Consider the following 126,074-nt stretch of genomic DNA (forward strand, 5'->3'; position numbering starts at 1 on the left):
TTTTGGTGAACATTGAAATGTTTATAGCAGTAAAGTGATCCATTTCACATGCCCCTTTTGTGCTGTAGTGGCAGGATGTAACAATCCTCCTAAACACTCCACATCTTAGCAGTAACAACTTGCATACAGCTCACTGCCTGCAATTGTGATTTGTTAAGACACTGCTCTTACTTTTCAAGTATAGATTACACCACAGGCAAGAGTGGGCTTGAGATGTATTCAATGTCACTATTGCAACATATCAACAAAATTTCATCAGTACCGTTGCCAGTTATGTCTGTTTTAATTTAGCACCAACCAACATTCTTCCTCTTCCTCCAAAGGCATATTTGCCCAATTCAGAACACTCTGGTTTGTCGGCTGATCGTTTCTTGCATGAGTTCATCTTGTGTCTACAAGTAAGTCTTCCTCGATCAGTGTGCCATCTGCAGTTGTGTAAGCTCTCTTTCTTCTGTGACTATTAGTGTCCAATGGCTCCATGCATGCCCTAATTAGTAAGGGTGCTCAAACTAGTCCTACAGAAAGTCAAATATACATTTACCACTATACGTTCAGACTTCACTGTTTTGCATATTGAAATTAAATCTGGACATTTAAGCATATGTAACAATTAAATTCTAGTCAACAAAAGACAGCCAAGGCAAGCACTGATTAATACAGAAACTACAAATCTAACGTCTTATTAAAGATTATTTAATCAAAAGCCCTGGGCAGTCTCATTAAAGTTTTATTACAACGGAGAGCAACATGCTGCCAGAAAGTTGCTTCATAAAAAAAGATGCTTCAGGCTTACAGTAAAATGCATTATGTTTTGTTGGAGCGTGTCTGTTCTGGGGAAAACAATCTTGCATGTGAATCAGGGACGTGCATCACAGGATCACTGTCTTAGTTATGCCATACCCAAACACTGCAGCTCTTCTTCTCTTCTTTCCCGACACCTTTGGTGTACGTGAGGCCTGCATTCTTTTTTCATTCTTCCCCAACTTTTCACATGCACATGCCTTTAATTTCTACCATGGTGTGGAACTTTACTCTAAAGCTCAAATCTCTGCCATCCCACAGCTATTTGGAGAACATTTATGTGCTACTTTTGCTTTTTTCTAACTTCAAACAGATGCACAGAACTCAGTGAGAAACTGAGAATTGTGCAACACTTTACTTATCAATAACTACACGCTCACACACACACACACCTGTATCTCTCTCACTGCTTTCTCATGCTGTGTCAGATTTTAACACCAGTACTCCATGCATATATTTGAGCACCACATGATGCCAATAAATCAGAATCGCACCAAAGGGATGGACATTCAGAGTGAGGCCCCGAAAGCTGGAGGAAAACATTATTGAGAAGTTCGCTAAAAATCAGTGTGAGAAGGGTGAGGTTTAATCTGAAAGATGAGAATCCAGCGAAAATCATGTCACTGATGTAGCCTGAAGAAAAGGTATGCACAGATCACTATCGTTATGAGCTTTGTCTGTGCATGTCTTAAATGTCATCGGTCACAGCTGTCATAAATCAAGAACTCAAGCCTGGTCAAGTCTGGATTATTTGAAGCAACTCAAGTTAAAGCTCATGTTGCCGTGTGTGAGATCGTGGCATGGTGTGTGTGTGTCATGGACCATGATACACACACAAACACACACATTGTTTGTGACTTTTACTAAAAAGAAGATTGGAAAAGAAAAATATGCTGCAACACAATGATCAAGTGGTACAGCATTTGTTTCTTTCTCTATCTCTGATAGCTGATAATTTATGTTGACCTATTTAGTTGATATTTCTGGGTGGTTTATTGATACTAGAGGAAAGTAAAGCAATAATTGTCTTTAAACCACAAATGAATACCTTTCGCAAGAGGGTAAACTTCAAGTCTGCGTCTAAAAGGAAAGTCAGTGAGAGTGTTACCACCTCCCCCTCTGCAGCCTACAGTCATGGCTTTGAAACTGCTTCTATAACCAGTCTGATGGGTTTTGTCTTCCCCATCTAATTACTGAAAAATGTATTACCAGTAATTGTTTTTTTTTACTGAGAATTCATTAAAGGAGTTATTACAGATAGAAATTAAGCAATTGTTGGTTTGTTTCACTGTAATGGACAAGATTTTAGAAAATACCATCCTATGCAGTGATTTCATTTTTTATCTCAACTTAACAAATAAAACTACACTACTCACAAAAAGTTAGGGATATTCGACTTTCAGGTGAAATATATGGAAAATGTAAAAAGTGAATGCTACAGTGATATTATATCATGAAAGTAGGGCATTTAAGTAGAAGCATGCGATGGTAATTTTATTCATCTTAAACAATTTATTGAAAGAAAATCTAACAACAGTGGTAGGTATACCACAACAATAAATTTTCAGTGTCTCAATAAATTGGGATGTGGCCAGAGAACGTCCACTCCTCTCCTTTCTGTGACTCTTCCAGTCTCTGTATCACTGTTACAACCTCCTGATGACACTCTGTGACCCTCTAAGCTCAGTGAACACCTCCGTCTGAGGACTTCCTGTTTGAAGCCTCCAGTGTTGAGGTGCTGCTGATCAACTGTTAGGTGTCGTCTTGGTCTCATGATGTCAGAATGTGAACAGCAGGATGAGGAGGACTGTTTAAATACCAATTCTAACTGAAGCAGGAAATGTATTGGTGGATTCATGGATCAAACCTGTTGTGAATTTTGCTGTTAAGCTTCTTGTTAGAGAACAGCAACTTGTGCAAAAAGTACTGAAACACTGAACAGTTGGACATGTGCATTCAAAGGTTTAGAGAAGGTCACATTAAGTTCACCTGGAAAGGTTAGAATGCATTTTAGGTTCATCCTGAAATTTCACCTGAAAGCCTTTTTGTGAGTAGTGTAAGTCGCTTAGTGCAACCTGCTCAGTAGACTTTCCTTTTGTACCTCTTTGTATATGTAAACTGGGTGTGGGCACTTTGCAATGTCGGAGGTGTAGTTTGGCAGGCCAAAGCGTCTTCCTACTAAACATATGAATGAGTAACGTATGAGGATTTAAGGCAACATCTAGGCGTTCTTTTCCTCTTAGTCTTACTGTCAAAGAACAAACCAAAGGATCAAAGAGTTTGTATTAAAATGCTGAGTCAGGTCAAAGGTCAATGAGATGCGGCCGGCACTTTCACGATGTAAGTCATGTAAGATAAGGTGATACAAATTTACATTTGTGCTGCAGCACTTTAGTATAATACTGTTCACAGCAAAACACAGGTGAAGATGAAGTGACTGAGGATTCGGTTGTCCTTGCAACACCTGAGTACTTTTATGTGTTACAATATGTGAGAGCATTAGCAAACAAACAAACAAACACACACACAGACACCATAACTTCACTATCTACCTCTGGGCATCTTTCCACACCTTTTCTTACAGTAAACACTCTGTACTGTTGTGGTTCTGCACATCGCACACATCACTTAAAACCCAGTTAATAACAGGATGTTGGGAATAGCAGCGTACGCAGTAAAATATAAAAAAAAAAAAAATACGGGGTAGTTTTTAGGAATGCTGCGTGTGGATTTGTATCAGCTCTAACATTGATCTGTACTACCTGCTGTCCTCATATGCTGCTCAATATTTCATGCATTATTCTTGAAAAGTGAAATGCAGGTTCCTGTCTGACGTTGTAAAAGTTCAGTAAAAGTGAAGCACGGGGTGTTTTTTTACGGTTGTGAATTTTTTCACACCCAAAGGCTGCTGACGGGCATTGCACTTACAAAACAGAGAATTCCACTTGTCAGGTGTTAAATGAGCTCTTGTCTCTGGCTCTGGGCGCTGTGATCTTAACTTTACTTTGCTGTTTAAAGAGCTTTGCCTCTGGATGCGGAAACCTGTTCAACAGCTCCAGCCTCCCATGTCTCCAGGGAAATTTACTTGTGTTTCTTGTTTGTTTAAATTCAGTTGTTTAGTTAGTATACTTAACATTACCTAAAGCGTCCTTTTCAGTTGATCAGGCAGCAATTTGGTAGCACAGGTAGCAGAAGCCAGTGGCCATCATCCACAGATACCACTAATCAAAATAACACCACGACTATAATTTGTGCAACCACATATCTGTCTACCATTTTAGATTTCCTGAGAACACAGCTTTGGCAAATCCTCTTACAGTGCTGATCCAGTCACCTTCATATCTCATGTGCATCGTTGTTAGGTGGAGCACATTCTTGTCAAAATAAGCCACCGCTTGTGAAAGTCAGGAAGTCTTTGCAAACATCATGAGACAGTGACTCTCGCTTATGAACGAGTACAGCAAGGATTTCAAAAATCATATTGTAACCTTCACCAACAAGTCACATCTCACTGGTGTTTTAATGCTCTTACGGACAATTACTTTAACATTTTTAGAATTATGGAGCTCTACAGCAACATATTCTACTTTCAGGCAAGTTGCTCTTAAACCACTGGACGTAAAAACATAATTCTTCTCTCAGAAAAATAATTTGGAAGCGCTATATTTAAAAAAGTATGATCAAATATATATTATCATAGATGTCCATAGTTATGAATGAGAGACTTCAGCAACCCAAATGCCCTTTCAGATCTGACTGAGTATAATCGCTCTATTCATTGACTTCATGAAGAATAATGAACACACAAAAGAGAAAATCTGAAGCCTTTGGACACACAAACACGCCCCTCCATGCTTGTTTTGGCATCCTCATAAAGTTGTGGGTGTGTTCATCATGAGGGAGTGTTGTTGGGTTGGATTTTAATCTGAGCCTCACGGTTTCACCACCTGCAAAAGGTACACGCCCTTACAACACAGCAGCGAGTCATGCATGGAAATATCTCATAGAGGCCAAGTGAAGAGAATGTGGTTAACCTGCAATGAATGTTCAGAATAAAAACGCAGCAATGAGTATGTCATCAAACTTTCTCAGAGAAAGTGTTGAGTCTTTACTGATTTCACACAGAGCTGCAAAGTCAACAGTTTGTTGGCAGGCTAACACATTTCTAAACACATCCACACTATTTGCTTCAAAAGTCACCATGAGATATTACTTTACCATTCTGGACTTTAACACCTTGCTTATACACCCCCCCCCCCCCACACACACACACACACACACACACACACACACACACACACACACACACTGGGACATGGCACAAACTGCAGTCTGACTGGATGACTCACTCTCCGTCAGACAGGGATCATGTAAATTGTCTGGCCAAATAAACACGTAGTAACAGAATCAAGTGTTTGCTTGTGTGCGTAGGCATTCGGCAACATCTGCTTTTGCATGAGGTCACACAGTATCTGCGGTTGCGCAGTGTTTTTCTAGTTTTATTAATTTTTTCATTCTTGTTTAAGCAGTTGCACCACATTGATGGGTATTTTGTCTACGTTGATGAAGGCTTAGAAGATAATCACAGTCAGTTTCACAGATTAGCTAAAGAAAGCTAGAGAACAGCACCATTTGTATTGATAAAACAGGAAGTTTGTCAGTTTTTATGGAGGGCTACGGTGGTCTGCCTGAGAGAAAGAGAAAGAGTTTTGGCTTTTTTTTGCAGGGTGGGAGTTTTAATTCTGTCAGTATTTTGATTCTTGGAAGTTATTCTGGTTTCCATTCTTTGAGTTGACCATAACAAACTGCCTGGAGATATTAAAGATAATCTTCATGGGCTGCAGTGCTGCACTATATCACACAGACAACTTGTCCAAGCAGGTCTGTTATGCCTACAGTGAACACATTCCTAGGACAGCACCCACTCGGTCAGTCAAAGGCTCAGCACTATCACGGGCCTCACTGAGACTGGATACAGCAAACTCGTCAAGAACTTGACTGAGCTTACACATCCATCACAGTTTTTTAAGATAAATTGAACTTACTGCTATATGGTCTTCACATAAACTGACACCTATAGAGTCTGTCCACAAATCGTACAGGTGGTAAAGGGTGTGGCTACTCAGTAGCTGCTCAGTCAACACAGTCATGGGTTAAAGGCCCCTACAGGGTGTGAAACCTGTTTAGTGTTGCAACTGGACCGCCATCTCATAAATTCTCAGAGTTATAGACATGACAAGACCGTTTATGGCTGATTAGGTCAGAATCACAATGCCAATTTCATTTACACTAAACAGTGTCATAGCTTTCACTGAAACAAGTGATGATGCACTTAGTAGTATTAACTTATTTATTTTGATGTTTGCATTCAAGCAGGCATTTTGTGATGAAAGCAGATTAACCATAAAGCTATTTAAATATCCTAAAACAGTGGAGTATACAGAGAAAATAACGTCTCCTGATCCAGATTCCTTTATTGTTCATAAAACACACCACAGGTAACAATACATAACAACATATCACTGCACATTAACCCTTTCATGCATAGAGGTCACTACAGTGTACAGCTATTCAAAAGCTGTTTTCTTGTACATGCATGAGTTTTGATGGCACATCAGCCACTACAGTGGATGCTACTGCATCATCTCATACAATGCTACCCAGTAGGAAGCCACTGCAAGTAAAAAAAAAAAAAAAAGAGTGAAACCAAGATGGTCGACAGACAGCCAGAAACACCAAGTTGCTCATTTTTTTCTGTTCAAACCTTCTAGAAAAAGAGACCCTTGCAGGTGAAAAAAATATGGTGACATCAAGTAACATCCAAGGAGTATTGATTTTATATTGGGAGGAAATTATGATTAATCACATGTCCACTGAAGTGTACAACAGTGGCTATATTTCAACTACTGGAAAAATGTAAAAATATCTGTATAAAATTTGGGTTGAAAAAAAAATCTTGTTTTTCATGCCTGACTGAGGTTATCATAATTCATGCATGAAAGGGTTAAAGAGGAATTGAATCTTAATGACAAGTGGTGGTAATAAAATGATGACTACATTCCCTTCCCACACTTCTCTATGACAAATGTGTAGCCACCTCCTGTTATTGTTGCTGCAGTGCCCAGCAACCACCGTCTTATCATTATGTAGTCATCACCTCTCTTTTGGTTGTTTGGTTTGCTTTTGTAAATATGGAACAAATGTTGTAAGAAAAAGTGTGGAAAAAAAACAATAGAAAGCTGTAGCCTCTAAAAGCAGACTACTTGGCGCATACCTGCATACTTGCATGTTTGAACAAGTGAAAGAAAAGTAAGAATGTGTCATTAAAGCGCCACACCCTTTTAGCCTTACAACTCCTGGACACCACTCTTTAGTAGGAAATTATTAACTTAACTGCTCATAAACCACATTTTCAACCAAAAATTATGCTAGAACTTTGCTGCTGATAAGCTTATTAGCACTCCAGTCAGCATGTGGTATCACCTGATTCACAAATCTAAAAAAATCAACAAAACTTTCTCTAATAACCAAATTAAATCTGTTCTTAAGTTTCAACCCCAAATAAAGAAAACTAATATGTTTTCTTCTTTGGGTTGAACATGGATTTAAACTGGGTTTAAGCCACAATGAAAAGCTATAAAACAGGGTTAAAGACCAGCAAGCTTCATCTTAGAGGGTAGCTCCCTGCATAAGAAGGCTTTGGAGGGATGATCATAGAGTCCAAACAGTGGTCGCAAAACTATTGTTTCTCAGAACATTTTTAAAAATATAAATTACATTTAGATATCAATTTAAAAAGACCATCATGAAATGGAAACACTTGCATAAAAAAAGGAGTCACTTTGATTCCATCTAGAGCATTTAGCCATTCAAAAGTTTTGCGGGCCCAGAGGAATTTAGTTTGGCACACCCATGGATTAAGTTATGTGTGAGAGACGCAGACAAACATGCTGTTTGTGCACACAGACAAGCACCTCTATCAGAGTTTGAAATCATTGATTAAGTGTCTCACTATGAATGTTTTGCTGACAGATCACGTAGTGAAACAAATGCCAAGTGATTTTGCACGCAGCTTTTATAGCAAGTTCAGCCTACAATGACTGTAAGTTAAACAGTGAGGATGAGCTGCGTCTGACAACATCTAATTAAGTCACCTTTTGTCATTTTGTTCAGAGAGAAACATATTTCACAGAGGAAACAAATTCTTGACAAGCAAGCTCGAAAGACAACCAACAGGGAGCGTTTGCACAACAATACAACGAAAATGGGAATAGATGAAGAATTAGGAAGGAAAATATATAAACTTTTGTTGCTGGAACAAAAGCTTTTCCTTTATAATTACTTATTTGGACAAACAGGGTGACACTACGTTGCCACTGTGCTGTTATCATAATTGTGGAGTAAAATGGCTGTTGATCTAACCATCTGTGATTTGCATACTGTTGGGTTGTGATTCTGGGTAACTGGAAATATCTCTAAAATTTGATATCATCAACACCAGCTACACACCCAGGCCTTGACAGGTTGTTCGAGGCGTCAGTTTCCCCAAAGCAGTAATTAAAAAAAAGGGCAAAGAGGTGCGCAGGGGGGAACTGTTTGACTTGTCAGTCATTTCTGCTGGAAAATAGATGATAGATGACAGATGATACTGTTCTGAAACCACTTAGCGTCTCTGTCAAGTCTGAAGACAAACACAAACATAAAATGCTTTGAATGATTGAGAGGGGTGAAGCTGTGAAAGTGTGAATAGCATGCAAAGGTTGGCACTTTTATCAGTTCAAATAACTTTGGCTTCCAACCTTTAAACGCGTAACGCTCTGTTCACACACCCCCTTCCAAGCATTTAGGAGAAGCTACAGTGGCTCTCTTGCTTTTTCTTGTACTAAATAATATGATCCTCCATTTGTTCAAATTTGGTTCAATTTGATTTAGACTTTTCACAGCACAAAATGTTATTCCTTTTCTTTTTTTACTTCTTCTTTGCCTTCCAGCCGGTGCATTCCTCCATAAATTCAAGCTGCCACTTCAACGTAAAATGTGCCAAAGGCCCCATTTGTCATTGGCTACAATAGAAACCTTGGACTCCATGGAAGAGGATCTTTTCCCTATATAGATATAAACGTTTCATTCCATGCAAATGAAAACACTACGATTATTAGTTTCAGGTGTTTATACACTATTGAAAACATACTTGAATGAATACATGAATATTATAATCCATTCTGCTATAATCACCGTCACCAACCAGCATTCCTTTATATAGGAATTCATTACTCCAGGTTAGTCAGTAGTAATTTCATTCCATTTAAATTAAGTGGAGCTTGCTTGCATGTACGTTCAGGCAGACAGCTCAGGTTACAAACACACACGTGACATGCCCTTATCCAATGCATCTTTACAACGTGGCAGTCGATTCAAGCTTTTAAAGACACTCAGGTCTCCCTCTGCCAGTGCTGCTGCTGCCTCCATCTGTGTCTTAAAAGAAAGACTCCAGACATTTACTATGCTGTGCTGTTTTTTTACCATGTTAATGCTTGGTTATGCTGGCTGCACTCAGTTTAGGAATATGCTCCATATGTATACAATATTAACTAAAATAAACAAGGATTAAACCTAGATTCAGCACGAAGCCCTTCTGGCACACAGGGCCCTGTATGAAATAACAAAGCAGGACCTGTCTGACCTGATGTGGTGCTACAGTGGTGCAGATACTATAACTGCTGTGAAACTGATAAATGTTTTTAAAATCTTTTTTGTTTTGTTTTCATATTTTTTGATGTATTGCCTGTTTATTTGGTCTTGTGATAAGGTGCATCTGTTATGTCTCTCTTTTTAATAGTTGATCAGTTGTATTTATTGTTTCACTTTTTAATTTAGTTGCTGGGTGGACTCCTTACGGTTGGAATTCCAGTATCTTGGTACTTGTTTTGTCAATGCAATCCTGCCCAGAACATTATTGTAAAAAAAAGCCTAAAATTAATAAGGGATACAATACATAATTTAGTGTATACTGATGAGAATTACATTACAGGCAATTTATCACACTGAAACCTGGAAAACTATTTAACCTTTTTACTCACTGATGGGTTCAGATGAAAGAATGTACTTTTTAAAGAGTATTGTGATAAGATACATTGGATCCATGTCTGCAATGATTCTACCAACAGGGCTCCAGAGCTTTGAATTTGATTTCCATTTCAACTCTGAAATCATTTAAATTATTCAAACTTGTGTTCAAACAAAATGTGCTGATCATGTGGCTCCAGTGGGTTTTTTTGTGAATAGAGATGTGCTAAACAAAATTAAGGATCTTTAGACATACGTACATTCGCTGGCCACTTTATTAGGTACACCTGTCTATGGCAACCCAGTACAACGACTCGGCTGTGAATTTTAATTATTTTAGATTAGCTTTAACTCTCAAATGCTACCTTTTTGTGAATGATGATTTGATTTGATCTAATCGATGCTGCTATTGCTGTAACCTGACAAATTTCCACTGTAATAGACCTGCAGCCTAACCTTAAAAACATCTGACTTCAGAAAACAATAGTTGTTATTGTTGTTGTTGCATGATTAGATTTTAAACCAAAAATGTGGGCACACCTCAACCAGGCATCCAGATAGTTAAACATGCTCCATTTCTTCAGATTGTGATCTCCCATCTGTCAGTAATCTCCGCCCCAAGCCTGAGGTGTAATTCAGACCTGCTACTCAAGCTGAGAGAACAGCTTTTTACTTTTTCTTGGTGTAAAAATACTTGTCAGCCTCGTTATTTTCATATCAGGTCCTGAATAGACAGATCCCGGATAAGGCAATTAGATGTGGTGATTAACTGTATTGCCGCTGGTCTAGATTTATTGTACTGGGAATATTATATCTGGCAGGTGATACAATTGGATCATGAAACCCTGGCGAGACATCAAATAGTGATAGTTTTTAGTCAGTAATATTTTTTTCATTGGCATTTAGTACAAGTGACTCAGTAATTGAGCACAGATTTCACTTTTATTACTTTGTTGTTGAACAAATAGGCTAATTAAGTTACACTGCCTGGTAGCCATGCCAAAGTTTCATGGTCATAGTCACATATTGTGATAAAATAATGTCTTTGATGAGCTCATTGATACTAACTGCCCACCCAGGTGCTCAGTACTCACCTGTTTGTTCTCTCAAAAATCATATATTGATCTTTGCACGTTGCTGGCTGGGTAACAGGGTATACAGATGTAACATAAGCTCCCATGCAACCCTGCACGGACACACTGCATGAAAACTGTAAAAGCACCAAAATGATCAAGACGTGTGCTGCTTTAAAAGGATCTATGCAAAGGACAGAGGGCCACACAAGCAGTTGCTCTTCAAGTGTCATGTTACAACATTTCCCTGAGGAAAGCATTGACTTAATTGTCTTTTCTGTGTGAACGTATTTGCTCTGAATTCAAGCATACTATAGAGACTTTTTGTACATTACATAACATAAATGTAAGCATGTGCTTGTGACTACATGTCATGCTGTAACCCCAGGTTAGGCAGAGGAATGGTAAGGGGTGTGGGCTGCACATCAGTCAATCACAGCAATGCAGCCAAGTTTCTTTCAATGTGCTCCTTGTACTCTTGTCGCTCTGGCCTCACCCTATACCTCACACCTACATATCTGGAAAACCTATTGTGTTTTGTTTCAGCATTTATTTGTTTGGATTTTCAATTCACTCTAACAAAGGTTTTATTCACAGAAATCACAGTTTTGGAACGGGTGCAACAGCAAACATGACATCAGCGCATTGGCCTGCAGCGTGGTCGGTCTGTTACAACAGGAGCACTGCACGCTAGTTCAGCAGGTCTGCAGAGAAGAGGAGGCCAGTGTGCCATCTGGAGAGTAGTAGCAGAGTAGTGCCATGCCTCCTAGGGGCAGACTGGACAACTGTTAGTGAATGAATGCATTTTTCTATATTTTTAATGAATGAGTGCATGAATGGATTTTAATCAATGAAATAAGACTCTGCATCCAGCAGATGGTTTCGCATCTACTAAAACCTGCAGAGCAGAACCACCTGCAACTGCGAGAGGACACATGTGCCTGTCACACCACAGTATGTGCAGCACTGTGTGTGTAGCAGAGGCTGTCAGAGCAGATTCCTCTGCAGGGTGAACAATCAGTTCAGCTCCCCAAAGACACTCATAGGTTAAGGCCTCAATGAGAATGAATTATATTTGAACAGGGGAAAAGAATGTTTTATAGCAGAGCATACACCTTATGCCAAACAAAGCTTGTTTAAACTCAGAGCTGCATGATAAATATTAGCTTTCTTTTCTACTGTCCGCCACTAGCTGTAGTAAGATTGTTTAGACACTAATGCATTTTATAATCTTTGACCAAAATATTATTACAGTGAAAGTAGCTGCACTGTTCAGCAGCTCTTCGTGTGGTTGATGCTATTAGCATCATTTACCAAGGAAGAAAACATCCTCCACCACTTTGACAACACGAAAAAAGAATGCTGCAAAGTGAGAAAACACTATACTGGATTGCTGCAAGTCACATAGAACACAAGGAAAAATGTCTCTATAAAAGCAAACAATAGTATTTGGAGTTTTTTTTAGCTTTAACATTCCGATTGCATGATTCAGATACTATTGCAAATTCTTGCTGGTCATGTGCCGTTTGCAGATCATTAGTTTATCAATTGAAATAACAATACATACTATCTGATCCATAGAATCAGAATGTTAAAGCTACAACAAAACTTGCAGTGTTAGCTTATTTCCATTAAATGGATTAAAGTGTGTTGTAGCTTGTTCTGTTTTTGCAGTATATGTCTGTATTTGGTTTTGCTCTTCTACTTTGCAGCGTGTTGAGTGCCCAGGGCCACCAATGGTTTCCTCTAGCTCACTTCCACAAAGCAAGAATGCGTATTCCATAAAAAACAGGATTCCAGCTTTCACTGTCATTTAAGGTCAGCTGTTACAACTATTGCTGTGAACATAGTTGTGCACAGAGTGTATGTGTTCCCTGTGCACAGTTACTATACAGTTAATTAATCAAGCCCTCGGTTCTGGAAAATGCTCCAGAGTGCCCCTGTGTATTTCAGCAAGTCCTAGGACTTCATGAGAGGTTGTATAGCTTTGGGCGCGGCACCACCACCACCCATAATTCAAGTTTGAACCTGTTCCTCTGGGGCTGAAAAGGCGACTTGAGTAACCTTTGACTGAAAGAGAAAATGCTCTCTTCTTCAGATAAATCACAAATGTTTCTTCAGTACTCTCACACATATTGGCGTGTGCATGAATTGCTGTATTGCCTTCCTCGATACAAGTCTTGGTGTGTTTGAATTAGGCAAACCTTTACAAAAAATGTACAGCGAGTGATTGAAAGTGTTGGGAACATGACATTTGGTGATATTATGTTGGTATGCATGACCTTCAATACAGTCAGTGTGTACCTGGGCTGCAGCAGGCTTGGACGTGTCCAGTGTACCAGAAGGTTTAATTGTTTCTGTACAATTTATTACTGATGTAAATCACTTACTTTTAGGGTTAGTGGAAGGTTAGTGGAAGGTTAAGGTAAGGTTAGTGGAAGGTTAAGGTAAGGTTAAAGGTAAGGTTAAAGGTAAGGTTGAGGCAAGTAGTGGCTATGGTTAGGGTGAGGTTAAGTCTTCAGGAAATAACTCTAAGCTAATGTAATGTCCTCTGAAGTGATGGAAACAGCTGTGTGTGTCTGTGTTGACACAGGCTAACTAGATAGCAACCCCCTGCAGAATGAGCACAAATATTTTCCCAACACATTCATTGTGTCCTTAAATGTTTCATTTAACACTCTTCCCAAAGACAATGTGTTAGTGTTAATTTTCCCATCAAATATTAAAATAAAGAATTGCTAATGAATGAATGATAATTAATTAAGTGTGTAACTACAGGTTGCAGGTTTACAGACTGGTTTACAGTCCAACAAAACACAACAGAACATCGTGCAAAACAATGTTTGAAGAAGATTTATTGTTGAGCAAACAGGACTCTTGGTGTTGCAACAGCAGCACACCAAATGAGGCTTTTCCAAGGAAAAGTCATGAAGACTTTTGTGACATATTTCACTTAACTGTTTAGGTACAGCAGGTTTAACCTAAGGAGTTCAGCATGACAATGGTTCATACTCCCCAAGTCGCTCCAATCAGCAGTATGCTACTACACTGTAAATTACAGGATGATGTGACAGCAGTGCTTCAAGTTGGTCACAGAAGGAGCAGCAGAGAGGAACAAAGACAAAAGTGCCACCTGCTGGCTAAACAAGCGTGGTACAGTGATCGCTCAACCGCGAGCAGTGACTCAGACTACAGTTGACAGTAAAGAACGTATGAACCTACAAGAGAAACCTGAACAACCACTCCTCCATTATCACCCCGTCATTAAGGGTCTCTGAAGGAAAGCTGTGTTTACAGCTCTCACAGTAGAGACACAGCTATTATTTGATGAAGGCACATTGGTGAAGGAATAATCAAAGAACTGGATAATAAAGCAGAGTAGAGGTGCTTTTTCTTAACCTCCAAGACCAAATTCATGAATCTGACAAAATAGGAAAAAAGCATCACTCCGTAGCCACAGCTTCAGCCTCCACCTGCTCCTGCTCCTGCTCCTGCTTCTGTTCCTGTTCCTGTTCCTGTTCCTTCTCCTCAGCAGCAGCTAGCTCCTCAGTTACGGCCTGCTGCTCCTCCTTCTCCTCCTCCTTCTTTTCTTCGGTCTTGATCACCACAGTTTCTGTCTTGGTGACTGTGGTGCTCTTCACTGCTGCTCCCTCGGGGGCAGCGAAAGATCCGCTGCTGACCTTGACTCCGCCAATGGAGCTGCTGATGTAGGACGGGGTGCGGGAGCTTTCCAGGCCGTAGGCATTGTAGTTCAGAGCTGCACATTCAGAAGTAAAATGCATTCATTAACACCAACATACAGGAGCAGACAGCAGAGGATTTTTACTCATCTTAGAGCGCTCAGCCCTCAGAAACAAGAGCTGATTTAAGCCTGAAAAGCCAATTGTAGCATTATATGTGATTTAAGTCAAATTGAATGTAAGTGCTCCTAATGAAGAGAAAACTGTCCCTGTTGTGTTGACAGTATTTATGACTCTAAGAATCAGTAAGAAGTCAGACGTAAAGGAACGCACCAGATTGGTTAAGAGAAACTAGGAAATGTAGGTGTGGTGAAGTGATGTGTGACTAAAAAATGGGACCAACAGTTGTCCAACTTTTGTAACAGCATTGAAGTGCAGCAGTTTAGGGAATCCTCCAAGCCCACCCCACTAGAGAAGCTGTCTCACCTCCTAAGTGAAAGTAAGATTTTTGTTTTTCAGCTGCAGCCAAGCCAAGGTCGGGCTTGTTACATAAACAATTTTATCGTAGGTGTCTGACCAGAGGGAGTATTATAGCAGGTGTGATGTGGATATTCGGATGTAAATGACAGGAAGTTCGCTACTCTTTCTGTTTTTTTGACACCAGTTTGCCATTTCGATTATTGTAGTTTTGAGATCACGCCTTTTGGAGCATGTTTTCTACAACATCGAAACACAGTTTTGGCATTTGTGTCACCTTTTCTCAAAACCTGACTTTTGCTTCTAACCATGAAATACAATGAAGAAAAGTTGTACTTCTCTTCACTAAAGTGTGTCTGGGTCCACAGGTTCATACAGGTGAGGTATTCATACTCATGACATTTATTATTTTGTTGGCCTGAGACCCTGAACCTTATACTATATATAAATATGTGATTTTTTTCCTGATTTTCTTATCGTTTTCCTTCCCGTAAATGTTTCCACTGATGTAGAACTTGAACTTACATGTCTGCTTGGATACAGTGGTCTTGATTCCAGTTGCTAACCTGTAGAGAAAACAGAAAAAAAAAGATAGGAGCAAGGAATGCAATACCAGAATACCCAAATAATAGAATATTCCTTTAAAAAAACTCATTTCTCATCACCTTCACATTATGGTGCACTTGTACTCTCTCAGTAATGCCTTACCTGTCTTCTTCTCCTTCCAGCAGTTTCTTGTAGGTGGCGATCTCAATGTCCAGAGCCAGCTTCACATTCATCAGTTCCTGGTACTGGCGGACTTGCATGGCCATATCCTGCTTGGCTCTCTGTAGAGCTTCCTCCAGGTCTCTGATCCGGAGTTTAGCGTCCTTCACTGCCAGCTCACCGCGCTCCTCAGCCTCTGCGATTTGAGCTTCCAGATTGTTTCGCTAGAAAAAGAAGAAGAGAAGCAGAGCCAGGAATGAATAAAAACATTCAATTGTTTTTTTTTGTTTTGTTTTTTTTATAAGGCTGCAATCTGTAATTCTCACCTGTGATTTAACCATGTCAATCTCAGACTGGAGCCTCATTATTCTGCGGTTCATATCAGCAATCTCGGCCTTGGTTGACTTCAGGTCGTCACCATATCTACCTGCTGACTGCTGCATCTCTGCAAACTGGTACAGAGAGGGACAAGTCAGACATCAAAATGCAACATGATAATCCAGGTATATTGTAGTTGTCCCGTAAATCCTCTGTTATATCTGATGGGGTTTTTTTTTTGCACATTTTTATTCGTCATGAGAATCACAGAAGCATTCTGACGGCAACATACAATGATGTGTAAACACCAGATGCATTATTTTTAGTGTCTGTTGCAACATCTGCGCACACAGATACAGTTATGGTAACGTGAGCTATGGTGTGAAGTATGCTGAGGTGAGTTGTGACAACAGGACAAGACAGAACAAGAGAGGTATGGAGAGTACATCCTACTCCCTCCTCCACATTTATCTAGTAGAAATCATGTACTCTGAAGCTACGAATAGGAAGACAGGAGGACTCGTTCATGTTTTTCAGTTTTCATCACAGAAGGTCAGATGGAGAGACTATCCTCACAGACAATGAAGTGCTAGTTAAAGGCTCCAGTTTGAAATATCACAAAGGGTGGTCTCACCTTGCTCTGGTACCATGACTCAGCCTCGGCTCTGCTGCGGTTGGCAATGTCTTCATACTGGGCACGCACTTCAGCAACAATGGCGTCCATGTCAAGGTTACGGCTGTTGTCCATCTCTACCACAACAGAAGTGTCCTTGATCTGGCTCTGCAGCTCATTGATTTCCTACAGAGAATGATACATAAGAACATGAGCACATAAGAAAAACATAACTTTTAAAATCAATCATTCATTTGTGTGCCAATGAAAATTAAGAAATGATTATTACGGTATCATAGAGCTGCCTCAGGAACTCAATCTCATCAGAGAGCCCATCCAGCTTGGCCTCCAGCTCCACTTTGATCATGTAGGCGGCATCAGTGTCCTGCACAGGAAACGACAACACTGAGAACATTCACTGTTGCACAAAGATTTGACCCTGAGGTACAAATGGCCATTGTGTGGGTTAGTTCAACTTGAGGGATAATTATAGTTCTAAGTTCAATAATACATTAGAAAACCTAAACAGACCTTCTTTGTGAGGACAAAGTTGTTCTCACACTCATTGCGCTTGTTGATCTCGTCCTCATATCTGGAAGAAAAGAGAATTTTATATGCATACACCCCCTTTACAAAAAACGTATTGTAATCTTTTCAATTTCATCTGATCAACATGCAGAACATATATAGTCACACAGCGAAAACATTTTGTTCTACATCTGTATCACTTGGGGGCAGCAGAAACAAGCTGTGAACACAACACTAATGTATGATGGAGGAATCTAGTAAGTTGATAATGTGCCTGCGTTAGCAAACAGTTGCCCATTTACACATCCAGCAGATCCAGAGCATTATCATTCATTCGGAGTGGTGTTTCTGGCGACAGTCACTCTCATTTTACCTCTGCTCTGTTCTGTGCTACCTGCTGAGGGAACTATGTGGCTGTTTAGCTGCTAAATGCTCCACTGCATTCACCAACTAGCCGCTAACTTTGTCTATTTGTTGACAGGTTGCGTATGAGTGAATTTTTATTGGGGTTTTTTTCTCTGCCTGCTGTTACTGATAATAACAACAATGAGAGAGAAAGGGGCGATACAATGAAAATGCTCTGTAGAGCTGAGAAGAACTGTAAGTTCTTGTGGTTTTGTAAATATGAGTGCATGAGCACATTTCATATTTTAGAAAAATAAGAAGAATTGAATAGATTTTCCTAGGCAGCAACCTGCATCTGAAGGAGCAGACTTTTGTCTGTGGAAAGAAAACTGAGATCTGAATAAATGTACAGACTGGTTTTAAAACAATATTAACTGTTTGTTGAAAACATGTGCCTGCGAAGACCACACCGATGAGAGCAGTGAGAGTGAACCAAAACTGTACAGTTGAGCTGAGCTGTGGGTTTGTCACAATGTGCCAGTCCTGTAAAAGTACAAGTAGTAATTTGATCCATTGTTAATACAAAAATATTGATTATAGGCACTTTAAGGAATCAGGGTAACACTGAAGGTTGTAACCCTCTACTCCACTCACTTGTTCTTGAAGTCCTCAACCAGGCCCGTCATGTGATGCAGGTCGGACTCTAGTTTCACTTTTTCATGACCCAGGTTGTCCAGCTGCTTACGCAAGTTGGCAATGTAGGCTTCGAACATGGCTTCAGTGTTGGAGCGAGACGTCGTCTGTTCCTGCAGAAGTTTCCACTTGGTCTCAAGCATTTTGTTCTGCTGTTCCAGGAAGCGCACCTGCAGAGAGAGAAGAAAATGAACGATGAGTAAAAAAAAAGAGGGTCATGTAATTGTGGGTCACACAGAAATGTCTGCGAGTGATTTGATAAATGGTGAATAAAAGAACGGGAAGATGATACTGCAGAAACTTTCTCATGATAAAAACATCACGAAACTCTATAGAGATGGTGGTCAGTGAGACATGAGGAAGAATGCATGTAAGGAGAATGTGGGAGTGACTCACAAAAACATGAATGGATTTACTTTGTTTGCTGATGGACAAAGAAACAAATGAAAATCAATCGAAAGAAAAATGACTACTTGAACTTCTTCCATCTCCAGCTCACTCAAAAGGTCACGTCAATTACTCCTCGCTCAACTCTAACCCATAGTGCCACACTTTGACACAAAGAGGCACTGTTTCCCAACTGTGACACAGTTTGCCCCTTTACAACTTTTCTATTCAGCATCCTGACCTTGGGTGGGTCCTGCTACCACTCGGCAAACACGACGAGATACACACAGCTCCGCGTGTGCCAATTCACAATGGTATGTTGAGGAGGGGTCTTTGTTTTACGACCTGAAGAATTAGCCTCAGCATGATTGATTTACAGTCTAACTTCTAACCTACATTACTACAGGGAGCGTCCTTAAACAGCAAAGTTACAATGGGTGATAACTAAAGAATCTCGAAAACCAGGAGTGCCAGCTGCTAGCTGCCAGCAGTTGATAACGTTGTTTCAGACATTTCAGTAATCTCTGACAGTGAATGCATAATGATTTATTCTACTTTCAAGGAAATGGCTCTCTGGATTATTATACAGCCTCATAAAGTGTTTATTGTTCCAATTACTGATACTCTTACGTAGATATTTTTACTGTGATGATCCACTCCACTCAGTATTTAACAAGCTTGTCTCATGCAAACCTTTCCCCCGACCACTCCCACTCTTTTTTTCTTCTGTAAGTGTTGGTACAGGGTGTGTATATTCAGGCAATGGAGTCTGAAAATAACACAACAGATAGGATTTTGCCAAACAAGAATGCAAGATGACACCAGGTATTTGGTCTGCTTTCATAACCACTACATGTCTTTTTGCAGGATATTGCTCACACTGCGATGGACCCCTTCAAGCAAAATTGCTCTGCTCTTCATCACAGCCCTGTATGTACTCTGTATCCACGCTGATCCTCTCATCTGAGCTCTGTGATCTCACCTGAGAGTGAAAACGTGTGAAAGCTGAGCCATTACTCAAAACAGCTTGGATCCTCCATAGAATTCATGTGCACAGCTTTTAGCAGACTGCATATTGTTATTTATACAGGTTTTGTTGGGATTGCCTCAATCATTGTGAAATCATACCTCTTTGACCTTGAGCTATTTTGGCTTGCAGTGCGCTCATTTCCTCAGAGGTTCCTGAGTTATTTTTCTACTTTATGTGGAATTTAGTGGCTTTATCCCAAGAGTCATAATAATCAACAGAGCATCAGAAACAGAAAGCTATGAAGCAACACGCAGTATGGGCTGTTTTTGCTATTGTTGCAACCTTCCTAATGTAGTTTTTAATGACATAAAAGACATTGATGATGACATTGATGTTTATATCTCATCTCACTCTTAAATTGACTGACCTTGTCGATGAAAGTTGCAAAGCGGTTGTTCAGGGTCTTGATCTGCTCCTTCTCCTGGGTGCGGATTACCTGGATGGTGGGGTCAATCTCCAGGTTCAGGGGGGCCAGCAGGCTCTTGTTGACCGTCACCGCTGTGATGGGAGCCACCATTTCATTGGCCATGCCACCTCCAACACCTCCACCAAAGCCCATATAACCAAACTCTACTCCACCTCCTCTTTGTCCAGACCCCCCAGCAACATACCCACCAACCACCTTAAACCCCCCAGCGCCCATGGCAGCACCACTGCTGCCCACTCCTCCATAGGAGCTGCGGACAGCGTAGCTCTGCCTGCCACTACCCACACCATGGCCTCCATAGCCAGAGAAGGAGCGGCTGCTGTAGCCCTGGGATGGGCCCCTGGAGGAGGACGCAGTGGAGAAGGTGGTGGTCTTCAAGGCTCTGACAGACATGGTCACAGACGGTGTCCGCAGCACTGAGGTGGAGAGAGAGGAGAGACTTTGAGGGAAGGAGAGTCAGGCAGATAGACCCTCCCTGGTTCCCAGTGCTATTTATCAGAGCAGGGGAGGGGCCCTGCTGAGGTGCGATTGGCTGGTGTCCTCAGCAGGGGAGTGAGGGATGAGGGGGGAGAAGGAGGAGGAGAAATGAGGGAATGTTGGGGAAGAAAATCGCATTGTGTTACACATTTGCAGAACACAAAGTGAGTTGGAGAGAACACAAGAATTGCATAATAGTCAGTGTGCCAGTTTCTACTGATTACTGCAGAGCACTGCAGGACTCTTTTAGACTTCACAAAATGGCATCGTCTATACTTAAAACTTTGCATAGATTTACATCATGACAAACTCTACCAGCCCTTTTTTCACGAATAAAATTTTACGGTACTTCAAACAGAGTCTACATCTATATGTTACTTCATCTGTACACCTGTAAATAAAGTACACACTCGTACACACAGACACGCAACACCAGAATATGAAGTCAAACCTTGGGTATAATGAACAGGCACATCATTTTATGGCCTCCTTTCCTACCTTACAACAGTTCTCATAGAAGTGACATATTGCACAGTAAATTGTGTTTGTCCAGTGTGATGTGCTTTATGTGTTTGTGGGCAGTGACTGTATGTCTCATAATTGTGGGAGAACCAGATTTACCCACTGAATAAGTTCCACTATCTATGTGTCTGTAGAGCAGCTTTGTTGCAACAAATCTGTGCTTGACAATTATTGTCAAGGCAAAAAAAAAAAAGGGAAGTGGACTTTTACAGGTGGCATGACCGAAAACTTCAAAGTAAAAGCCTTTGTTGATAAGGGGAAATGTGTTGGATGTTTTTTCCATTACTAGCTATGATCAATGAACCAAACCAGGCAATGCAAACACACACATATATACACACTCATGCACGCACACACACATACAAGGACCATTGATGAACATTCCTTCCATATCAGCCAGGTGAGGAGCAAAGACTGTTTGTCTTTTTCTTTTACTCTGAACCTCACCTTAGTCTTAAAAAGCTTTTGCAACCTATAAAAATGCTGATAAAACCCCATAAAAAGAGAACATAAAAATGCTGAGATAGATAGATAGATAGATAGATAGATAGATAGATAGATAGATAGATAGATAGATAGATAGATAGATAGATAGATAGATAGATAGATAGATAGATAGATAGATTAGTGAGGTCTTATCATTTACAGTACATACAGTTTTATTTAAAACATGAACCTCAACCAACATTTTAAACTGTGGAAATCGTGATTAATTTGTCACTTTGCAGATTTATGACTCATGATCTTTTCTGAGCGGTTTGATTACTGTTGCCTAATTTGAACCAGAACAATCCCTTTGCTCCCTCAACTAACGTTTTCACCACGCCCCTATTCTTTTGTTTTCTTGATTTATATTGTCATGAAAAAAAACTATTGGCCAGCTAATGCAAAGAGTCTAGATCCAAGGTACTGTGCTGTGTGGAAACTCACTGTGTGTAGGAAAAGGGGGCACATGTTGTGGAAAATAAATCTTAACAACCTTAAAGAGACTTTCAGGCCTTGGACCAATCAAATTGTGCAAGTTTGGCTTGGCTCGTCTCAAACAGTGACGTTACTCTACACAATGGAGCTGCTGTGCTAAACTTGGAGGCAACCATATATGCAGAAGTCAAACAGTTTTGTTGTTTCATTAACTCAGCCTTTCCAATAAATACACTAATGAACACTTTACACTGTATTTATTTCACGTAAAATATGATTAAAGTTGCTTTTCTGCTTCCTCCAGATAAGATAATTCCTAGTTCTTTCTGCATGAGGAAAGTTCGATGGAAACTTAAGAAACTAACCCCCTGACCTTAAGTCTCTTAAGAGGCCAGTGATGTTTTGGTTTGTATGAAGCTGCTATATGACACATCAAGTCAGGAATGTGCTGAGAGAGACACGTACATGCTACAAGACAGGGAGGAGGGGCGGAGAGAGGATGAGCAAGTGGGGGATATGAGAAGACAATTAGCAAAGATAAGAAACAAACCTATTTCACAGTGAGTGACAGATTGATTGAGATGTTCAGTGAGGGTGGAGTGGGATCCATGATACCATACAGTAATCTTAAACTGACTGAGGTCTATAGCAAAGATGATGATCACTTCTGCAGTGCTTTATACATAATATAAACAATACAAAGCTCAAAGTAAAGGCTAAAAGTAGTGAAAATCGAACAGTGAAATGCAAAAAAAAAATCCCATCAAAGCCTGTCTGTAAGAATAAACTAAGAAATTATGTTGTTGGTTTTCAGATGTGTTCTTAAAGTTGGACTTTGTAGTGCTCAGGAAGACTGTGCCAAGCCTTCAAATTTATCAGTAATATCAGTTGTAAAGCTCACTTCCTGTGTCGCCCTGTGATGCCTGTGCAAACAGAGGCCTTCCAGCACTGACATCTGTACCGAGGCATGGAGTTAAACAATGGGAGGATACATGTTCTCACTGGAACAAGTCAAGGAAAAAGGTATGAAACATGCAGATAAATGTGTGCCTCCAAACTCTCACTGCAATGCTTTTGTTTGCTTTGAGACTTGTGCCCTCTAGTGACTGAAGTACGGACGTGGATGTTTTCAGCCCAGGGGGAGTGGCATGGTGTAGTCATATTAGTGAGGGGAATTTCGGCTCTTTTTAGAGAGCCGGCTCTTTTGGCTCTGCTCCCTAAAAAGAGCCGGCTCTTTCGGCTCCCAAGTGGCTCCTCAGATTTTTTTGTTGCTTCAATAAATTTATTAGCAAATTGTGTGTAAAAAGAAATATTAATGTAAAAAACACATTATATAGAATATTTATTGTTTATATTGCCTTATTAATTTGAAATTATTTAATTTTACTGGGGTCATAGAGCTCTGGGCTGTAGGTCTTGGTGGCTGTGGCGTTGTCCTGGATGATACTGTAGACATTGTAGGAGCAGTAGACACACTGGCACCTTCATTAACAGCAGGTTCCCTTGCTTGACCTTTCTCCTCTAACTGAATTGATGGGTGAACAGTACACACCTCTGTGCAGGTTGTGTGTGGAGCCTGCCTGATATGAAGTTTTAATTTTGCAAAGTCTGCATTCTGCCCTCGAACTATCAATTATATTAAAATGTGTCCAAATGTTACTACATTTTCTGTCGCTCATGTTTCTCACCTGTCCTGCCTGCAGTCTCTGACTATGTAGCAGTGCTCTCTCACTCTCTTGTCTCTCCCTCACTCCAGTTCTAAGGCTCTAAGAACCGGATCGTTCGCGACCGACACATCACTAAGTCATATGGTATCATCACTGTTCACGACCATGAGCTAATCTACATCATAAAACTTGATCCGTACTTGATGATGTTGCTGATTCTTAAGCCACACCACCAGTGTGGCTGTAGGAATGGAAAGATTGGCCTGTTATCCATTAGTTTGGTCCAGATGGAAATATCTCAGCAACTACTGGACAGGAATCTTTTCTCAGACATTCACAGTCCCTATGGATGAAACCTACTGTAGTTATCCACTGAGGTTTCCTCCTGCACCATCATGAAGTAGACATTTGTGATATAGAGTAAGACATCTTGGCAGCTATTGGATGGATTGTTTCTAAATTCACTACAGATTTGTGATCAAACTTTGCATTATCTCCAAAAACCTCCAAAACAACCAACCCCCCCTCGGCCTCTGTTGTACTCTGTATTTAGTGCTGAATAGCAAATTTTAGCATGCTAGCAGGCTAAGCTAAGATGGTGACCAGAGTAATCACACCCAATCCACCAAACAACAGCATGTTTGTCATTGTGAGGATAATGTTAGCATTTTGCTCTGCCTAAGTCTTAAATGATTTCATCCTTCTTGATGTTTGTTTAATCTGTGCCTTTGTTCCTAACTAAATGTGATTTATTTAATGTAATAATGTTGTCAGAAGATATGGTAGCCTATGTCATGGGGTTTTTGGCTTCCCCTCACACATCTGACTAAATGTGACTGCTATTCGGAAAAAGATACTCCTGACCTTAACTTCAAACAGATAAGTTACGTTTTCGAGAAGTTTTCAGTTTTACTTCCTGAAATGAAACTAATCATTTGTGTCCATGTGAGAAACGGGAGTACGGGTGACTGCTCCTTTTATGTCTTCCTGTGAAATGTCTTTGGGCTAGAAATGGACATGACATCCCAGAGAGAAAATGTCTCTTAGTCGACACATTTCGCTAACCTCTGATGTGTGACCCCTTCGCGTTGCCAAAGGTCCTGACCATTAAACTGGAATACAGATTATAGATCCACTAAAAAGATAAACAAATGGACTCTTTTGGTGCCTTTTGAGCATCTTGGGTGAGTCAGTGACGGAGTGATCAAGAGAGGAAGGGAGGAGGAAGGGAGGAGGAAGGGCGTGAGTGTGTAAGAGTTTGTCACAATCACATGCACGTCCACATTCCTTCCTGCGTCAGGGTGCACACAATCATATGCATAAATATGCATATGCATCTATGCAAATATGCACTTTACACTTGTGTATATAAGCATATGAGTGCATACAGTCTGCACTGTAGATGGGCAAAAGGAACCCAAAGAGAAAGAGGGTGGGAAGAGAAGTTCATTCAAGGCCACGCTACGCTGCAAGTGGTAACAATCTGACAGTTGTCCAAGATTTGTGAAGCACATAAACTCCTGCAGTAGTTTCCAGATTCCTGCTGTGTGTTACCATGACTCATAGACTCCACCATCTCCTCTTTTCCTCCTCTTTTTTTCCTGTTTTATCCAGAAGAGAGGTGTACAATTCAGATCCAGACTACTGCATGTATGAAAATAAAATCTGGGGAGTTATCAATCCAATAAAGGTCTTTATATGAATACATGGTATGAGCAGAAATCACGAATCTCTTCTTTTAAAAGAAGGGATATGTGTCATAGATATATGCTAGATTAATTCCATGTAACTATTGGTCAAGTACGTCCCTGTTTCTATCTGTCAATGTCTTGTTTTTTGCGTCCTGGTGGGCGAGGCAAAATGTTGCCAGCACACATCCAAACAAACAGACAGTAGAGACGTGTCATGAGGTATGAGTCATGCTGATTTAATTCATCATTCCTCTTTACATCTGCCTGTCCTCAACAGAGACCAGATTCATCAGTGTTTCCTTTGCTTTTTCTCAGCTTTTTGGTACTCTATATGGTACTCTTTTAGTCCCTTTGACTATACTGAAAGAGATTAGTAAGTAAGTGCACAGTTAGGCGCTGGTGTGAAGTGTGAGAGACACTGAAACTCGATCAACCATGAAGGTGAGGTAAGATCAGGAAAGAAAAGAACTAGGTTGTATGAAGCTCAGGAGGTATTTCAGAGTTTGCCAGTTTCCCCTGGGGGTGGTTCATTTGGTTTTGTTATCCAGTTCTCTGGGGCCTGGAGAGCAAATCCTCTTCGACCACAACCTCAGCCTCAGTAAAACCAATATGAACCTTCCCAAAGTCATGCCAGAACACTATGTATTGTAGCTTGTTTTTTAGGAAAGCTATGCCGTTTCTTTCCTGTTTATAGAAAGTATTTTGTAGTAGGATCTGTCATTTAGTCATAAAACATGTTGATCACTGTTTTGTGACTCTGCGTGATTTTTCTTCATGTGATTCACAAAGGAACAATGAAAAAAAGAGCAATCAAAGGTAGTTATCATGACATGCACCACACCTGATGAGGCTTCAAAGTGTTTCAAAAGGGTTCAAAATCCTCAACAGGACTGATTTGCGCAGATAATCGCCTGTAGAATGATTGGAGAATGAGGGCAGCTTTTCTTTCCTTTGGATTGTACTCTGAACAATGTGCTATTGGCTTACTTTAGCTCTTTATGCATCATGTCTGTTCTCTGCTCCTCTGGGTATACCTGAAGCTTCGGTGTCCTTAGGTTTGCTTTTACAGTATGGCATATCTTATTGTTAACGCTGTTCATCATATTGTCTGTGCTGAAATGTGACTGGGATTGCAACTTATCGGCAAATCAGTTTTCACTGTTAATAGCTGTTTTAGTTATGACTAGTTAAAACAGAGAGGGAATCAGTTCTGTAGCTGCTATATCTCACTTCCAGTTTAGTTTAGATAGGAAAGCAGAAAAAAATCTATTTATTCAGGGGCCTGGTTGACCACAAACTCAGAAACTATGCAGTAAGTGGCAGACATTATGCCTTTTATGGGCAAACCAAAGGAATTTGGTAGCATGCTTACAAAGTAAACTTCATTTTGAAAAGAATGTTCTGCCCTTGAAACTTTTAATTTTTATTTTATTCCAGCTTTCTACTTTGGAGCATGTACTTTACCCTGGACAGCATTTCTTTCTTTCATTTGTTGTGGTTCATGTGATCTCTATAGTTCAGTCAATTAAACAGATTTGCTCTTGTTGATCAAATGTGAATGTTTTGAAGTGTTTTCACAACAGCAAAATGCCTCACATATCTCCTTGGAGACAGAAAATACATTGTAGGTTAGAAAAAGGGAACATGTGGGTGAATGAGAGCATGAGAGAGCAGGGAGGGGGAGCAGGAAAGGAGGACTGGGGCGATGCTAAAGTGGGCAGGGTCTGAGAGACCAGCTGTGATTGAGGGAGAGAAGCAGGAGTATAAGATCCACGCGTCCCGTTGCCAGCGTCACTTTCTAAGCCGGCCAGCAGCGAGTCTCCACATCTCATTTTTCACATCATCCTCTGCCGTGCCTGAACTTCTTCAAAATGAGCTTCAGAAACCTCTCCATGCAGCAGAGACCTTCTACCCACATCTCCATGACCCGCTCCACACCCCAGTACCGTGCTGCCAGCACTTATGGTGGTGCTGGTGGACAAGGTGTGCGCATTTCCTCTGCCACCTCATCTTCCCTGCGGTCTGGTGCCCCAATCTCCTCTTCTTCCTCTGCCTTCAAGCTGAGCAGTGCAATCGGTGGTGGTATGGGCTCAGGTTTTGGTGGTGCCGGTGCATCTATGGCGTCCAGTGGCGGTGCCGGTTCTGGGATCCTGGGCAACGAAAAGGGAGCCATGCAGAACCTGAATGACCGCCTGGCCAACTACCTGGAGACGGTGAGGCACCTGGAGCAGGCCAACAAGGAGCTGGAGATGAAGATCATGGAAGCTCTGGAGAAGGGGGGGCCCGACATGAGAGACTACAGCAAGTATGAGCCCATCATTGAAGATCTGCGCAGACAAGTAAGTATGTCAATAAACAATGATCATTAAAATGAGCATGTTGAAGTAAAGTTTGAAATATTGTCTGAAACTGGGAAGCTGTGGCTGCTGGTTGAAGACTTTGATGCAGGTGAGACAGATAATGAGAAATGCTTTTAAAGTGTTCAATGGGATCTCTAATATAAGAATCACTGAATGATAAGTGCTGTGATGGCACTTATCATTCAATGTTTCAAATGTAGTCCTACTTGTAGCAGTAAGTTTTATCAGTGTATTTATTATGTATCTGTCTAACGTTGAAAAATGAAGAATAAGAGTACCCATGATGAGAGGGGAAGTATTTTCTTTGTGGGTTATCAGATTTCTTGCAAGAGAATGAAGGGTGTGGTTGCTAAGCTCCAACCCTCCCCCATAACATTCGTTTCTGCCACAAACTGACCAGAACTTCCTCTGATGAATCACCAACATGTGGGTATCGTCATGAGAGGCAGACGGAAAAGTTCTCAAACAACCCTCACCAGACAAACGCATTTCCAAATGGTCCTGCTTGCAAATGGTGATTGTACACGCATTCTCTGGTGTAGGAGGGCCTCAATGTGAAACAGATGTGTGGTAATGACACACACACACACACACACAAAGGATCTTGGGCTGCCAGCTCGAGTGTGTGTGCGCGCGCACATAGATGCATGTGAGTGCAGTGGTTGTATAACAATCAGCCCCAGTCAGCGGAGTCAAATGTCACATTCTTCTCCAGACTCCAGATCTTCAATGTAACATAATGGCAGATTGATGGTGGCACTATGTTTTTCCCAACACTGAAAGGGACAAGTAATTCCCTTTTCCTCTGAAACAGGAACAAAGCATAAACTCACAGACACACTCACACACAAAGAATTTTACAGTCTCTGCAGGCATAAACACATACAGTGATATATACAAAGAAAATGACAGATGGAGACAATGCAGCTGGGTGAAAATTTAGAGGGAAGAAAAATCTTTCTGTATGACTTATCCAGACAGGAAACCCATTTTTCCAACAATGCTAAAACAAACCAGATTCTGCTTTGGCATAGGAACATCCCCACTTCCTGTTCCTCTTCTCACTGAATGTTTCTATGGATTCAATCATGTTGGTGCTAGTGTGTAATCTGACTCTGGGGCCTCCGTAAGAGAAATAGTGATTCAAACCATATATTCAATTTTGTAACTATGAAACATTTCTATCTCAAAGCACATAATGATTGGAGCAGACCACTAAGCACCAAATACTGCAGTGAATAAACACTGTTCTTCTTAGTAGTTCAACATTTTTGAGCATAGATTTGATTATCAAGTGCTGACTATGCCAGGCTGTTTGACTTCATTCAAATACACATCACTTACCTCATACTAATTAGCAGTTTTATCTTATTTGGGGTTTTGCTTTATTTGATACAAAAAGCATGTTTGTTACAGATCCTCCAGTTTGCTTTAACACTTACTTTAAGGTATGAGATTTCAAGAGAAAAACATTGAACATTTATTTATTTTCATTACATATGTATTTTTTTTGTCTTTTGGCTTGCATGTGCGTGAGGGTATATGTTCTCAACTTATTCCTGCAACAGACAGATCGTGTTCTTAGTTTAGAGTCTATTTTTGCAGGCATTTCAGTCACATACCAAAGTATTAGACAAATTGAATTTTTGACCTGATGCTGGCAAGATGGAAAATCAGAGGAACATTAAAGTCACTGATATTCACCCTCTAGGGACAGAGAATATCCGAACCAAATTTGGTCACAATCCATTTAGTAGATGTTGAGAACACTGTACTCCAAAACAACCAGACACAAGAGCAGTTTCCTCCCATAGGCCATCACTCTAAACAAGAATACCTTGCAATGAATCTTATTTTATCATATCTGAAGACTTCTGGTAGTTGGACAACCTGACTTATTTTAAGAAATCTTATCGAGTGAAAATCACTTACGGTACAGATAAATGTACCTGTTTTAAGCAAAAGAGTGCTCATGTTTAAATTATTCTCACTTAAACTTGATATTTTTGCAGCAAAGAGGTTTGTGGTTAAATGATTGTGTCCTGTGTTCTTTCTTTCCAGATCTTTGATAAGATTACGGAGAACGCCCGCTTTGCGCTCCAGATCGACAATGCTCGTCTTGCTGCTGATGACTTCAAAGTGAAGTATGTTCTTTTAGGTTTAATCTTAGATATTTATGTTGTTTTAGATATCAAGCATAAATAAAGGAGGCATATCTGTGCTTACTCTCCACACCCTGCACACAGCCAGACTGCTTTGGTGCAAAAAGTCATAGACCTTGCAAATGGAAGCCTGTGCAGAGTTTGCACAATGCATGTGGTCTAATATCTACAACATCTATCTATGTATACCACATAGAAACGAGCAGCATGTTTGTATCTGGAATATCTCTATGTAACTTCAGTCCGTTTCAAAATTTTATACTGTACAGCACAGTGGGAGTAACAGCTGCTAGTGTTTGTACTAGAGCTTGTGTCTATGCACACATACAGGCACGACAATGAGATGGCAATCCGCCAGTCTGTGGAGGCCGACATTGCTGGGTTGAAGAAAGTCATAGACGACACCAACATGAGCAGGATGAACATCGAGAGCGAGATTGAAGCCGTGAAGGAGGAGCTCGTCTTCCTCAAGAAGAACCATGAGAATGTGAGTTCACTGTGCACATTAATCATCACTCTTTACTTACTTGGAGCAGCGGCTTGACGTCTTCAGTGTTGTTGCTCGTTTCGCTCTTTCTCACGGCCCAATAGGAGGTGATGGAGCTGAGAAATCAGATCTCCCAGTCAGGGGTGCAAGTGGACGTTGACGCTCCCAAAGGTCAGGACCTGGCTCAGATCATGGAGGACATGAGGTGCAATTATGAGAAGATTGCCATGAAAAATGCAGAGGGCCTAAAACGGTGGCATGAAAATCAGGTAATGCAACGTTAGCAAGGGTAATCATTTGTAAACACACTTGCAGCAGCTATCTTGTTTGTTGACTAACCTGCACCCCTCTGTCTCCCTGTCAGATTTCAGAAGTGCAGGTGCAGGTATCACAGAACACAGAGGCTCTCCAGGGAGCCCAAATGCAGTCGAGTGACTTATCCAGGCAGATACAGACCCTGGAAATTGAACTTGCATCCCAACAGAGCCTAGTAAGCATGCATTTTGCGAACGTGTGCTTTATATGCTGTTATCATTCATTCAAAAACATCCATTCAGTTTCTTTGTCAGATCTTTGTGTAGAGATGTAAATATTTCCCAAATAATAATACAATAAAAAACAAATAAAACGTCCTTTCCAATCCTTTAACAGAAAGCGTCCTTGGAGGACACATTACACAACACAGAGCTACGAAACAACATGGAAATGGAGAAGTACAATAACGTTATCATCCGTCTGGAGGAGGAGCTGACCAACTTGCGCGCAAACATCCAGCAACAGACCCATGAGTATGAAATGCTGCTCAACATGAAGATGAAACTAGAGGCTGAGATCGCCACTTACAAGACTCTGCTGGATGGTGGTGACTTCAAGTAAGAGTTACAAAGGGATGGAGAAGAAAATTCAGGTCGAGGCAAGGAGATGGTGATGATGGTGGTGAATACTGAAATCACTTGTTATCATTTGCATGGTCACATATACAACTACGTTCATCAAGTGAGGCCGTAGTTCCAGTAAGTTCACGTGACCCGTTTGAATATTTCTAAAGTCAAAATGCTTAATTTGTGTTTTGTACAGGCTCCAGGATGCAGTGGATGAGCTGGCAGCCACAATCTAATTTGGAACAAAGCATCTGGGATCAACACAACAATGAAAGCAGAACAACCCACAACTAACCATGATGGAGAAAATTCCATGTTGGTCCAATCAGCTAAAGCCAATTTTAAACCAAGACCACATAAATGATTGAAGTAATAATGAATAAAGGCATTTCTACCACACCACAGTGAGAAATGGAAATGAATAAAACCACTTCTTGACCCACAATCAAGGCTCTTGTGTATTTGTAATTGTTACATAATATAAAAATATGCATAATTTGTTTTGTGATATTTTTTGTCATATTAATTGCACATGTACATATCAATGTATATGTACAGTATATACACATACATATATACTGTATATATGTATATGTGTACTGTATATAACAACCTTAGCTGATTGAAAAACAAATGGCTGACAAATTAAATTATTTAATAGCTGGCTTAATGAAAAATAATCTTAATACTATTGTCTGTTCTCCATGCAGACTTTCAGGATGCTTAAAGTTTCTGTAATGGATGTTTGGCCACTAGGGGCAGAAGAACAAGCCACAGTCCTTTAATTATTACCTTTTAGTACATCTGTTCTGGGGTTTATGTGATCACATTACACATCCAGCAAACACAGGGCAGTACTATCTTTCTGTCAAGCTTCTGGTCGAATGACAAATTAATAATATTGACTGGCATTTTACTTCTGGTTTGGTCTCAATCAACTCCTCTTTCTGCAACTTTAACTGACTGGTTTATAATACAGAAAATGTGATTCGAAATACTATGCAAATCTAAATTTTTATCTAATCTTGTTCTTATCCAGTTCTTATCCAAAAAAGAGAAACATTCAGACAGCCATATTTACTATTTTCCAGAAAAAGTATGTCCATTAAAACATTACATTACGGATAGGATCCCTACAAAATTAGACATCTAAGATCCTTTCTATTTAACCACAAACAGCCATTGTTTCGAGCTATTCACACCCACCAGGCTTCATTAACAATAACGGTAATTTTACCTTAGAGAACACGGAAGTGGCTGTTCTACTGCCGCCTTCCATTCATTTTCTATACCGCTTATCCTTCAGGGTCATAGGGGCTGGAGCCAATCCTGGTTGACTTTGGGCAAGAGGCGGAGTACACTGTGGACTGGTCAGCAGTCAATCACAGGGCTGGCACATAGAGACAGACAACCACTCACATTCACACAATGAACCTAACCTGCATTTTTTTGGACTGCAGGGGGAAGCAGGAGTACCCGGAGAGAACCCACACAAGCACGGGAAGAACATGCAAACACACAGAATGACCTCCAGATTCAAACTGCAAACCGACCACTAAACTAACCCTTCAAAACACCAAAGTCACACAAGTTCAAGTTCAAGTTCAAGTTCAAGTTCAAATTTCTTTATTGTCACTATGCAAGATAACAAAATTTTGCAGACTCCCAGCAAGGCACATACATAACAACACAAACAAACTAACTGATCGTCACAGCAATAGACCACTCCCATGCAAAATGATTGTTTCTGTCTAAAAAGTCTGATGGTTTTAAACCAAGTGATATAATGGGTATTCATGGTTAAACAAAAAGGGATCTTACAGGTCTGACTGTGCAGGGATCCTTTCTGTAACATTTGTAGAAATACATGAGTTATTCTTTAAATCTTAGAAGCAACAATACGTGTTTGGCTCTCAATTACTCAAACAATCCACTTAAATTAGAGCTGATACATAGGATACTTTTAGACATGTAGCTATCAAACTTACATTTGATAGTTTTGTATTTTGAAACATCGTCAAATTTAGCAATAAAGCATCAAACATAAAAGTCTTGGAACTTTAATTATTCACAATTTTACCACTATTTTTATGTTAATTAAGACTATTAAGTGGAGCATATAAATCTATGTAGAGATTTTTGGAAAAGTCCTAGGATTTGAAATAAATAAGATCAGATAAGCCTTTACTGATCCCTAGCAGAGGAAATCAGTTTTTGCAACAGCATAAAGACAGAAATAAATACAGATAAGTATAGAAAGGAAAATAATTGAATAATAAGAGGGGTATAAAATCTAAAATAAGAATGGACATCAAAATAGAAAGTAGAAACTATACAACAGCATTTGTAGAGTCAAAATTACAATTAAGCGACTGTGATGCAGTTCAAGTGACAGAGTTGTGGTAAATAGCAGCAGGACCAACTAGTCTATGTCAACAATACACACCAGACTAATATATGACTTGAGTAATGTCAGTATTTGTCTGTGTTAATTTAACAGAACACATGCAAAAGTCAATGTAGCATTAACACAATATAGTATAATGTGCTACATTATGACTTAGTATAGGATATGAGACACAGTATCAGAAATATAACATAATAGTATTGTACAGCAATATAACGTAGTATACAGTATAAGAGTAAGTAAAAAGCAATGAGATTTGCAGCTAATAAACGATAAAATAGAAACTTGGTGAAGAGCTGAGCTGAGCAGATGTGAGTGAGCAAACAAGGGAGGAGGCATGCTCGTGAACGGCGATGCGCGCTCCCGATAATAAACCTCTGACGCCTTCATCCGGGTACTACCACGAACTCGCTCTCCAACATGGCGGCGTCAGGTGAGGTTTATGAGGGTGAACGATCTGGGAGGACTGGGGCGATTTCACCGGGTTATACCTCAATATAACGAGGCTCGTGAAGTTTGTGGATAGTTAATACCTCGCGTTAATGGCTCGCGTCGTTGTCCCGCGCGAATGAGCAGGATTTCGGGTTGTTTTGGTCCGCTAAAGACGTAACTGCTGGACGAAGGCGAATGAACGAAGCAACGACTTGCACAGCCTGAAAACGTTTAGCCTGCTGATTATAAGCGGTATTTTTATATTATATTAAATACAGCGATGTTTAGGCTCTCCGGCTGTGTGTTTACACGGTAATACGTGTGTCGGACGCTGTGTGACATGTTATGAAATGTTTCTAACTGCGTGCAGAGCTGGCACATTGTATGCCCGTGGCGGAGCTCGCCGTGGCGCTCACAGGAGATAAGCATCGGGCGCAAGCGCGTTTCGTGGAGGAGGGGTCGGGCCGAGAGGTCCGGGCAGCCCGAGGAGTCTCCCCACGTGTGCAGCCAGGCTCCCTGATATCGCTGCTTGATGAAACGGGGCAGCTGGGCCTGTCGGGTCGCATCGTTAGCACTTCCCTGGCAGCTTCACAACTTTGAGCCGTCCCGTCCAGCCGGCCAAGTCTTGCTCCAATGATGGCGCACTTGGATCCAGGCGCTGCGACGTGCACTAGGCCCTAAAACCTAGCCAGCTAAGCAGGGATACTTCCCCCGTCAGCAGTCTTTTGCTGACTAAGCCCGCATAGGCATAAAGACAAAAGCGACCGACGTAGATAGCAAGCAAACAACCTGCGTGTTTAGCCCCGACAGTTTTAGCTAACTGTCGTCCTTTAGCAGAAACCCGTGGTGCCAAAAGTTAAAGACACGCAGCTCCTAGCGTGCTAATGTTGCACCAGTCCACGCATGGAGCGCTAAGAAAGCTACTTGAACAGTCACTGTTATTTTTTTGGGTTCCGGGGGGTACAGTCAGTGAAGGCCAGTTAGTTAGGCCTGTAAACAATGACTTAGCGTTTTGCACCGGGAAAGAGTTGTTTTTAGTCGGTGTTGCTCTGTATGTGTGCAGGTTTTGTAACGATGTGTGTAAAGAATGTCCTGACAGCTGGGATTTTCACAATAAAGCTCACAGCCAGCTTTGTCGCTCCCCCCTTTTCTGCCTCAGACCAAAACAAACCAGACCCGCTCAATGAGATGAACTGGGTGAAGCAACTGGCGACTGTTTGCCATTCAAAAAAGACACTAAGAGGAGTGATCTGCAGTGGCTACATGGCCCATTGATTCAGACCTCCTCCAAGGTGCATTCCTTAAAGGAAAAAAAAAATTGGCAAACCTTTTCTCATCTGGTGCACAGTGACAGTTGGAAGGGCAGACCACTCCCTCTGTGTTAACTTTCAATAGGAAAACAAGTCAGTGTTTTTGTTATCACTCGCACATATTGCAGTCACCTTATCTGGCTTGGCTGGACAACATCTCGAACTACAAATAGTGTTCGTGTACGCAGAGATGCAGCTGTTCACGACAGACACACAAGTCAGTTTGAATACCCAGTCTGTCGGTGTGTTTATGTTTTGAACTAATCTGTCAGCGGTGCAGCGTTTCACTGCTGTAATGACTAATAATAGTTCAAATCCACTGCAAACCAGGGAAGTCATAATGATCATCGCTGTTTTCACACTGTAATGGTCATAATTGGGCCTAGCACGTGTTGTCCATGGCTAACTATGTACTCTGTGGTTCTCTTCTCTCCAGCTAAGAAGAAGAATAAGAAGGGGAAGACCCTGACTCTGACTGACTTCCTGGCAGAGGACAGTGGAGGCAGCAATGTGGTCCCCAGCTACCCATCCAAGTCGACTAGCTGGGCTGATGAAACTGACGACCTGGACGGAGATGGTGAGCACACAGATACACACACACACACACACACACACACACACACACACTTTATCTTGCTCACATTGCATCTGTCTTGCATTTTTCCACCAAGCAAAGTAACGGCCAATATCTCTCTGCTGCTTGGGGTTGTCTCTTAGCTGAGTGGGAAGAAATGAAAATGTGTTGAAGAATGCAGTCAGACTGGCAGTGCTGTCACCGTTTATGGTCTGGTAGTTGACTGAATGTAGAATGAGCAGCTTCGTTTTTTTGTTGTATGCTTAAACATGTTGTGGCAGAGCAGTAGTGATACTTTTATCCCACATCTGATTTACATATACATCTTGACACCAGTTTCTGTTCAGATATCACAACATTGAGTTTCTGATGCTGATGCTATGTTTTCTTTCCTCGTGCTAAAGATAGCTATCTAAAATCATGAGACATACAGCATATAACCATGTAATGAAACAACAACATAACTTAATTGCTGCTGTAGCTTAGTATTAAAATGTTCAGCCTGCAGCCAGCGCTACTTTTTGCAGTGTAAAACTTGAGACTTTACAGTTTTCTTCAGTAATGATTTTGGACACATTTGATGTCCATGTGTTAACTGTACTGTTTTGAAAGGAATCCACCAACTTGATGGTACAGATTTTTGATGGCCATTTTGAATATTAAATGGATGCTTGTATAGTGTGGATTGAGGCCTTTGAGGTCATTAAAATAACCCTCAAAACTCAGTCAGTCAGTCAAATAAAGTCAGTTATTTTTCTACTATCATCTATGAAGTGGATGTAGTTTCTCATGCACCCTGCCTGTTTTCCTGCTGTGGCTTGTACAACTTTCTCATACTTCTTTGCATGATGCATTAACGCACATTTTTGTCAAATGTATAGTTGTGAACCTCACAGTTTTGATTCATAACAATGTTGCACACTTTCTAGCTTTTTTAGCTTTTTGCTTCTTGCTAGAGCAACACATGAAGTTGCACATGTCATGTTGTCACATGATGTGTATCTAGTTCACCATATGCACATGACATTTGACTCAGGTACACTTAGATGTCTGAACTAAGAGATCATGTGAAATAGAAAGGGTTTCCATTCAGTGGGAACTTATTCACACTTCCTTTTTAATGGAAGTTTGGCTTTTGCTGTAGTGTCTATTGTATGTATTTAGATGCTTATGTTTACTAGTTAGAGGTGTGGACATTTCCACTTTAGTTCCTATAGCATTTTCTACATTACTTAACATTACATTGATTAATAAAAAAGTTGCCATGTGCAGTAATCTACAAAACTGAGGATGCAATACATCAAGATGCATGCAGTATTGTTGACTGCCGAATTATAATTGAATTATGACGCTATTGAAGAGTCACACCTCTATTGCTTATGCATATTTTCCCATTAAGATTCACCTTGTTGTAAAGTCTGTTACAAGGTTTATTTTACATGTGACAGAATAGATAATGTCCAGGAATTGAAGTGTCACAGAGAAAATGCTGCTGTTAAGTGTCTGATTTAGAAGTTTTAGGTTTGCATTTGTTTGAAATGTTCTCTCTCTTCATCTGTCTAGTCTCGACTTCGTGGCACACGGAGGAGGACACGTACCGAGCGCCACCCATCGACCGCTCCATCCTGCCCACAGCGCCTCGCTCAGCACGTGAACCCAATATCAACCGGTCCCAACTGCCCCGCAGCCCGCCCTACACGGCCTTCCTGGGCAACCTGCCCTATGATGTCACTGAGGAATCGATCAAAGACTTCTTCCGCGGCTTGGCAGTAAGTGTAGCAAACACGCTTGCAGCATATAACACGTAGCCCTTGGTCGGCATAGCTACTGCAGAGCTTTGTTTTTGCAAGGCAACACAAACTGTGAAACTCAAGTGACAGTTTCAGTTGCCGTCTGTGTTTCTCTTCACAGGAGCTGTAAAGACTTAACATATCTGAACATCTTGTGATGCTCGTCAGTCTTATCAGCATTCAGTCTCACTTGTAGTTTATATATTTATTCCTGAAGTCTTTTAGCCCACACTGACACACTGCCGTTGGGGCTTGTTTACACACTGCAGGGCCAGTGAATGTGTTTAGTAAGAAAGAACAGGACAGGACCTTGTTTCCTTTTTCCCCGTTGTATGTATAGACAGATGTTTAAGATGGGTTCTTATGTTGCTCAACCTGTTTGTCATATCTTACAGATAACAGAGCTTCCAAAAGTAAAGCTGGTCAGAGTCCCATTTCAGTTTGCTAAGCAGTTTGATGGTTGTAAAACTCAACAAAAACCCTTTAACCTAGTCATTCACATACCTTTTAAGTAAAACATTGCTACAACTAGAAATGGTCACAGCCCTGCAAGTCAACTAATGTTGGTGACACACTTCATTTATCAGCCACAGTGCCTGTCACGGTCTTAGCCTAGAAACTTTTTTTATTCACGGTTTGGCCAGAAATTAATGACAAACAGTCTCATCTTGCATTTTCTCCAGCTAAAAGCCAACTGATTTGTTCCATATTTTTCATTTGCGTGCTACTCTTATTTTCTTCTGATCTTGTTTTGGGTGAGCTGTACAGTGCTCAGCCCAGATGAGTGCATTCTCTTTTTCATATGTTGTCCTGTCTTCATCATCTCCAGATCAGTGCAGTGCGTCTGCCTCGAGAGCCCAGTAACCCAGAGAGGCTGAAGGGCTTTGGCTACGCTGAGTTCGATGATGTGGATTCTCTCCTGAGGGCCCTTAGTCTCAGTGAGGAGGTGAGAGGATGCAACAAGAACATGTTTTTATACTTATGTAATTTTATTTCAACACACAGAATTACTAACTGTTTGCCCCCCTATTGCTTCATGCCAACAGAACCTGGGGAACCGAAGAATCCGTGTGGATATTGCAGATCAGTCTAATGATAAAGGTACATTGCTACAAATTTTTTGCTGTAACCTCGTCTGGACACTAGTGTGCTATTGTAATGAGCCTCTCTGCCTTTATAGTCATTTAGCAAATGGGAGTATGCCCTCAGCCTTCATCTTATATAATTAAACTCAACGTCTCCATTTTCTTCACACCTCAGAGAGAGATGGTGGATCTATGGGAGGCCGAGACAGGGGTGGACGGATGTCAGACATGGGTCCTGACAAGACAGACACTGACTGGAGGGCTCGACCCACTGCAGACCCCGACGATGGACCTCCCAGGAGAGATGATGCCTTTGGAGAGAGTGAGTCAGACAAGGCTTTGTTTGTGCTTCAACATGCATACTTGTTTTAGACTTGATCCAGGGTATTTTTTTGATAGCAGGTTTTGATGGAAGGAACCAATTTCTTAGTGTCAGTGGTGTCAATGATACAAACCTTAAAATGTTCTGGTACAGTATTAGTTGAAAAACTATTTGTTAAAGCAAACCAAACTCCAAAACTCACTTGCTTTGAAAAATGGAGATCTCCCTGATTTTGCTTCAGGGTTGTGATAATGCCCCCTTTCAGTTTTAAATAAAAAAACAAAAACATGCTCAAGTGCTATTTATATATTCCTTTTCCTTCATGTTGACTAGACTACAAGAATTAATGCATTTTTTCCCCTAATATTCAATGAACAATCACAGCTCAGTCAGAGCAACAGTTCATAAGCAGAACAATTGTATGTATGAAACAACAACATTATTCTGTTATAATTGTTGCAGGATCACGCGACCGTTATGAGTCAGATCGTTACAGAGATGGACCACGGCGAGACAATGACCGCTATGATGGAGGTAGAGACCGGTACCGCGACCGGTATGACGACCGGGACCGCAGAGACTACGATAGAGGAGGTATGTCGTTCTGCTTGTTTGGATTCACTTCTACATGACTGTATCAGCAATTGTTTTGGCCTCCTGATCACATGCCCATCCTAATCACATCATTGGCTTACATTACATAGCCATGCTGCTGCCTTGATTGTTCTTAACCTCTTTCCGGTCTCCTCTCCCGCTGCCCTGCCGTCTCTCTAGGTTTTGACTCTCGTGGAGGAGGCGGCCGTCGTGCATTTGGCAGTGGCTTCCGCCGTGACTATGATGACAGTCGGGGTAGTAATGATCGTTATGGGGGCCGTGATCGTTATGGCGAACGCGAGGAACGGTATGAGAGACGGGATGAGAGGCGCGAGGAAAGAGGTGAGTTTAGTATAAAGTACTACGCTTGGTCAACATTTTTTATGAACTGAAAATCTCAAATAAGGTTATTGGACTGTTGGTGTTTGTGTGAGTTAACATTTTTCAGTAGTAACAGTAATATTCATCCATGTTCTTATAGCCGCTCCTCAGCAGAGACCCAAGTTGAACCTTAAGCCCCGTAGCGTGCCTAAGGAGGAAGAGAGTGGCAGCAGTGGCGGTAGCAGTACTTCCACAGGCCCAGCTCCGACCTCCAGCGGCAGGGCCTCATCCATCTTTGGTGCTGCCAAGCCGGTTGACACAGCGGCCAAGGAGAGGGAGGTGGAGGAGAGGCTGAAGAAAGAGGAGGAGAGGCTGCAGAGGCAACTGGAAGAGGACAAAGGCCGGGGACCTGACAGAAAAATGAGAGACAGGTTAGGGTTTGACATTGATGGTCATTATGCAGTTTTTTTATTTAGTTGAAACTCAGTTTGTGTTATTTATGAAGTCAAAGTACAGCTATTAAAAATTCTCAGTTTTGAGAGGTCATGTTAGTGATGTGCCTCTTAATGCAATTTTCAGCCCTATTCACATAACTGTCACCTTTTTGCAGGCATGTAAACTTTTTTTTATTGTTTTCAGGGATCCAAGTTGGCGCAATGAGGAATCTCATAACGAGCGATCTCGCACAGGAAGTGAGTCTTCACAGCAAGGAAGCACTTCTGGAAGAGGTGAGATTCTTCTGCTTTTCATTTTGATAGAGCTCGCCGTCCACAATCTGGTTTTCATCAGAGCTTAAGTCTGTGAGATGAGACAGAAGTCAAAGATTTAACTTTTAATAACATTTTTTTATTAAAGTAAATTATTAATTTTTTTTTCCGAATTGCTGTACTTTTATGAACTTAGCGTAAGTCATAATATCTTCAAGGTTCTGGAAAATATATTTTAAAACAAAACATCCAAATAAACTAAAACAATGCAACAACAATGTGCTCCTCTTCCTCTCCTCCACTAGCGTCCCGGTGTCGAGATAGCGAGCGCTCTGGGGACAACGAGGTTTTCAGCGGGAGGGAAGGTGAGCCCTCCTCCCCTGGGCCCTCCCCACAGACCCCCTCTACCGGCTCCAAGGAGCCACTGAAGGTGATGCCTGCTCCTCCCCCCAAGGAGAACGCCTGGGCTAAGAGAAGTGCTGCCAGCACAGGCTCTAGTGATGGTGATGGACGGCCTCCCGTCTCTCCTGTCTCCCCACATGGTTCAGGTCCTCCCAAGCTCAGGTGAGACTTTCAGGAACGTACTGTTCAGAAACAGCCATTTCTAAAAGAGGTCGTTTCAAGCACAAATGACTGAATATCCAGAATTAGCGATCAAAGGCTTGTAGAAAAGTTAAACTTTCATGTGACTGTTTTTTGTACTTTCCCTGATGGTTCTTACTTTCTCTTTAGCTCCCCAAGTTCTACAGATGAAAGAGGATCTGGAAAAGGTAAGGCCGACTGATGACTGATGGACACACTGGGGATTTTACCCAAAACAAACCGCAGTATAGACTATAAATAAAACTGAACAAGCTATGGCCAAGGACTCGAGCAAAACAAGGATCCGAAGAAGGAAGAGAGACAACAATATCTGTACAGATATGTGATAATGGAGGCTTAAACAAGACTCAGCAGCCACATTAAAGGTCATGTCAGACTGTAAAGGTCATTACACACAGGACTCCCCATCACTAGTGAGGCAAACATACAAAGCTTAGCACCAGTGGTATCTTATCCAAAGAGGTTTGCATACGACAAAAAACATTAGGATTCACCCCCTGGGGTCGTCGCACTGTATATCATGACATTCCATCCAAAAGTTTTTGAGACATTTAACTCTGGACCTTGGAAGTGTTTGACTTACGGACCAACTGGCACTGTCATCTAGAGCTTCGATGCTAATGTGGCTAAGCAGTTCACTCTTCAGCCTGTGTAGATTGCTTATATGAAAGCTTTTAAATATCTCAGAGCTCTCGTGAAAATTCTGACCTCGCAGTCCACAATCTGCCCAGTGCCCTTTGTGACTCCTTGAGGATTGTAGACTTGCTCAACAGCTTCAGATAAATGTGGTTGTACCTGCAGAAAGGGGTTAGGGTTAGGTTAGGGTTGGCTAACGCATGTGTGGTCCAGAAAAGGCGACTGAGGTTTGCATATTAAAAAAAGGTTCTGGGGTTTTGGTTTCATTTAGCCCACTAGTCCATAAAAGGTCGACCCTCACTATACAGATAGGAAGTTGATTCCTTATGGGACATTGGATAATTCTGGACTTGTTAATTTTTTTGGAAATATTTGGCACAACCTTCAAGCTGATATCAACTTTATAGGAATAGAGTTCCACTGTACAGGTTGCTTGCATTCAAGCAGTTGTGCACCTCTCATTTGGCCCTACATCAGTGACTAACACCTTTTGAATCCAACCCAGTGGCTTTTTACGCTGCAGTGTGTTGTGAGTGTAGTCTACTGTTAAAAGTCCACCAACCTCCCTTCACTCAACTGTCTGCCTTCTCCTTTAAGATGAGAACAAGGCTGACGGTATGCGTCGGGACCGGGGGCCCCCACGGGCACGAGGGGGGCCTGCAGGGCCTGGAGCAGGGCGGGGCCGAGGAGAGGGGTCCAACAGAGACCGAAGAAAGGAGGCAGACAGGTCAGCCATCCAAAGCTAGCAACTCCAAAGATCTTAATGAGACATGGAGGACATTTATTGGGCATCTGTGAAGAGTGGCCTATGTTCAGTTACACAACTGATTACGCATTCATTGTTCCCAGTGTTGTGGACACTAAGAACACCAGGATTTTATGGAGTGCCCATTTAATTCTTTCCTGTTGTTCGCCAAATAGTTACAGTCCCCATGATGTTGCACTGGAAATGCTGCATTAATTTTCAGATGATAAGGGAGCATAATTTGTGTTCCCTTTTTTTTTTTTAGCTGTGTGCTTAAGGATTCACAGCAAGGATTAGCTTTCCTGACCTGAGCTCTGCCGACTAAGTTTAACCGCAGTGTTAATTCTGATTGTAGAAAGGATAACAGAAGAGACCGAGACTCCAGACCACCCCCAGAGCCAAAGAAATTCGAAGAAACCCCAACCCCCGTAAGTCCGTCACTGCCAAGGTTTAGTCAGACTTTGATGTCTCTCGAATTATTCTTCATTAAAGGGTTCCCGTAAAGCCTTTAGTTGTTCTACCAGAGCTGCCCCCCCCTCGTACGTTAGTTTTTATAAACACCCGTTGTTTTTTTACAGTGCATTAACAGCCCGTCGTCAGTCTACTGTACTGTGTTTTCTTTTGCCTCTTTCAGAAGTTCAGCTCAGCCAGTAAGTACGCCGCTTTGCTAATGGACGGAGACCAAGGAGACGACGCAGAGGACGTAGAATAGAGAGAAAATGACGAGACAAGACCTGAAAGCGCAAGAAGAGGAGAAAACGACAAACGCAGAAAAAAAATAATCTCACATAGCTTACGAAAAAACTCCTCACGTGGAAGAGGCTCCTGGGAGGACATAACTCCCTCCCTTCTTTCCTCCTGCAAACCTGTCCTTTACTTTCAAAACACCCACCCACCCATCCTCCCTCCCCCGCCCTACCTTCAAGACTATTCAGGTTCTAAAGAATAGTCACATACTGGACTTGTTTTAAATGGAAAAAGGAGTAGCTGACACATGGAAAAGTGATGGATAACATTGAATTAATTGTAATAAATAAACGGAAAAAGTGGGGAAAAAATAATTTGTATATTTGTGGATCACAGGTGTGCTGAGATTAACAGAAGATGTAGTTTAGTAACTAGGACCTGTTTATTGAATTTTATTAACTTTTGACTTATTGACTTGCTTAATTGCTAGATTAAATCCATAATTATTCATTATAAACCATTTTTATTCATTAGTAGATAATTTGGTGATGCTATTTTAAATCAATCTCGGAAAATCAAATTTATTCATGAAAATTAGTCAAAATCCTGTCTTCCAATACTAACAGTCCTGAATGTTGAGACTGGTTACTAATTTAGAAACAATTGTCAATCGTGTGTGCACCATTCAGCAAATCATTGACCCACAGTATTACAACAGAGGACTGTGTAATACATAAGCTACAGTATTACGGGAGAGACTTCTGTGTCGAGACTGAAAGGAAAAACAGCCGCTGCACGACTCACTTGGAGAATCAATCAAGTGCCATTATCATCATCCCCAATCATTGTACAGATGTCTCTATTTCTACACCTTCTGATGAAATAATCAAATCAATTAAAGGCTCATAATGGCCGTTTGCGGTCGTCTCAAATATTCTCCACAGCTGTCTAAATCATTCGCTCCTGAAGGGAATACAAATATTTGGGGAAAGTCTGGTGTTACAGTCAGATTTGAGGAGATTACATGAACCTGTCTTCCAATTTGCAATAAATTGGGGTCATGTACGTTCAGATAGTATGTGGTCATTGTATATGTATGCATTAATGGAGGGATTCAGGCCAAGGGCTTGAAAAAGAAAACTCAGTGTTAGTTCAAGTGTGTTAACTCCACATTCAAACCAGATTTTTCTTTTTGCCTGCTTTCGTAGTTTAACCCACCCAGGTCCTGCACAGTTTTGTGACAGCGTGGCATTTTAGATAAACCATGAAACCTCGTCAGTCGCAGAATGCAGAGTTGCATCATCAACCGCATGACCTTCATGTGCAACAACAAGGTATTTTCCTCCACTTACTGTTCTCCTGGTGTGGTCTTTGAGGCAGACGATTGCAACAGTATTTCTTCAGTCTCGACCCCCTGCTGAGGGCCGGAGTCATGGTGGCAGCTGCCTAGGATCCGCTGAGCTTCACATCCCTCCCACACACACATACACACAGATGGCACCCACTCTGTTGTAAGATGGGACTCCTCCAGACCTCTCAGCAGCAGTCTTCCCAGAGACTGACAGACGGGATGGTGACTGGCACCAAGAAAAATTCCTGCTAGTATAGACTCACAAGTGTTAAACGTATCATGACATAATTAGTCTCGTTATGACAGGATTTTATGTTTGCTGCCACAACAGAGTTGTGAAATCGTCCCTGTGTTTGTTCACGTAGCATGATAAGTGCAAAGTGTATCATTTATCGTACAGTGGCCACTCAGGGAGCATAAAGTGTGGGTGTGAGACAGGAAGATGCTGACACACACTAAGTAATCTCAACCACCTGTGTGGTAATACGCATATTACACTTATTGTATGAGTATGTTTTCTACTTAATGTTACCTTCATCTCTGTGGGTGGTGGCACAAATCAGAGATATAAAGTCATGTACCTGAGTCATCAAAGGAAGAACACGTTTTTTAAAAGGAAATCTGTGTAGGAAATCTTTAGTTACTAGTTACTTACAGATCTGCTCATAAAATATCAAGCGTTTTTACACATTAAGCTGCCCATCTTTTGCATGAAGTACTTAAGAGCCTCGGCTACAGCATGACAAACACATTAATGCATCAGTAATAAACATCAAATGACAACACAGAGGAGACACTGTGCTGCACGAAGAGCACTTTTTTACTATTTCCATGCCGAAGATTTTGAATGCAAGACTCTTATGTGCAGTAAAGTGTTTTTCCATTAATTTTTTTACTTAAAAATAGATATGAAAACGTCTCCCATCGCTGTTTGTGTTGGTGAAAGAAGGGCTGCATCTTGGAGTTTGAACACGTGTGCACCCCACCCACTCCCCCACCGCCAGCCCCCACCCCTGTTGCCATGCGAATAAGCAGCTGGTCCACACAGGAGGGTCCTTCCTTCCTCCACTTCAAACCACTACATGATGAAGGTTTGTGTGATTCAGGCCCCTAGATGATGTATCAAGTAAAATTTCTAAATAGCACATCTGTAATGGTCTGCTGACATCTTCACTCTAATACTGAGGCATTTCTGAAGTTGCTGCAAATATTACTTATAGATTTATTGATGCACGTTGATGGTTCTTTGGCCTAATTGAGCTCATAGCCACAGATTTGTCTCACTTTAGACCAAGGCCCGCTTTGTATGGTCTAACCGGGGGCTAAAAAACATGGTTTGAGAAAGAGCTTATTGTTGGAGATTTTCCCCTCACAACCCTAAAACCTCCAGCTTAAAGCAGTATTTTGTCTGGAGAACCCGGTTCGAGGAAATACAGTTATGTGTGTGTCTGTGTGTTTGTGTGTGTGTGTTACAGAGAGGGAGCTGTAGTCTGAAGGAATTTAACGAGCGGAGAAGCAGATCTAAGATTTAAGCACAGAGCACATCATTGTTTTCATTTCAGTGTAGAGATCAACTGAGGGAGTCAAGAGAGGACGTTAGTGTCGGAGCCATGTGTCCTATCAAACTGGGCGACTGAGTTTATCACATCCAGCATTTTCACTTCCAAGGAAGATGATGAGAAATACAACTCAACCTCGAGCCCATTGTATCCAGTTGTTCACTAAGAACTCAGGCAAGCACACAGTTAAAAAGTGCTCACTTCCTCACAACAAACTGAGAGGAGGGAGAAGTGGGATCAAGCCCACAGTGTGTTCTCATGTGCGAAGTTACAGAGTCTGGAGGGATGACGTGTGTGAAAGACGCTCTATCTAATCACTCCCCCCTGAGGAAGAAGAGAGTGAGAGGGGCTGAAGTGAAGCCAAAGGAAAGGGGAAGGGCCTGACATCAACAAGCCAAAACAGCTGCCCCCTTCTCCCCCATGGAGAAACAGCAAGAGGAGCCTGATGGAGTGGGAGAGACAGAGAGGGGAGGGGGAGACCGGAGGGTCTGTAAGTGTGGAGCGGGAGAGAGCGGCGTACAAGACATTTGAGGGTCTGTAGAGGCTAAGAGAAGGAGGTATTGGCAAGTGGAAAGGGGGAAGGGGAGAGAGAGGTGGTGAGTGTGTGCTTGCATGCTTTCAGAGTGAGGATAGCCAGGGAGCAAGGGACAGGGAAGAGGGGAGAGAGAGGGGGGGGGGGAAGAGTGGAGGGCCAGTGCCTGGTGACACCTCCTGGAGGGGAGAAAGAGGGGTTGTAAGAGGATAGGGGGAAAGGAGGAAGAAAAAAAAAAGTCATCTGGGGTGGATTTCAAGGCAGGACGAGCTGTCAGAGAGAAGGGCAGAAGTGTGAGGAGTCACCGGGGGAGAAGGCACATGCTGGAGAAGAAGACATGAGCTGTCGTAGAAAACATAAGGAGGCCCTTCAAAGCATGAAGCGCTGAGAGGAGGAGGAGAGGAAAGAGGGACCTTCTGGAGTGGAGCACTTGTCTGGAAACAGCGGATAAGAGTTGAGGAAATTAAAGATACAAGGCAGAAGAGGAGTGTGCTGGCAGCATGGGGTGCATTCACAGCACTAGCACAGGCGGGATGAAGAAACCTGGACCTGGTACTGACCCAGGAGGAATCCCCATAAAGGCAGAGCCTGAGGTGCATCCTGAAATCATTCAACTTGCTGAGGTAAGTGCATAAGTGCTCTTTAGGGAACTGTAAACATTCTGGTTGTACACTGCTTGCTTGTGATCATGAGGGGCTGAAGGGAAAGAGCATTTTGAGTGTGAGGACGAGCAAATCCAAAGATCCTGGAGGTGCGTGTTGTTGTTACAGTTGTTTCAAATAGCCCTAGATACCGCTCAGTGTCTGTCATTGAGTCAGCAGAAGACGTTGTACTTCATTTAATTGTCATTCACTATATTCATCACTCAGTAGTCAACCAAAGGAATCCAAAGAATTGCCACTACGTTTCCAAATTAGACGACTACAAAGCAGTTCTCTCTCTTATGAAATTTTCCTCCTCTGTATTTGTGTCCGCGTTAAGCCGAGCAGAAGCATCTCATGCCACACAAGCTTGCATGCCAAAGGATAAACATGTTTTGCAGGTCCAATGTAGACCTGCGTCAGAGGCGTGAATTACAACGCACCAGTAGTTTTTGTAGATTCGTCAATTTTGATGGTCTAATGAATAAAGAAATGTATGGTAACAAGGGAGGACAAAATAACACAGACTGCAGTGGACGATCCACTTGTTAATCATGTCCCTCGGGGGTCAGGGTTCAAGAGGAAGTGGTATAAGTTACTGTCCGGTTCCGACTTGCCGTCTGCCTGTCTGCTGGCTCTATTTAGGAACACGTATGGATTCGGGAGCAAGCCACACTGCTGCACACGTAAAGCCCCCACAGGACTTTTATAGAGGCTAAAATAAAAAGTGTCTGTTGTCTTAGCAGCAAGGCCACACACCAGAATGTGTGTGTTCTCACATGTCACAGTAAATCACACCCTGGCATGCTGTGTGTCATGCTGTACATGAATGATGTGACAAAGAGAAAGATGATTCATTTCAAATAATGCCACTTTGTCAGGTAATCAAAGCACTTTTGCGCAGAAATGCCCCCAAATGTGAGGATATTAGTGTGACGTGCGTGTGGAGTTTCACACAGTGCAGCGAGGTGCGACACGGTGAACTTGTGGATCTCACTGGAACAAAAACATTACTCAGATCACATGTGGCTTCAAATCCCCTAAAGCCCTGATTGTGTGTTGCTGTCTGAATTTGTGTGTGTGTGTGTGTGTGTGTGTGTGTGTGTGAGGGACTGACCGTGCCAAACTATGATAACATAGTCCCCACTGAATGGGTGGACTCTGGAAAGGAATGAAATGTGTCATACGTGCAAACAGTCCAGGAGTTCTTTATGTTGTTTGTAGTGTTGTTTTTTTTTCTCTCTCTCTCTCTCTCTCTCTCTCTCTCTCACGTACACACACACAAACACACGCTCATTCCCGCACCTATTTTCAGCATTTTCATGACTGTTTAGAGGTGACACCCCCTACTTATGCAGGTTATAAATAACCTGCCAGAACTAGAGCGTAGCCCTGACTTGCCACCTGCTCCCGTCCCTTCCTCAGTGGATTGTGTGTACGTGTGTGTGTGTGTGTGTGTGTGTGTGTGTGTTAGAGGTTGTGGCTCCTGCTCTCCAGCGTGTCATCACTAGCGAGGTGTCACTGAAACAAACACTGAAACAGACTGAGGTATTTAGTGTCAAGGGGGTGTGTCACTGTACTCTATTCATTTACAGTGTGTGTGTGTGTGTGTGTGTGTGTGTGTGTGTGTGTGTGTTGCAGTTGTATCTTTACTATTTGAACGCATTAGCACAGTGTGTATAATCCATAAAATGTCTGTTTTTATGCATTCAGACAGAAAGGTTTTCAAATTTATGAAACAGTGATTTAATGGGACAACTTTCCTACATGCTGCTGCTGCTGCTGCTGTTGTCCTCACAGTAATAAAAAGCTCATGCAGCCGCAGTCATAAAGGAATCCATTATGCTTCTGTTGGTGCCTGACCCTCTCCTCATATCCATGTTAGACGTGGAAGTGCTTCGGGCTCTCTGCGGTGGTCAGAGATGCTTGTAGAGTGACATAGAGTTTGGCTGCAAAACTCTGAATGGGGTGGGGTTCTTTAATGCTGCAATGCAATACTGCAACACTTCTGATCATCACTGGAGCCTTTGGAGACTGAATGTCCACTCAAACAAGGTTCCTTTTTACTGCTATTGAAAGTACATTAAGGTTGTGAGCGCCTGTACCTGAGCTGCTCTGCTCAACACTGTATAGAACATTAAACAAATGCTGTCACTGTAGTTTCACAATGGAGGTAGTTTTTTCAACTATTTAATTGGATCGCAATGTGTGGCACATGTGCTTACTGTTGCTTTCTCCTTCTGCTCCTCCGCTCTTTGCTCGTGTGCTGATTGGGGGAAATGGAGGGAAAAGAAGAAGAACTGGAAAAGGGCAGCAGCGTTGTGTAAAAAAAAAAGCTCCACGCTGTGAGATTTATGAGTCATTTCATCTGTGTCTGTTTCAGATTTAATGACTGTCCTCTGATCCCATGTGTCATTATTTGACAAATGATTACGGCAAAAATTGCTTCATCTGACGCGCTAACTCATCAGCCTTCTGCAAACCACTCTGGTAACAAGCTGTGATAGAGCTGAAGTTGTTCTTTCAGAGTTCTGTTTATTTGCAGAACAGAAAAGGTCACTTGCCAACTTTTCACCACTTAGAATCCCTTACCTATGCAGCTGAAAACCTTTTAAAACTTTTACTTAAGAGTAAAATATACATAGAATAAGCATTTTATAATACTAGTGATACCACCAAGTCTGCCTTCATCATGTCATTAAAACAAAGTTATGGCGATGCTTGAAAAAAACACAGCATCAATTGTTCCAAACACCTTGGAGAACTAAACCACAGATCTTCTGTGGATGTCGGCTGCCTCACATCCTTCTGTCTCTTCATGAAATCCCAGAGAGACTCGATGAGTTCCTAATGACATTGGTTGCATGTTTGGGGTCGTTGTGCTGCTGCAGAATAAATTTGGGGCCAATCAGAATCCCTGATGGCGTTGCATGATGGATAAGTATCTGCCGGTGTTTCTCAGCATTGAGGACTCCATTAATCCTGACCAAATCCCCAACTCCTTTCGCAGAAATGCAGCCCCACACTTATAAGGAACCTCCACCATGCCTCTCTGTTGCATGCAGACACTCATTGTACCGCTCTCCAGCCATTCAGCGAACAAACTGCCTTCTGCTACAGCCAAATATTTCAGATTTTAACTCATCAGTCTAGAGCACCTGCTGCAGCCCAGATCCTGTGTTTTCCTGCATAGTTGAGCCCCTTGGCCATGTTTCCACATCGGAGGTTTGGCTTTTTGGCCACAATTCTCCTGTGAAGACCACTTCTGGCCAGACTTCTCCGGACAGTAGATGGGTGTACCTGGGTCTCACTGGTTTCTGCTTGTTCTGAGCTGATGGCACTGCTGGACATCTTCCAATTTGGAAGGGAAGTAAGCGTAATGTGTCTTTCATCTGCTGCACTAAGCTTCTTTGGTCCTTAACATTGCCCATTTATTTGTGCTTCTTCAGAAGAGCTTGAACAGCACATCTTGAAACCCCAGTCCGCTTTGATATCCTTGCCTGGGAGAGACCCTGCTGATGCAGTAAAACTGCCTTGTGTCTGACCTGTGACATGAAACATCACCTTGGCAGCACAGTTAAGCTGTTCCTCCTACACAAAGCCTCCTACAGCTGTTTGTGTTCCAGTTAATGACTGCGTTTCAAACAACATAATGAAATTGATGATCATTAGCACCTGTTTGGTTTAATTGGTTAATCATACACCTGACTATGATCCTGCAAAATCCCTGACTTTGTACAAATGTACCTAGAAGAGTTGATGCTGTTTTGAAGGCAAAGGGTGGTCACAATAAATATTGATTTAATTTAGATTTTTCTTCTGTTTGCTCACTTTGCATTTTGTAAATCGATTAAAAAAAAAAAACAATTGAATTTGATATTTTTGAAAGCATTCTTACTTTACAGCATTTCTTCGCACCTGCCTAAGACTTTTGCACAGTATTGTGCTTCCAGGTCATGTCCTAGATTTTTATCGTCATCTCTAATTGTAGAGATTTCTGTCCTCGTCTGTTTTTAGGTTTAACTGCACTGCTACTATTTGTCCACCAGGCTGTGCTCTTTACTGCTACTGCGTTTTTAGTTTGAGCCTCAAGGCGACACACTGGCATCAAAAGATGAGTCACGGCAGTGAGGTTTGAGCATGGAAGTGATGAAATGGTGTCCATCCAAAATGAAATGTTAAAGCTGTCGTCTGAGAAGTTTGTCGAATTCACAGACCTCTAAGAACCTGGCCAGTGTTGGCTGTGGTGGGCCTGATTGTGAAATACACCGGGACACTTATATCAATTTACTGTTGTGTTTGGGTGCCATTTAGATACGAGAGAACTGCGTCTCTATAAAACCCCATTTTTTGTGATATTTATTTGACTGTATCTCAACTTGGCTCAGATGTGCAGCCACAAAACCCAAAAAGATGCATGAACATGGAGACACATCTGTCATTCCGTTGACCCAACGTACATGGCAAACGAAAATCCATTCACTATCTATTAGTCACTCAACTGTGACTTAATACCTACTGACTCCTATAATAGCACCATGTTACTCATCTAATACTGATAACATACTAAATATTAAGATTTAATGTTGATATTTCATCTTGATACTGATATCTACTGATCTCATCTCATTTTCTATACCGCTTATCCGTCAGGGTCGCGGGGGGGAGCTGGAGCCTATCCCAGCTGACATTGGGCGAGAGGCGGGGTACACCCTGGACTGGTCGCCAGCCAATCGCAGGGCCACATACAGACAGACAGACAGACAACCTTTCACTCTCACACTCACACCTACGGACAATTTTAGAGTTACCAGTTAACCTAATGTGCATGTCTTTGGATTGTGGGAGGAAGCCGGAGTACCCGGAGAGAACCCACGCTAGCATGGGGAGAACATGCAAACTCCACACATGCAAACTCCACTTCTTGCTGTGAGGCAACAGTGCTAACCACAGCACCACCATGCTGCCCCGATATCTACTGATATACAAACATGTTAAACTTTTCTCTAGTAGAAATGGATTAAATTTTGGTGCATGGTGGAATTTCTTGTTGCTCAATTTTACTGTTTGTGGACACAATGTGAGGTTTCCTTTTACATGTCAGTGCCTTTCCTGAAAACTCTACCTTTTATGCTGTAGGTGAGTTCAGGTCAGGTTTATGAGGGGACATGGTTACACGTACAGAACAGCGACTCAGTGGGCCATTACATAAGTCCAATGAATCAAGCTCCAAAATGCACGAGTTATGCAACAACATTTGAAATGTAAATGGCTGGAGGGGATGATCCTCCACTCGCCCTCACATGCCCTCTTTTTGTCAGGTTCAATGGTCACAGTACTGTATATCTTCCTAAATCCCCCACATACACACACATACACGCACACTGATGCTAGTACACACACACACACACACACACACACACACACAGAGAGACCCAGATACAACACATTCAGTGGATGCCACTGTTTATTGCAGCTTCAACTCATCATAACAGCAAAGGACATTTGTCAATAGTCCAATGTTACTCTGCTGCTTTCATTATAAGATCAATACATGCAGCATAATGGTAATGTGTCCCATGCATGCCTGTGAGCATCTGATCAGTCCGGGCCAGTGACCAGAATGAACATTGTCATTCCACCTGAGAGGGGGTTTTGTTTTGTTTTGTGTGACAAAAGAATTACATTGAAAAAAAAAAACCCCAATGCACAATGAATTTATTCTATAACTGATGCCTTTCTTTTGATGGAATACACAATGGAGCATTTAGCAGCTAAAGAGCCAGATATTTATCTGGGGAGCTGGTGGGGACCAAAAACAGAGCAAAAAAAGAGCGTATATTAGACTTAGATTTGTCAGGAGGCCACAAACACGACTCCAGATTAATGATAATGTTGCTTTGTAACTGCTGGATGTGCAAATAAGCAATTGTTTGCAAACAAGGTTGGCATATCAAGTTCACGAACATACCAGTGTTATGTTTGTCCACAAGTGGCAAAAAACAGTTATCACAGATTTAAATGAACAAATGAACATATTGTATCTGATTTCTATATGTTCATATCCATATGTACCAAAAAACAATATTTTCTTTACCTTTAGACAGAGCCAGGTTAGCTGTTTACCTCTGTTCCTAGGCTTTACGCAGTGCTAGTCTCTCTATGCTTGATGCTAACCATGTCCTGGCGTAGCTTCATGTTTAGCACACAGACATAAGACAGACATTCATCCTGTCAATAAATATTTTCCAAAATTTCAAACTCCTCCCTTTAAAGTTCTGACTTGTTGACGGTTTAGTGGTTAATGATGTGGTGGTTAGCCTGTATCACTAAAGAGATGCTTTAATTGTTTATTTAAATGTTGCTGCTTGTTCAACCTTCCAGCCTTCAACTGCAAGTGGATTAAAAACACTTGAATAGAGACTGGATGTTAATGGGGAGGGGGGGGAAAGCATTCGCAGCTTTTAATAAAGCAAGTTCTGTAAATTTGTTCTGCTGAGGTTTGTCAAGTGAAGTCGGAGCAAATCAGCTTCATTTATGTTCAGATTACATAAACACACAAAGCTCAAGGTAGGGCTACATGAAACATCAATTATACATATATAGTCATGAAGGATTTAGACTGCCTACACTCCACTTCAGAGATGGCTGTTTTATAATACATTGAGGCTAATCGAGTGAGCTGGCTTTCACTCTTTATTCAAAATGGTGGGAGAAATGAGGCTCTGGTGTCGGAGAGTCAATAAATGAGTGTTTGTGAGAGTCCATGCACCTGAATTCAATGCTCCTCCTGTTTGGAAAAGCAGAGGCATCGGAAAAAAGTAAAAAAAAAAATTAAAAAAAAAGCCAGAGTAATGTTTTTTTTTTTTTTTTAAACCAGAGAAATGCATCGAGCCATTTAACAAGAAAAGAAACGTCAGTGTGTGCAGGTACGCTGTTTCCTCCCCCATTGCCTCATACACACACAAACACACACATACAGTACAAACACCGTCTCCTTCCTGTTTCCAGGCCCGTCCTCCTTCTCTGCTCAAGGAAAGATTTAATGGTTTAATGTGCTTCACATGCTGTCAGAAGTCATTGCTTTGGGAGGGCATTACCATAACTTTATATAAACATTGTCCTATTTTCACTGGGACAGTTGAGTATTGGTTTATAAAAAGAAAAATCCATGGATTATGACTCAGCGCAGTACATTTATTTTCCTTGAGGACACATACCCTCACTGTGACCGTGGGTGTGAGCAAAAAGATGCATGTTTGGGGGTTTTTTCTCCAGAGTTCAAGTTTTATTTCCACATCTTTCTATATCATTTAGATTTATACAGTTATCGAATATCATTCAGGTCATTTAGAGTATTCTTACTATATTAACCCTTTTAACCAGTAGTATAGTATCAGCAGAGATTTTAGCTCAGCATTTTGAATTAGACAGTTAAAGATTTACCTTCGTCTCTTTCTTTGCTTTACCCTCAGATGCTCATGTCTCGTGTTTGCACAGCTGCCATGGTTGTTCACTGTGGTACCACCTTGCAGTGTTGAAAGGAATTTTACAATAACTCTCTCGCCAAAAAGGAGAGAGCTCAGCTTCTTCAACTAGACTTAAAAAGAGACTAAATGCTAAATACCATCCAATAGTTGCTGAGATATTTTAATCTGGACAGACACACAGAGGAACCTAAAGAAAACCAACAGCCTCACAAAGGGCACCACGACAACGATGAACACCAAGTCTATTTTTTCAGTCACGTTTAGCTTATCTGTGACCTTACAGCACGTTAGAGGGAGCTGGCAGCACAGAAAGCTGCTTATTGTTCATCTTTGCTGAACGCAGGCTGAGACAGAATAAGGACGAGTTAGAAGGTTAGACAGCAGGATGCTGGTAGCAGGTAAGGTATCATTGCTCATGCTACCGTGTCACTGACAGCAGCCACATAGGAGACGGGGGCCGTCCGATGCCTCGTGAGGTTAAACACTGACAAAATGCTTGGAGACACATAGAAAACTGTCACAACATGTCACAACCTCAAAGTGCATGTTATTGTGAGGGCATTCGTATGGCTTCAGTCTTTTCAAAAGCAAAGAGTTGCTGTAGTGATTATTTTCTCGTCTTGAATAATTCCAGTAATCTGTTGTGATCTGTTCTGACTCCCCTGTGTGTCTGCAGCTGGCCAAGGCAGGGAGCCATGCCTTCATAGAGAAGAGCTTCAAGAAGAAACGACTGTGCGACGTGTGCAAGCAGAACATCGACAAGCCGGCATCTTTCTGCAAGGGTGAGTCCACGTCTCAGTCAGGTCAGGCAGCAGACCCTGAGACACAACTGGCCAGCATGGATACACACCCAGACCTGACATGGATGAGCTCACAGTGTCCTCTCTCTGTTTCCCACAAAGCTGACTGTCAGACTAAATCATGTCCCTCACCTCTGTTCTCTCCTTACTGTGTGCAGAGTGCAAGGTTGCAGTTCACAAGACATGTGAAGCCAAGGTAAGCCCTACATTTCCTCTCTGAAATCATCACAGATCACACACTTTACCTACATCACGCTCTTGTGTCAGAGGCTCTGATGCTAATATGAGGTGAGCCTTAAGTGCAGTAAGCCATGTGCACTGACCTAGATCTGTTGGTCTGTTTAAAGAAGACCTCACTGTGAACTGCAACCAGCCAGGTTGCTATGAGTAATTCAGTCATGTGGTAACGCGACATAGCAGGAGCTCCTGAGACTCCTTAATACAGCTTGATATGAAGCATTTGTGATTATTGAGAAATAATATTTTACACCATATGCTGATACTCATTAGGATTGTTTGAGAGAAGTGCTGTCAGGCTGATCAGAAGGGGGCAGCAGTGAGCTGTGAGCTGTCTCGTGGGGGTCAGAAGAGGAGAGGGTCTGTCTGTCAGCTTGTAATACATCAGTAGTACTTTGAGTAAATAGAACGTCAAGCACAGGTAAAGGGCCTCAGAACTGGCTCGGGACAAAGAGAAGCTACTTCTTCACAAGAAATGACTTCTGATGCACGTATAAAAAACACTCACATAGCAGCAGCATTTTTGCTCACTGAATTCTCTCCCAGTGTCCCTGACAACCCTTAGAAACATATGTGTGTAAGGCTTTAACATAAATCAATAAGGAGCAGCCTCGGTGATGGTTAATGCTGTACTGAATATGAGAAGTGGCTCGCTTTTGGTTCAACTCGTTTGAATTATTTAAGTGGAATTATTGGCAATTGCTCTTTAGAAAATTCTTTAAACCTGCCAAATTGCAAAAGAAGGAGTGAAATTATCTCAGCTCCTGCATGAACAGATGATTTTCACTTCCCTCTTCTGCTAAATGGTCATTCTGTATTTACAACAATATTGTCAGAGCTGTTTGGCTGTAACCCTTGACAAAGCATTCAATTCATATCTAATATATGAGGTGCGGGAAATAAATAATTTCCATATTGCAGTCTTTGCACATCGCAATATACTGTATAACCAATAATGGACGCATTAGCTACTTGCCTAAACTAGTAAAATAAGGTAACATGAAAGATATCAAAGGGAAAAAATGACCTTATAACACCTTGCTGCCATAATGGAGCTCAACTGCAGAACATTTTCATGCTTTGCATCAGTGGTAAATGTGAGGTGTTGCTTCCAGTCCCACAGAATCAAAGAGAATTAGCTTGTTGTTGTCACCATTTTGCACCACCATCCAACAATCATTCAGGGTCAAATCCATCACACAGGAGGGAAGAGAGAGAGAGAAGCACTCGCTCTGTCCACAGCTTATGTCAAACCATTGGCAGGAGTTGCCTCTGCTCTCCTGCGGCCCCCCTCACAGCAGCACACCACCGAGCGGGCTCGTGACCTGCTGTAACTGTGCTGCTGAGCATCACTGTCTGACAGCACAAACACACAGACACTGTCACATAGAGGGAGCCACCCCCTTTTATTTCTCTGCTCCTCAGGCCAGCTCAAATCCTGTGGGATATATGACAGGGGGTGGTGTGGGGTAGCCTCCCTGCCTCCTCCTCCTCCTCCTCTACACACACACCGTAATGGTGTACGACTGGGCGCCACCAGCTGCTGTGCCTTAGCAGCTTGTATTAAAAGAGGATTATTATTTTTGTCACACTCGTCCCCCTGGTCACCACGGAGATAGCCAAAAACAACTCTTGGTTGTCTCAAGAGAGGCGGGCGGCGTGGACGAGAGTGGACATCGTCACACAGGACGATGATCAATCTGGATAGGAACAGTCTGAGTGTGTAAATATAGAAAATAACAAGAGTGCCGTAGATGCCTGCCAGTGAGTGATCTGTTGGGGGGGACACAAATAAGTGAGAGGCAGCTGGGGAGGTAGACTCTGAGTGTGTGTGTGTGTGTGTGTGTGTGTGTGATCAGTCCCATTTGGGGGTACTCATAAATAAAGGGGAACATTGGGTCAAGGCTGCAAAGTGCCGTCTGCTTCATGTCACGCTATGCTCTTCCTGCATGTTTCTTCTATGAGTTTCAACGTGCTTCTCATATGTCAACATGCTGCTTTCTGTCTTCTTTATATCTTTCATCTCTTGCATCTCACTGTCATCATCTTTCTTACCTTTAATCTCTACTACATTTCTCCTTTTCCTGATGGTTTATAGTTGCACTTAAAGCTTCTCCCACTTTCTTTTGTGGCATTTTTTTCCCTTCATTTCAAGTCAAAAATGCTTTTATTCATGTGTTATGCTGTCTTCACAACAGCTGCCACTAGAGTTTCTTTTTTTTTTTTTTTGCACCCCTTTTACATTTCTATTTGTCTGTCTCATCTCATATGCTTCCATCTATACTTCCTCATTGTCTGCTGCAACTTTATTCTGCCTCTTGTCATCTCTCTCTCAGCCTCAGGCCACCAGAGAGGTCGGTGGACATCAGCACCCTGTGACTTTGCAGGGCTGCCCAGTGTTTGTCTGCATGTGTGTGTGTGTGTGTGTGTGTGTGTGTGTGTGTGTGTGTGTGTGAGCGCACATGGACGGGGATAGTACTTGCCACAGTCCACATGCTTTAATGTCTCTGTGCATACGACACAGGCTGAGCGAGAGGGAAAGGCTATGCTGCATGTGCTGCTGGCACATTGGGAGTGTTTGTGTGTGTGTGTGTGTGTGTGTTATTGTGAGAGAGGGAGGGAGGGAGGGAGGTAAAGTGAGAGAGTGAGCAGAGAGCTTGTATGAGAGAGAGAGGGAGGTAGTGTACTCCACTCTACAGACAGGACTGCTCGGAGGCAGAGGGGAAGACTGAGGCTGCTTGTTAAGAGGTAAAAACACGCTCTGTATTTACTGAGAAAAGCTTTTGGTTTATTTCACTCATATATATTCAGCACATCAGTTTTGACCGTTCACATTTCTCTTCTGTATTGAGTAGCAATCTAACAACCTAAAAGCTTCTTCACTGTGTTTGCTCTGATAATGCGGCTTGTGATTGTGCATATTATTCCATTAAAGCTGTAGCCAGAAAGCTCTTGCTTTGCCCAGAAAGAGGATTTCATTTACTGTGATTAAGGCAAGTGCAGAAAATGAAGTGGAGACTCCTGCTGTGACCCACAAAAAATACAGAGATTTTAATTTTTAATACTAGAGAGGGAATTCATAAGATTTACTTTTTCATGAGATAATTGTCACTATACGTGCGGTTGGCAGATTATAGAAACCGTGCTTAAACACTATTGTATAGGCTCCTATATGTGCCTGTAAATGTAAGATTTTGTGAAAGTTGCAGCCATGCTGTGCCAGACTGTTTTGGGAATAGATTAGATCTGTATGTGGTTGTGGGCAAGTGCCTGTCGGCTTGTCTCTCTGTGTATGTGTGTGCATTTGCAACCGTTTCCACACACCAGCGTGCCTCTATCTGTATTTGTATGCACAACTTTTCTTATTTTAACTTAATCAAGATTTATGCTCTAACATGTGGATGCTGCTGTAACAGAGCATGTTCTACCTACTGCATCCACTTCAACACTGTGCATACATGCCTGTGTTGTATATTGTGTATAGACAATTATGTGTGACCACAGGGTACCTGACAGAGACAAATGGCTGTATCCCGGACACAGTCAGCTGTCCTAACATCATCTGATGGATCCTAATGTTGCGTAGTGAAATACAGATGGTTACGGTGTCTGCTCGTACTGACCAGCTGTTCTGCTAATGCTTCATGCTGATTTATGAATTGATACAGCAATTAGGATGCTAGATGGGCTGTGTGCTTCAATAATAAGCAAGTGTTTTACATAACAGTGTTGTGCATTAGTAATAACTAGTACCAGTGGAGCAGCTCAGCAATGTTGCCTGCAAAGTTGTATTTTCTTTTTTACATAAACGCACAAACAATCTTGGTGCAGATCTGGAATATTTAAAGGTTTTAAAATACCTTAAACTTTGGCACTGTTTCTTATCAGTCAACATATCAATACCGATATATCTGCAATATGCTAATATGGGCTTTATAGCTGCAGTCTCTGTGGCTTCTCTCCTATCAGGTGTCTTGAGTAACATGGCAACAAGTTGTCGTGTTTCTCAACCTTTCCTGTTGTTCGTGTCTCGCCATAGGAGACCGGGTGCACACGGTGTCCTGTGGTAGCCCTACGTGTCACTGCACATCAACGGGAAGGTAGAAACAAGTCGATGGAGACAGAGATCTCAGCAGGATGGCGACTGATGAGTTAGAATAAACTGTCTGATGAACATCTGCGTAACCTGATTAAGGTGGTGGCTTATTGCTGTCACATTGTCGTTGCTATTTATAACCATCACTGGCACGACGCACTGTGTACAAGTAGTTATGATGGTTAATCTAATTTTACTGCTTTACTCGTCCTATCAATAATTAAGTATTACAGGCTTAATGCACACACAAACACACACAGATGGGTACACAGTGTTTTTATTTACCCGTTGTTTTTCATTTCCTGAGAGCTTAAGCCAAGCAAGAGGTACACACCAAGCCTTGTTTAATATTCAGGCAATTATACAGTTCCTAGTTTTTGGCAGGATAATGACAAATCCCTAAAAAATGTGAGCTTAGAGGGGTCATTTATAATGTATTTCTTTTGATGGTCATGTGTCATCTGACGTAGTTAGGTTGGATTAATCATTGGATGTTAAATGTTGTTGGGCAAAGCATTGAGGGCCAAATATAAATGTGTGTCTCCATGATGCTGTCACGAGACATAGAGTTGTGGTACAGGTCCATCTATTAGCAGATCTCTTCAAAATGTCACTGCTGTTGCTGCCAGGAAGGCAAGTGGATTTGTGAGATGACTGATGAACAAATAGACTAAATGATCCTTTAAGTGTTGGGTATGATCTAAAAAAAAAAAAGAAAAAGGAGCTCTATCAAAATAGCTCTGTGAAATCTCTCTGCTCCGTGTCAGTGGTCAGCATGGTCAGCTGTTGACATCTCTCTCCCATCCCGCGCTCACTCGCTCGCTCACTCGCACTTTGCGTCTGCCGTTTGTTTGCCTCTCCTCTTTCCTCCTTCCTGTCTTCCTGATGCCTTTATTAGTGCCCTAAGCTCTGTCTATATCTCCGCTCCCTGGGCAGCTCTGCTTTGAGCCCTCATTCATGCTTCCTCTTGTTCCCTTCTTCTCCGTGCCAGTTATGCTGGGTGATGCTTATCGAGGTGTCCTTTGCCATCTGATGTTGTTTATTCAGGGGGAGCACATGCTTGTATCTCACAGCAGGGCTGATTGTGGTTATCCTGTCCCCAGGCACTGAAGGTAGAGAGCGACAGAGTGCAGCAGGAGAGGGGGGAGCAGGGGAGGGGAGTGGCAGACTGTATGGAGTAGGAAATGAAGAAACGATGGCTTTAAGATGAGAGAAAACGGAAGAAAGGCAGAGTGATAATGAGTGAAGTAAGAGAGGGGAAGCCATACTTTGATGTGAAGCCTCCTAAATCACAGCCACTCCTAAATCTGCCCTCTGGTACCTTGGGTGAAATGTTAACAGTAAATAAAAAGCCTCAGAGTTTTATTTAGCTCTCAGTGGACTTTGGCCGTAAGTGTCTCTTTGTGAGACTGTGGAACTTGGAACAAGATGTGGTTATTTTTGTTTTTCCAGTTTCAAATGGGAAAGCTTACTCACTTCTCCCTCTCCAGAGTGTGATGTCAGCTCTGAGCTGACTGTCAGAGTGAAACCCTCTCCTGCTGGATGGCATACCAACGCCTGTGTCTCAAACACTCACATCTTCCGCTCCCTAGTAACTGAGTCAGCCGCTCCGGCAGATCTCTGTGTTTCCTCTTCCCCGGAGCAGGAATCGAGAGTGATGAATCAAGATGTGGCAGCGAAAACTTTTAAGATTCGTGCCACAGTCGCTCTGTTGTGGAAGGGATTAGCAGCCGGGGAACTCTTAAGGAAGATCCACTGTTGAACTCTAGAGGTTTCATGTGGATTGATATACATTCATTTGTCAACCAAAGTCTTAACAAAATAGTGAGAGATTTAGAGAAATACATGTATTTGCTCATGTGCCAAGAGAAAGCAAATCCATCAACAAATGAGAAAATTAGTACGACTCATATCTCTTGGTTCATTATGAAAATGGATTTAGCACCAAGTTAGCTGGAAACAGTACGCCTGGCTCTGTCTAAAGTCTACAAAATCCACCTGTCAGCATTTTTAAAAGCTATAATGTGTTAATAAGTGAATTTTAGAGGTGCTGGAAGGAATATTGTTTAAACTTAGAACAAAGTCAAGCTAGTTCATCACCTGCAAACGACCTCTTTCACAGTGTCATTTGAATCTGGAATGTATTTTTAAGCTAACTATCTACTGGCAGTACCTTCATATTTAACCAACAGATATGAGAGTGGTATCTTCTCATCTACCTCTAAGCAAAGAAAACAAACTAATGAGGATATTCCCTAAAATATTCCCTAAAAGCCAAAGTTAGCAGAGAAAAGCACATTCTGACACTTGAGAAGCTCTAGTGAGGGAATGTGTGCCACTTTTGCTTGATGAATGAATGAAAGGCGTTACTTGATGAACAAGACAAACTGAACCATTAAACCAGACCAGGCATCCAGTCCGCTAACAGTCAGTCAGTCAGTCCCTGAGTGCTGTCATTGGCACCTCAGTAAATGCTGGCTGATGAACAGGACAAACTGAACCAGATGGCTGCGTTCCCAGTGGCTCCAGAGTACAGTCCACATGCATTAATGAAGAGCCCGAGGCTGGCAGAGCCACCAAAGACACGTGTATACACTCTGCATATGTGTGTGTGTGTGTATGTGCATGTGTGAACCCAGGCTGACCAGCGCTGACATCCTGTTGCAAATTGTTTCCTGTTGACTCTGGTGTCTTCCTCCTCTGCTTTTATGCTGCATGCCAGTGCTCTCTCTCCCTCTACGTTCATCCCCCGTCTCCTTTTGTGTGCGTGTGTGTGTGTGTGTGCATGTCTGTGTATACGCATGGGCACACATGTGTATGTTGCGTCTGTCTCCTACTGTTCCTTCCTGGAGCCGACCACTTTATCCACTTAACCACCGTTATTAAACCTATTAAGAGAGGAGTTCTGCCCCATGGCTGCATCTTTCATTTCCGACAGTAGGTTTTATAACATGTTTGCGATCTGTCTTTGCGCATTTACACACTGGAACGTACAGATTATGTTTGTGCTGTGGTGGAATGTGACAAGAACTGGTCAAGACAAGCAAAGAAGAGGTAGAAATGTGGATGTTACAGTCCACAATCCACTCTAGATACAAGATATCATGGATTTGAACAAATAATAACTACATGACAAATATGGACTGTCAAAGAAACCTGCACTGCAATAAGCACGCCATGACATCATCTCGTAAATTCAGCAGTAGCATATTTTGTTTTCTGCCATGCGGTAACCAATTAGCGCACGCCCTTTTCCCCTTCATTCCTCCTTCTACTGATTCCTCCCTGAATCACATGTCTGATGTTTCCCCATTTTCCCCACATTTGTCAGTCGTTCTCTATTTCCCCTCTGCAGCGTCAGTCTCCAACTCCATTTCGCCTGTCACAGAGTTTCTGTGCCATGAAATAAGAAATCTGACATGTAGTAGAAGATCATTCTTCAACACTCATGACAAACATCTTTGGACTATTTTTAAAAGTAACCTAGCAAATCCAATGCAGTGGTCCCCGTGCCATTGCTGTTATCTTTGAAATGTTCAAAAATAGCGAGGTGAAAAAGTGAAAAGAACTTTAGATACATGATAAGTTTCGTCATACTTCAGACACTCACAACAGTAAGTAACTGAACCTAATGGTTGTTGCAAAATTTAGCCAATTAGCAACAAATCAAATATGTATTAGTGTTAATTTTGACCATTGTAGACAGACACTGGTCAGTTTCTTCTGGGTGGGACCACCCAAATCAAATCAGGATCACAATACAGCAGCCACTCACAATGGAAGAATTAATTTTTCAATGGTTGCCTCAGTTTCAATGTCATTTGGGTAATGTCATGTTGCTAACGTGATATGCCTACAAGATAAGTAGTTATTCTGCAGCCAGTGAACACAGATAAAATCTACTTCAACTGTCAGGGACAGCTGGAGGAAATCAAATACTGTTATGATTTAATTTCTCTGTATGTGGGATCGAAATTCACTTGACAATCACTTTTTGATTTGCACTAAATGTGTTTTTTTATCAAAGTTAGAACAGGATTTGTTCACAAATTCGTCCTCGGAACCAATATCTACCTGAGAGCTATGACATCGATCCAAAAAATGGAAATGACAAATGTCCTACGGCATTGATCATACCTTGTGAGTGTAGCTGTGACGTTGTTTCAGTTGTAGATCATTGTGCTTGTCAGGCGTTTGACTTATTAACCCGTTGCCTGACACCTGTCAGCGCGGGCCAGCACTCAGCCGGAGGGCGGCTCAACTGTCAGTCAAGCTCATGGGATAGTTCAAAGGTCAAAAGCTGACAAGGTGTCACCTGTGTAGGTCTACAGTTGGAGCCCACAATTGTGCTGTAATACTGAACGTTTGATTCCATTTCTTGGTCTCCCTTTCTTCATTTTGCCTTTGTTAGGCTGAATGCATTTCTTATTTATTTTTTTTATTTTGTTGTTTTTAACCATCTGATGTGATTTGCATCATAAATCACAACCATCAATTGAGACGGAAAGGTAACACAAGCCCTGACGTACCCGTGTGTACTCGCTTGTCACTTCATGGTCAACTGCCATCCTCATAATAAACAATCCAGAACAGAAGAATATACAGAGACGTGTTCAAGTCTATTTGTATAGCAGTGGCTGTAGCCTGTTCGCATGACCTAAGCTTCTCTCTCTCTCTCTCTCTCTCTCTCTCTCTCTCTCTCTCTCTCTCGTTCTCTCTGTGTACATGTATTTGTTGTTTTGGCAAGTTACCGTTGGCTCACCAGCAGAGTACAAGGACTGCACGCCACATGTAGAGTCTTCCTCCAGTAAACTTTATTATTCTCCCCTCTCCTCCTTTTTTACGAGGCAAAAAACCCACAATTAATCATTTTTATTCGGTATGTCTCCTTATACTGCGCACTTCTGGTAAATCAACTGCCCGGTCAGCACAATAAACACCAGTCGGTTATACAGAGTGTGAAAGAAGAATTAAAAGAAATCAATGCAGTATTCTCAATTTCTGTAGACATGTGTGTGGGTGCTTGTCAAAGTTTGTCTTTAAGTGTGTGTCTGTTTGAGTCTGTGTGTGTGTGTGCGTGTGTGTGTGACATCATGCTCCACTAACCGATCGTGTGGAAGAGCCAAATATGTGCTGACAGCCTCTTCTTCAAACCAGCTGCTGCAGATGACAGGCGGAAAGTGAGAACGAGTCTTACTATCCTCTGCATCAGCTCTTCATCTTCCCTCCTCATCCCCTCATGCTTCCATCCCTTCATCTGCACTGCTGGAACCGGACCAAGAGCATTAAACCGAACACATGACTTGGCATGTGTTTGGATCATTCCCTGTGTGTGTGTGTGTGTGTGCGTGTGTGTTTGGTTATGCGACTTTTGCAAAAACCAACCATGTGCTTGTTTTCTTTCAGGTGACTCCCATCTGTACCTCAACACCAGACCTGGTAAGTGAATTTACATGTACTTGCATAAAAGTAGTTTTATTATTTATTTATGTAACGCAATAAATCATTGCTGTAGAGTTATTCTTTCCTGATTATCTCTTAGCACGGCTCGACTAAATCTACAACACAGAAGAAGAGAGGCTCCATACCAAGGTACCAAGAACCCTGAATCACACATCAATTAACAGAAAATGATAATAGATATTTAAAATGGATACACAGAAATGCGCTAAAACAATGAATTTTCACACCTTGCAGGAGTAAGAGTGTGGAACAAGTGATGGAGCACGTGATGGACCGTCACTATGACTTTGACCTCACCTACATCACGGAGAGGATCATCTCCGTCTTCTTCCTGCCAGACCTGGAGGAGCAGCGGTACTGCAGAAACCTACAGGAAGTGGCCTCCATGCTTAAATCCAAGCACCAAGACAAGTTCTTGGTTAGTCCTAAAACTGAAAATATAATGCTTATCAGTGATACAGACAATTAGCTACCATATCCTGTTCCCTTTGTTCCCTGTTCCCCTTGCTCAGTTTGTAGTTGATATGTAAAAATAGATTTGTGAAATCCTCTAATGTGTCTCTGCCTTTTGCAGCTACTAAATTTATCCGAGAAGAGACATGACATCACCAGACTTAACCCAAAGGTACCAGTATTTACAAATTAAAAGATGACACAGCATCGGTTTGACACAGCTGAGATTTGTATTTTCAAGGTTAATGGTCAAGTTTGACAGTACTTCTATCTTTCCACCTCTGCGGTTCAGGTGCAGGACTACGGCTGGCCTGATCTTCACGCCCCACCTCTGGACAGGATTTGTGCTGTTTGTAAAGCCATGGAGACCTGGCTGACCTCTGACCCTCACAATGTCGTGGTCCTCCACTGCAAGGTCAGTGCAACCTGAATCCACATCTGCTGGCTCCGCTGTGGCAAATGTAAAACAGCGCTGAAAAGCTATTTCATAGTCGCTTTGATCCGTTTTCCGACAGGGACACAGAGGGAAGACGGGGGTCATCGTGGCCGCCTACATGCACTACAGCAAGATATCAGCTGGGTAATGTGAAGCATTATAGATCCAACAAGACTCTGGAGATACCACATGTGTAAAGAGTATGGCTGTCAATCAGTTGAAGAAAACTGACTACTTATTCACACAATTTGATCTGATTAATTGCAATCATTTAATTAATTACAAAATCAACATGATAATTATGACAGTACAGTATAAAATCAATTACATGATGAATTTACACCTGCTGTCAAAGCTGCATTTTAACTGAGATCTTGAAATCTGCTTAACTAATATAACTACTTCTAACACTTTTGTGTCTCAATCGTTATTATTATTATTTTTTCTTTAAATTTTTTGGTCTATATAATATCAAATAAAAAGTGAAAATTACCTACATTTCCCAGAACCAAAGTGAACATATTTAAATTGCTTCTTTTGTCCAAACAACAGTCCAAAACCCAAAGATATTCAGTTTACCGTCACAAAAACCAAGAAAATATAATATTCAATCTGAGAAGCTGAAACCAATGAATTTTTAGCATTAGTCCTTAAAAAAAAGACTTGAACGTTTAATTAATTAATTGACTTTATATCAGGACTTTCCTTGGCAAACTCTAAACAGACAAAATGGAAATGTCCAACATGCCAATAAAGCAGTATTTGTACAATAGATTAAATGGGTAGGCGAGGTCATGATTTAACATGAGCAAACATTTCATTACCTCCAAAAAAAACACTATAACTTCCTGATTTTTTCTTGCACAAATCTGCACTGTAGCATTTATTAAAACACTTCCTGCTGTGTCCACAGAGCGGACCAGGCTCTCACCACCCTCGCCATGAGAAAGTTCTGTGAAGACAAAGTGTCCACCTCCCTACAGCCCTCTCAGAACAGGTGGGACACCGTACACCACTTCTTGTGCGAGTGTCATCACGTCAGTCTCTCTTCCCTGCTCTCCTCACATCGTTTCCTCACCTCTCGCCTTCAGGTACATCTACTACTTTGGCGGTTTGCTGTCCGGCACCATCAAAATGAACAGCAGTCCTCTGTTCCTCCACCAGGTCCTCATTCCATCACTACCAAACTTCCAGACGGGCGGAGGTCAGTTTAACACAAATAGCTTGCATAGCTTTGTCACAGTAATTCTTAGCTTTGATCAGTGAACAGAAAGTGTTTAACAATGTAAAAGCAATGAAGCATTTGTTTGTCTATAAAATACCCCTTTCCCTTTTTTTGTTTGTCTCCTTAACTCCTTTCTGTATCTGCAGGTTTCTACCCTTTCCTGAAAATCTACCAGTCCTTGCAGCTGGTCTACACCTCGGGCGTGTAGTAAGTACATGTCCAGTTGTGCAGCTGTACCACTGTGTTTCCAGCTCACCTCCTGCGGGTAGAAGCCCTTCCTTCTCCTGTCCAACTGACAGATGTTGTCTATATGGGCTGCTGTCTGTGTTTAGGTGTAGGCTGGTCTGTGCTTATGTTAAAGTTAAAGTTATTTATCTCTGTTTTACCCAAGTGAGGCATGCTTTGACTGGTTTTATGTATGTTTCAAACTGGTGTGGCCATCTTTTTTTTTTTTAAATTCTGTGTATGTGTGTGTGTGTGTGTGTGTGTGTGTGTGTGTCCAGTGATCCCCAGAGCTCCAGGGCAAGAAAGCTGTGTGTGACTATGGAGCCAGCGTTATTATTAAAGGGGGACATTATGGTAAGAATCATCCACTGTATGTAACACAGCACATCACTGCAATAACTGCAATACCTCTGTCGTTTTTATACTTCTGTAGTCAAAGGCTTCCATTCCCACTTACTCAACCTCTGTAAAAAGAACAGTTTCTTCTCTCCTGACTTTGCCTTTAAAACATGCTTGATTATTTTTAAACCACTTAAGCTACAAATCCTCTGTAGACTATGAACTTGCATGCTTCATTATTTTCTTAAGCTGTCTTGCATGTCCCTTCTAGAGCTAAAAGTCCTAAGCGACCTAGAAAGACTTGTAGGTGCTTTATTTACCAAGTGTAATAGGTTGCCACAGCAGTACACAAACAGTATAACAAAGAAAATCGAATGGTTATAATCTTTTCATGCTTGTCTACTGACTTATCAAACTTGAGACATTCCACGCAGACTGAGTCGTGGTATTTGTACGTCGCTCGCTCTCACCTGCGTCCCTCTCTGCAGGTGAAGTGTTACCACAGGCGGAGTCGAGCAGCAGAGAGGGAGGTGGTGTTCAGAGTCCAGTTCCACACATGCACCGTTCACGGAGCCCAGCTGTGGTTTGGCAAGACCGAGCTAGACCTGGCCTGCACAGGTAGAAAAAACAGAGGCTTCACAGTTTGTTAGGAAATGCATGGAATAACAAGTAGGGGCATTAGGGCATTATGCAAGAGAGTAGAATGAGAGATGTTTATGCTACTTGTACATAAGGAAAACTGCAGTAGTGCATCACTGCTGGGGGTCGTATAGAGTATACCGGTGCTTTACTACACTACAATCTGAGTATATTGTGAACATATGAATGAACGAATGGAAACCTGCAGTATATTTCTGTTTCTTCCTTAAAATGGTTTATATGGCTGTATAATTCAAGACCCACTTATTTTTCAGACCATTGTGGTGTTTGTGTGTATTTTGACACAAATAACAAATGACGGCGTCAGTTTAGATGAAACAGGAACGCTTGTACATCGCTCAGTATGCAGCAGTCTCATGACAGTTGCTCTAAGTGCTACACGCTGACGCATGCATACGATGTATGAATAATATTGCCCACACTCATGCATGACTGTAAGAAGAAAGCTCATTTCTTTGAAGTCATTATGAAGAGTGAAAGCAAGTATGTTTATTTATTAACTTTGGTATTTCCACTTCACAGATCATACTTTCTTGTGAATGCTTTTATCTGTCTCTGAGTTACGGAGACAGCCTGGATATTTTTAGTCATTGCCTTCATGTTCGTCTTTCCGTAGATGACAGGTTCCCTCCAGATGCTACAGTCGAGTTTATCTTCTCCAACGGACCAGAAAAAATGAAAGGTAAATATTATCATGTCTGTCTGTCACCGCGTCCTTTTGGTGCATTTCACGCACCTAATCTCTTTCTTGTCTACACCCTCACATGCTTCATATCCATATGTCTGCTTTCTAAGGTCGAGAATACCGCAAGAATGATGCCTCCATCAAAGTGGACTACAACACCTCAGACCCTGTGGTCAGGTGGGATTCCTATGAGAACTTCAACCTGCACCACCAAGACAGCATGGAAAGTAAGAAGTGTGCGCAAACACACTGGTGTAAAAGATCAGATTTATGTTAAGAGAGTAAAATCAAGCATCCAATCACTCTCTTTTCTTGTTTCTACCAGATATCTCTCACACGAGGGGCCCTCTGGATGGCAGCCTGTACGCCCAGGTGAAGAAGCGCCGCGGCCCGGGCTCCACAGCCTCAGCAGCATCACCCAACAGAAGCCTCACCAGCAGCCCAACAGTCAAGCCGCAGACTCCCAGCCAGGCCCAGCCTCTCAGCCACACCTCTGACTCTAGCCGCTCCTCTGTCCCCTCTGATCACCTGGGAGACGGCTCCCTATCCAAAAACCGCCCAGACAAAGAAAACGCTGAGAGTCCGTTGAAGAGAGGAGACGGGGAAGATGGAGCAAAAGAGACAACAAGAGGGAAAGAAAGGGATAGAGAAACAGCAATTTTAGATGACGCGGACCCGTCAAGTCCTGGCGGATTGAGGAGAGAGCACTCGTGTTGCGGTCGAGCAGGCACAAAGCGTGGCGATGTTGGATGGGAGAAGGAACGAGATCCCTGCCTCAATAATGGACATTGTCTCGGCCGCTGCAACAGCATTAAAAAACATCCAAAAAGCCAAACTCTGCCGGCCTTACCATCTAAGTCTGTGTCCCCACCTCCTCATTCGACTCATATGGAACTCTGCCATCGACATAGTGCCCATCCTTTACCAGAGTTACCATGGGAACGTCCACCCCCACCGCCACCCCCGCCTCTGCCCTGTCTCCACAGGCCTTGCTACCCTTATTCCACCGCAGCACACCCCCACCCACACAGCCACACGCTCCCAGCCTCAAACAGACTCTGCACTGAGGAAGAGTGTCACCTCTTCCATTATTCCAGCCACGGTCCAGCCGCTCATCTCTCCCATCAGTCATTGCCCTCCAGCCCTTACAGGGAGATGTTCTTCAGCTCTCCAACACCATCCTCCGGTTGCCCCTGTCGGGACTGCTCCAGCAGGCGAGAGCACCAGCCGGGCGCAGCGAGAACATTCCACCCATTGCACCCCGACCAATCAGAAAACCCACACTGGTCCCAAGGAGCAGGGGGGCAACGAACGAGAGAGGCGCCACCGCTATGGGAAAGTGAAAATCCATGGGAGGTAGCAAGAGAGGCGGAGTTCTGGCAATGCAAATCGGCCATGCCGTCATTTCGCATCTGCCGCTCCACTTTGGATCAGGGTCCAAACCCAGAGCAACCTAGATATGCCATCGGCCCTCATCAGGGCTACCCCAGCCCCCAGTCACTGATGGATGTGCGGGATGGAGCCAGCAGTGGGTACCACACCCCTCCACAGCCCCGCCACTCCTGTCCCTGCTCTCCTTATCAGTCATCCCCAGCTGAGAGCCACGAGAGCCGGAGTTACGCCTCAGGGTACCACTCTGGATCAGCCTCGCCTCTGCCCACTTGTAGCCCCTCTCCTGGAAGAGGCAGGCTGCCTGAGACCCCCTCCGGAGCTAGAGACCAGCAGCACACAGATCATCACAAAGGTGAATGATGGATACAGTGGGGATTGTTTTTTACATTTAAGTGACACATTTGTTACTTCTTTTATCACTTATGTTTCTTATTTCTTTGTTATACTTACATCTCATCTTTTTTTTTTTTATCTCATTTCTCAAAGTGGAAAAGGTCAAAGCTGATGTGGAGGATGACATATCCCAGGGTTCAGAGTGTAAATCAGACTCTAATGGCCAGTCAAGCACCCCTGGATTGGACTCCGACCATGACTACACAATCATTGGTAGCAGCAGTCCCACGCACACAGAAGACAGGTGGGTGAAACTTTCCCTTTTTGACATCTACAAATGCTGAAAATAAAATGACATTTATCTTTGTGTATTATTTGTGGATAATTATCTTATTCTTTCCATACTTTTCCTTAGTGTACCTGCTGATAGCCCTCCTCAAAGCCAAGAAACCTCCACACATCTGGAGAGCAACACAAATACCAGCAAAGATACCACAGAAGTACCAAGAGAAACACTAACACAGGGTTCCAGCATATCCATAAACTCCACACGACCATCAAGTGAGCAGAATCTGACCTCTGATGGTAAGTTCGTAGCAGCCAGGATCACAGGAGGTGCAGAGGGATCTAACCCACTACAGACTTCACACTACGCCACAGTCATCATCACCCCCGTCCAAGTGCAACTGAATGGCTCTGCCCTTCCTACTGATACCCCACCTGACAGCAGTGGAGGTGTATCCATGAACCCTTCAGCCAGTCTCAGCTCCAGCCCTTCCACCACTTCCCCAAATTCTCCCATTGGCTCCCCAGACCTCCAGTCTTCTCCCCAGCGCTCCGCATCAGCTGCAGACTCAGCAGGACAAAGACTGACCCCGGACAGAGACGGCTCAGCCGACACCAAACCACCATCACCTGTGCCCGACGGATATCACACACCAACCTTCCCCTTAGCGTCCTATTACTACCCATTGCTAAACGTCCCTCGTGTCCCGTACACTGGGTACACCGCAGTCACCATTCCCGCCATCCAGCCGCCGCTTCCCGAGAAGAAACGGCTCTCAACCACACCGGGATCCCTGAACGGACACAACTCCTTACTCCGGGTCTCCTCAGCTCCTTCCCCTACACACCACGTTACTTTCTCCGCCGCTGTGGGAGAGCAGAGATGGGGGTCTGCACAACACAGCTGCAGGGAGGACGCAGACATCAGGGTCAACGCCAAGTTTGTCCAGGACAGCTCCAAGTATTGGTACAGACCAGGCATCTCCAGAGATCAAGGTGAGGGTTATCATGAAGGAGTGTCTTTACCAAACAATCCAATCTTCTTTGACCCTTAATGGTTAAGTGATACAGTAGAGTGAAACTACATGATGTCACTGTTGCATCTCTTATTTCGCACCACGACACCCCTCCTCTAAAGTGTCCCCTCTACTGCAGCCATAGCTGTGTTGAAGGACAAGGAGCCAGGAACATTCCTCATCAGAGACAGTAACTCCTTCCAGGGTGCCTACGGCCTGGCCCTCAAGGTGGCCACCCCACCTCCCAACGCCAACATCATTGGCAGCAAAGGTATCCCTTAAAAATATGTCGTTAACATCAATGAGCTGGCTTCCAATGCACCTTTCACAATAGTGGTGTTATGTGCATCAATGAGTGATTGATTACATGATTTTCATTCATTTAGTTAAGCCTGTTTTAATATCCAAAAAGGCAGCTGATTGGTTTGCCAGGAAGATTCTTCCAGCAAATAAATGTACAAAATAACAAATAAATAAAAAACAACCAATTAAGCTTTTAATTGGTTTAAGTTTACTTTTGATTCAACTGATTTGTGATTTTCTTTGCCTTGTTAATTTGCATTGGTGCTGTTATGAAGACAAAGAAAAATACATAGATAAATATTTCATACTTGAACTCGAGTGATGCACAGCGGCGTCCAAAGGCCCGAGGCCACATTGAAAATCTCTAAAATTTTCACATGAAACATCAAACATTTAAAAACACATTATGACATGTTATTGAAATGAAATATTTAGGATTTCACACTATTTCTAGCAATCAAGTTTGAGCAAATATGTCGTACTGACCAACTTATCTCCTTTGTAGAAAAGCGGAAGTGGATCAAATTGCAACTCGTCTTCAGTGGAAGGGAGACAACTCAAGGAAATCTGACCTTTTGTACAAAAGAGTTGTTCAAAGCCACATATTTGCTTAATCTTTAATATTTCTTCATTTTATGTTGTCAATCCTCAAACTTAATTATTTCCAGGTTTACATTAAATTAGAGGTTTTCACAGTGGTCTCTTTTTGACCCCACTGTAGATGTTTTGCATCATTATTTCTTTACTTAAAGTGCTATTAATTAAGCACTGTTTTAACCCCAATTATTATTCATATGCATTCCTATTCATGGGAATGCATATGTTTATGAAAGACCATCACTTTTTATAGATTTCAGATGAATTATGTTCATGCATGAAATGAAAAACGCAAATGCAGCACGGCCGTGATCAAAAAAGGAAGTGGCATTATGGTTATGATAAGTTTATAGTAATAAGAATCTTAGATTTGTTGTATTTTTCCTCATGCATCCTTGTAGAGTTTGCTCTGCAGGAAGACAGGCTGCCTTATTTTTCATTCTCACTGCCTCCCTTCTCGCCCTCCTCTCCTCTCTCCCAGGGGATCCTCTGGAACAGCTGGTGAGACACTTCCTCATCGAGACGGGACCGCGAGGAGTGAAGATCAAGGGCTGTCAGAACGAGTCCTACTTTGGTCAGTGTGTGGAGGACACAACTGCTGCAATACGTTTCACCTATTTTGCTACATGCAGGATACAGAGACAGATTGTCTTCATCTGTAAACCAAGAAGTGTTTTTGTTTTATTATTATTCATTATTGCCTTTTAATCTGTCATTATCACAGTCGTTTTTTTCTGTGTTCTCTTTCTGTCTTTGTCTCAGGGAGTTTGTCTGCTCTGGTGTACCAGCATTCAATTACTCCCATCTCTCTGCCATGCGCCCTTCGCATCCCAGAAAAAGGTAAAATCAGTATCATTACATTTGGATGTCGTGATTTACAAATTAAACATTTACCTTTTCATATAAGATTATCACCAGAGAACAATCAAGCACTTTACAGAATAGCATCTTATTACAGCAGTGTACAGGCTGAATCTTCAATCATTTAAACAGTATCACTGTGTAACTGAACACTGTGATGTTTCAGATATGGTGGGGGAGCTTCAGGAGGCGCAGAGTGCGACAAACACCAGCACAGCAGCTGACCTCCTCAAACAAGGAGCAGGTAGTGCATGAGCCTGCTTTCTACATGAGCCTGTTTTCTTTTGGCCGATTCACATGCAGTGCCATTGCTGCAGTTCTTACTTTTGACCAGCAGGGGCTGCTCAAACCTCATATCTTCATAGCAGTGAGCCATAAGAACATATTTTAAAATATATATAATTAACCTTTATTTTACTAAAAATGTTCCCATTGAGATTCATAATCTCATTTACAAGGGAGTCCTCACCAAGACAACAGCGTAAAAAGTTTCACATATGAGAAGAAATAAAGAGAAATTACATCAAAGGATTAACAAGGTCCAGTAACAGGACGTGTGCTTTCAAATATTCCTTAATGCTGTTTTTATATCTTCCATTCTTATAAAATAATTTAGTTTAAGATTACTTTGTAGCTCAAACCAAGATGAGGGTGCAGAGGAATGGCGTAGATCATTTATCCATGCGGACCTATAGGTGCAGCTACTTTAAAGTTTTAGATTAACTTAAATAAGAAGGCAGTTTGTGTACTATGAACTTATAAAGGACAAATGTATTCTTTTATCCATTAATCCATATTCTGTCTCTCTCATGAACAAGCTTGCAACGTGCTATACCTGAACTCTGTGGAAACTGAGTCTCTGACTGGTCCCGAGGCAGTTTCCAAGGCAACCAAGTGCACTTTGGCTCTGAGTCCACGTCCAGTGGCAACAGTGGTCCACTTCAAAGTGTCTTCTCAGGGCATCACTCTGACCGACAGCAAAAGAAGGTGCAGAACAGTCTTACTTCCCGGCAAAATTCACAAAAGTCACACTTTCAATTCAGTGAATGTAACTGGAAATTTTTATTAAAAATGGTTTTGGTTTTTGAGTAAATCTTTCTATGTTTGACACAGTATGTATGATAGAGAAACTACTAAAGAAACAAATATTGAGTCATAACGTTGTTTGTGTTTTCACAGGCTATTTTTCAGGAGACACTACCCCATCAACACTGTGACTTTCAGCAGTCTTGATCCTCAGGACCAGAGGTGGGTCACTGAGACACTGATAGCATTTTAATAAAAACTATATGTGCTTGTACTTGTTACTGCTGATTATCCTCAGTAAAGGCAGTAACACGTCTGTGTGCTCGCTGCTGCTGCATAAATACTTTCTGTATTGACTTATATTTCATAAATATAAGTTCTGTGTGATTTGCTGGTCAGTGCTCAGTCTTTGTAAAACTCTCTCCATGTCTTTGTTATTCATGTTTTCCTACGTTTTGTCTCCGTGTCTCTTATCTGTGTGCCCGTGCTTCAGGTGGACTAATTCTGATTGCACATCATGCAAGTAAGTGCTTGTGTCACTGCGTGTTTTTCTTCGTGAGTGGCACAATGTGCTACTTTGCATGGCAATTAATCCCCAATCAGATTTGTTACTCTGGTTTGACTCGGCGTCAGAGATCGTTTGTTCTCCGGCCCTCTGACTTCTCATGTCTCCTTTTTCTTTGGCGCAGGATGTTTGGCTTCGTGGCGAGGCGGACGGGCAGCGCCACAGAGAACGTGTGTCACCTGTTTGCAGAGATGGACCCTGAGCAGCCGGCTGTGGCCATCGTCAACTTCATCAACAAAGTCATGCTGGGACCACAGCTGCACAGATGAGGGAGATGGGGAATATAAAAAGTCTGGACTACTGGGGATCTTGGGGAGACAGTAATATGATTTTGACATAATTCTTATGTGTGTAACTACATTTTCGCTTGCATCTGCACAGGTGGCACCACTGTGCTTGGCTGTATGACTGTTTTTATTACAGGACCCAGCTCTGACTGATCGATGCTCTGTTGGGCAAAGTATTGTTAATATATCAGTTTACAGATCCAACAGTTTAGAGAGGAATAGCTCAATAAGCCAAAGAATGACCTAACTTTGGTAACCTTTGCCAAATGAGATTGAAATAAGAGTTTTAAAGTTTTTTTGCTGGTTCACATGATGTACAACAACGCTGCATGAGTGACAATCCATTTACCACACTGTTTTTGCATCAAAGTTTGTCTATATCAACATTTAAGGCGAAAGGAACGATGTTAAGAAGGTCTTCGAACAATGTAGTAGAAGGTTTTAAGGTGTAAAGTGGCATAACTGCAATTGTTGGCCTTATGAATGTGAAAAAGAAATAAGGTTGCGATTACATGAAAGAGGTTATTTATTGTGATTCAGTGGTTTGGTAAGTATTTATAACAATCAGCATTTTTTTTCCCATTGCAACTATAAATCTATTTAAAGTGTATTTTTGTCGTAGTGATAACCACGGATGTAGAAGCGAATCAAGCTAAACCTGCCTACAATTTTAAAGCACAGACAGATGGATGATTTCACAAACTGTTGTGTAGCTACATAATACACGTGAAAGTAAAAGAGAGGTCAGCCTGAGACAGAAATAAAACATGTAATTTAAAAGATCACAGGCAGAACATGTCCATTTATATCATTTCCACAGCTACAAAGCATTTCTTGGGGATGTTTAAAAAAAGGTACAATGTCTGCAACGTTGCTAACGTCATTCTAAAAAAAGAAGCCAGTGAAGAAAACTGTCCATATCACAGATGAGTCTTGGTCCTGTTTATGTCCCTATTTAACTAAGTAACCAATATCCATGACAACACATAATAACAAGTGTTGTGTTCACTTTAAGCCAAAGACGTCATTATTGTGTAATGATATTTCTTTTTTTGTTTTGCTTTGTTTTTTATCATTACATTTTTATTGTTTGGTATTTGTGTGTTTTCTATACACTGATATTACAGTATTTAGATGACTCCGGCACAATGATTATTTTTCATAATGGATTTTTATGTAAAAGAAGTAATATATTTTAGTCTTCTGGGGTGGTGAGCTGAATGGTATTTGTCATATTCGACAGAAAATTTAAATAATAAAATCAAATGAAATGCGAGTGAATGTTTCATCATTTAAAGGCTTTTTGAGATATTTTATTATTATTTACTTTTATTATTACTTATTTTCAGACCTAATCATATACGTGTTGTTACCTTTTTTACTTGCTAAGAGCAGGTAAAGGTGGTAAATCTGATTAAAGTGAGTGCAACTCTTGGCTTCTTGTATGATTTCCCACAGACTCTCAGTTCTAGCTCGTACCGATCGCTTTGAAACAGCAGGATTCATGACGCATGTATTCATACCTCCTCCTCCTCCTCCTCCTTCTTCTTCTTCTTCTTCTTCGAGGTTTTACAGGAGCTGCCATCCTTGACGTTGCTTCACGGCCTGGTGGAGGAAGTCTTACACAATGTCTATTCTTAAAGTCATGTAATGAGTCCAGTTGCTGACATAAAAGGAAATAGCCACTTTCTGCCGTCCACACACTAATCTACTTTTTACACTGGCCTTTATTTAGTATTTTCTGTATCTTTCAGTAATATATGATATATTGCTGCTTACTATTATGCTTTTTCACCATCAGAAAACACTGCAGCCCCTGTCTATTTATTAACTCTCCAACATGGACTTTGGGATTTAACCACCATCCCTCTTTTCATTTACACACATGAATTTGCCATCTCATTAATCAATTATTCCTTTAGTTTACACACATGTGATCTCATGTCAATAGAAACATAGTTTGCCGGCTTACTATCATCTCTCCCAGATTTTTAGGTTATTATTACAATCATATAATAATTATTGCTTCCCTCCAGCCCACTGGGACTCTTCCTTCTTCTCGTACTTACTTAAAAAACGGCAACAACCTCCCTGGTGTAGTGTTCCCAGTTTTAGCCTCTTTGTACTCTCCCATGCTAAATGGAAAACATGGTTCATCCTCAGTACTATTATTTCTCCTCAGTGACTCCTCAGTTTTTTGCCTCTTCTTCGCTGCTCACACAAATCTCTGAAATTATTTATGGCACTTATAATTTTTTCTCCTGTGCAATACTTGCAATATACACCTCCTGTGCAATACACACATGTATATATTTTATATTTTACTGTTTTTATATTCATTATAACCCTTTTTCTGGCACTACTTCTGTTACTCCCACTTTGTTTCTGCACCTTTTCTGTCTCTTGACTCTCTGCTGCTGTAACAAGTGAATTTCCCCGGTGTGGGATAATAAAATCTCCGTTATCTTATTTCTATATCTCAGCAGACGTGATTTTTCAATTGTTATAAATCAAAAGGACGAGGTCCCACCGAGATTTGAACTCGGATCGCTGGATTCAAAGTCCAGAGTGCTAACCATTACACCATGGGACCACCTTCATGATCGTCAGCCACAGAACTGGATTTGTTGCTAACCTTGTAATATGGCGACTTTTTTTTTATTTGTGACTTTTATCATTAAAGCGCATTACCTCTCCGGTTGTATATCTTACCATACGATGCGCCATTAGCCAGAAGAAGGTCTTACTCGGAGTGACAAACCCCGTGTTTCCACATTTCTAGTGAAGCTAGCTAAGTAAAGCTAACCTAGCTAAGTCTGGTTAGCTAACGATGCTCGCTGCGTGATGACAGACAGCAGCGTCTGAGTGTGAAATCAGAGGTGGCTTGTTATCAACATAAAGTCGACCACGTTTTCTGACCGGGCCTGACGATGTGTTATCAAATCAACGAGGGTTTCAGAGTCAAGTCAATTATTTTCATTACGGTGGTCTCCTAGCTAGCTAGCTAGTCGTTAGCCGACTTCGGTTTCTCAAAATAAAAGCTCTGTTTTCAAAATAAAAGCTCAGATTAGATATTTAGTGGATGGTGTCAAACTATTTTTTTTTATTTAAGAGATGTGAGATACACAAACTAAATTTTAACATCAGCTCTGCAACAGGTTCTTTTTGGGGGAAGCAGCATCCAACTGCAAATTTATGATGAAGGTTGGACTTTAACCCTTAAACTTGTTTCAACATTAGAAATGTAGATGTCTTTACTTTTTACTTGCGTGCGTTTCTTTTTTTCATACTTGTTTGATCATTACTGGGGTGAACGTGTAATTTAGAATTTCATAGCCAGTGACTGCTTCACTGCACTTGTTATGCATAAATAAAGAACCTGTAAACTTGCTCAGTGTATAGATAAAAGATAGTTTATTCTAATGTGATTGAGGATGGTTGATTTGTTTGTGTGTAAACCTTTTTCACAGCAGACACTCGTCAGACTTCATTGCAGGAAAAGTAAAGGTGAAACAAATGTAATTAACGGTGGCTCAGTTTCATCACGTGTCAGAGTGGGCCATAGCAGTGAACCAGTATGCATATGACCAGCACCCTGGAATAAGACCATCTTAATGGAGTGCAGAAGTTTTTAGTGTTGTAACTTATCCCTGTGCTTTTTCCTGCTATGAGAAGTCAAAAAGTCTTCTGTGTAAAAGATCTGACACTGAGACTATTATTAGGTTTTCCAAAGCACTTAATAATAAACTAGATATTGATGTGTGTTTTGTTCGTAATCCAACTCTACTCAACACTTAATCTATTTGACTGGGCTGAGAGATATAATGAGTTAGGAGTTATTTACATTACCATAATATCATTAGATCTTCATGCTCATTTATTTTTCTTTGTTTCTGAGGAACAATAAAGGTTCCACTTTGGTGGAATTGCTTGGAAGGAGCTCAGCTGGTTGCACAGCAGTACATTTCATTGGCATGGACTCATGGCTGATTTCCTTTGTACCATTTTGAAAAACACTGCAAGATTTAACACTGTGGTGTTGTTATAGGCCAGGCACCCATCTGTGATAGTACGGCATAGTAATATTTTCCCTCGTCCTCCCAGAAGAGGGAACTAGAGGCTTTCTTCTTGTGTAGTCACATTTCCATATTGCAGCTCCCGGCGAGCCTCTGGACGAAAACAGTAGGACGGCGGCATGAGGTTTCAGATTTTTCTGTTGTGAATGACAGCTCACAGTCAGCCTCAATGCATCACTAAATTTGATAACTGGCTCATGTAGCAACTGTATAAGCTGTTTTCAATAAGTCCTGTTATTTTTGTGCTTTATGACGTCTAAGAACTATAGGAGTCCAGGAACAGCTTCCACCCCCTCTTGGCCATCTTCTGAGGAATTATAAAAAGAAAAATAACCTTTGGTCTCTTAAGTAAATATTTGAAGAAGACAAAGGAATTCCATCAATGCCCAAGATTTGCTGCAATATAAAACTTTGAAGACAAGAAAGAGAAATGTTTGTTTTAGTGAAAGCTCGTGAGCTAAACCATAAGTGACACGTAAAACCACTTCTGTATGTCCTTTACTTCTACAACTGTTAGAACATTAAGACCTCTCAAACACCCGCATGCTTTCTGTAGAATTAAAAAAATATATATCTGTATAGTATAATTACTGGATGTTTTATTATTTGTATATTATTAAGACCCACAGCAAATATGAAAATTAAGTACATTTACTCAAGTACTTCACTTTTGTAGCTTTGTGGTACTTGTAAAGCTTAACTTTGTGTCAGACAGTAATAACTCCACTACTTTTAACAGCTGTAGATAAAACTTATTCAAACACGTTGCATACATGGACCAGTTACAGCATGAGAATAAAATAAAATAGTACCTTACACCATAGGTCAGTGCAGGACAGGGGAAGACAGTATGACATTGTATTACAAATTACAGTCTAAAACAGTACATAGAGGGGGAAAAAGAGAGAGCGGGATGGTACAAAACAGTGAAATGGAGGCATAAAGGCAGGATGTGAGCCAGAGATTTTTGGTTATAAATTTAACGGTCTGATGGCATTGAGCACGACACTACCCCGAACCTGTTGGCTCTGGAAATAATACTCTGGTAATGTTTTCCACAAAGAGACTGCATATTTTGTGGCTTGTGGATAAGTGTGGTCTTGGATGATTCTGCAGGCCTCCTTCAAGTGTCTCCTGCGGTAAATGCCCCGGCGGGTCGGCCGTTTATTGCCTGTGAGAAACTATGCTGTTTACATCACCTGCTGTAGAGCTTTACAAGGGTGGTGCAGCCTGGACACCACACAGTGATGCAGCTGCCACAGATCCTCTCAGCGAAGCATGTGTAGAAGGTTGCGAGGATCTACGGAGACATGCTGAATTTACATGTCAACATTACTCAGTATTGCTGATCCAAAGGAATCTGAAACTGCTGACTCTCCCCACTTAAGGCATATTGATGAGATGACGATCTTTCCTCCTCCTCCACAATTACCAAGATGTCCTGGCACCACACTCAAGGGTCTCACCTCTACCTTTTATGTACCCTCATCACTGTCAAACACGTTTAAAAGCACGCACGCGATACCGAGAGACATCGAAAGAAATAAAATAATGACCTTAAATGTGCTCCATTCATCTGAATATTTTTAAACATCTGTTTACAAGAAGCTGGCAAGGAATTTTGAGGCATCCCTACCATATTTTTTGAACCAAGACTGACATATTTTAAGTATATTCAGAATTTAATGTTTTATGAGAAACCTGTTAATACTCACTTTGAACATGTATCTGAATTTTAGAAATATCCTTGTGTTCAGCAGATGTTTCAGAAATCAGGTTATTACAGAAAGCCAGAGATGATCAGATGATCCTCTTTCATGAAACTCTTACATAAGTGACTGTGCTGATGGCTGCGGTGTCATTCTCAAACAGATACAAGTGGGACTGTGCGGTGCCACACAGTTAAGTGCGATCAGGGAGTACTGGCACGGGCCTGAGTGCTGAGAGTGAGCGGAGGAAGTGCCAGTTTTCACCACCAGTGGCCTGCCTGTCAGCAAGTCTAAGATTCAGTTGCACATGGTGCTGCTCAAGCCTGGTCCCTGAGGATGAGGAATGGTACTGATCGCTGTGCTATGATCAACAGGAATCTCTTATGCATGTTCCTCTTTATGCCTAGATGTGACAGGGCGGTGTGGGGTTGAGTTGATGTCATCCTCAGCTGATCTGTTCACTGGAGACTCTCTAGATTGCTCGGAGGAAGTGAGTCTATGTGGGTTTTGACCAGCAGCCCGAGGCATCCTATGATGACAGGCCTAAGTGGAACAGGGTGGTAGTCCCTCAGGCAGGATATTATGGGTTTCAAAGACAACAACAGCATGAATTCATGCTGTATTTCACTTTAGCATCACACACTGGAGCAAGCAAACACTGAGAGTATCTACTAAGACGTCTGCCAGCTGATCAGCACATGCTTTCAGAATCTGGCCGGAGATGCTCTCAGGTGCTTCAAGTGGGTTGGTGCACCTGAGCGCTCTAAAACATACTGGGTTGTTCTCAAAACATTCGTAGCATGCGTTCAGCTCGTTTTGAAGGGGGACAGGCACATGTGACGCACAGCTGGGGTTCCCTTTATGGCTCTGCGATTGTCCTCAGACCACCAAAGCTGCTTCTAAGTAATTGATAAAGCCAAGAAAGATTTTAGACACATCATGTTTCATCACATATTTATTTATTTATTGGAGATTAAATAGCTTACTGTTATATTTCTTGTCTTATGTGATGTGCGTAGACCTGATGGAGATGAGTGTGTGTGCATGTGTTTTAGTTTCACTGCATTGTGGTCAGAATAACAACATCATTTTGCACCATAATGGACAAACATTCCACCCTACAATAAATGCGCCTCTTCTAAATCTGCAGCCAGACTACTGCACAGATGTGTACGCCCACATGTTGTTTACACCTCCTCTACTGCCCATTTGCACCACAGAAGAGCCTAAAGCCACATCTGTCAGTCCATAGGGCACGTATGCCAGTATGCGCTCTGTTACTATGCCAGTTATTTATGTCTCTGCATCAGTGCCATGCAGACTAATTCCCGTAGTTTTAGTGGGTCAAGTGTTTCTGATTTATGATTTCCACTCTCCTAGTTTCCGACCAGCAAGCCAGCTCGCTGTGAAGGGCCGGAGCATCTGAGGACACAAAATGGCTGGCCGGGATACATGTCTGACATGGGTGTTGTGGAGCCAAATAAATCCCTGTTAGCAAAACGGCTTGATCCTGTGCTGGTGCCAGACTTGGAGACCGCCCAAGCCACAGGACAAGGATCAACTCTCCATGCGCATGAACCTAACACCCACACACTTTACTACTAGTTACTGCACATGAATCAACAGTTAATAAGGTTGTGACACATGTATATGGTGCTCGAGGGCTCGGGACAAGACAGAATACAAAAATGGATGTAAATACATCAGTAGACGGCACTGGCCTCTGCACATACGTGCTTGTGTTTTATGATGTGGCCCTAATTGTTGAGTGGTCTGTACTCTTTAAGCCACACAGCGGGTACATAATGTCTGACTGTCTAATGTGGGGCGGACTGGAATATTTAGGGAATGTTTGTTGTGAAAATTCTTGTCGTTTTGGAGGCGAGGCAGCGCTGGCAGGAGATTTAGAAAGCAGTGTACAACATGCTGTAGCTCCGGCACTGTGCTGACTGTCAGATCAATGCAGGGGATAAATGGAGGACTAGTGGGAGTGCAAAAATACCTGAAACACATTTGATTAACAAAGCGGAGGCGACTACATTGCTTATAAATACATTTTGCAGATTATGAGAGGTGTAGGTGCCATTAACTACATCTGTTTAAGCACTTGGATCATTTCTTTTCAATCAATCAATGCTTTTAAATTATTGATTAAATATATTATTATTGATTAAATTAAAGACCAAAATAAAGAGTATTTACAGAGGGTATAGAAATAGTAGAGTGGTAACACTCTGTATTCTAAAGTTTAAAATAAATCTGTTACAGCTATTATTTGATACAAAAAACACCTGACTTGGCCTTGTAAAAAAATCCGAAATTAATATCTACTGTTTGAAAGGCAGCTTCTGTTATATCATCAAGAAATTCTCAATAAATTGTATTAAATGCGTGTTCTCTTTATGGTCTCCCTCCAGTTTTCAGGCTGCCGCAGGAGTAAAGAACGATTAAGTTGGAAGAGGATATACGGACCGGATGGGGCCCTCCTCTCTCTTTCCCTCTCCCCTTCGTATCTGTCGCCTTTAGTGTGTTTACATTACAGACACACCCCTGACCTTCACCCAGGCCCCCTCCGCTGGCCCCACCACACACACACACACACACACACACACACACACACACACACACACACACACCACAATCACCATTTACACCACTCTTAAATGTGCACACAGCAGTGAATGAACAGCCATCATCTGCATAAATAGGTGAAAAGGTTTTACCTTGGTGAAGAGCACAGCATATCGGTACCTTTTGCCCAGTGTGTTCGTGTAGTGGAGTTGTTTAATTGTCTATTTTTAGCATACTCGGCCATCTCTCATGCATTGCAAATGTATGGCAAGATTCGCCATGCAGCGGAATTGCTTTCCAGCCTACCACCGTACTGCAGAGTAGACACACCCCTCCAACACACACGCCTCACTGCACACATTTGCAAAGTGTCAAAGAAACAACGAAGCAAAATGCATCAAATTGCAGATTTAAGAGCCGGCAGGGCTCGTGTTATCATATCAGGTGCGTGATATCGACGGTGGTGGTGTTGTGGTTTATTTAAAATTCAAATATGGGGATGAAAGCCTGCAGCTGCAACACAAAGACACTCCGGTGCGCGAGAAAAACACGACCTCGACGGGACGGTTTCCGCCTATTGAGGCACTGCACCGCGTCTGAAGTGAGCGCGGTGATCCCCCACACCGCGTGTCCGTGGATCAGACGCGAAACGTTGTTGCTTTAAACCTCACGCGGTCAAAGTTGTTTACCTCTTCGTTACCTCTGACGTCACGACACACCCCTGTTTGAGGGGGCGGGTCCTCGCCTTACGGGCACCGGAACTGACCAACCAGAGCAGGGCTTGGTCGGAGTCTCACCAATCACAAGACGGGAGACTGCCGAGCCCTCCTGTGATTGGCTAGTGGAGGGGCTGGGGGGGAAATCCCTCTTTCCCGTAGAGGTCCTGAAGAGGGGGCGGTGCATAACAAAAAGTAATGGCCATCTATTAGGGTCCTGAAGAAGGAGGGGTGTTTCTTGTCGGACTACCGTAGGTGAGATTGAGTTTTCTTCATGTTAGTGCGTACGTTTGCCCGTGAGTGATACCCAGCAGCGCCTCGACCGTTTCCCCCCGTTGGATGTCCGTTGGCCGCGGCCGGAGAACGGTTAATACGCGGGCTGAACTTGGTGCTGCGTTTTAGGGTTAAAGCAGCAGGCTAGCCACGCTAACGTTAGCTAACGTTACTACCAGCGCCGCGGTGTGTGTGTGAGTGTGTGTGTGTGAGAGTGTGTGAGTGTGTGAGTGAGTGAGAGAGAGCCAGCGTCTGGAAAGGGCGTACGAGTTTGACGTTTTCTCTCCCCTCAAGTCCCCCTCACATTTCTGAGTTTAGCACAACGCGGTCCCCTCGTCCCAGAGCTACGTTAACCCTCCCGGTGAACATGGAGGAGACGCACTTTGCAAGAGCATGAAGGCGGCGAGAAACGGCGAGTGAAAGAGGATTAAAAAGCAACTCGGTCTTGATGGGGGAAAAGTTGAGCTGAGGTATGAAACTCGCATGCACAGGAGGAATGTTAAAGTCGAGACTTGAGTTTATTGTAATTTATGTTGCTCAAGCCCGTATTAAAACAGGTTTGGCTTGTCAGTTTGTGTCTGTTTAATCACCGTGTTTGCCAACCTACTTGCCTCATTGCTAAGGTTAGTTATATGATGACCATTGAGTGTGTATGTTGCTGTTGAAAATAATTCAGTGTTACATAAACAGAGCAACTCCAGGTCAGGTACCAGAGTATAGGCCCACTCAGTGACTTGCGACATGCCTTTTTGCTTTTGTATTGAACAGGATTAACAACTTGGGATAAACTGAAGAAAGGTTTCAAGTCTTACCTATTGTACAAGGGCATGTTAAGACCTCAGGTGAGACATCTTTCTTTTTAGACATACCCCGTGCACTCCTCTATATTGATAATTAGTCTTGTAAAAAAAAAAAAAAAAAAAATGCACCATGTAATTGTCTAGTCACATGTTATTACATCCTACTTTATGTTGCCTGTAAGTTACACATTTTTGCACAGACTTCCTGGGATTGTCGCTGTCTTGTGATTGCACAACTACGATACTGTTGTTCTTAGACATACATTCACTTTCTTCATAAATCCCTGAAGAACAAGCTAGTGAGTAATATGTGTACTGTTTTCATTATTATAAGACGTAACACCAGCACACTGAAGCGAAGGCATTTGCATTTTTCTGAATTGGAAACGTCAGTACTTTTTAGACTTTGGTTAACTTAATTTGACCTGTCAATATTTGACCTAAATCAGCCTGAAACTTAAAGGACGTAGGCCTGACTTTACAGGCTGTGTAATGAACTCTGCAGGACTGCAAAGGAATTCATCAATACACTCGAGTTAGATACCCTGTTTTTCTGTCCAAATGACACCAGTATATCATACAAATGCAGAGTGAAAATTCCCCCTTAAGTTTCAAATGTTAAATTACAAAAATTACCCCTATTCGCCCACATTTTTATTGTTTTTAAACTCGTGATAAAACAGTGATAAGCTGCAGTAATCTCAGCTACTCAATGCAGAATGCAGCTCTCTTGTCATTATAACGCACCGTGACAATTCGCCTGCGTGACACCATGCACTGCAATTTATCCGAGCATGGAATGAGTTCTCTGTGGTTTTCACAAACACAGTTGCCAGGTAGAATCATTTACATTTCTAAAAGTGTATTTTAACACCATAAACACGCGCTTCATAGTCATGGAGAACTGTGCCACTGGCTGATAATGACATCATTAATTACTACGGGCGTCTTGTCTGTCCCGCGTCTGAAATTTTAACAGCCGCCAGCTCTTCACTCTCTGCTGCTCATCACCTGAAGGGACCAAATACAGCCAGAATATTTATATTTCTACCTATGTTCCCAGTGAGCCTTCTACAATAATTCTCACACATATCCATTTCTGTTTATGAAACAGTGTGACTCTTGAAGAATAGCTGGTGTGATGTTGTTTTAATATCAGCATGTTTAAAAAAAAAAAAAAAAAAATGAATGGGGTTTCCCTTCTCAACAGCTCAGTGATCAAGATCACATATGTTGTGAATTTATATGTCTTGGACATTTACGAGAGAACCTGTATTATTTGGGACAGAACAGCAGACTCAACCCAAATGAGGACCAGGCATGCTTCAGGATTTCAATCAGTTTTCAATTAATTTGTCAGTAGAACGGAGTGCAGACCGGCCATGTGAAGCCACGAAATGTGGCTCTGTTTGTGTCTTTCTTGATTGTAACTGTGGCAGGTCGTCCATGGAGCTGTGTGCTGTGGTGATGGTACAGTCCATTAGGTCTCCCATATAGTGAAATACCCCGCCCCCTCTCCCCTTTCGTGACTACAGTAATTGGTTGCTTCCTCTCACATTTCACCCTATAGAAAGAAAGAGGCTGCTGTACTTAACTGTGAAGACCTACTTGTATGTGCTCTGTGCATGCGTGCTGTTTGCCACATACTGTATGTTCAGTTGCCTTTGAGACTAATGAAGTGTTAACTTCCCCCTAATGTCTTCGGGTCCTCAATTAGCTCCTGTGATTGATGGTTTCTAGGCCAAACACATCACGCAGGTAATATTTGTTGTATATGGAGCGCAAGTCATGCAGAAAAGAGTCTTCTTGGAAACCAAAATATATGTCACTGATAGATATCTAGGGCAGTGGGTGTATTTTTGATGTATATCCAGAGGTTTTCTTGTTTTTCTTTGATTAATTTCAGTTTATAACTAGATAGTAGATTCTATTTTAGTACAGATGTTTATTTTTTTCCTTTCAAAAGTAGATTTTTTTTTTTTTTAAATGTCACATCATAAAATGTTTTTTAAGAGAAGTATTTCCTGAAAGAGAGACAGCATTTTATGGCCGTTATATAACTTTGACTTAGACTAAGAACATTTGCACCCACCTCACCCACATGTCTGTTGTCTGTCCGGCTCTGTCCCGTCGACTCTCTGCGTGCACGGCTATATGTGCTTCAGAATGTGCATTCTCTGTCAAATTCAGCATAGACATAAACAGGACTTTTGGTGTGTGTTTGAGTGGGCCTCTCCCTGCCTCGTCTCTTTCCCCTCTCCAGAGTCCAGCAAGGGGCCCAGCATAAGGGGGCAGGCTGCCGTCACTGCCTCTCTCTCCCCTTGCAGGCCAGCACTGGGGCCTGGACAGGGGGGCGGGGGGTGGTGGTGGTGCAGAGACCATAGGGTTGGACACGGGACATGGGACCCCCCACCCCTTCCACCCCAGTTTAGCCCATCCTGTGTGGGGCACAGGTCACCTTGTCATGTGCTATTACGGCTGCTGTAACATGCTCCCTGTGATCGTAGGAAAAGAGCATGAGATAGACCCGTGGAGGCTGCGAGAGGGAGAGTGAGTGAGAGAGGGAGGGAGGGAAGGGAGAGGAGAGGACAGGACTGGACTAGTCTGCTCAGCCAGTTGTTTAGCTGCATTACAGACTCAGTTTGTCTACTTTGTTGTTGTAAGGTCCACATTGTCTCTTTCTGTCCATTGTTCTCCTTCCTCTATCTGTCCTCCCAATGTTTTTTTTTTTTCCTCAAGGAAATTTCTAAACTCTAACCAGATTTGAATTAAACTTCTGTCACAAATCCCAGATCATGTTTTCTTTCAATGGCCCTTGTTTTCCCCACTTTCCTCATCCTCTAAATGTCCACTTTTCATTCCCTTTTCTGCCATTATTATGAGCCTAGATGTACTTCGCATGAATTTCCAGTGTAGCCCGGCTCTCTCTGCAGCCCGGGTCATTCCAGATCTGATTTGTTTTATGTCTCTTCTGTACTCGTAGTGACCCAGCCCGAGTTATGCAGTAAAACACGTCGCTTTATGTTTTCTCCCTTCTCTACCCCCCCCCCCCCCCCCCCCCCCCCAACCCTCTCCACAACTTCTCCCTGTCTTTTCTCTCTGTCTCGTCACTCTCTCTCTCCATCTCGCTCTCTTTCCTCCTTTAAATCTTTCTCCCACTCTCGCTCTCTTTTTTTTTTTTCCCCTTTAAGAGAAACTTTTGGCAGCATGGAACAATTTCAGAACCATTTGTGGGATTGCGTCATGTGATGTGGACGGAGGATGCTCATTGGACTGTCAGAGGGCCTCCTTCTCCCACTCAGGCGTTCCACAGCAATCCCTCTCTTTCTTCCAGTGCTGTTATAGGTCTGGATGTGATTCTGACTCTGACTCTTATGTGTTGGGATGTGGTCTGTAAGCTCATTGCTGACATTCTTGGGACGTGATGCCAGAGGTTTTTTATTTCCCGCTTTCCCCTCTCTCCTCTGCATGTCCGTGTGCAGTTAAAATGATCCTTCCTTGAAAATGCTGTCTGGATCCTCCTCTTTACCCACTTTGTTATTTCTTGACCTGTCCTCAATCACATTTCATTTCATCGGCCAGGCACTAATGGTACCACTTAATTAGGTTTGTTAGTCTGTGGGTGTTGGCTGAGGGTGGGCTTTATAACCACTTAATATTGACTTTGATGAAAGTTAATCTAACATCTGGGCTTCGGTCCAAATCTTTTTCACAGCTGAGGTCTCGCTTATGTCTTTTCTGTAAGTCAAAGAGCACCTGACAAGGAAAACCAATGGCCACCTTCCTGTTTAGTAATCTTATACTTAGACAATGGCGCAACTGGAAATTAAATGGTGAGTAGAACAGAAGGAAATAAGCTACCTTTTTGGACTCCTGCCATGGTCCACCTTGGCACACATCCCTGTATGAATAGCCCACCATAGCTCAGACTTGGTGTAGTAGTAACTGCAGCAGCAACTCAAGGATTCTTGAATGACTATATTCTAAGGACTGCACTCAATGTGTAACATCAGACATGAAGTGTTACTATTTCTCATATTAGCACCTACGGGTCTCTGCGCTCTGTTCCTCAGGTTCACACCATCTGTAGTCGAGACTTAATTTTGCATTGATTGACATCTAGTGTCAACTAATTAGAAGGTGCAAGTCGGAGGTATCCATTTGGGACACTGAGATGCAGATGGTGCAAATGATTTACACTGATAAATCTGATGTGCGTTGTGTCATTATGCAAACTTTGGTGGGTTATTCCTTCAATTCCACCAGAATTCAAATTTTGCCAGGTGTTCATTAATAAATATTTCATCAGTAGACATTTTTGTGTAATGTATGTTAGGCTCAGATTATTAAAGATATTCTGTCATATAGCAAGATGAGTGCTTCTTCAGACATGTTGAGCTTAATTAAGTCTAATTAGTACAAGCGCTGGACCATTTTTCTTAAGAATTGACGACTGATCAACTGTTGCACATGAAGGTTTCTGCAGGCAGTATCATGTCTTTAAATCCAACCAGGGTCCAGCTCCCATGTCTGTCCCTGGATTATGAGACACGTGTGTCATTTTAGCCATGATGTGAATAAATCAAAGGAGGAAAAGATGAGTCATCGCACCACTGCATGCTAAGTAGCACTTGTTCTCTCTCCTAGTTTGTTTGGTAAAAAGAAGGGGAAACTCCCTAGCCTCTTCTCCAGATACACCACCAAAATTGGGCTAATGTCTCTATTTTGCAGCTTTCACCACCGAGTTAAAATGACAAGCTTGAGTCAGTTTGCGGTACTGTGCATAATTACAGCAGGCCTCATCTCTTGCTCATCGGCCACTGCTGCTGTGTCAGTCAGACTCCCAAACTCCAGGCTGCCAGCACACATTGCCTTTCCTTCTTTTTATCACTCGATTTCTCAGGTCAGTCCATCAATAATTTCATATTTAAGGTTGATTCAGTTGCAGGGCGAAAGGTGCGTATTATACACTGCATGATCAATTTGTCTCTCAGCCTTTATCTGTAATATGCTTATTGTCAATACTTTTACTAGAGCTGAAAATACTAGTTGATTCATCGATTAGTTAATAGACAAATAGAAGAATCTGCAACTATTCAGTATTGAATCTGTTAAATCAAACATGATCGTAATAGTAGTTCCAGCTTCTGTCTTGTAGGGACTTGCTGTGTTTTTCTGTTTTTTTCGTAATTGGATATCTTTTGGGATTTGGAATCTTGGTTGGACAAAACAAGACATTTGGCCTCAGGAAATGGGAAACAAATGTTCCCGATTTTCTGCCATTTTGTGGTTCAACTAATGAATTACTCATCAGATAAACTGATTTTAAAAATCATTATTCGCAGCCTTGGTTATGACATTGTGTCCTGGTCTTTAGTGTTATTACCCAGTGGATGAGCAGGTGGGTGTGGTGGGTGTCGTGTGGTGTTATCTGATCCATTCTGTGTCTTGCACCTAAAAGTCTTTAAGGCTAAAAGAGACTTGCTTTAACATTAGATATATCAATACCTACCTTTCTCGTTTATTTGGCCGGCTAACAGATATTCCCATTGCCGCAGGGACAACTAAACCACACACAGACGACACATAAAACAACAATCAGCCCCTTGATTTTAGAAAGGGGAGTGAAGCAACACCAACCGAAATAAATCGCACTATAAATGTGAATCCAAGATGAAGAGTAAATTGCTTTTTCCCCTGATACTTCTCAAGATGAGAAGCTGTCAGACATTTGTTTATATTTAGCTAGTAATTGAAGTGGCTTACGAGTGTGTATTTTTAGCCATCTTTTTAAAACACAAAAAAAAGCCTCTTCATCGCAAGCTGCTTGTGTTGATCACTTCTCTCTGGGCCACTGCTGTGTGTCCACTCCTCATACTATTACTCTCTCACATCCGCAACAGCCAGCAGTGTGTGCTCTGTGACAAAGAGGTCACCCCTCCCCTACGCGCTGTAACCATGAATATTTCCCTGTCTGTTTTTACTCCATCTCTCCAGCGTCCCCTCCACCCCACTCCTCCCTGGCCTGGTTGCCTCGTGCGTCCCTCTCTCCTCCTGCACTGCTGTCTTTAATCTCTCTCTCTCTCTCTCTCTCGCTCTCTCGCTCTCTCTCTCTGACTGCAAACGGCCATTCAGGGGGCAGTAAATGAGAATTAATCCCAACTGTGTGTGTAGTGACGTGTGATGCACACACAAGCAGAGTAAAGACACGCACACCATGTGACACACTCAATAACAGTGCATTAAATCTGCATTTTTTTAAGTCACTGCTAAGTATGTAATGGTTCAACTAAGAACAAAGCTATGAAATCACTCAAGTACACTGATACAGCTTTGAGAGAGATGAGAAGACTTTTAATAAAAACCCCTGGAAATGTAAGATATTCAAAGTATTTCACAAAAACAAACGTAACAGCCATAACACCCAGGTAGAAATTGTTCACGTCGAAGAGATTTGTGTCCTTCAGCTGGTGTAAGCTTAATCATACTCATACTAGTCATGTGGCTTGGATGAGCTACCTTAATTAGCTCAGTAGCTCTCCCCTTCACATGGCATATGTGCAACTTTCATGTCCGTTCACTGATAATGTTTTATCTCCTTCCTCATCCTTTTATATGCCTCATTTATGGCATAATCAGTGGCAATACTAATGTCAGTCTATTAAAGTTAAAACAAAGGCACTCATGATACACATCATAACATGGAACCACCCATTGCCTTGGACTTGAGTCTTAATAAAAAAAATAATGATAGTGGTAAAATCTATTTTATTTTCCTGTATGAATTCCTGCTGGATCTAAAGAAGTGTGAACTCGTGGCAGATGAAAGATTAAGAAAGGGCTGTTTTGTTCAAGGCGCAATTTTTGCACTTATAAGATACCAGAATAACTTTGTTCTTCACAATAACCATTGTGCAGCCATGTCCTGTTTGATTAGATGTTGAAAAGGAAATGTTCATTGGTAGAAAAATTGGCTTGGTGTCAATCTCCAACGTAGCAACAATCAACTTTTTGTTTTCATGCATGATCCACAACAAGAAGTCACAAAATAAAAGTCAAAAACCATTTATTATATAGTAGTATAGTAATATGATTTAATACACGATCCATTTTTAGTCCCCCTGATTAATTTAGGCCATGATCTTGCGTATTAAAAATAAGAGACTAATGCATGACTTTAAGGTCACATGATACCAAAACTTACTACTGTACTTTTTTAGTTTTAGTTGATTTCCTATTCCTATTCCTAGGTTAATTCTTTACCATTTTAAAGTCACAGCCCAACACTAAGTCAACACTTAAGTCAAACTGCTGAACATGAAGCCACACAACTATCTTATTTCCAGCATTTAGGTTCTCTCGTGCTTTCATCAAGTTGTAAAATACTTTTATTTAGATTTTAGAATAGGTGTTTGAATTATAAAACATTTTTACTTGGTTGTTATAATTGATAATATTACAGATTACTATCTTTTTTTTAAGTTAACTCTCCAAAGCTGGTGGAAGTTTTTTTTGCTTTTGTTTACAAGTTGGTTTGACTGGAATCAAATAGACAGAAGCCACACACGATAATAAACGCTTAACATGTTTGCAGTTGGTTGGAAAGTGTAGTTTGGTTAAGAAGATGTGGAATCAATAAATCACATGACTATAAATAAAACATACATAGACACGTCTCAAACCCCTTCTTCAGCACAGTCCGTTTCCCCACCGTCTCTCCGTGTGCTCAGCGTGTTCTTAACATCATACGTCTGCCAAAAATATGCCGCTCCTGTTTGTAGGGAGCAACAAATCTGTTTACCATCTGAGAAGTTTTTAGTTCCAACAGGTTGGAGTTTATCAGTTGTTCCAAGGCTCCAAGATGTTTAACTGATACAGTCCCTCTTGTCCCTCCTGCTGCAACATGCTATTCAAAACACATGGAAGTGATTCTCTAATTGGTAAAATAGTTACAATCCATAAGCACACCAGTTTTAGATGCTTCTTATCAAATGTTGTAATTATGCATAACGGCTTCTATTAGCCCATCATGGAGCAGGACTCTGCAAACTTAACAGAAGTCACCGTGTTGGCATTTTATCCTTTGGCTTCATGCCACCGCAACACAAGAGACACAAGTAGTATTTCACATTATTACCGCTAAGGCAGCTTTGATTAATGCTGCAGAACGCTATTCACACAATACATACATCACTCAAGAGTGAGACATTCGGTAGAGGCCTAAGCCTGTTCCCTGGCTTTGCGTGCCGGAGACTGGAATGAGTACAGATCTGGTCTAAATAACCTGATGCATTATTTAGCGTGCTCTCAATACTACTGTGCATTTAGTGTAATGGCCTGTCAGGGCTGAATGCAATCACAGAGGACCAGTTTCACTGATGAGTTGATGATAAAGTAAGGTTTTTCCTATTGGTTCACAGAGAGTGATGAGTGTGAGTGTTGGCTGGGATTAGTTTGCCTATATGCAGTAAAACAGACTTAATGTTTTACAAAAGGCTGCGCCATTCATACTGGTCAGTGCCGTATTACATTACATGACAACAAGTAAGGTTATGCAGCTGTTATATTGGACCTGCCAAAACAGAGTAATTGTACATCTAAACAAGCTGCGTTTATGGGCCAGCTCATCCAGCCACTCACAATACAAAGCTACCAAAGTTATCATTCCAGATGTGGTTGGGAGCGCAGGTTTGCAACAGCACAATGGTGTTTTGACACCCTCGCTGCAGGAGGCTTCAAGACTCCGTAATGTCCTGGCTCAATTTGAAAACTCATCTTGGACAGACTAATTGGCAATCATCTCATCCACTGACTGACCTCGCACAGAAGTGGTAGTTTCCTATTAAATCAATTTTATTAAAGAACCAGTGCTACCCAGGAAGTTTTGTTAACTCCAGTAACTATTCATTTTCATTAATTTTTGGTGCTATCAGACAAACTCCAAATAGCCTTGGAGTCTTGGGCAGTGGAGTTACTCCCATTATTTAGTTTTCGTGGACTGTGAGTGCTTGAAATGTAAAACCTGTGCCCATTCATATTACATCATCTGGATAGCAAGTGTCATTGTGTAGTAAATAGCCTCAAAGCCTTATCTTGATGGGTCCATGTATTAACCCTATTGTCACACTGCCAGGAAGACCTGAAATGTGCTTAACTTGATTGATGATTAGTGAAGCTTTCGTTGCCTGGTATGTCGCTCTCAAGGACCATTGACAGAACATGTGTGCTTTACCTCAGCACAAGGGATGTGTAAGAGGGTGGGTGTCTTCTTCTGTATAACGTTAAAAATCTCTGCTCTGCTTTTTAGTTTTCTTTACGTCATCCTATTCAGGAGCTCAGTGTTGGAAGCCAACCAGTCTGAAGTGTTTTCCCATCAACCTTTTGAGTTTCCCTGCAGTCTGTTGTTTGTCAGAGTTAAGTTTGACCTGCCTGCTGAATTCCCCCCCACAAACATTTGCTGTTGGTTGATGCTTCTTCCAGTTGTGTACGTATTCACTGTTTACCTCTACAGCAACAGCCGCTGTATCAGATGGTTCTGTTTGAAGCATGTGGTGCAGCAACACAAGATGTCAATATGCAGTCTTGACATACGGCTTGAGATACTGCTGTCCGTGATGCCTGCAGCAGTACGGCAATGACTAGATCCTCTGTTTCCTTGTTTTAAAAGGACTTCATGTCCTGTTATCAGAATTGTCCGGGAACAGAGTTTGGTTCAAAGAAAACAACAGAAATAAGAATATAGTTGTTGCTATTACAGGAGTGAGACTTTTATCAGGACCGGTGTTTTTTTTAATTAGTCATGAGTGATGGAGAGATCTGTCAAAACATTTTAAATTATTCAGCTGAGTCTGTACCGCATTGGCTGTTGATTTGTGAGTTTGTTGAGGTTTGTATCGGTTCGGTTACCCCTTCCCTCTTTCGGCCCTCACTCTCCTTCCGTCATTCGCTTTGCTTCCACTCTGCAGTGGAAGCAAAGAAACAAATAAGAAAGGGGCTTTGTGAAAAGGACAGTGATTGTTTGTTTATGAGGATGCTAGCCTTGCGGTGACATGCCTTTTTTTTCTCCCTCTCACAAGGCTGTTAAGTGAAATAGATACTTGGAGCACTATGTAATCAAAATGTAACTCAGATGCAGCGTTTTGGAGTGGAACAAGGGTTTTTCCACTTGATTCATGTGGCTCCCGTTCCTCGCCCTAGGATAAAAACACTAGTTGAATTCACTTGCAATGGGTTGACTGAGCCCTTGAATTTGTAGGGAACAGGACAGGAAGGAAGGGACGCTCTTTGGTTGGCATGTGTCTCACTCAGTGTTTTTAAATAACTAATGGTTTTGTTCTTGCATATCTTGTGAAGTGCAACACTGAACAGATTAGATTAGAAAATAGTCTTAAATTCACTTCAGATGTTAGAAGTTGGCAGACTGATTCATGTTTTTTTTTTTGTTTCATGCTGATTGGTGGCAGAGTTATTGAGCATGTGAGCAGTTTGTATAACCAGGAGCTGATTTTATCTGTCTTTTTTTCTCTCTCTGATTTTTCTTCCTCCATTTTCCCTCCTTTTGTTTAGTGATGGAGTCCACGGTTGTGAGCACGTCCACTCTGGCCCCTGATGAGTTCGACAGGAACGTGCCGCGGATCTGCGGCGTGTGCGGTGACAAAGCCACCGGCTTCCACTTCAACGCCATGACCTGTGAAGGCTGCAAGGGTTTTTTCAGGTACACAAATGTAAATGTAAGATACGAACTGACATATCTAATGCTATCACGCGCTATCAAATAGGCTTCGTGTAGCAGAACAGTGGCTCATATCACCCAAGTGAAAACAAAAAGATACATTTTGACCAAGTTACTTACATGCATACACATTAGCATACAAACTCAGGTCTGAACATGCATCTGTAATGGCCACCCACATGCTCGCATGCACATCATATGTAATTACCTCCCACAGTTGCATAAGAACGCACACAAAACCGCTGACAACATTGGAGTTCACACTGATGCAGCAGGTAAAGAATACAAATGAGCTCGGCCCTATAGTTAATGCCCTGGCTGCTGCCTGCTCATTGATACAAATGAGTTCCTAATTTAACCAAAGACAAAACTGCAGCAAATGATGATTTTGTGAGCTTTTGTGTGTGTGTTTGATGCATCCGTCCGCTTGCGTCTGTTCCCCTCGACAGTGTTGATATTTAAAGAGAGGATGAAAAAGACGGATGTTTGATAATCTCCTTCCTCATCTCTCAGCTGGCCCTTGTTTGAACTCTCACCAAGCTTGCTTATCTGTGTGTGTTTTCCCTCACATCTGTGTATAATTGTTCATACATGCATGTCCCTCATTGACTAAATCATTACGCTGTGCGTCACCGTTTGGCAAGACCCACCTTTTACCCCTGGATTCCTTGGCACTCATCCATATTTATGCTGTTTCACTCAGTCCCAGGCTTGAAGGGCAAAAATATTTATCCAGTTCTACCGTGATTATTATTTGTGTGAGACACTTTCAAAGGCACCACATTGCTATATTTATGAAATTGCGCAGAGCTCTTTTATCAACAGAGTCGCAAAAATTTTTGGACATACATAAAAACTCAGTTTATAATGACGTCAGTGACTCCTTTTAATTTGACTTTTGCATGTTTCTGAGCTGATATCTGTGTATTTTAACATACTGTGAAATGCATATAATTTATCCAGGCGCAGTATGAAGCGCAAGGCCGCCTTCACGTGTCCCTTTAATGGCAGTTGCACCATCACCAAGGACAACAGGCGCCACTGCCAGGCATGCCGGCTCAAACGCTGTGTGGACATTGGCATGATGAAAGAGTGTAAGTATGACAGGTGACCCACATGTCTTCAGGGCAACGCTCTGACCTTACACCATGTGATTTACAGCATGTATTTAAATAGCAGAGTCATTCAGGTTTTGCAGGTCAATCCAAGTTCATGATAAATTATTATATTTTATTAGTATAAACTGTTGGGATAATTTTCTTCATGACGACAATTTGTGTGGTTATTCAACACTACTGAATATGATTTAAAACTATGTCCTGGACTCTTCCAGACCACCTTTAACATTTTGTCAAATTAGACATTACAAGTTACTTTTCTTTTTGTTTTGTTTTTTTCTGGGTTTTTTTTGGGATGGATAGTAAAATTTACACAACTGTTGTTTGCAGTTTTGGGGGCCTAGTGTCCTTCTTGTATATATTATGTAATATTTGGACTGGGGTCAAGTATCTCTGGGTCTTTGCCCCGATTAGAGTGTTTACATGTTCTATTTGAACTAACGGAGCCTCCCCACATTGTATACAGTATGTATACTCCATCTGAAGTTTAAACACCTGCTGTTATGTACAATCTAGCGAGGCCTCTTCTTTCCACACAGTCTTGTTTATTTTCATGGTCTGTAAATAGCAGGTACATTTTCCCCTTGTTTTCTCCTGATATCCGGATATTGTCCACAGGCCTCTTTTAAGCAAAAGCCTCTCACTTTCAGCTGAATGTTCTTTCCCCCAAAGTGTTTCTGGGAACACCACAAGAGTGGTGGCACCAACATGGCGATTTACTGTACATGAACAGGAGCCAGTGGCAATATGCCTGCAACAACAGCAGCAATTTGTTGAGACGCAGCTCTCTCTCTTTCTTTCTTTCTCTCTCTCGCTCTAGCTCTCTCTCTCTCTCCCTCTGGCTCTCTGTCTCCCTCTCTTTCTCTTGGTGTCTGTGAGCTAATTCAGTGGCTAGAACAACAAGGAGCGAACAGAACAAAGACAATGCTTTCAGTTGTTCAGTGCAGCAGGGGTCTCCATATGGACCCGTCCCCTCCCATTCTCTTCCTCTAGAGAATAACAACTCCCCTCCTCTGTCATCACATTTTACAACACAAATACAAACTGAAAAGCTCTAAAAGCAGTATGTTTTCATGGTCATCTTGTTCCCCCATTTGTTGTCCAGCTTTTACCCCACCTGTGTGAAAACTATTCTGCATTAGGGTTGCAACTAATGATTATTTCAGTTATCAATTAATCTGTTGATCATTTTCTCAATTAATTGATTAGTTCGTTGGTCCATGGAATGTGAGAAAATGGTGAAATATGTTGATGGGTGTTTCCCAAAGCCCAAGACGATGTTCTCAAATGTCTTGTTTTGTCCACACCTCAAAGATGATCAGTTTCCTGCCATAGAAGACTAAAGAAGCCAGAAATTTGAGAAACTAAAATCACAGAATTTGGATATTTATTCTCATAAAATGACTCAAAATTACAAATTGATTCTTGAAATAGTTGGTGATTATTTTAATAGTTGACAATTCATCGATTAATTGGCTATTTGTTGCAGCTCTGTTCTGCATGCATGTTTTCCTTTTTTCCTTTGTGTCTGACTGTGTATATGTAATTTTCACTTTCCCTCTTTGTCCCTTTATACTCGCACCCTCAGTCATCCTGACAGATGAGGAAGTGCAGAGGAAGAAGGACTTGATTCAAAGGAGGAAGGACGAAGAGGCACAGCGCGAAGCGGAGAGGGAGGCCCGCCGGCCCCGGCTCACAGACGAACAGAGTCAGGTCATCGCCACGCTAGTGGAGGCACACCACAAAACATATGACGACTCCTACTCTGACTTCTGCCGCTTCAGGGTTTGTGTCTTGATAAAGCTATAAGTTTATCATCATATCAACATTTGGGTGTCAGATTTATTTTCATTTAAGATTGAAGGAACAACTCCAGCTCTTTTAGAATTATGCTGCCTTCGACTTGCAGTTTGTCACTTCCACACTCCCACAAAATAACATCAACATGACTTTCAACATCTCAGTATTGTGATTCCACACAGCCATTACCTGTTAACAACAGTCATGTTTTTTATTGTTTGCACACAAGTCTCCCAGTGGTTTCTCCTCAGAAACTTAAATTAGCCTCAAACACCTCTGTTCTCTCAGAGATATAACCCGTAGTGCTAGTGTCTATTCTGTAAGAGATTTCCATACCCACAAAACACTCACAAAGCTGAATCTGAAGTACATTACCACAGTGCAGTAATTGGTCAACTGTATGTTAGAGATTGTGAGGAATGACACGTTTTTTTACTGCAAAAATGTAAAATATTCTAAGGATACCCACCATCCTCAGATTGCTTATCGTTTTGTTTATTTTTGTTGACAACACTTTTGACCGTCGTCTTTCTGTGTGCCTTTTTCTCTCCTGTCTAGCCTCCTGTGCGTGATGGCCCAGTGACGCGCAGCGCCAGCAGAGCTGCCTCTCTGCACTCTCTGTCTGATGCCTCTTCTGACTCCTTCAGTCACTCTCCAGGTAAGACCGCATGAACACTTAAACTCATGTGAAAACAGCGGCTCTCTAGTGTTACAGTGAAATGAGTTTGTCCTGCACATTTACCCTCTTGTAGGAATCCTCTAGAAACTTATTAACAAGGCTCCTTAGAATTATAATTTAATTATTAAAGCAAAACAACTTAAGTTTTAAAAGGAAATCTCACACAACTGGCAGACATGTTTTGAAATGTAAAAAGAGTTAATGCTTAAAAACGTAGAGTCAAGACTTAAGACGGCTACTTTTTCCAGTTCAGCTGTTTGCATGTTGGTTAATATAATCTGCTATGCTGCTTTACTGAGATTCTATTTGAAATTCTGTGAATAACTTGTTCTCCCTGACACCTGACTCCCACTAGTAAACATCAGTTCATTAATGCATCCACCACTAATGGAGTGAACCCAGCGAGAGACACGGTCACGTGGCCTGCCGCCAACACTCAGTGGAGAGCAATGACTCAAAACAACCCCAGCTAGCTCCACATGCCTCACATGTTGTCGTAGCTGTCATCTAAGCTTTCGTCTCACTCCTACTGACCTGACATTCGTGTATTTTCAGATGATCCTTCCCATCAACAGGCCCACCTCTATTCCATGATTTATCGCAGTTCTCTTGGGACAGAGTTTGTCTGTTCTCACAGGAATAGCATGGCATTGTGGTGCTTTGTATATGACCACTTTTCACTCCCTTCTTTGTCTCTTTTCTCTTCTTCCCTCCTCTCTGCTTTGCTGTCTTCATCTTGCTCACTGCAGAGTCCGTAGACACCAAAATGAACTTCAACAACCTGCTGATGATGTACCACGAGCAAGGCAGCAGCCCCGAATCCAGCGAGGAGGAGGGCTCCAGCCTCTCCATGCTGCCCCATCTGGCTGACTTGGTCTCCTATAGCATCCAGAAGGTCATTGGCTTTGCCAAGATGATCCCTGGGTTCAGGTGTGTGTTGGGTTTTTTTTCTGTCCTTACTGGGAACGTTCCGGCATAAACACTGACTTTGTCGATACCAGTAGTCCTCATGGGGACCAAAGCCTGGTTCTAATGAGGCAAAACATCTCTTGAGTTTCTGGTTAAGATTAGGGAAAAGGTGTGAATCAAGGAAAGGTTAAGGGAAGACATGAACTGTTAGGTTAGGTTTAGGCTGTCCACAATGAACAGATGTCAGTTCAATGTCCAAATAAGGATAGCTGCACAAACTTGTATGTGTAGCTTGTATGTGTGTCTGGAGAGCCTCTTTCTATCTGTCTATCAAAGTTTTGACTCTGTCACTCTGCATTAGTAGATAACCACTGATGTTAGCCAGTAAAAAACATACCTTGTGTGGAGCTTGTGTGTGACCTCTAGGTCTATAGGGAGGCTAAACAGATTCTGTACCAAATCCACAATGAAAGCAAGAAAACATGTTCGTTAGCAGAAAAATGACTTTATAATTATGACATTGCCAATGTGGTTTTGTGTACCACTGTGGCATAGAGAGGAGAGGAAAGAGGACATTACACATTTTCTGAGCTTCTCTGTATTTTAGTCTTTGCGGAGGACTTTCCCTTTATCTCATTTTCTTTGTTGATGTTCTGTTTGAATATAGAAATTACCTGCTTATTTTAATTCAATGTAATTTTCATATAGTGAAAATAAAAGCTTTGCAGAAACAGAAGCGCACAAACAAAATTTTCAGAACTCCTCCTCATGTATTTTTTATTTACATGTCACTGAGTGACTCTTTACCTAAATTGTGTGTTGAAGACTTTGTACACCTACTTGTTTTTCCTGCCAGATTAGTCGATATTGTGCCACAGTGATGGCTGTGGTCTAAAGGCCATAGATTACTGATAGACTGTATATTAGCTGACACGTTGTGGAAAATCTTTTTATGTTGTGTTGTTCTTTTGGTGGACAAAGTTATACATTTGCCACAGTTGTTAGTGTGAAGTTCAGCTCTTTAAGTGTGTTAGTATATGAGCACCTAACCTTAGAGGAAGACACTTCGCAGTCACATGTCTGTCTTGCATATACACCCTCAGCTTACTGTCTGATGGTCATACGCTTTTTAAGAGCATGTGATATATTAAGGAAAGACATAAAAAAACATCATCATAACCTTGGAAATAAAGTAATAGATGAATAGCCCAGTATTCATGATTGTAATGGTAGAAATTACAAGGCCTTTTCATTGTTTCTTCTCCACATACTTTCAGCTTGTTTGTCTCTCAGTGTGTTGACAGGGACAAATGCTCAGTATCTCAGGGGTCACCTCAAAGTCAAGGCTAAAACAAGTTGGGGCCTGAATTTCCTGAAAGTTGTCGTTCCCACTGGCAGCGAGTGATGGACGTGGTCGGATTACCTTTGGAATGTTTGTCCACTTATGATCTGCTGGCTAAGCCCTGAAAAACACCCCAGACCTCCCCTAAAGATCTGCAGGTTTCAGCCCATGTCTTGGCCTCCTGCTAGTTCAGTAGTTAAGATTATTTTACAGTGACAGTGATGACGCTTAAAACGGCACCAGCTTGGCTTACGTTTATCAAATGAGTTTTCCATGCACAGGGACCCATCACAGCAGGAGGAAGCAAACAAACAGCAACAAATGGATGTTTGTTTCTTTCACTGCACAGATTTAATCTGATAAACGTTGACCTCGAACCCCTAGTCAATAAACCACTGATAAGAGAAAAGCATTTGAAATGAATTACACAACTGATGAACTGACACATTCCAGACATAAACACATGCAAAATGGGCAGGTTCGAATCTTTACTCGTTTACCCGTTATTGGTTTCCCCTGAAATTTAAACATGATCAACACTGCACGATTAAGGGTATTTAACGACTATTTGTTTAATAGTTTACTAATTGTGGTTGATTGACTTAGTAGGTGATAATGTTTCCTTGCAGGGAGCTGACTGCAGAGGACCAGATTGCCCTGCTCAAGTCCAGCGCCATCGAGGTGATCATGCTGCGTTCAAATCAGAGCTTCAACCTGGAAGACATGTCCTGGAGCTGCGGTGGGCCTGACTTTAAATACCAGATCAGTGATGTCACCAAAGGTCAGTGTGAGCGCTGCCACGTGTACAATTTGACTGCTGCGATGACAAGCCAGCGTTTAGGACTAAGAAAAGACGTGCATGTTACACATTAACACCAATACTGAGAGCGTGAGGGAAGCAACACAGCATTAAGGAGGTGACCGGATCATTAGCTTGGGAGTTCAGATAAGGGTACTGGCAGTGGCTTTTGTACACACCTGTAGGAAAAGGATGCTAGGGCACGTTTTTCTGCAGAACCACTCTTATGTATCAGCAGAAGCCCCTGTGGGCATGGCTTTCATTTGCCTTTCAAACAAGACCCTTCTCTCTGGGATCAACCAAAGAATGTCACTCCTGACCTGCTCACCACACAAAACATCCACTGTCTGGATCAGGAGAAGCAGCTCTGTTGTGCTCTTCTTAAAATATCACTGACTCGTTGACATGAACATGACTGGAATACTGATGTGTTTTCTCATACAGTAATCAATAGTGTGTGAGCTTTAGTCCTAAGAACTACAAAAAAAGTTTAAGCTCCACATCTGATGTCAAATCCATTCTGCCCCTTGTTTAACAGTGGTAGTTTATTGGTAAGATTTTTGTGTAACATGCTGGGTGTAAAACTGTCCAGTATTTGCCTGTGTATACCGATCAAAGTGATCATTTTTTAATTCTTCTAATTTTCTTTAGTAAACATGTTTTTCCAGATTTTTTTTTTCTAAATTTAAACTTTAAACCAAATCTTTAAAATGCATCAGTGTTTAATGTTTTCTTAACACAACCAGTTGAATTAAATACATTACATTCAATTAGAATTAAATTATTAATTACAAAGATGGATGAATCTGAAAAAACATTTTGCGCTAACATACTCCATGCCACAGGCACAATCTCTTCAGTGCTTCAAATGCAGAAGTGGAGTTACAGTCAGGATAATCAATGAAAACCTTTGATCAACACTTGGCCACATGTACATAAAAACAACCCCCGCTCCACCTGAGGAATGGCGTTTACACTTATACGAATTCATAATTGCTGATTAAAAGAAATTCTCTGCCAGTAATTCTTGGTGAAAACAAACCTGACGGCACATAGCATGCAAGCATGCAAGAAAAAAAAAATCCTCTCCAGAGATGATTCTAACAGGCAAAATGAAATATTAATGAGTGAGAAGGATGGTTCATTCCCTGGAGGACCTTTTCTTCTGTGATATAGTATGGAGCTCGCTCTATGCGCTGCACAGACATTAATGATGCGTTGTGTCCTGTGTAGCGGGCCACACTCTGGAGCTGTTGGAACCGCTGGTGAAGTTCCAGGTGGGACTGAAGAAGCTCAACCTGAGGGAGGAGGAACATGTGCTGCTGATGGCCATCTGCCTGCTTTCTCCAGGTACGATAGGCCTGACTGTGTAGGAGGGAACCTATAGAGCATGAATTGTTTATGAGTGATCTCATTTGCCTGCTTTTGTCCAGGAGAGAACATGCTCCTTATAGCTTTTACTGTGGCCAAAGATCATGGTAGACCTTTTGAGGTTATTTTAAGCTGCCATCTGTCACTCAACGTAAATCACATTGAGGTGGTGGTCTAAACTACTTGAGTGGTTTTGTGTCTCCGGTGAGCATTTGCCTTTTTCTAAACACATATTTGCGTATGCATGTGCAGTAGATACAGTGCATACATTATACATGCAAGCAAGCATGTGTAACTAAGTGGATATTTGCATTCCTTTGTGTATGAGGCACCTCATTAAGAATGCATAGATGTGCTCTCCCTGATCTAAAATTAGCACGCCACCTGACCAGAACGGTAGGAACACAAACATATAAAGATCATGCAATTGTATCTTCTTTTACAGTTGGACTTCTAGATTGGTTTTTGGGACAAATATTTCACAATGACCACAAACATTGGAATACTAAGTTTTCCAATAACATTTGAATTTTAACAGTGAATTTCTGTTGCTTTTAAGCTTGTGTAACAAGCATAAATATCTTAACACTCCTCCTCTTCTCCACTCTCCTGCAGACCGCCCAGGGGTGCAGGATCACGCACGGATCGAAGCCCTCCAAGACCGACTGTCAGAGACCCTGCAGGCCTACATCCAGCTTCATCACCCAGGAGGACGGCTGCTTTACGCCAAGATGATCCAGAAGTTGGCCGACCTGCGCAGCCTCAACGAGGAGCACTCCAAACAGTACCGTTCACTCTCCTTCCAGCCGGAGCACAGCATGCAGCTCACCCCGCTGGTCCTGGAGGTGTTCGGCAGCGAAGTCTCCTAGAGGCAGCGGTGCAGAGGAAGCTGGAGAAAAGAGCCGTGGGGGTAAAAATGGAGGGAGAACGCTGAGGATGTGCTGGATAGACTAAATAGAGGTGTGGAGGAGTGAAAGTGGTGTGTGTGTGTGTGTGTGTGTGTGTGTGTGTGTGTGCGTGCGTGCGTGCGTGTCGTCTAATTAAATCTATCTCGGCATAAAGGCCAAGGTCGTGTGGAGAGCAAGCAGAAGCTAAGAGACAGTAAACAAGGAAACTTCATATAATACAAACTAAACTAAACATACAATTTCTGCCTATATACAGTGTTTTTGTCTGTATTTAAATCAACCAACAGCTGCTTCAAATGACTGGACATTTTGTGTGTGTGTGTGTGTGTGTGAGACATGCACACACACCAACTCAACAAACATACTCAGTTATTCATTTAGCCATTCAGTTGAGCTACCTCTTGTTTTACCGGGGTTGTTTTATATTTACATCACCTACGTGAAACAGTAACTTTTACACAGAACAATTTAGATAACAGTACGGATGACAGTTCAGTTTATCGGTGCAAAAGCAGTGCCTGCACATTATTTTGAATTTTTTCATGTTTCGAAAAAAAACCTTTTTAGTACTTTTTTTTTTTTTTGTTTAATCTGCTTCTCTCCAAGGCAGCATATGTATATGACTGTGTATACAAATCAAACACATGCCTTTCACCTGTCACCAAAGGTATGGTCAACTACTTTCTCAAAAAAAAAGCTTCCAGTACCTACAAAAAAAAAAAAAAAAAAAGATAACCTTGCTGCTCCACGGCTCGTCTCATGCATGCAGCCACTCGATATGCTAGCAGGTTGTCTGACTCGCCTCACATCCTATGAAGGAAAATGTCATTATTTAGGTTTACTGCAGCGTAGAGAACGTAGTCTGTAATTTCGTGAGGTTATGATAGGACTTTGGGGTGCCTGGTTTTGAGGTGAGAATTAGCCACTAAATGTGTTAGCTGCTTTTACACTGCTAACTGTCAATCAAACCAAGCCTGCATTATGGCTTGCTACTCTCTTTTTGAAATAGTTTGTCATTATTCTTCTCCTTTTGTTTAATTGTTTATTTCCCTGTAAATAGTTAATTACCACCACATGTATCCTAAGCACTGTTATACCACCTTTTACTCAAGCCTATGTATTGATATACAGTATCTATGTTATCACAGATTTTAAAGGGCTAAAATGCCAAATCTAACTGGAATAGTAAATCGAGGCCAAAGCAATGGGCCCGCGTTGTTAATATATAGCTGCATACCATACTTGGAATTGGCATAGATGTGGATGTAATTTCAATGGATGCTTTTTGTTTTTATACGTCGGTTCACCTTTAAAAACAATTCCATGAATTGTTCCTCCTCAGTATACCGTGAGCTCGGTGGACGGAGAGCTCGGGATGCTGCTTCAGACCTCCACAGATGTCACACCCCTTTCATTTCTGACAGGGAAGTGGATTTTCTAGAATGTCTGAGGGCCGGGTTTTGGTGGTGGCGCACACCTTGACACTCAGGCCCTCCTGTTTGATGATGTATGCTGCGCAGCCCTCTAGTGGCTGCATTGTGTAAATACCAATATAAATAGTATGTCCGCCGCTGTACATAGGGCTGCATAGATATTTCTTAAGGCAGAATTTTTCAGAAATATATATGCAAATACAATATTGACCCTTTTTTTTGTTTGTTTTTGATTCCTTATGACTACGTTGTGAGACATTATGCTCTTTGTATTGACTCTAATCATGTTTCTTTTTTTTTTTTTTTGGTAAGAATGAGTTAGGATTGTCTTAACAGGGATTGCTTGAGTATTTGACTCAGTCAGATTATTATTTGTTCAGTGGTGGGTTGATGTATTTGCCTAATTTCCAAGGTTCATTTTCAGAAAGATGACAAGCTAAACATACCGTGCTGCTCTCTAATATAAGCCATATAGATCACAGAGCTAGTTATACACCTGATACATTACACTACATCAATATGATGACTCCAGTGCCATGGATATTCTCATTGTATAATCTCCTAAACTCATATGCTATTTGTCCATGGCTTTAGGAAGATAAGCTTGTATATGATATGAACTCATATGCCTTTTCTCTGCTGTCATCTTTGGCTTATGCTTCATCATACAGCATCTAATGGTTTATAAACCAGACTGCCAAGAGAATTTAAATGCTTAGGTTTAGAGGCCAGTAATGTATGTCTTGCTTTTGCATGTGGGATTATGGTAAAAAAAAATACAAGATGACATGTCTTTTATATAAAGACAATTCCCCAAAGAAGTTTTAAGTCAAATTCCTGCCAGGTCCAGGTGGCGACTTGACTTACAAGAAACAATTATGCGAAAGCCTCAAACGTCGTTTCTGTCTTCTATTTGCTGTACGACAGCAGATGCCTATTAAAACGGTTCCTGTGATTGGCCGAACAGGCCGCCCGTGTCGGACCGGGAGCCTCCTTTTCTCAGCAGGCCGGGTTACTCTGTGACCTCAAAGGAAGGTGGTGAGAGAGAATATGTTTGTTGATGAGCTGAACGTGTTCTCACAGCCGCTTTGTGAGAAGTTGTGACAGTCGTTGCTTTGATTTGTTCAGCCCACGGGTTTTTTTTTTTGGTTTTTTTTCCCTTTAAACCTACCATAGGATCTCAAGTCGATTGTCCGTCACTGTGACTTTATTCCAACTCTTCTTCAGTCACTGTGACACTCTGCAAGCTGACGGTCGGGGATGGACACATAGATGATCTGCATAGCACAGATAGTTCAGTAGTTTTTGGTTGTCTCCATATTCACGTAATTATAATAAGTTTGGTTTTCTTAGTGAAGATGGTTGGAATATTAGTATGTGTGTGTATATACATATACATATATCTATATAGATATATATATATACACACACACACACATAATTCCATGTGTCCCACAAATCTCCCTGCTGTGATTGAACTTCAAGGAGCTGAGGCTCGAGCGTCTTTAGGCAGTACCACTCATGTAGTATGTCAGTTTGATGAGGGGTATGATGTGCTTGGTTACTGAACACTGACTTTTGAGGTTTTGAAAAGTCTCCATGTTGATTTTCTCTGAATACATACTTCTGTGTGTAGATAATGGGTTTGATTTTGTTCTACTTTGGTTTTTTTTTTGAGATAGAGATGCAGTGTTGATTTGTGTATGTTAAACACAGTGGGAGGTTTGGTGAACATGTAAGTGCCACGGGGAGAGAGTTCCCTCCACACAAGAACAGGGTAAAAGAGGAGTTGGTCTTGGGGATTCGAAAACTGAACAGGAAGAGCCTTGAGGATGTATCATTTAGCCGCCAACCGAACAAGCAGATTATTTTGGTCAGTACTGTGTAGCAGTCTAACTTTAGGATTTATCATAAGAAGGGAACCCCCTGCTTCCCTTATACGACTGAATATGGGATTCAATGTTGTTTTTTGGGACCTTTTCCCCACCATTTAATTCCCCATCCAACATACTGTACAGAACATGCAAATACAGTTAAATCTAAATATGGTGCATCCCCACAGTTTCCTGTTTGGTTTCACCATGGTAGGCTGCTCAGATTCCGTAAGTCTTTAACTCTGCATTGTGGCTGTTAAAATACTGGAACTTGAAAACCATTTATCAATGGAAATCTACCACAAATTAGATGGACCCATCTTTGTTGAGATTTCCTCAATGTTGGCAACATAACACAGTAACAATGCCTGCAATACACAACTTATGGTACACTATCACCAGCAAGCTTTACAGGACATCATGTTAGTAGACATTTTTGAAGTTTTTTGTATAACTGTTGCCATTACAAATCCTGTCTGTAAACACATGTATGATACCATTCATAGAAAACAGTAGGCCATCTCCCATGCAAAGACTTTTAAGTCTTTTAAGGTTTTTTTTTGTTTTTTTTTTTTTTGTTCCTCCCATTAGGACAGGGATTGTAATGGAATCAACTTAATGTAGTTCTTACAAAAAGGAGTGTCCGCAATGGATGTACACCATAATCTACCTAAAAAAACCTACCTCTTTTAGCTCAGATTTTGCTTTAGCATTAAGCATTTGCCTCTGTTTTTACTTTTGTAATATTTGTATTCATGTTGGTATTTATTGCTGTCTAATGAGTCATACTTCAATGATTACCTCGGAGATATCTCACAGATTTGGGAGAGTCCAGCTAATGAAGTCATTCATAGTTTGTTTTTGGGTTTTTTTTTTGTACAGTTTTTTTTCTTCTCAGATTTAGCATTGCCTTTTTATTTTAACGCACAAAATACCAGGAGTGTTTTTAATATAGTGCCTGCACTCTGACCAACGGGGCTCAGACTGGCTAGGGTAAGGCTGCGTTACCCCAAAAAAGACATCCTTCTCTCGACTTTGTCCTTTTGCTCTATCCTTGTTATATCTTGGTAATTTTTTTTTAGCAACAGACCCAGTTGATCTTGTTGCTGATATCTCCCTTATCTTTGTAGTTCTGAAGGGCAAACTGCAGAGGAGGGCTTTGCCGAGCTAACGCAGTTGTAAAGAAGGAACGACCTGAACGACTTTGTGGTTGTAGTAGAAGCAAGAGGCGTGCTTGCGCTCCGCTTGGTACTTTGAGCGCGGTCTTTTCTCGGTAGTACGCCTTCCTTACCTTGTCCCTCTTATTCGCCCCGTCATTTCCTCCATACCCTCTCCACGTCTTCACCTCTCCTTCTGTCCTAAAGTCTGCTCCCGCACCTTTGTCATTCCCCGCCAATGTTTGCTCTAACAAGGGGAATTAGGAGAAGTGAAATCCTCAGTATCCATGCAATGCTGCTTTTATCTCGAGCATCACCAAGTCGTGTGTTATTGACACTACATAATGCGGGCATCGTCCAGAATGTCGTCCCTCAGTGGCTCGACAAGCCTCATTGGAAGATTTTGTGTGCTTTTTTTTTTTTTTTTTTTTTTTTGAAACGCGCGCAACTTGGTGATGCTTATTGGAGAAAAATAAATTCCTTTCAGATCCTAGTATCCTATTAACAGAGCAACTACTCACTTTGGTGAATTTAAACCAAGTTTTTTTGTATTCATGTCAAACTGCTTTGGGTAAACACTGAACATTGTCGCCATGGTCACACCTACCCTGAGCTGTGTGCCATAATATGACCCTTTGAATGCAGGGTGTTAATGAAGCTGGCTGCAGATGTTAGCCGGCTTAATTTGAATGGGGAGGTTGAGTATGAGATCTGGCCTCTTACTTCATACTCTGTCAGCCTTGAGTAGTGACCTTTTTTTTTTTTTTTTATTATGAGGAGTAAATTTGAATTTGGCATTGAATTCTCACCCTGCATTGTGAACCCAAATCATGCCACATTCATTTAAAATGCCTGAACCAACAAAAGCACTTAATGTAATGTTTGTAACACATGCATACTGATGAATCTACTAGCCATAAACTGCCTGTGTAGGTCAGCATGATATGGCTCCAATTATCAAGAAAAGTTAAGTCACTTAAATTCTAATGTAATTGCAATTTATCTTTTGTCTTGTTTTTTTTTTTTTTTTTCAAAGATCTTCTTTTTTCTATTATAAATTGGTGTTTATGTAATGTTATTTTTGTCAGATGTTTTGCAAATCAAAAATAAACAGTTGTACATAGAAGAGGACGCCTGTGTGATTTGTTAATCATATATTTGCTCTTCATTTTAATATATATAATATACATAGTGTAATCTATAATCTATACAGCGATGTGTTGAGTTTAATGCGCTTTGTGAACATTGCTGATCAAACCCTGCCTTTTGTTTCTGAATAGCTTTTTAAAAGTCACATATTATGAGAAATTAATGTGCACAGCTCACACGACTATTCCAAGCACACCAACAGTCGTGGAGGATTCATGACAAAGTACACGGATCTAAGTCAGACTGAGTAGAACCATGGTAACAATAAATGTTTCATCTTAAAAAATTATCCATCTATTATTATCTAATTAACATGTCATCAGTTTCAACTCAGTTGGCTCTATTGGCATTACATTTTTAGCAACAATGCTGTAAGAAAAAAAAAAAGCAAAACAATTTGGGATTAATTTGGGAAGTATTCAATAATATGAGCATCAGTGCAACATTAAAATTGATTAGTCAGTTACATATGTATTATATCCTATATCCTTTATTTATACCCTGTAATTACATTTCAACAGATCACATCACACTCTGTCCACAATCACAATCTGCCCTGTCCTCCTCCTAAGAGTATGAAAAGAGTATGAAAAGTTTACCTCCAACTTTTTTCATTCCAAAGTAAATGTTAAGTTCAAGGTGCTTCCTGTATGTGGTATAAATGTATTCTATATGCATAGTTTAAAAAGTTATACATACATAGTGAAACAAAATAGAGTAAACGTGATAAAAAATACAAATGAGTCAGTAACACATGGATGAAAGTGCAGTGAACTGTTCACAATGTTCTGAATTTACAAGAATTGAATGAACTATTAAAAAAAAAGTAAAAATTTGTTGAATGAGAATTCTCACTTTTAGGTGTGAACATTTGTATAATTATTTGTTCTGTGGCCTGTTAATTAGTTAGATTTTCTGTTTTCACATGAAAGTGCACATCAAAGATATACTGACATTCTTCTATTTATGTTCTTGTCTTCTTTATATTTGTTGCATATTCTCTTTTTGGACATAGAAATCCTATTTCTTTTTCACTCACAAATACAATTATCTGTTTATTCTTTTTCTGTCGGTCTTGTGTAATAAACTTTAGATATTTTCATGCTATGATTTGGCCACCAGAGGGCACTGTCTCTCATTTCATGCTGTAGCACACCCTCATTGACCTAATGACCTCTCTGGTACAGACTCAGAGGTCCACCAAAAACAGTTAGGATCATTTGGTCGCACTGGACAGCTTCACCACAAAGATGTGGTGTGTGTGTGGAACGGCAGCAGCGCTGGTGAACCCACACAGCAGGCTTGTATGTAGATAAATCTGACACATGTACAATATGACGGAAGAGATTTGAGCTCACCTCAGCTCACATCTCTGCGGCTGGTCATGTATGGGAGCGAGATTGCGTGAGTGGTCATGTGCAGGAGGAACAAATAAAAGGTTATCAGAGAAATCCAGTCATTGCGCGACAGTTAATTGTCAGCCCTGGTACGAAGCAGAGGCACTTATTTTGCCTGCTGATAAGGTTGCGCTCGTGCGGTCTACTGAGCCGTTGCGTCTGTGCACGAGGTTAGATGAAGGAAAAGAGAGGCTCTGGTTGCAGCAACATCCCCTAGGTGAGGGCTCTCTGGCTGCACTATCTCACAGCAGAGCAACGATAAATTGTACACCCTGTACTTTTCCACAGCAGATGTATTTCTGGCTGCACCTTCCCTTTCTATAGACAACAGGCATTACTGAGAAACAGCAGCTTCATGCATCATTCAGGTGTGTAAAGGTGAGCCAGCGACAACACAATTTTAGCATCTCCACATGTGAAATGGTTCAGCTGAGGAACCGGGAAATTGCATTCATGTTGTTCTAATTTTTCACTCAAATGGCACCGTTTTGCACTTTTTATGAGCCCAGTCACATTAGTACATTTAGCACCCTCACACAGGATCACTTGTGCAGTCAGCTGCTGAAAGAGCAGTCTCTCAGTTTTCTTACCACCGACAGGAACGAGTTTCCTCTGATGCTAGTTTATTACTGAGGAAACCAAATCTTCCCTGTTTCCTTTGAACCTGAACTAATCGGTATTTTAATAAAGGCAACAGGTCACATGATCAATGTGTAATGTGAAAGGAGTTCATAGGGACAAACTGTCAAAGAGTTATGGCCCAGGTCTGCAGCTCCCCTCAGCCCCGCAGGCCGTTTCAGCACCTTTCAGCTCATTGTTTTGGCTTTACGGCCCTCAGCTTTACTGTTGGTTCGGTCTCAGTCAGGCCCACAGAGTAGAGTGCTCAACCTAAACTGAAGGGAGATAGAATAGTGGGAATAAGTACATCATCAGTTGGACTTTTGGGGCTTTTTGTTGGACATGAATGACTAATCTGTTTGACTGTGCAACAAAAAATGCAATGTTAATTTCATTGACTTCATGCAGAGGCTCTGGCTCACAGGCCCCCTGAGCCCTTGGGCCCCTGAGCCTGGACCCGGGAGGGTCAGTAATCCACCCATGCTGTCCCTGCTCTCATCAGCAGTGTTTCCAGCCTCATCAGGCAGCCAAAAAAACAGCCCACTACCTGCCCAGCACCAAACAACAGACACACAACCAGACAGACCAGCTGGTGAAATTACTGAAAAACATTCAGCAGCTAAAGAGTCAGATGTTTCCCTCAGGACTTGGTGGAATATTGGACTCAATTGTTCAAGTCGCAGTTTGCCTCAGGAGTCAAGTCAAATAAAGTCAAATTTTATTCATGAAGCCCAAAATCAAAATTAGCCTCAGGGGGCTTTACAATCTGTACAGTGTGCAGCATCCTCTGTCCTTTGACCCTTAAATCAGATAAGAAAAACTCCCCAAAACATTTCCTTTAACAGGGAAAAACAATCTCACAGCTGCACAGACACACATCTCTAAACAAGTGCTAATGTTGCTCCGTGTCTGCCAGATATGTAAATAGGCAACTGTTTGCCACAGCTGCTCTATAAGGTGACAATATGTCTCTGTTGGGTTTATAGCAGGGTTTGCCTCCCCCTAACGAACAAACAATCAATACAACGTTAAAGTTCTTATTGGATAAATACTACTTAAATTGAAGCATGTCATGGGTGCTGATTTTCTCTCTGAAGTATGATTACATTCTACATAAATGTGACAAAAATGGAATTCGAGAAATAATATGCAAAGACGATATAATTCCACCTCTGGCTGTTTGTGCACCAGACTGTGCGCTCGCTGAGCGGGGTTGCACCAGGACAGTTTCTTGGAACGGTGCTACGTGACTTCGTTAGGTTTTTGGGTGAGGCAAAGACTAGTCATGGGTACCAGATAAAGACGTCTACACGCACACACACACACACACACACACACACACACACAGCACTGCGGAGTGGCCCCAGTGAATAAGCACAATAGGGTGGTCCTCAGAGGCATTTATTTCTGGCTATGGGGGTATAAATACTAACGGGTGGTGCCCTCATATTATCAGAGACTGATACAGCAGCTCTTAGCAGCACATGTGCGCACTGATAGACCACGGCCTCTGTATGAAATGTAACTGTGTGTTTTGCTCTGAATGCCCATGGCATAATAAGGAGTGTTTTATTTTTGCGCCCCAGCTTGGGGTATGACTGTTCAGTTGGCACATAGCCGCCTGCAGGGGGATGTCAGTTGTGACTTTCCAGTAATAACAAGGGCGTGTTGTTCTCTGTGTGCATATCTCTTGCACGAATGGTTGTGAGACAGACAGAGAGAGAGAGAGTTTTATTTCAAACTAAACAGCCAGTCCCGATGAGAAGACAGAGCAAAAAAAAAAAAAAACGATGCAGTAATGTGAAACTCATGCTATGCGCTGAACGTGTGCGTGTGAGCCTACGGGGCAAAGGAGAGAAGACCCCTTTTCCCCTCTTTTCGTCTGATTCTGTGCCCACTTATCTAGATTGGATGTTGGGTGCCCTTTATGCGAGTCATCCAAATATCATTAGCCCACCATGTGGTTTTGGTTCAGAATGTGAGGAACGCATGCACGGTCCGTGGATGTTTCTCTGCTCTCAGGCCCACCACGGGGCAAAAAAACATTCTCTGCTCTCACTGAGCTGAAGGTGGAGACAGACAGAAAATACATACATACAGAACATCAATAAACCTGTGTTTTATGAGAGATTTTGAGATGTAGCCCTCGGGAGGCAGAAGTCACTCCTTCGCCGTTAACAGGAGCATCGCATGCAAGGATTGAGTCAGTGCAGGGACCGCAGTGTGAATAATCTTATCGTTTATTATTACAAAGCCGGACGTTTTATGTGGAACAGGAGGAACATCACATTTTACATATTTTTAAAGACAAAAATGTTAATTACACCGGGGAAAAAAAAGCTTCCCCCCTGAGCTGGACATTATTCCAAAGAGGAAAGAAAAACATCTTTGCTTTTAAAAAATTCTGTTATTCTTGTGCCCTTTTTACTTTCCAGGCAAAAGGAAGAGGGCAGGCTGGAAGACGCTGTGTGTGTGTGTGTGTGTGTGTGTGTGTGTGTGTGTGTGTGTGTAAGGAAGTGTTCTCCTTGGGAAATAATGGCTGCAAAGTCACATTAACAGCCAAACATTTCCTCCGTGTTTTCCCGTGCCCTATATTTATACTCTCTGCAGCGCTCACACACACACACACACAGCATGCCACTGTGTTTATTCACTTTTCAGCCACTTCAGTCATGTGGTTTCTATAATGGCCCTGATTTCATTATACATGGAGTTTAGGTGGAAAGTTGGAAGAAATGCTGATTTATTTCTATGGTGTGCTCCATAAACACGGATTTAACTTAAATTGCGGTTTCCGTTCATTGAGGTATTTATAAGTTAAATATATATTAGTGTGTAAGTCAAAATTACTGATGAACTGTGCCCAGAACATGCATAACCTCAATCATCCAAAGCACACACTCCTTCTTTTCTCATGTTTTTGCCTGGACGTTATCATTGACTTATGAGTTTTAACAATTTACTTGCCTTCTTCTTGCATGTCATACAATAGTATATTTCCCTCTATCATTGTGACTTCCAGGAGCTCAGCAAATGACACATCTTGCTGCACAAAAGGCACAAATTTATAGGATTTAGTTCCATTCGGTTGCAAATATCACATGCTATTTCTGGGGCTGGGCTTCAGAGTGCTTTTCAGCTAAAGTCCTAAAACTGCATAGTTGCATACAAATGAAAGGTCACTGGTTTCATTCTGCAGAAGAACTGACAGTGAAAATGAGCAAACTGCTGCCACTGTGCCCTCGAGCGAGGCGTTTAAAGGCCTGAGATGCTCCACTGGAACAGATTAGACTGGCTGCACCGAACGAAACAGAAGAGGGACATTGCTATAGAGGAAAATCCTGCATGCACAGCACAACATTTCTGGATGAATAATTGTTGGAAAAAGGATCTACTCTAATCAGGACAAAATCAGCAACCTGATTAACGTTTCTGAGTTCAGGTAAAATGAGAGAAAAACAGATTCTGAGCTCGTGGCTTGTAGCACACTGAGAAGTTTCAGTTATTTCTGGAAAAGGATGGACAGAATCAGCTTCTCAGCATTGTTTTCTGCAGTTTGTTGTTTACTTTCAGTCCATGTAGTCCGAGGTTGAAAATAGTCCCTGCTGTATCAGGATGAGTCGTCACTTGAGGAAACCAGAGAAAGTCTCACACCTATATCATATTTAGAAAAGGAGTGAAAGCTTTTAGTGTTGAATTATGAAACTGAGAACGAGCTTTTTAGGTCAGTGAGAGCCTTTAAAGATTGGAGCAAAGTTAAAAAAACGTCATGATTCACACAGTTTCCACGACTGATTTACCACATATTTAACATGCATGCCACTGTACAGTAAGTGTCTCAGTGAGGCTCGTAAATTGACTTACGATAAATACCTGTAAACATCTCATCTGGCCTCTCAACTTTCATCCTGTAAATGCCACATTTATTGTTCTGTTTCTGTTTTTCCCCGAATGAACCACAAGTCTGAGGGCAGACGGTGTTGTGTGCTGTACGGATTTTATTTACTTTATTTATTCATTTATTTAACAGGGACGGTACACATTAATGAACATTTCTGTAAATGTGCCAGTATTAGCGTAAAGAAGCTATTTTTCAACTGTTGTTCCTGGGCAAGGTGTAAAATGCCAGCAGTTCACATTCATATACATAGTAGACACAATTAACCTTTAAAATATTAACAAAACATCTAGACAGACAATGGTGCATGGGCAGGTGATCATGCAGCACAAAACATGACAGAAGACAAAATGAGGAGACATGAAAACAGACATGAGAGACGACCTGCAGGGCTCTAGTGTGGACAGTGGTGATGCGATTTCAGCCAGTTTTTAAGTTCAGTACATTTTAAAGCCCTTTGAGGAACATTTGTAACTTTAGGCAACAGTATGTGAATAAACATGCTTAGAACAATTCCACTTTTCCATCTGTTTATTGACTTTTTACAGACGTTCATGTTCAAGAACTCCTGACCATCATCATCACACTTTTGTCCGAAATTTGCTAAATACCTGTAAAACTAATGACACCCTATTCGGTTCTTGACCTGATGAACCAGGAAAACATAGAACTAAGTAGGAATCGATATATTAATGATTGATCATCATGTGTTGCAGTGGAAATCTAATATACATTACTTAATGAGTTTTTGAAACAGTACGTTGGTAATGATCAATAAATCCAAAGACTGTGGTGGGGGGGGGGCAAGACTCACCTTTTGTTGATATGTTATGTTTGCAACATGTTTTGTGCTAAACATCAGCATTATCATTGTGAGCATGTTGATGTTTAGCAGTTAGCTCAAAGCATCCCAGTGAAGTCTCATAGCACACATGAGAACAGTCTTAGTGTTGTTTGCGCTACAACAAATAGTCACACAACAGTAACGACGAATCAATCCGGTAACGTCAAAAAACAAACGCTGAAAAAGGATCATCGCAGTGAAAGATAGCCACCTGACTAGGATGTGCTCATTGTGTGTGTGTGTGTGTGTGTGTGTTCTTGAATAAGTTATTGGGGCCTAAAAACTGGGATCCCAGGAACAGTTTTGGGCCCAAAGTGTCCTGTGGGAGACATTTTGCTGGGTCCCACTAGGTTTTTCTGAAGTATGATGTTGTTTGTTTGATGATGGTTTATGCTAATGATGGCTGTGCTCCATGTGTGTGTGTGTGTGTGTGTGTGTGTGTAAATATGATTTTAAATGTCATTGTGTAGTGCTCAAGCAGAGTGTCTGTGGTTTCCTGAACATTTATCATCTCAGGCTTGACTAAGATCACACACAAAACACACACACACACACACACACACGCATACACGCACACACACGTGCGCACACACACACACGCACACACATATAGAGCACAGCAAACATTGTCATAAGATCGTAAGATGTCTCATGACAGATGAACAGCTTTGTGGATAAAGTAGAGTTTCATAGTGTGCTACCAGGTGTGTGAGGACATTTGTGCTCATGGGTTTCTCCGATGTGGGCAAACCTCGCAAACTGGGTCACATTAGGTTAAAGTGGTAACGTTGCCCTTTGGCCATGTGTGCTGTGATGGTTGCACGCATGTGTGGGGATGGATGTGTATCATGTGAGTGAGTGTATAAAGTGATGCTGATGCACGTATGTACAGCACAACATAACACTGTGTAACCGGACAGGCATTATTTGAATGTGCGTGCGACTCTCGTGTGTTCACTCCTCTGCTGCAAAACATTTTCTCAGTAAAAACCACCGAGAGCGTTTCTGATCACAGCTGGAGGCAGGGGGACACCTGTCGACCTCCTCATCAGCCCTGTGGTCTAAAGTGTTTATGGTTTTATAAGAGAGAAGAAAAATAACAGAAGGAAATACATTTATTCTGCTGCTGTCCTCCAAAGATGTTGAGTCTCATTTAAAGGGAGTAGGTGATTCAGATGAACATCTTATCTGCAAATTATCTGATAACCGATCCTTTATCTTTGTTTGTGCTATTTTTTGCCATTTGTGGACAGTGGAAACAAGCAATAAACACACCACACCACTAATATAGGGAACTTGTTACCAAGCAGTTACCAGTTTACACATCCAATATCATGGAAGAATATTATATAAAAAGAAGACATAAAATAGATTTATGTTAATCAAACTATTGCTGAAATCATTTCAATAATGTGGTCTGTCTGTACTCTGTTGTAATGTCCTGTCTTTACTCAGGTTTCACCAAGACAAACTGATTTTCTCCACAAAAAAATTATTTCAAGAGGACACAGAGCACATTCTTGAATAAAATCTCACTAAGGGTGTCTATTCGAATTTTTTATTTTAAATGTTTACAGTCTAATATTTCAATTTACTTGACTTTCACTTTTGAAAAAAAAAAAAAGAAAGAAAACCAGCATGCGGTGGTGACACAATTGCTGTGAGAATGTGTTCAGTAACTCGAGCATTAAGGTTACAGCAGACAGACAGGAGACAGTACAGGTGGCCACTGTGTGTGTGTATTGTGGTGATGGGGGGTGGGGGGGTGGGGGGGGCAGGCTGCATTTCCGGCAGCACACAGGTGCACCTCGACATGTAGCCCCTAAAGAACTGTCATCTCATATACACACCAACAAGCACACGTCAGATGCTGCGATAAGTGATCTCCAACCACGGCGACGGTGGTATTTTCAGTAGAGACACGGGGAGGAGGGGATTTCACAAGAAGTGGAGCCTCAGAGATAAAAGGTCTCTAAACAAAGTGTGATCCAGGTGTGTGTTAAAGGCATATATCACAATTGCTGGAGCGACACAAAGGGAGAAAACAAAAATTCATGTTGAATGAATGAATCTGACTGAAATAACGTACGCACATCTGTGTTATGTGATTGCATGATGGTGCATGTTTGTATCCTCATTACATGTGCAGTGCTGCGGTCTTCTGGCTGTATCTCATGATTGTGGTTTTGCCGTACTGTTTTTTTTTTTTCGTGCTATTTTCTCTCCCCTCGCTGTGTGTACGCGGAACAAAAATGTAGCTCGTCTTCTGAAAAATGGGAGTGGCACAAATAAACCACATGCAGATGCTTTCTAGCACAGAACTACAGACAGTGACAGAGACACAGAAACATAACATGCAGATGTATATCTCAGCCAGCTCTCACCTAGATAAGGTTGTTAACAGCTCATAAACGCTGATATGGTGAACATTTTTGTGGGTATGTGTGCTGCAAATGAACACACCAGCATCAGGACATTTTTCCATAGTCCAGCTTTAACACATAAAGATGTAGTACAGAGCCAAAACCAAATAGCCAGTACCCTCTTAGTCAGGGTGACTTCATGCTATTTCCACTACCTCCCACCTCCTCCCACACACACACACACACACACCCACACCCACACACACCCACACCCACACACACACACAAGGGATCTGCAGTTTGTCGTCCTTGCATTGGTCTTGTTCATTCAGCCTCTCTCAGCCGTTCAAGTTCCCAAGGCTGTTTCATTACAGAGAGCCCACTTAATCGGAGGCACATCCACCCAACAGCGGATCGGTTCTGCAACAGCTGAGCAAAACATCTGCTGGGCTCCCAGTCCCGGCCAGGACGTTCTGGGGTTGATTTAAACCAACGTTTGACATAAACCGATAAATTTGTTGATTCCTCTTCCAGAAACATCCACCCTCTCCACATACTGTTACTCTTAGCAAGTCCCCCCCCACCCACCCCCCATTTTTCATCATCATCTCTTCTTTGGCTGTACCTCGCCCCTCTTCTGTGAATCAACCACCACCACCACCCCCCCTCCACCCTCCTGTTTCCCCTCTCTATACAGCTGTTCCCTTGCCTCATGTTGCACATTCTTTCATTCTTTAGGGCTCTGGCTGTCAGGGACATATTACTCTCCTTCCTGCTGTGCGTGCGTATGTGTGTGTGAGAGAGAAAGAGGCAATGTAACAATTTGAGAGGGATCTTGAGCCTGAAAGACAGAGTACAGCTGCATTGAGTGGAGCCCCCCCCCCCCCCCCCCATCCATACACACACACACACACACACACACACACACACACACTCCCCCAGCTGTTTGCCAATTACTGCGGTCCGTGCTCGCCCTGTCCCCTCCAGTCTTCCCCCCGGTCCCATAAGCACCTTCCTACTCCTGCTATTTTTAGCCTGAGAGATGAAGAGAGACGGGGGGCCCTTTCACGGCCTAATCACGGCATCCACTGAGCGACCGCTGCCTTCATATTTTCAGCGCTCAACCCCCCTCCTCCTTTGTCTGCCACTCTTCAAACTTCCCTCCCCATCCTCCCCATCTTTTGGCCACAGGCTCAGGTAATATACTTGGGAATGCTAAACAAAGGAAAAGTGCAACACGAAAACAGGCACCGACCCGACAAACAACAAAGCAATTAGCCAGTGTTTGGTCTGCTGGAACAACCGTGACCTTTCAGGAAACTCCCCCTTCCCGTAAGAGACGCGTCGGCTCGCCGCTCAGGCTGATTAAAGGCTGAGAAGCACAACAGCCAGAATTCTTGGATGTGTGTGAGCGAATTTGATACAGTTTGTGAGTGTATTTCTTCAAGAGGTCACAACAACTTACATGTGATGTGTCAGTCTCTGAGGACTAGACAGCAGCGGTGTGGTTTAGCTGTTTGCTTGTTGCTTTAATATTGAGTATTTGATTCCAACCAAGTATCAAAAGGCATCATGCATTGACCGAGCCTATAACTAAATGTTGTAATCTTGTTTTTTCTTAAAGGAAAATTATACTTGTTGTCAACACCCCATGAAAGACCAAACCAACAAAGATCACCCACAAAAGCCCCCAGATCAACAGCAAATCAGTCTCTCAGCGCTCGATTGCTATGTGTGAACTGTTTAAAGATCAGAGAGCTCACCAAGAGCTTGCCGATGCCTCCCAAATGTACGAAAGATATCATGTAGGCTTAATATCTGGTCATGTCAGGGACGGGTCAGGGAGCCATGCGGCGAGCTGCAGCCAGTGAGAGCAGACTGGTGCTGGGGACGAGGAGGGGTTGAGAAAGAGAAACAGAAGAGCACCGAAGCAGCAGCCAGAAACTATATGCAACGACAACTTAACTTCCACAGACGTGATGAAGGACAATTTAGTTTTTCGTGCGTGTTTCGCCAAGAAAACATAGTCGGGGAAGTTCGACAAGACCGGACATACTCAGGGAAGATTCTTCCTGGCGAAAGATCTCGTAATGTGTGACCCCGTCGCTGATCAGTCGTGTAGTGTGCAAACCACGATTACTTCAAGATTTCCAATTGCAAGACAGAAAGTTCTGCGTGTGAACAGCACAGCTATATGATGATTTTGAAAGTTATGTAGTGTGACCAAGCTTCACAACTATTCTTTGCGTAGTTAACTTCTGACATAGCCTCCTCTTAGCCACAGGCCTCCACTGTTGCTGTAATGTAATTCGTTGAGGCAACTGCATCAGTCAAAGTGCTTGTTTTTGCCACTGAGAGGCTCACAAGTGTCTGACAACATTATGGAACTGATCCCTTGCAGAATTTGGGAGTTGCAGCTCTACCAAACCGTTACTTTGTGTTATTGTGCGGCTTTCATGTTTTAAAGAGTTCATTCAGATCCAAACTAATGTGTTAAACAGCACAGAAGTAGACAAGCAACTCTCGTTCTCTGCAAGCTAAAACTACTGTTTTTGTCAATGGAGTCTGGCGGCTTTGAACCGAGCGATATAGCGTCTGTTTCTGCTTAAACAAAAAGGTTCTTACAGGTCTATCTCTGTGGAGATCCTTTCCATAATGTTATCAGACACTTCATATAACAGTCTGAGCCTCAGTCAGTGGACGCACATTAACAGCTCAGTTGCCTCAAAGAATTACGTTACAGCAATTGGAGCTGTGTTTCGCGGCTGCAGGCTGAGGCGAACTACTGGACCTAATCCAAAGGTTTTTGTACCTACGAGTCATTCTGAACCTGAAATAAGTAAAACTAGGGCCCAGGTTTAAAAATACTGGAGTTATCCTCTAATGCATGACAGAGAGTTTCAGAGATAAACCTTTTTTTTTGTTGGCACCGTTCTTTCACACCTGCTTTCATTTAGACAACAACAATGTAAAACTTCAGATTTCAGTTGAATGAAAAAAAAAGCATGTTTGTATTTAAGTAAGACATCAAAAGTTGTTTTGGAAAATCAGGTATTGCATCCGCACTATCTAAAACATTTTAAATGATACCCAGAACTGAGGCGGACATGAGAAGACGATTCTTTGGGAGATTTTATACCTTGTTCTCATGGCAGACATGTTCTTGCAAATGCCATCAGGGGCAGTCATAAAGGAGATACACTGAAATGTATTTTAGGAAAAAAAAATTCACATGCTGATAAGCCATTTCCAGTATTTTCTTCTTCTTGTGATCTGTCTCGACTGCTCTGGCAGATAAAGGCGCTCCCTTTTCCTACTGCCCCTCCTCACGCTGATCTTTTGGGACTTTTAACGGGCTGCGTGCACCTCATGCTTCCAGATGATGCAAATCCCATTGTATTCCTCAAGGACTCCTAACCTGCTTCTTATCAGCGTCTCCTTTCCTTTATGTGCTCCAAAAGGAACAGGCTAGCTATTTGTATCAACTCAACCACAGTTCCATGTGAGCCCCAACTCCCATTGATTACACCAGATTGTGAGGAATTTGTGTTTAGAGGGCCTGAAACATGGATTCATCTAATGCAGATTGTTTCTTTTATGCATATTAAGACCCACATGCTATTATAGTGGCTGAGCGGAAATTCTGGGAAGTCGTATTTGTGGAAATTAAATTAAACATATTGAAACACAGACAATAGGATTTCTTTAAATTGAGGCAGAACATCCGACATAGTTTCTCTTACAAAAAACAGCAACCATCAATTTGTTGCTTCTTTGCTTTTGCATGCAGCTTCGAAATTTGCACATTGCAGTCCTCCCCTCTTCAGACAGTTTGTTTGAGGAGAAACTGAGACCGGGGCAAGCCAACCTCAGAATCCCTCTCACTTGCCATGAGGACAAAGGGTCATAACCCCTAAACATGAGTTTCCTTTGGTCAGTATGTTTTCCCAAAGGATGAAGTTACATTTGAACCAGAAAGCTAATCCATAGCTGCTAGTGCAGTAGAGGAGGGAGCCGGACCACACAGCAGTTGAGGTCAGGAGGGTTGTCGACCTTTTTAGCTGCATTTCTCTTCCACAGACAGAAAAAAAAATCACGGAGGGTGCACTCCCTAAAATCAGCTCAGGTTAATTCAACTTAACTGGACTAATGTGTGTTGGCTTAGCTGCAGTAAGCTGTCTGCTACTGACTTGTTATGTCTGTCTGTGGCATTGTTATGTCTGCTGAAAGGTTTGTGGCAGGTCAGATGAAAGATGTGTTGATTCAATAAGAGCAGAATATAACGCACTAATGACAGGGATCAGCGTGCATTTAGGGAACTGCTCGATGCCGAGATCTGAAAGGAAGTGGACGGAAATTCATTATTTTGAAAAAAACTATTTCGATTCTTAGATCTACTTAGATTCCGCTAAGCATGCGGAAGTTAACGCTTTCAATGGTTTTACATTCAAGGTGCTCAAACACTTGGATTATGTCGTACAGAGCGTCACCAGCAAACTCCCCGTGTTGTGTGGACGCACAAACTTCACAGATGCTCTGACATGAAATCCAAAGTCAAAATTACTCATCACCCTGGTGATCACATACATGTAACATGATGATCAGGCTTTTGAATGGAGCTGAAATTATTGGTTGAGAGAAAGTTGAATCAGTAACTATTCTGAAAATCAAATAAAAAGTATGTTATTTTTCAGACAAATCAGACATTCAGCTCCTCTATTATGAGGATTTGCTGCCATTCTTATCATATATCAGATGTGAGATTTTTAAAGGCTTGACAGCAGTTTAGAGAAAACCATGTTTCCTCAGAATAAGTTGGTGGATCCACAGCTGGACTACGAAACAACATTAGGCATGAATATTATGGCCAAACTGAACACATGTTAAATGCATTGCGACACTGTAATGTTGCATCCAAGCGTACTAAACATAGCTTTTGTATATGAATGAATCTCCGGCTCTTCGCAGATCTCAGTGGTGACAAATATGTGAGAAAACCACACAGTGTAACTCGTCTTTTCCGCCTGTATTTCCGGGGAAATGTGCATTTACCAGCATGACTGTGCCTTTGCAAATATGTGCATTTAATTCATCACGAGTTACAACCTGTGTTTGCTACTGATGAGTGATTGAGGTACTTTATCAGTGTGTTTGCAT

The 126,074-nt window shown here is 41.9% G+C and overlaps 5 protein-coding genes and 1 non-coding gene across 13 annotated transcripts; 4 read left to right on the top strand and 2 right to left on the bottom strand.

Annotated features, from left to right (window-relative positions):
- Window positions 1-13,787: 13,787 nt before the first annotated feature.
- Window positions 13,788-20,615, bottom strand: LOC139211117 (keratin, type II cytoskeletal 8-like). The gene is made up of 9 exons (XM_070841389.1): window positions 20,084-20,615; window positions 18,261-18,469; window positions 17,265-17,325; window positions 17,023-17,118; window positions 16,755-16,919; window positions 16,129-16,254; window positions 15,806-16,026; window positions 15,623-15,663; window positions 13,788-14,697 (listed from the first exon to the last, which is right to left on the bottom strand). The coding sequence occupies exons 1-9, from the start codon at window positions 20,534-20,536 to the stop codon at window positions 14,384-14,386; spliced, it is 1,686 nt and encodes a 561-aa protein (XP_070697490.1). The 5' UTR covers window positions 20,537-20,615; the 3' UTR covers window positions 13,788-14,383.
- Window positions 20,616-27,195: 6,580 nt separating this feature from the next.
- LOC139218955 (keratin, type I cytoskeletal 18-like) lies at window positions 27,196-31,756 on the top strand. Of its 2 annotated transcripts, none has more exons than XR_011585687.1 (7): window positions 27,196-27,760; window positions 29,843-29,925; window positions 30,274-30,430; window positions 30,535-30,699; window positions 30,795-30,920; window positions 31,082-31,366; window positions 31,508-31,756. XR_011585687.1 is itself a non-coding variant. In XM_070850713.1 (7 exons), the coding sequence occupies exons 1-7, from the start codon at window positions 27,293-27,295 to the stop codon at window positions 31,545-31,547; spliced, it is 1,260 nt and encodes a 419-aa protein (XP_070706814.1). In that variant the 5' UTR covers window positions 27,197-27,292; the 3' UTR covers window positions 31,548-31,756. The 2 variants fall into 2 exon arrangements, 1 of the variants encoding a protein (XP_070706814.1); XM_070850713.1 differs by having other exon boundaries at window positions 27,197-27,760; window positions 31,082-31,302.
- Window positions 31,757-34,081: 2,325 nt separating this feature from the next.
- Window positions 34,082-43,753, top strand: eif4ba (eukaryotic translation initiation factor 4Ba). 3 transcript variants are annotated; one of them, XM_070850685.1, is made up of 15 exons: window positions 34,082-34,151; window positions 35,897-36,037; window positions 37,598-37,803; window positions 38,654-38,770; window positions 38,871-38,925; window positions 39,085-39,231; window positions 39,694-39,825; window positions 40,006-40,167; window positions 40,307-40,577; window positions 40,786-40,874; window positions 41,159-41,417; window positions 41,586-41,623; window positions 42,690-42,819; window positions 43,193-43,265; window positions 43,472-43,753. In XM_070850685.1, exons 1-15 carry the CDS (start codon window positions 34,139-34,141, stop codon window positions 43,547-43,549), a joined length of 1,911 nt encoding a protein of 636 aa, XP_070706786.1. In that variant the 5' UTR covers window positions 34,082-34,138; the 3' UTR covers window positions 43,550-43,753. The 3 variants fall into 3 exon arrangements, with proteins under 3 accessions (XP_070706786.1, XP_070706794.1, XP_070706802.1); XM_070850693.1 differs by lacking the exon at window positions 42,690-42,819; XM_070850701.1 differs by lacking the exons at window positions 42,690-42,819; window positions 43,193-43,265.
- Window positions 43,754-47,297: 3,544 nt separating this feature from the next.
- LOC139211752 (tensin-2-like) lies at window positions 47,298-77,761 on the top strand. 3 transcript variants are annotated; one of them, XM_070842117.1, is made up of 27 exons: window positions 47,298-47,589; window positions 55,774-55,879; window positions 56,056-56,093; window positions 65,637-65,669; window positions 65,773-65,822; window positions 65,928-66,111; window positions 66,268-66,318; window positions 66,439-66,561; window positions 66,662-66,726; window positions 67,496-67,579; window positions 67,674-67,786; window positions 67,954-68,014; window positions 68,311-68,386; window positions 68,860-68,989; window positions 69,648-69,713; window positions 69,827-69,943; window positions 70,042-71,460; window positions 71,595-71,745; window positions 71,857-72,722; window positions 72,882-73,013; window positions 74,124-74,216; window positions 74,405-74,482; window positions 74,670-74,747; window positions 75,322-75,490; window positions 75,683-75,751; window positions 76,023-76,052; window positions 76,219-77,761. In XM_070842117.1, the coding sequence occupies exons 1-27, from the start codon at window positions 47,467-47,469 to the stop codon at window positions 76,361-76,363; spliced, it is 4,650 nt and encodes a 1,549-aa protein (XP_070698218.1). In that variant the 5' UTR covers window positions 47,298-47,466; the 3' UTR covers window positions 76,364-77,761. The 3 variants fall into 3 exon arrangements, with proteins under 3 accessions (XP_070698218.1, XP_070698226.1, XP_070698234.1); XM_070842125.1 differs by lacking the exon at window positions 76,023-76,052; XM_070842133.1 differs by lacking the exons at window positions 47,298-47,589; window positions 55,774-55,879; window positions 56,056-56,093 and adding an exon at window positions 58,835-58,882.
- A 1,141-nt stretch (window positions 77,762-78,902) lies between these two features.
- trnaq-uug (transfer RNA glutamine (anticodon UUG)) lies at window positions 78,903-78,974 on the bottom strand. Its single transcript has one exon. It is a non-coding gene; the product is annotated as a tRNA-Gln (tRNA).
- Window positions 78,975-85,654: 6,680 nt separating this feature from the next.
- On the top strand, window positions 85,655-108,601 carry LOC139215387 (vitamin D3 receptor B). Of its 3 annotated transcripts, XM_070846342.1 has the most exons (11): window positions 85,655-85,708; window positions 86,021-86,196; window positions 86,495-86,568; window positions 97,093-97,240; window positions 98,222-98,352; window positions 99,965-100,161; window positions 100,735-100,834; window positions 101,605-101,785; window positions 103,736-103,887; window positions 105,139-105,255; window positions 105,892-108,601. In XM_070846342.1, the coding sequence occupies exons 4-11, from the start codon at window positions 97,095-97,097 to the stop codon at window positions 106,143-106,145; spliced, it is 1,278 nt and encodes a 425-aa protein (XP_070702443.1). In that variant the 5' UTR covers window positions 85,655-85,708; window positions 86,021-86,196; window positions 86,495-86,568; window positions 97,093-97,094; the 3' UTR covers window positions 106,146-108,601. The 3 variants fall into 3 exon arrangements, with proteins under 3 accessions (XP_070702443.1, XP_070702459.1, XP_070702451.1); XM_070846358.1 differs by lacking the exons at window positions 86,021-86,196; window positions 86,495-86,568; XM_070846350.1 differs by lacking the exon at window positions 86,495-86,568 and having other exon boundaries at window positions 85,663-86,196.
- Window positions 108,602-126,074: the final 17,473 nt, after the last annotated feature.

Source organism: Pempheris klunzingeri, chromosome 2 (genome assembly GCF_042242105.1).
Source record: "Pempheris klunzingeri isolate RE-2024b chromosome 2, fPemKlu1.hap1, whole genome shotgun sequence".
Lineage (NCBI taxonomy): Eukaryota > Metazoa > Chordata > Actinopteri > Acropomatiformes > Pempheridae > Pempheris > Pempheris klunzingeri.

Excerpts from the sequence above, each read along its gene's own strand:
- LOC139211117 (XM_070841389.1), bottom strand. The coding sequence starts at position 20,536 with ATGTCTGTCAGAGCCTTGAAGACCACCACCTTCTCCACTGCGTCCTCC. Across the intron at positions 17,326-18,260 it reads GTTGAGGACTTCAAGAACAA|ATATGAGGACGAGATCAACA; the intron begins GTGAGTGGAGTA and ends CTTTTCTTCCAG. Across the intron at positions 16,920-17,022 it reads TGAGGCAGCTCTATGATACC|GAAATCAATGAGCTGCAGAG; the intron begins GTAATAATCATT and ends CATTCTCTGTAG.
- LOC139218955 (XM_070850713.1), top strand. The coding sequence starts at position 27,293 with ATGAGCTTCAGAAACCTCTCCATGCAGCAGAGACCTTCTACCCACATC. Across the intron at positions 27,761-29,842 it reads TTGAAGATCTGCGCAGACAA|ATCTTTGATAAGATTACGGA; the intron begins GTAAGTATGTCA and ends CTTTCTTTCCAG. Across the intron at positions 30,431-30,534 it reads TCAAGAAGAACCATGAGAAT|GAGGTGATGGAGCTGAGAAA; the intron begins GTGAGTTCACTG and ends ACGGCCCAATAG.
- eif4ba (XM_070850685.1), top strand. Across the intron at positions 38,926-39,084 it reads AGATCAGTCTAATGATAAAG|AGAGAGATGGTGGATCTATG; the intron begins GTACATTGCTAC and ends TTCACACCTCAG. Across the intron at positions 43,266-43,471 it reads TCGAAGAAACCCCAACCCCC|AAGTTCAGCTCAGCCAGTAA; the intron begins GTAAGTCCGTCA and ends TGCCTCTTTCAG.
- LOC139211752 (XM_070842117.1), top strand. The coding sequence starts at position 47,467 with ATGGGGTGCATTCACAGCACTAGCACAGGCGGGATGAAGAAACCTGGA. Across the intron at positions 69,944-70,041 it reads CCACCAAGACAGCATGGAAA|ATATCTCTCACACGAGGGGC; the intron begins GTAAGAAGTGTG and ends TGTTTCTACCAG. Across the intron at positions 75,752-76,022 it reads CTTGATCCTCAGGACCAGAG|GTGGACTAATTCTGATTGCA; the intron begins GTGGGTCACTGA and ends CCCGTGCTTCAG.
- LOC139215387 (XM_070846342.1), top strand. The coding sequence starts at position 97,095 with ATGGAGTCCACGGTTGTGAGCACGTCCACTCTGGCCCCTGATGAGTTC. Across the intron at positions 100,835-101,604 it reads CTCCTTCAGTCACTCTCCAG|AGTCCGTAGACACCAAAATG; the intron begins GTAAGACCGCAT and ends TGCTCACTGCAG. Across the intron at positions 103,888-105,138 it reads GATCAGTGATGTCACCAAAG|CGGGCCACACTCTGGAGCTG; the intron begins GTCAGTGTGAGC and ends TGTCCTGTGTAG.